General features: G+C 37.3%; 1 protein-coding gene and 1 pseudogene across 12 annotated transcripts; one reads left to right on the plus strand and one right to left on the minus strand.

Moving 5' to 3' along the window:
- Positions 1–23,050: 23,050 nt before the first annotated feature.
- Positions 23,051–37,895, minus strand: LOC308558712 (keratin, type I cytoskeletal 18 pseudogene; annotated as a pseudogene). The gene is made up of 2 exons: positions 37,694–37,895; positions 23,051–24,352 (listed from the first exon to the last, which is right to left on the minus strand). The product of its transcript is annotated as a keratin, type I cytoskeletal 18 pseudogene (transcript).
- PHF3 (PHD finger protein 3) lies at positions 36,776–110,144 on the plus strand. 11 transcript variants are annotated; one of them, XM_081141566.1, is made up of 17 exons: positions 49,357–49,445; positions 70,984–71,015; positions 71,611–71,689; positions 77,755–77,916; positions 82,115–83,897; positions 89,626–89,935; positions 92,220–92,403; positions 95,492–95,639; positions 95,722–95,878; positions 97,076–97,192; positions 98,825–98,956; positions 99,532–99,667; positions 102,361–102,556; positions 103,107–103,254; positions 104,177–104,266; positions 106,605–106,800; positions 107,206–110,144. In XM_081141566.1, the coding sequence occupies exons 4-17, from the start codon at positions 77,775–77,777 to the stop codon at positions 109,323–109,325; spliced, it is 5,859 nt and encodes a 1,952-aa protein (XP_080997692.1). In that variant the 5' UTR covers positions 49,357–49,445; positions 70,984–71,015; positions 71,611–71,689; positions 77,755–77,774; the 3' UTR covers positions 109,326–110,144. The 11 variants fall into 11 exon arrangements, with proteins under 11 accessions (XP_080997686.1, XP_080997691.1, XP_080997693.1 ...); XM_081141559.1 differs by having other exon boundaries at positions 71,611–71,684; XM_081141563.1 differs by lacking the exons at positions 70,984–71,015; positions 71,611–71,689 and adding an exon at positions 36,868–38,248 and having other exon boundaries at positions 49,177–49,445.
- Positions 110,145–115,612: the final 5,468 nt, after the last annotated feature.

The following is a 115,612-nucleotide window of genomic DNA, read 5'->3' on the forward strand; positions in this document are numbered from 1 at the left end:
TAAGACAAGGAATATTATAATCAAATGTGTTCAAGGGATGTTTTTAGATATATTGTTAGAAAAATGGTTCCATGAATAATTAAGTTTGGAAAACACTAGGCTAAACTTAGACATTATTTACTGTGATAATATTTAGAACCTTTAATATGCTAATGTGAATTTTTAATCTTTCCAAGAAGGTAATATATTTAACCATTGCATAAATCAGCACCCCAGAAGGAAACAGATGGTACACTCAAAGTGGGTAATTGAGAAACATTTCATGGAAACCAACGAGAGAGAATGCAGTAGTTACAATCTCTAGACCTAAAGATGCAAGGGAGGGGGAGCAGTAACAGAACTGGAGAGAACAGCTAAATGGAGGGGACAGTTTCACCAAAGCTGTGACCTTAGCCAGTGAACTGGTGGCAATCCAGCAGGAGGGAGACAAGAAGCCAAGAAATATCTAGCCGCATTTCCCATCCCCTTTAATGTCCTGCTGGTCTCCCCTCCCCCTCAGCCCTCCTCCCCTTTAGCCAAACCCAAGAGGAAGGTACAGGGCAAAGGAGCCTGTAGTATGTACACAGATTAGCCCCTTGGGCACAGAGCAGAAAGGAGAGGAGAGAGAGAGAAACAAATATCCTGTACAACTGTGAATCCTCTTTTTTCACAGGTGTCCAGGACTATAGTGTTCTGCAGAAATCACTTTGGGAAAATTTGACATCCATTTATAAAGATATCCAAACGGATAACACACAAACATTTTTCTAAAAAGTGACAGTTGAAGAATCTACACTAATATGAAACTGTTCATTCCATTCCAATTTAATGAATTAAGTATTGATTTGGGGGGCAGTGGAATATAGTTTTACCAAAAAATGGTAAGAACAATGTCCATTTCACTTTTGACTTACGCACTCTGATCACAGTGTTAGTCATTTTTGCATAAATATTCGAGACATTTATTAACCAGTTATTCAGATAATTTTGTCTTGAAGTTTATACTATGGCATCTATATAGGGTTTCCTTTTTTTCTATTTTTTGATTTAACTCTATCAGGTACTTATAATACTTTTGTTTTGGTTTAACAAAATCAGCAGCTCTCCAACATCACTTTCACTGACTTCATACAACCCTGAAACTTAAATTTCAATTGCACATGTTTGCATTGTTATTGTTTTTTAATTGATTCTAGAGAGAAGAAAGCAGAGAGAAAGAGAGAGAGACATCAACTGGGCCTCAAACCTGCAACCTGGGTATGTGCCCTGACTGGGAATGGAGCCCACCACCTTTTGGTCTACCAGACAACTCTCCAAACAACTGAACCACACCAACCAGGGCTGTTTGTATTGTTTTATTGGCTACATTGATTGGTAAGAAAATTACTCACAAATGGGTTTGGGTGTAATGCACACTACTAGTGTTAATTGAGGACAAATACTTATACTCTAATTTCATAAGTGGGTGTTCACTAATGAAAATACTATACTTTTGTTTCCCAAGAATTTAATTTACATAGGGACTCAAAAGAGTCCCTTGCCTGAAGAAATAAACAACAGAATTCATCTCCCATTTGATCTAATGGGACCTGGATAGGTATGACTCACGAATTATTCTATTCAGTTGTCTGTGTTCATTACAAACCTGCTCATGCTGTAAGCCCACCAATACTATTAATAAGATGGTCCCACAGAACTTCACCAAGAACTTCCATTTCTTGTTAACCAAGAATTCAGCCTGAGGGAAACAACACATCATTATGCAAACTCTGTAACATGATAGTACCTGTAACTAGGCTTACTTCCAGTTTAAACACACAGAAATACCTGTTTCCTTTACAAGGAACAGTGTTCTAGGGAAATCTCTGCTGGGGTATTTCCCTAATTTGAATTCAGTCAGAAGGAAATCAGACAGCATACTAACAAAATAGACCTGTAAGACAGTATGTTTTAACTTTACTAGCTGGCATTTTATATATGTGACTTAATTGCTGTCGTGTCTACTAGGATTTATTCAAGTATTAAATGCCAAATTTGATTATTAGATGCTTTTTTGTCAATTTATCACATATTCTAGGAAAGGACTTTTTCTTTGGAGAAAGTAGTAGAGAGTCTCTGGTTTGCTGGTGGGGTTAGGAGCAAGAAGAGAGGCAAAGTTGTAGCCCTGAGTGAGCTATTGCATGTTGCCATTGACTAGAATCAGGAAATGTACGTTAATTCCATAGGTGCTCCTGGAGTGGACAGTTTGTACCTTGTATTTGGCACTGAAGACAAAGTGGTGAGGAACACACTGGGTTCCTGCCTTCATGAAGTTTAGGCTAGCTGATCAAAATTTAAACTTGAACTGCTGGGTATAGCATAACCAAAGCAAGGGTATCTAAACACTTACAGCCTCTCCCTAAAGGTTCCGATTGCAAAAGAAGGATATTTAAATGCCTCTGCTGCAAAAGTATATTCAGATAATTTTCATGGGTAACTATCATCTGAATGCCATTTAAAAACAGATCCAAAGAAAGCAAATATTTAGACATTCATTAAATGTCTAGTTGTAGTTATGCCTGATACATTATGCTGTGCGTGAAAATTAATACTGCCAGGTTGAGCGTCGACCTAGGATCCAGGCGACCAGGGTTCGATTCCCGGTCAGGGCACATGCCCAGGTTGCGGGTTCCATCTCCAGCAGGGGCCGTGCAGGGGGCAGCCGATCAATGACTCTCTCATCATTGGTGTTTCTATCTCTCTCCCTCTCCTTTCCTCTTTCTGAAATCAATAAAGATATATTTTTAAAAAAGAGAGAAAGTTGTTTGAATGCTAAAGGAAATGTGAATGTTGATATGAACCTTTTATGTGTCTCCTGAACCATTGCCTCTGCAGTGACCAAGGGGACTTGCCACTTACCGAGGCATTAAGAAATAGGTTGGTGATGATGACACCAACATCCGTGATGAGCCCAGCAGTAATGTCTTCTGATACCAGAAATTATATTGCAGGATATCATAAAGAAATTAGGTTGCCCAACTCCAGGGTAATAATGAGATCTTGGAGTATTAGAGGTCAGGTGACAGTGCTGAACTCTCAGAGATAAGATAGATGAAATAACTACAATGACTCACAGAGATGAAATGGTAATTAGAGTGTTTCATCCCTGGGATTTGTGATGATGACTAGTTCATCATAGGATCCCTAGGAATGAAATAGATGGGCAGCTTACTAAGCTGCCACTTGACTTACATAGGTCTTCTGGTCAGAAAGCATAATTCAAGTTCCTGTAGTAGGATTCATGATCTTTTCCAATTCCCAAATCTAAGCTAGCTCAGAGTTTAAGGCCGAGGGGCTGGTCTCTTTAAGAAAGGACCCTGTAAACTCTTCCACCAGTTTTATGGTGAATTTTCCTTCAGTCCATCCCTAGAGTCTTTTTAATGGTTGACTCCACACTGAGGAAAGGGAACTACCCAGAGCTTCTGGGACTTATATTAGACCTGCGATTTTCAACCTTTTTCTTCAGATGGCACACATAAACCAATTACTAAAAATCTGCTGCATACCAAAAAGTATATTTTTTGCCCATCTAACAAAAAAATAGGTACAATTTTGATTCATCCACACCAGACGGCTATTGTGTTAGCTGTTGTCATTTTTTTATTTGGCAATCTAAAGGAAAAGAGCTCAGTGACCTCCTGACTAGTCAGAGAGCGCATGTTTTAAAAATTCTTTGTTCACACAGGTTGAAAATTGCTGGGTTAGACTACTACTCTGAACTTACATTGAAACCAAAGACCAGAAATACCCATAGGGTCCACCAGTCAGGGTTTGGGTTTATGGAAGTCAGAGGACAAGTGGAAACTTGGCCTAAGCCCATAAAACATTGGGTCAATGTGGTAACCAGTTTCTTAGATGGCCCTAATGATCCTCACCTCTCGGTATTTATACCCATCAGTGGTCCCTTTCTATACTGAGCCAGGGTTGGTCTGCATGACTAATAGAATATGGCAGAAATGACGGTATGTCACCTCTGAGATTAGGTTATAAAATACTGCAGTTTCTGTCTTGGGCTCTGCTGTGGGGGAAGTCAGCTGCCATATCTTGAGAACACCAGGCAGCCTACAGAAAGGAAAGAAAGTGAATTGTCTCGCTGCAGCCAGAGGAACTGAGGTCAGTCGGTGACCACTTAGTAAACTTGGAAGCAGATTCTCCAGCCCTCAGATGACTACAGAGACTGAGCCAGAGCCACCTAGCTAAGCTGCTTCTGAATTCCTGATCCACAGATTGTGAGATAATTATCTGTTGTTTTAAGTTGCTAAATTTTGGGGTAATTTGTTATGTAGCAATAGATACCTAACACAACAATACCCCAGCATACTGGGTTACTTAAAGCAACTGCCAGATATAATAGTTCATCTGAATAAATTTTGGCATTCATTTCTAAAAAATAACTTACCTTTTCTAAACATATCACAATATTATCATCACACCTAAAAGTTAACAATAATTATTTCATATCAATAAGTATCCAATGTATCAAATCACTGTCCAGATTCCCCCAATTGTCTCATAAATTTGTTTTTAAAATTATTCTATTTAGGATTCACATCAATTTCATACATTGCAATTGGTAGGCACATTTCTTTCAATTTATAGATTCTCTCTAAGTTACTTTTTCCTTTTGTAATTCATTTCTTGAAGAAATTGCGTGATTTGTGTTATAGAATTTTCCATATTTTGGATGTTGCTGACTGCATTCACATGGTATCATTTAACATGTTTCTCTGTTTTTTTGTATTTTTTTAAAATTGATAGTCAGTGACAGAGACTTGTTCAGATTAAGGTTTGAATTTGGGGGGTGGGTAAGATAACATCATAGGTGTTGCTCCTTTAAAATTTGGATCATGTGAATATATTGACTATTTAAAATAAACATAAAATTTAAAAAACAATTATTTCTGTAAGATAAAACCAAACCAGTTGTTCAAGTAAGGTATATCTTGCAGCTTCTCCAAGCTTTTTCAGACACTGATAAAGCACAATTTCATTCTAAAAAGGTGAAATTTGCTTGTCAATCTTTGGAGAACTGGCCAATCAAAAACTATGATGCTAATGTTTCCGATTTTGTGGGTTTCTGAAGTGTGCTTCCCAGTGACTAATATTCTTAATAGCTAGATTTGATCCTAAAACTAAGGATCTTGGTATGTTTCCTTTTCTTCAAGTAACCTGCATATTGGAACACAGTTTCTTACTTTCAAAGTTGTACTTTATTTCTTTCTGCAGCTCTTAGTAAAAACATATTTTTCAAAGACATAGCTGGACTGGGAAAACTCAGCCTCAGAACTCCATCAGCATTCTGTGGTTTATTTAACTGGAACATCTTTAGTCAAATCACTGACTGACAATACTAGGTGAAATTTTTGGAAATCACTTAAGATTTCTCCCGATAACATTTGTATGTTTATTTAGGTTCTTAAATTTTTATGGGCCCCACCAAGGAATAGTTATTTCTTGAGCCCTGTGCACTGTGATTTGGTAGCACATTCAAGAAGGCTTACCTCAGGTGATTAAGGACCAAGTGACTAAGGAATGGGAGAATAGCTGCCCTCCTGTCATTCCTAAAGTTAATCGAAGTATAAAATGTACCAAATAACACAGAAAAAGGTAGTGCTTAGTGATGTTATACCATGCAAACTAGGTGGGAATTTCAGTGATATTTTTATACATTGTATAGATAATCCTTAGATGAAATAATCTAGATAGATAAAAAAATATCCTAAGACAATCTTGATTGCCTATCCCATAGCCATGTCTGCCTTCTTTCTTGCAGAGCACTCTGATTTTTTGTTGTTGTGCAACAGCTCCAAAGAATGAAACATGTTTGATCCAAGCCATGGTTCTCAACCGTGACAGCACATTAAATCCCTGTGAGAGCATTTTATAAATATTGATGCCAGGACAGCACTCCAGAGCAATTAAATCAGAATCTCTGAAAGTTCAACGTAGGTGAAAATAAGTTTTAAAAGCTTCCCAGGTTATCCTGATATTCAGCCAGGAGGCAGGACCCCAGGTCCAAGCCAATCATGGCGATCCAGCCCCTTTGTTAGTGAAGGTACATGACCTTGTTCTGACTGAGGAGACTAAAAGAGAATTCTGCTAGGGGCTTCTAGTAAAAAATTTCATCCCTGAAATAGGAGAAAAAATGTAAAGAAAACAATTTTTGCCTGGCTGGCGTGGCTCAGTGGCTGAGCATTAACCTAGGATCCAGGAGATCTCAGGTACATTCCCAGTCAGGGCACATGCCCGGGTTGCAGGTCCCACCCCCAGTAGGGGGCATGTAGGAGGCAGCCAGTCAATGACTCTCATCATTGATGTTTCTCTCTCTCTCTCCCCCTTCCTCTCTGAAATTAATAAAAACATATAAAAGAAAGAAAAAGAAAGGAAGGGAGGGAGGGAGGGAGGGAGGAAGGGAAGGAAGGGAGGAAGGAAGGAAGGAAGGAAGGAAGGAAGGAAGGAAGGAAGGAAGGAAGGAAGGAAGGAAGGAAGGAAGGAAGGAAGGAAGGAAGGAAGGAAAACAATTTTTTAGTGCCAATACTCCTGCTTCTTGCTGGGGGCACTGTCATGTGAGGGCCTAAGGCTTGGTTGTAGCAGTTTGTATCCACAGGAGCCGCTGAAACAACAGAGACCGCAGAGCGGAAAGATCAGAAGATTGGAAGTGCTTCAGGAGGGAAGCACAGCACTGTAAACACAGTGACAATAAGGGATTTGTTGGAAGAATATCAGACCTCCCGCAAATATAAGAATTGTTGAGAGCATGAAGGCCTGGTACGGGAGTCAGAGGAGCAGGGATGCAAGAAGGAAACATCTCACCTGAAGCGCTGGTGCGAGTGGGCAAGTTGGAGCCGGCAGAGAACCCGAGGCGCAAGCTCAGCTGCTTGTCCAAGCGGGGCTGCAAAGGGGGTGCCCAAGGAAAGGGCTCTTCCAACTGACACCTCCAGGGAAAGAGTCCCCTGAGTGTAGCTCTGTCATTTCTGGGCCTGGAGCGTAGTGTTAGTCCCTCAGGTCAGGGGCTGCTATTATTTGTCAGGACCAGCAGGTGGCAAGAGAGGCAAGACAGAACGGAGCCCAGGAAGGGAAGGGGGACCCTCCAGGCACCTCTGCCTCCGCTGGCACCCAGTCTGGCAGCAATGACTTTCTGAGCAAAATGGCTTCAATTTCACATACAGTCTTATACAAATTCTTTTTCTATCTAATTCTAACCTGGAACCCCTTGGGAAAGGGGATGCTGGGAAATGTAGTTCTGAACCTTAGCCAAGAAATGAGCTAAACAAGGTGTAATCCTCCTGGGAAGTCTGACTTTGGTGGTTAAATCAGTAATAAAGACAAATTTGGAAATGATACCAGTTAACTCTCCGTTACAACCTTGCCTTTCACTATTATCATGAATGAAAACCAATTTCCTTAAACTTGTAGGTCAACGCCTTTTATAAAATGAGTTCTGGTACTTCTTTCTTATACAGATGAATCAATAATAACCACAGACTATAAACAACAATGGAGTAAAGACAACAATTCCAAGGCTATAAAAGAATTTTTTTAAATCCCCACCAAAAGATACGTTTTTATTGATTTCTTTTTTAGAGAGCAAGGAAGGGAAAGAGAGAGAGAGAGAGAGAGAGAAACATTGCTGTGAGAGAGAAACATTGATGGGTTGCCTCCCATACTCACCCCAACAGGGGATGGAACCCACAGGCCAGGTATGTGCCCTGATCGGTAATCAAACTGGCCACCTTCTGGTGCAACTGAGCCATCCCTCCAGGGCTAAAAAAGAATTTTTTAAAAAGAAATAAAATTGCAAGAAGCAAATTGATATTAAAAATTAAAACTGATAAGAATAAAAACACTCACTAGATAGGAAAAATAGAATGAAATGGGAAATAAAAACAGGAGACTTCTTTTTAAAGCTAGATGGTAAAAAGAGGAACAAAAACCAGCATGAATTTGAACAAGGATGTTAATTAAAACAATGTGAGGGTAACTTGAGCAGGAATAAGTCATCATCGGAATAAATTATAATTAACTCAGGTTTCCAGAGCCAACTAACTCTGAAAAAAAGTTAAATTGACCCCACTCCAACCAACGTAGACAACAGCTCTACTGGAGGTTGTAAGAAGTCTTCATTGTGTCAGTATATCTCCATGGAGTATTTTTGCAAGACCCACATGCAGTGTCTATCATGGCTCTCACAAGTTTGTCTGGTTTGAAAAATTCACTAAAGAAAAGGGAGAAAAGAAAACTGCAAAACTTATAGAAAATATTTTTCTAATTTTTTGCAGCACTGACTAGTGAATGGAAGTAAATAAGTGGGTTGGTGTTTACATACGATATTTATTTTAAAATTAGTTTCCTCTCAATGTATTTTAAACAAATATTTTTAAATATTTGTTGAAAGTAAACTAAGCAATAGCTTTCCGTGGTAAACTGGATTCAAACAGGCTGTGATGGATCTGCCATGCCCCTCCTGGAAATATATCAACCATATCTCACTTTGCACTGTAAGAACAGTGTTATTTTCATAAACACAAGGACACACAAGAAAGTTACAACATTGGTTGCCTCCTGGGAACAGAAATAATATCTGGAGAACAGGGATCAGAAGGAAACTTTCACTATCCTCACTGTATCCACTTAAAATGTTGGGCCTTGTGAATATCTAACATATTCAAAAATAATTTAAAAGCAAAGCTTTTCAGGTTCTCACCTTCTGCTTCTGAAATTGACACCCACCTTAAGGAGGAGCACAGTCTCAAATGGCAGGCTCACCTCTGTTGGCTTCCCTCCCCTCCTGGATCTTGGTCTACAAATTCATACTTTCTTCATTGTTTTCCAGTGCCTTCAAACTGATTTAAAATTGTTTTTAGTGGGAAGGATAGACCAAAATTATCTATCTAGTCTACCAGTACCTGAAGCAGAATTTCTATGATCACCTTGTTTTGGGTGTGCTTGAAATGGAAATATTGTTGCAGTTTCAAAGTTACCATGAATTTAGTAAATACAACATGGTGTTTAATCAACAGGTGTTTAAATCTATTGTCTCCAAAAAATAAGATGGGAACATGGACAAATAAAACATATTAAATTCTATAGAAATTTATTTATAGCCAGCATTCACTTTGTCTATTGTAAGATAGGCCCTATATCAAATGCTGTTAATACACTATTTAATCCGTGTAACAAACCACCTGATATTTATCATCAATCCTATTTTACATTTAAAGAACATCTCAGAGATACTTTTTTCTGGGTCACGTAGCCAATGATTAGTAGAACTTAATTCAAATTCCGTTTTCATCACTGAAGGAGATCGTATGCTGCACATTTTACCAAGCTCTGCAAGGCACTTTGCTAGATCCTGAATCCCAAAAAAAGTTTAAAAAAAAAAGTAATGTTACCAAGGAGATAGCCAGACCTCCGGTCTTGTCTTCTTGAAGGAAATCTTTCAGTCAATAGACAAAGTGTAGCAAAGTAAGTAAGAATGTATTGCTGCTGCAAAAACACTCTTAGGACAGTGAAACAAGGAAGGTGCATAGAGGAAGTAACAGGAGGGCCTAGGCTGGGCTGCTTTGGCTCACTGAGAAGTCAGAGAGAGAGAGTGGGCCTTGGAGACAGGCTCAGGGCTTAGCCCTGGACGAGCTGCCACTGCCCATTGCTCCCCTAGTTGCAAGTCTTGTGGGGTCCGTTAGAGGAAAGAAGGGGGAAGGGAATGGCTTGGGCATGCTCCCCTGGCAGAAAGCACACACTGGGTCCTTTGCACTAAGAGTATTTATCTCTCTTGCAGGTGGAAATCTTAGGGGAGGTCTCAAGGGAAGTTCTCAACAGAATATCCATCAGCCTTTCAGGTGTGCTCTTTCAGGGTCGTGATCTCCACTGATTTGTCCGTGCAAGGACAGGGGGTCATTAGTCAATGTAGCTGGTCCTGAGGCAGCCACAGTGTCACTTGTCTGGTTTTGTTGCTTTTCTGGGCCTGGGGCTGAAATACAACTGAAGTCTAGATATTATCTTTAGGGAGGAAAAGGTCAGGGGGTCCAAACCACATGACTATTGATATGAAAAGGCAGGGGGATCCAAATCGCATGACCAGGGATATTCTGGGGGAGGATAGGTTACCCTGGGGGCAAGGCTCTTGTTTTCCAGTTTTGCCCCTTGTAGGAATCCAGGGCTTTCTGCCCTGGTGAACTTCTGTACCTGGCCCTTGGTCCTTGCTCTGCTCAGGTCTGTGTATCTGCCTGTAGCAGGAATAAGAGCATTAAACAAATCAACAAATAAAAACCTGCCAATGGGTGTAATTTTGTTTAACATTTTCTGTTCAAAATTTGTCCATATAATAAAGATATAATTTTCACAAGACGGAGCTTGCAATTAGGAGAGAAAATCACCCTGACGAGTAAAAGCAGGCCAAAATGAAATTACTATTCGTTCCCCTTTCATGTCATCACACAGGGCATTTCCATACTCACCGCAAAGGGTGAAGCTCCAAAGGTGTAGCAGAGGGGAATGGGAGGCGTCTGTTTCCCCCATCTGTTTCTCGGACCTGCTTCTGAACACCGCCTCTGCGGGCTCTCTGTGGGGCCGAAGCTGGTTTCTATTTTCTCCACATAGTGGAAGTCCCTGGATCCCCAGCTTCCAACTCAATCCTTCCCAAGACCACTAATCACTATATTTAAGCACTGCCAGCTCTCATTTCTATGAACTAAGATCAGATCCCCTTCAACACTTCTCTGCTATTGTGAATATCTTGCTACTTTATGCCAGGGTCCCAGTTTGAGCCACTCTTGGCCATCCCTCGGGCACCCTCATTGTTCGTCAGGGCATTTATTCTTGTCAGTCCCCTTCAAAGATCTGGATTTATGCCCCCGAGTCTCAGTGACTGCCAAATGCCTGCCTGTCTGCACCTCTTTGTATCGCTCGCCACAGACCCTTGCTGGTTTTTCCTCATTAATTACCTGCATCACTCCTCCCCAGCACTGATCCCCATGCAGTGGTCAGTGGTCATTCCCCTTTACGCTCTCCGACAGTGAGATACTCCCTGGGCTGCATGTACCTTTCCCTGGGCTCTGAATAAAACGGTAGCTTCACAAAACTGTGTGCAGAATGTTTTATCTCCTGGATGAATGGATTGAACCATGAATATTAGTTTAGAAAAAAACACTCATCTGAAATATTCTTAAGCCTCTTACTACTGTTAATGCTACAGATTACAGTCACCAGAAAAAAATTACAACAAATAAGACGTAATTATAGTCACCAGCTTAACAGAACCTACAGTCCAGTTAGAGCAATAAGCTCCCTAAGGAGGTAATAGAAGGCAGAATGAATAGTGCCTAGGGGAAGGAAGGGAAGGAAGTTGTGCCTCCCTGAAACTGCCTTTTGGGATATTGATTTAAACCTGTTTATTAAGAAACAAGACTCAGCTCTGGCCCGTGTGGCTTAGTTGTTTGGGGGCCATCTGTGCACTGAAACGTTGCTGTTTCGATTCCTGGTCAGGGTACATGTCCGGATTGTGGGCTGGGTCCCTGGCAGGGGGCATGCAGGAGGCAGCTGATCAATGTTTCCCTCTCATATCAATGTTTCTCTCTCTCTCTCTCCCTCTCCTTTCCTCTCTCTCTAAAAAAATTCAGTAAAAAAATATTTTTTAAAATAATTAATCAATTAATTCTTTAAAAAGAAACAAGATTCAGGCCCAACCAACGTGGCTCAGTGGTTGAGCTTCAACCCATGAACCAGGAGGTTGGGGTTCGATTCCCAGTCAGGGCATGTGCCTGGGTTTTGAGCTCAATCCCCTGTTGGGGGCGTGCAGGAGGCAGCCGATCAATGACTCTCTCATCATTGATGTTTCATCTCTCTCCCTCTTTCTTCTTCTTTCTGAAATCAATAAAGATATATTTTAAAAAGAAAAAAAAAATCACTCAGATAGCCTAGCATTTTGAAGACAGTGCATTAATGTCTATTCCAAAACGAAAACGCCATGACTCAAAAAACAAACTTAATTAAACTTTGAAGCAATACTCCAGGGGGTTGAGTTTTCTGGACCACTTTACAAAATAGGTGTATTTCCTGTTTGCGAGAAGAACAATGACTAGAATGCAATATTGGTTCATTTTCCCTAAATGCTGTTCTGATGGTGGCAGGAGAGTGATCAGCTGCTTCAGACTATTCATTTATTCAACAAGCATCGATTGTTCCTTCTTGATAAAGCACTGCCGGGGACCAGGCCAAGGGGCTGTGCAAGTGGAAAGAAGTGGAAGCTTTCAACTGGTACTAGTACATTCTGAGAACTCAGGGGCTGACAACTGGTCCTACCCTTACTTTTACATGTTCCACTTATTTATCGTGGTGTAAAAAAAATTACCCCAAAACTTAGTGGCTTAAAGCAAAATCCTGGTTTCTGTGGATCAGGAATTCAGGGAGGGCTTGGTAGGTGCTTCCAGTTTAAGTCTCTAATGCAACTGCAGTCAGAGAATGGCTGGAAGAGTGAGGGGCTGGATCAGCCGGGGGTGGGTCAGACGCTTCTCTCTCCACATAATCTCAAGGTTTCTCTATGTCTTTCGATGTGGATGAGTTTAGGCTTCCGGACAGCATGGCAGCCTCAGAGTGTCTGGATTGCTTATGTGGTGGCGCCCCCAGCATGAGCCTCCCAAGGAATCAAGGTGAACATGTGAGGCATATTTATGACTTATCCTTGGAAGCCACACAGTGTCCCCCTGCCATACACTCTGTCAAGGCCGTCACAGGGGCCTCCCCCCAGGTTGGAGGAGAGAAGTCGTAGCCTAGGCCCCATCTCTCAGTGGGAAGAAAAAAAAAGTCATAATGCAAGAAGAGCAGGTGGGATGAGGGACACTTTTGTGACCATCTTTGGAAAATATAACCTGCCACACCGAACCTACCCCTTAATGTACACTTTGCTTTTTGTGTTTCTGGATTGACTTTAATACTGTTTAAACAGGATTTCATTTTCACTCTTACAAATATTGATGAACAAATATTAAGGCAAATGAAAGACGCAATGTGTTTTGTCTTGGGCACCACATCCCACCAGTGATATCCATGCCCATAGTAAAGCGTCTATAAACTCCTACCAATCCCCTATGAGAGTTAAAGATAAGAACCCCCCCCCCCCGACTAAGTTCTTCTAGCTGGTCTAATAATCAAATTAACAGAGACAGATTAACAGGAGAAAATCAATTTTTTTTCTTTTGTTGATCCTCACCTGAGGATATTTTTTCCATTGATTTTTAGAGAGATGGGAAGAGAGAAAGGGAGAGAGAAACATCAATGTGAGAGAGACACATCGATTGGTTGCCTCCTGAATGAGCCCCAAACGAGGCCAGGGATGGCACCTGCAACCCAGGTACATGCCCTTGACTGGGAATCAAACTCACAATCCTTCGGTGCGTGGGCTGACGCTCTAGCCACTGAGCCACACCGGCCAGGGCAAGAAAATCACATTTTAATACATGTCTATGGGAAATTCACATAAGCATGAAATGCCAAAGACAGTGAGGCAACATTAGATATATAAGACATTTTGGACAAAGGAGAAAGAGGGGCAATAGAGTATTAAATTTCAGAAGCGAGAATGGGAAATTTACAGGTAGTTGAGGAAGAGCCGAACGCCATGGCAGGAAAATCCTTGATAGGCAACTCATAAGCAATGGGACACAGGGGATATCTAGTTGACAGGCCCCTGCCTGAAGCCCTCCTGTTTACCATATTTAATTCAAATTGGGGTAAAGCAAATATCCTAAGATCTCCTTCTTTAGGAATGGGGGAGGGTCAAAGGTTCTTTCTGAATCTTGTTTCATAATAAACAGCTTAAAATCAATGTGCCAAAAAGGCAGCTTCAGGGTGGCAGAACTTTGGTTCTCTTCACCCCTCCTTATTGCTATTTGAAAACAGCTGGAAGTGATGAGTTCTATTTTGGTAGAGTAGAGATCCCTACAAACCATAGCAATCACTTGTAGCCTGTGTATGTGATTCCTATTTTATGGCACCTATACTATAGATAAACCACAATATATGTATAGAATGTCATAGTCAGCAAACAAGCATAAAATTGTCACTGAACATATTAGATTTTTATTAGAATTTATTTTTTCATTGGTTTATGAATATTTATATTTTTCAGAAATACTTTATAGTGAAATAATAAAGGTACTAGCTCTTGGGACCTTCTTTATTTTTTTATTTTATATTATAAAACACTTCATACATATAAAAAGGCATGAAAATAAATAGGCATCTACTAATGAACCACAAGCCTGAACAACAGTTAACATATGACCACAGCAGCTCCCTAGCTCCCCCGATTCTCTCTCTAAATTACAGATACAATTAAAAAATCATACCCATATTTCTACCTTCCCTTTTCTAGCTCTGCCATACCAGACTGCAGATTGTAAACATTGTAGTTTTCATGAATGGTGCCCCAGAAAGTCGTGTAATGCAGAGCACAATTATGCATGGCAGCCCCAGCATTACTGTACTGAAATTAGTAATTTTCATTATAATTCTAATTTTTATACTTTCACTACAAATGAAGATTATGTATAAATGTTCTTCATATGCTGATCTTTACATTTTTACAGAGATGATATAATTAGTTTGCAATTTGCTTTTTTACTTACTTTATCCATGTTAATTGATGGTGCCTAACTAATTAATTATTACTACTCTACAGTATTCCATTCTACAAGTCCCCCTGTCCCATTGCTTCTGAGTTGCCCATCAAGGATTTTCCTGCCATGTATATTCCACTCCTCCTCAACTACCTGTAAACCACTTCTTTTTTCTGTTTTTCTTTCTTTTTATTCGTAATCTTCACCAGATGATACTTTTTCCATTGCTTTTCAGGGAGAGAGAGAAACATCAATGTGAGAGAGACGCATTGATTGGTTGCCTCCCACATGTGCCCTGACCGGGGCTGGGGATCGAGCCTGCAACCTAAGTATGTGCCTTGGATGGAATCGAACCTGGGACCCTGCAGTCCTCAGGCTGAGGCTCTCTAATCACTGAGCCAAATTGGCTAGGGCTATAAATAATTTCTGAAAACCAATACTCAATTACCCCCCACCATTTCTCCTTTGTCCAAAAATATAATATACACCCAATGTTGCCTCACAATCTTTGGAATTTCATGCTTCTGTGAATTCTCCATGTGCATATATTAAAAACTTAATTTTCTCCTGTTAATCTGTTCATGTTAATTTGATTATTTGCCCAGTTAGAACTTAGAAGTTGGGAGAAAAAGTATTAAAACCACTCAGAAAACTTATTTTCTTTAATCTGGCCTTTTATTTTTATTGTTTTTCTTTGACTCAAACTGGCCTCACTTGGCTCCCTGACCCTCCCTTGCTTAATCATTAAGCCCTCAGGACAATGAGGTTCTAGTCAGCATCCAGTAGTCTTAGAAATAAGGTCCTGGGTCTATTGACTATGGAGACAGAGTTTTCAATCAAACTAAACACAATATCTCGGCCTCAGTTGTGTTTTAGCTCTGGATCCAAGAAAGCAGAACAATTCCATAGAGCAAATCCTTGCAAAATTGGACAAAACAACTCCATGACTGACATCAGGACTCAATGCAATGATCAGTTACCCCCTACCCTAGCACCAATCAATCAGTAGAGACCAAGGCCCTAACTCTATTAGTTACTATGATTAGTAATTCCCCCCCCATATAATCCATCTCCTAAAAGCCATTGGGGAGCCAGGTCTTTTAGCATGAGCTACCTGTGACTCCGGGCATGGCGCCATGTCCTCAATAAATCCTTACTTTCTTGGCTGCAAACTGCTGTTCTTGTCTTACTGGGCTTTGATGTGCACAGGCAAACAGAAACCATCAGTCTGGTAACAGTATTAATTATTTTAGTACCCACACTGTTCCAGGGTGTTCACTGCAGCACTAATGGTAATAGAGAAAAAACAGGGGGGAAATTAACTACCCTCATACAGGAATGAATAAATTGTGGTTCTTTCTGAGTTCTTCCTTTCTTAGTAAACAGCTTAAAAATCAATATCCCAAAAAGCGACTTCAGGGTGGAAAATTTTGGTTCCCTTCACCAGGTATCCCTGTTAACATAACTGTGTTTCTTTAGGGAATAAATGTACCCAGAAACAGAACTGCTGGCAATTATCATATGTAGATTGCTGTATTATCTATTGCCAAATGCATCTCTAGGGTACGTTAGGCTACAGTAATAAATAGACTCCAAAATACACTGCTTCAGTTCAATAGCAGTTCCCTCCTCATTCACTTGAAAGCCTAGAACAGCATGGGCTCAGACCTTCCTGAGCTTCACAGTTACTTATACCTGGCAGAGTGGATTGGGCGAGGGGGACTCTGCTCCACGCGGCTATTCAGGTAACCAGCTGTCAGGGATGCTGCCGTTTTCAACATGTGATTTCCAAGTTTCCCTGAACATTGCCATCGCAGCCAGCTGGAAAGAGAAAAGTATGTGGAGAAGCACATCGCTCTAAAAAAAAATTTTTTATTGAATTTTTGGGGGTGACATTGGTTAATAAAATTATAAAGGTCTCAGGTGTACGATTCTATAACACATCATCTGTGTATTGTATTGTGTGTTCAGCACCCAAAGTCAAGTCCCCTTCCATCATCATTTTCCCCCTTTACCCTCTCCTACCTCCCCCCCCCCTTTCTCTCTGGCAATCACCATCCTCAGGACCACATCTAACCGCAAGGGGAGCTGGGAAAAGTAGTCTTGTTATATGTCCAGGGAGAAGAAGAGATGGATTTGATAAAGACTTAGCAATCTCGGCTTCCTTTTCTAAAGTAGTGGAAGTAATTCTGTTTCCTTCAGGAGTGTACAGGAATAGAAATGCCTTCACACCCTTCCTAATACACGACATTATCAAACTTTTTCATTTGCTCAAGTTAATGAGTATGTAATAGCCTAGCCTTGTGCTTTAATTTGCATTTCATTGATTAATAGTAAGATTAACATCTTTAGACGTGTTTCTTTTGCCATCCATTTTCCCCCCTCGTTTGTGTAAATCAGTTGCTCCATTTCCCCCCCAGCCTTTCCTTACTGGTCCAGTAGGAGGCCTTCATAAATTCTATCGACCTATAGAATTTGGCTATATGAATTGTGAAATCCTTCTAGTATGTGCTTGTCTTTTCACTTGGTTCATTGTGCCTTTTGTCGTACAAAGTGTCAGATCTTATCGCAATCCAGTTTATCAGTTTTCATTTATGGATTGTGCTGCTTGTTCCTTACTTAAGAGATCCTTCCTTGCCCGTATGTAATGCAAACATTTCACTATGTGTACTCCTGATGTTTTTATGATTTCATTTCTCACAATCGTCATGTAGTCCACTTGGATTTGGGCTGGGCAAGTGGCAATTTTATTTTTTACCTCCATTTGGAGAGTCAATTGTCCCAGCATCGTTTATTGAATAGTCTACCCTTTTACCATGAACAACAATGACTGACATTTCTTCCATGTTTAATTTATAGGATTTTCCTAACCTCTGAATCTACTTGGACTTGGGACCCAACCTTCCTTAGTTTGGTCAACCGAGCCTCGGACTGAACATAGATTCTGACAGAACAATGAGTTTCACAAAGTCTCAGGCCCTAGTAACTCTACCTTGACCCATAACCATTAGCAGTTAGTAGTCTTGGTTGATTAACTGCTTTTCTATCAAGCAAAATATACCTTTAGTAGAAGCATGTATTGTACCACTCTGAGAAATTAACATCTTCTTCAATGACTTTTAGGAGACAAGGCTTGCCAACCACACAACCACACTGTTTCTATCTCCCTAACCAGGCCACTCATTTCACACAAATATGTTACCACCAAGCACTAGCAGTATTACCCAGAACAGCAAGTTCCCCATTTTTCAGAGTCACCCGAATCCCTCATGCCAGCTCCTACAGAATCCCCACAACTCCTCTTGCCAGTCCCTGCTGTGTCCTGAATGCTTCATGAGCTGAGGCTCAGAAAGCGTCTTCCAAAGACAGCGACTCCTGAACAAAATATGGCCTGATGCCAAGAATTTATAGCATCTGCTGAAAGATCTCTGGTTCTAGTGGTCCTCTGGAGAGTTTTGCTTTGTGGCTTTCATTCCTTCAGTATTAAACCATACCACGAATTCCTGCTTATGAAGAAAACATCATATTTGAGAACAAATTAAATTGGTCAGTGCTCTAATGACTACTTATTCATATTCACACTCTCTGTCTTTTTCTGAACTAAGCTTGTTTCCAAATTTAAACCATGGTTTGAACAGATTCTACCATAGGTCTTTTTCTCCCTATAATAATCTTATAGCTCAATAAATACTGGATATTTTTTGTACTAGAAATGTGGACAACTCAGTAGATGACAAGTTCCTTGAAAGAAGCATTTTTGTTCATTCACCTTTAATGATAGTCAGAACCTCACACATAGTCCACCCACAGAAATGTCTGTTGAATGAATTTGAGAATTTTTTTCTAGTGGTCCTTCAGAATTACAGGGGGCCTCACTGAGGGTCCTCTTATCTCAGATTGTGTTTTCTGGAACCAGGCAGATGTGTTTTCTCTAATGGTAATCAGCTTAGGAAAAGCCTTAATCTTGCTGCCTCAAAAATAGACTCTGTGTGCCACTAGAGGACTGCTGCATGTCATACATAGGGATTATATGTTATTTTCTATCAGCATTTCATCTACTTCCTAAGTTTGAGAAATTCCCCACTTTAGGGGTAGAGCCCATCTCCCTCTAGAAAAGTTGAAGAGGCCAGATACGTATGCTATTCAAAAGGGCCTGAGCCCCACCTTTCTTGACTGACTTGCGAGCTAGTAGCACAAGAAGATGGAACATTCTCTTTGGCTGCAGGGACAGTTGCAACAAGTGTTTGGCATCTCTTCTTCCCTGTGCCCAAATTTTAAACCTTGCCCTGGAAAATCTCTGAGTTATGAGGAGGTCTCTGCTTGGTCCTCTTGTGTCTGATATATACCCTTGGGTAATTTGATATAATGAAAGCAATTGTCTCTTTATCTATAGAGGTTAGAATAATTATTAGAAACTTGCCATTTCAACCTTTTTCTGGGAATACCTGAAAACGAGCTCAACATTTTTAAAATTGTGGGTCAAGTATAAAGCAAATTTACCCAAAACCTTCCTCTAGCTGAGTTATCATTTGTGGTGCCTAAACATGATGCCAAGAATTAGCAACTGTTTAAAATGTAATTACTTCTTTGTTATGGTCTTAGTAGAAAAAGGCCATTAGAAAAAGTCTAACTCCAGTTTGCTGTTATTATGTAAAGAAAATGTGAGATGAAAATAATTCAAAAAAAGTAGCTAAAGAAAAGAATAATTGAAGAAAAGGAGATGGAATGTAATCTTGACGCCAAAGCCCACAAAGTTTTCCCAACACTACTGAAAAGAATCCGAACCACAAGGATAAGCTAAATACATTAGAAATTTTTGTTTTAATTTAATAGCCATAACGTACTAAGTTCTCCCGACCTAATACGTTAACTTTTATACTGCAAAAACAGTTTACATTTAAAAACCGATGAAGTTGTAATAATACACTAAAATTTGTTATCACTTTTGACTTGATTTAGCTTAATCATATAAAATATAGGAATTATAGCCTGGCCTGTGTGGCTCAATTGGTTGAGCTTTGTCCCGTCCACCAGGAGTTGGCAGGTTCGATTCCAGGTTAGGGCACATGCTCAGGTTGCAGGCTCAGTCCCCAGTAGGGGGCATGCAGGAGGGAGCCAATTGATTTCTCTCTCATTGATGTTTCTGTCTCTCTTTCTCTCTCTCTTCTCTCTGAAATCAATAAAAACATATTTAAAAAAATAAAATATAAACATGATCTCTTTTGTACCAAGGTAATGCCAGAGTTCCTTAGACTGTTGAGCTCATGGACAGCAGGTAGCACAGCAGTTCATGTACACATTTAATCATTTTAAAACCTGACATTTGGTTTATTGTAATGTTATGGCTGCTAAGCATGGTAATTACTCCAGAGCACATTATGACATCTGAATATGTTTTTTTCTACAGAAAGTGTTCAGTCATGTTTCCTGCCTCTTCCGGTTCACTGGGTTTCAGTATCACTCACATTGCTCCTTAAAATACACCTTGGTTTCTTTAGAAGTGAACATAGGAAGTAATCGATAATAGTTATAGTCGTGTGCCACTTAACGAGGGGGTACATTCTGAGAAATGTGTCTTTAGGTGCTTTTGTTGTTGTGTGAACATCATAGATTGTAGCCACACATCCAAAGGTGGTATACAGCCTACTACACACCTAGGCTATATGGCATAGCTTTTTGCTTCTAGGCTACAAATATATACAGCATGTTACTGTACTGAATACTGCAGGCATTTGTAACACAATGTAAGTAGTTGTGTATCTAAACATAGAAAAGGTACAGTAAAAATATGGTATAAAATTTTTTTTAAAATGCTACACCTGTGTAGGGCACTTACCAAGAATGGAGCTTGCAGGCCTGGAAGTTGCTCTGGGTGAGTCTGTGAGTGAGGGGTAAGTGAACGTGAAGGCCTAGGACATTACTGTACTAATGTAGATATTATAAATAATATGCACTTAGGCTACACTAAATTTACAAAACAACATGAGATTAAATTAAGCACAAGAGAAAATGATGCAATCAAGAGACACTATTAACAGATGCATGAGGCTGCTGCCTGGGTTACACAGCAAAGTGTTTTACAGCAAACTTGTTTATACGTAGAAAGCATGCACTCTAAAATAACCTGAATTTAACCCTGTTGGAATTCATTACTACTGAGGGAGTTAGATAGCTAAATCTTCACAATAAAAAGTGATGAATGTGTGTTTCCACTGCCATGGTAACCACAGACTTGGAGCACAACCTCCAGAGAAAGTTCTGGAGAACTCCCTTACCTTCTGATGCCAAATTTGGAATATTTTTTCCAGGTAAGCAGGGGGAGAGCACATTGATAAGCCTCAGCTATGTTTTCAATTTCTGAGATATAATGCTTTTGAACATTTAGGTTCCACTCAATATTTTCCAATTATACACACACTTTCTGAAGTCTTTCATGTCCACTAAAACAGGTATTAGATCTGAGTGTAAGGAATATTTGTGTGTTTTAAGACAACAAAGACAAGTTGTTGTGTTGTTTTTTTATTTTTTTTTATTTTTTTATTATTTTTTTAAAAATATATATCTTTATTGATTTCAGAGAGAGGAAAGGAGAGGGAGAGAGAGAGAGACAGAAACATCAATGATGAGAGAGTCATCGATCAAGCCCACAACTGGGCATGTGCCCTGACCAGGAATCGAACCCTGATCGCCTGGATCCCAGGTCGACGTTCAACCCCTGAGCCACGCCCAGCCAGGCATGTGTTGTTTTTTTAAATAGAAGATTCTTTAATTGTTCACTCTGTTGGTTTAATTATCCCAAACTGGCGTTGAAAAATAATTTTTATGCCCGGCTAGCATAGCTCAGTGGTTGAGCATCAACCTATGATACAGGAGATCTCAGTTTGATTCCTGGTCAAGGCAAAAGCCCAGGTTGCAGGCTTGATCCCCAGCAGAGGGTGTGCAGGAGGCAGCGATGAATGACTCTCTCATCATTGATATTTCTATCTTTCCTCTCCCTCTCCCTTCCTCCTTCTGGAATCAATAAAGACATATTTTTTAAAATTTTTTAAAATTAATAATAGTAATTTTTATAACATCAAATCTCAATAGGACAGCGATGCAGTTAATTTTCAATATCATTTCCAGATTTTCTAAATATATGGCATGTGCCTGAATTATAGAGTCATGAAGACTTGCATTTGGAACCTTGCTGCATCACCAGCAAGCTGTTTCGCCTATGAGTCTTAGTTTTCTCATCTGTAAAATAGAGATAATAGTAACTGATTGTGTTCATTCCAGTACCTGAGACATAAAAGTTACTGAATAAATCATTGCAGCTTTGTGGTGTTTTCTTTAAGGCATATCCTTAATCCAGTAGTCAAAGCAATGATGCCTGTGGTTTGAGGACCTGGAAAGTGATTGGCAAAATAGACATTCTAATCCTCATGTTACCTACTTAAAGTAAGGGTCTGGAATTTTATTTCACTCTTCTTACAAACTAGTAAGTTAGTATGTTACTATTTTATCGATACTGGCCAGAGACAAAGGACTTTATCACAGCATGGTAAGCAGCAAGAGGTTCAGGTGGATGCTACGCATGCAGTGAATTTGCAGTGAGGCTGGGGAATACTGAGCTTCGGGAATTCACCACTTATAATAAGCAATAAGCAAACCTACTCTTTGTCTGGGGAAGACATTACCTCATCCCTCAAGGTTGCTCACTGCAAATACAACCCTGAGAAATGTCCCGGATAAGGAGCAACATTAGCCCTGCATTTTTCGCATATCCAGCAAGAATGTACAGGGATGCTCAGGGCCCAGTGACAACTCCTAGAATTTAGCATAATGCCTGATACTGTCAGTGTGTAGTGAATAAATTAATGAGTAAATAAGAAATATGACCACCAACATAGTTATTAAATTGGTTTTTGTTGTAGTTTCATTTTAAAATAAAAATAAATATTAAAAGGATAATAATTTGTTGATTAAAGTAAAACCATCTATTGTGATTATTATTGTATCTTATAAAACCATGAGATAACCTGAGTCCCCTACTAGGAAATGTAGAGATCTATCTGTAAGAGATAATAATAGAAATAAAAGAGAACTTGGTTGTTTAAACAGATAAATGGCTAGAGTTGACAATATATAAGTAAACATATCTATAATTATTGAATTTGCTTATTATTTTTAACTGCCTTCAACTATTCAATTTGTAATATAGAGAGAAGAGTAAATACAGTGAGTAATTGAATGTACTATGTTTAACCTCAAAATCCATTTTAGCTACTCTACTAATCAATTTTAACTCTGGAGCTACCTTAGCTAGATATGCTTTTTGGCTTTCACATCATACCACCTCTCTCTTTTTTTTTAAATCTCTGAACCTTTTATTGGCCTCCTGCCCCTGCCCAGGGTGTCCCACTTCTGCTGCCTTAACACCTCAGAACTTTGGTGTCATTGACCTCAGACACCACTTTGCCATCCACAATACTGCGGATGGTGGTCTTTTGGGTGGGTTGTATGGAGTGGCTATTGTCCAGGGCATCACCAAGACTGAAGTCCTCTCCTTCTTCCAGCAGGCGGCAGTAGGTGGCAATCTCAGCCTACAGCTAGACCTTGATGTTCATCAGGTCCTCGTACTCCTGGGGCTGGGGCTTCCCCCCTGCCTGGGTCTCGGCCAGCTCTGACTCCAGGTGCAGCAGGACCCCGTTGAGCTGCTCCATCTGCATGGCATAGAATGTCTCCACCTCCCTCAGGCTGCTCTCCAAGCTGGCTTTCAGATTTCTCATAGATCCAGGTCAGTCTCCAAGGACCTGACCATAGCCTCAGCTCTGTGTCATCTCAGCAGCTCCTATCTCAGAGATCTAAGAGGTGACCATTGTGGCGCTCTCCTCAGTCTGCTGGGACCAGTACTTGTCTAGCTCCTCTGGGTACTTCCAAGCCAGCTCATCATACTGGGCTCAGATGTCCGCCATGATCTTACTGAGGTCCTGAGATTTGGGATCATCCAACTCTATGGTCAACCCAGGGTTGGCAATCTGGATTTGTTGAACATTTACTTCCTCCTCATGGTTCATTTTCATGAAGAGCAGCTCCTCTTTGAGAAGCTCCAACTCTGTTTCTAGCTGCAGACGAGTGATATTGGTGTCATCAATGACCTTTCAGAGCCCACTTATGTCACTCTCCACAGATTGGCTCATGGCCAGAGCCATCTCATACTTGACTCTGAGGTCATTAGGAACAAGGCAGGCATTATCAATCTGCAGAACGATGTAGGCATTGCCCACAGAACTTGCAAAGATCTGAACCCTCAGGTCCTGGATGGTCTTGAAATAATGCCCCCTAGTCTCTAACTCAATCCATGCAGTCCCTTCTTCTCCAGCTGTTCCCGAATTTTGCTCTCCAGTGTCTGGCGATCAGCCTCCAGGCTTCTCACCCTCTTCAGGTAGGAGGCCAGGCGGTCATTCATGTATTGCATAGTCTTCTCCTCACTCTGGATTCCCCCTATGCCCGCCATACCCCCTGCCATCCCCGTAGCCAGGCCCTCAGACCTGCAGAGGGATATGGAGGTCCAGAAGCCCGAGCACCCTGCGCCTGCATACACCCTGGCCTCACTGCTGGCCTGCTGGGCCGGTGGCTGGGCGACTGCAAGGAGCCCAGGATACAGTTGTTTGTGGAGAGGCTGGAGCAGGTCCAGAAGCTCACGTTGTTCAGGGAGGAAGGCGAGAAGTCGACTCAGGTTCAAGCAGCAGTCCATACCACCTCTTTTCATCCTTTCAAGGCTGACTTTCTATTCTGTAAGGCAGCTGCCTGATTTAACCTCAATATATTCTTTGGGTAACAATTTCTTAACATGTTTTCATCAGTTTCAAGTCTGCCTTCCTATCATGTGCAAAATGCAACATGTGTGCTCAAGAGCTCTTGTCTAAGGACAGCAGGTTATACATTGAACAATCCTTGTAGTCAGAAAAGACATGCCCTCCTCACTTAAAGTCCACTGTTACAATTTCCAAAACCCTCTGAAATATTTTTCTACTGATTTGAGAGAGAGATGGATTTACCCTTCCACCCATCCACACACTCATTGGTTGATTCCCATATGTGCCCCACCAAAATGGAACTGGCAACCCTGGTACATAGGCACGATGCTCTAGCCAACTGAGCTACCTGGGGAGGGCTCCTGTGAAATACTGAATTGCAACTAATTACACCACAAAATATGAAAACTTTAACCACGTTTCGAAGGTAGAGAAAGCTGAGCCATTACCAGAAAGAAAATCTTAAAGATAAATACTCCAGGGAATGAGAGCATGAATAAATAAATATTCTCTTTCTTTGTGGAACTCTGTGATGACTTCTTTTGGTTCTTCTTTCAGTTGGCATCTTGAACGCACCAGTATTTTTACTGTATAGCTCTCACTACAATGCTTCCATCATCTTTACTTTCTTAAGCCGTGAGACCTTTCTTCTCTCTTTGTAAGTGGTTGTGATATGATGACACATTTTGATAGCTTTATAACATGTTTTTAATGTTATATTTTATGAACATAAAATAAATTCTATGTAGACACATGGCAGATGAGGCATTTTCAACCAGAATGAGCTGAGACCACTTTCTCTATTTTGGGAATGTTATCTGCAACTTTCCCGAGTATGAACATATTAAATACCTAAAGTTGAGAGAAAGCTATCTTTTCACTTGAGACCTTTTATTGGCCCTGGCTGGTGTTGCTCAGTTGGTTGGGCCTCATCCTGTGCACTGAAAGGTTACCCGTTTGATTCTTGGTCAGGGCACATGCCCAGGTTGCTGGCTGGATCCCCAGTAGGGGGCATGCAGGAGGCAGCCAATGAATGTATCTCTCCTAGATGTTTCTCACATCCATGTTTTTCTCTCTCCCTCTCCATTCCTCTCTCTCTAAAATCACTACAAACATTAAAAAGAGAACAACACCTTTTATTAAATGTGACTAAATAGGAAATTTTGGAGGAAGTGATGAGTTTTAAATTTTAAAAAATATATTATGCATATATTAAGTAAATTATTCTACAGAGCAGTTTAAAATGGAAAATAAAATACTGTCTTGCCTCTGGTTCTTCTATTAATTACCTTCATAGCTCCACAGCTCTAAATAGCTTATTATTTCTAGATTTATCAACTTTATTTAATAAGTACTACATATTTAGTCCTGATACAAATTACTTTTCATACCGCTTAATTTTCCCATTCACAAGGTCTACCAAATTAAATAGTTGTTTTATTTCCATCTTGAGAGACCATTACTAAGTATGTAAACTTGGACAAGTTACTTAACCCTCTGTGACTCAGTTTTACTATCTCTCAAATGGAGAAAATCTGAGTACTTCATAGTATTACTGTGAATATTAAATAACTTAATATATGTAAAAAACTGTGCCAAGCACATAGTAAATTTTATATAAGTAATGACTTGTCTTGTTATCATTGTTTTTAAAATTATTACACTTATAAATTATCATTATTAAATATTAATTTCTCATTCTATCAGTTTAGAAAATATGCCCTGGCTTCCTACTCTGTAAGCTACTCTTGCATTTTTATCTGTCCTTCAATCCTGCACCTCCCAATTTATAAAAATTAAATAATTAAGTAATTAAATGTATTCATTTAATTCAATAATTAATTCTGTTTTTTAACCAAAATTAAGGTTCTTGTGTTTTACATAAATTGACCTTGAAAATCAACCCTGCCAGATGGCAGCATTTGCAGTGAAGTTGACGGTGTGATTATACATTATTGTAACTCCAACATTGTTACCAGGCACCAATCAAAATATAGTGTTCCCAACATCAATAAAATACTTTCTATTCTTCCATTCAATCAACTAGGAAAGTCATTCCATATTTTAGTTTACTATATTTAAACCACCGTTTCTCATAAAGCTTTCCTTTTTTGCTGGTATTTCTAATTGCTTTTCTTTTGCCTTGATGATAAAAGAAACAAGAAGCCCCCGAAGCAGGCCAAGGAGCTCGATGAGGAAAATACGTCATTCAAGCAGCACCAAAAAGGGGAGGAGAGACTCTAAGGAGCTAAAAGTGAAGGCCTTGGGGAAGGGCCTGCTGGCCACACAGGTTGTAGGCTAGGTCCCCAGTTGGGGACGTGCAGGAGGCAGCTGATTGAGGTTTCTCCCTCTCTCTCTCTTCCTCTCTCTGAAATCAATAAAAATATATTTTAAAAAAATTAAATATATATAATCAAAAGCATCAACCAAATCCTCAAGTCCAGAAGTAAAAAATCTTCAGTCAACTGCTACTGGAGGCGAGGGAAAGCTTAATCCCCCTAGTAGCAACATCACCACCACCAGTACCTACACTGACAGACCTAGCCATAAAAATACGTAGCTCTTGTAAGGATATCAGTTGAAAGTAAATCATCACAAAAATATCTAAGTATCACTAACTATCTAATTTGATACTTAGTCTCACAAATGTACATATAGTGACCATAAGGGAATATCGTTGCTTTGAGTTAAACAATGTTTTTTTCTGTCCTGTAGGATCAAATTGTTAAAATTAAACTACTAATACTTTTCATAATAAACTTATAATATCAATAACTTTTTTTTTAAGTTTCAGGTTTATTATTGTTTTCTAGAAATTTATTCCTTTAAGGTTGCCAGTTGGTTTGGCATCAATTTTTGCTGAGTATTAACTTTATCATTCGATCATTTGTCATTTACCAAAAATGTTAATCTCTGCATGACTAAATACTTCATTTCATTGTAATTTGAAAAAGATGCTCACTTCCTCCTACCCCTGCTGGAGCTTGTAGTCTATAGAAATTTGTAGTATATAGAAATTTGATCTCCTAGTCATGTAGGGCATCCCTCTTGCCACCTTTGCTGGTTGTTGAGTCACACACACACACACACAACACACACACTTGTCTAGTGATCCCATAAGAAATATCAATGGCTAAGTTTTTGGTTTATATACATTTGCCTTAATCTGATTAGTGGGTTTCACAGGAGCTCCCCATGTCCTCCTGTTACCCTGCTTCAGCTTTCCTCATGTTCACTGCCTACAAATCACTACTATTGTGTTTGAGGAGGGGAGGCACTATTATGATGGTGATGGCCAGGCTGAAGGCCACACCTGTCAGAGCTATCAAAACTGTGAACTCTGAAGGTGCCAACAAACACCACATTCCCTGAAGTCTGGTCGATGTCAAAGCTGTCTGTGTTCTACTCAGAAATAGAGGAAATGCCTCCTCCCCCTTCCACACCACACTTGGTCTTCTGAACGACAAGGGAGCAGTGTCTTGTATCTTCACATTTCATGAACTACTTCAGTTGAGAACAACTCCTTTGGCTTCTGCCTGCAGAAACACTGGGACAAAATTATACTGGATGTGGCTCATGAACCACTGTCCAATGTGTGTCTCCACTCTCTCCGACCCCTGGCCTTGGGGGTGCTGGAGTGGGGTGATTGGGGTAGATTGGTGGATAGAGACAGAGTAAAGGGTAATGATGAGACACCACAAAAATCCCTTCTTAGAGGCAAGAGGCCTCATGCAAATCCATTTTTGGTAGATTTATGGAATTAATCTACCAAAGGAATGTTTATTAAATTTCTACTGTGTGCCAAATACTGTGCTGGGTATGAGGCAGTGTTTGAGCAGTATATAGCCTCTGCTCTTTTGAAGAACACAATATAGGAGAGAGGAGGAACATTAGACAATTAATTTACACATGCTTAATTAAACGATTACAAGTGGTAAGAGTTAGGAATAAATTGAGGGGTGCCCAGGAGAATATAACGGAGGATCTGTAGTGTAGGGGATTAGGAAAGGTGTCCAGAAAGAAGTGATATTTGAACTGAAACCAAAGGATTAAGTGGTTTTATGATTCTGTTAATATGAAACGTCCAGAATAGGCACATCTAAAGTGACAAAAAGTAGATTAGTGAAAAGTAATTACTGGTTGCTTGGAGCTGGTGGGAGGACGGCGGTTGGATGGTGATGACTAAAAGGTTAGAGATTTCTTTTTGAAATGATGAGAATGTCCATGTAAGAAACCTCCAAACCTATAAGAATTTTTATGAGTTTATTTGAGCCAAACTGACAGCAATTGCCAGGAAGCAAAATCTCAATGGATTGAGAAAATGCTCCGGAGAATGGCAGTTTTGCACCTTATTTTAAACATTAGAGTAAAAGGCGGGGTTACATGAAATTCATTGGTGATAGATTAGGGAGCTGAGAGAAAGCAAAGTGGGGAAATCTCTGGGATTGGATAAAAAGTAAAACAGGGAAACAGATACTTCTTTTACATAGGTGGGTATAGGACAGTTAACAGATAACAATGAACTCAGTAACGATAACAATTAGGGGTTTGTGGTGTCCTGCTCCAGTGGGAGATGTGCGCTGAGGGCTCTGAAAAAAGGAAATTACTCTGACTTTTCAAAGGTGTGTTATGTTGATGCAAAAAAGACAATGGGCTCAGTTAAGGTAAAGATTGACCTTTGTCAAAGAAGATAATGGCCTAGGACAAGACTACCAGTCATGATTTACTTTTAGTTTAGAAGTGTTAACTTTAGACCATCCAGTGTGGTTACTTTAGGTCTCTGAATTTGTAAGGTCCACCATACAGGCCTCTCCTGAGCTTGTCAGGTTTAGTATGTGGCCCCTTTTTCTTCCACAAAAATCTAAAATTAATTGTGGTATTGGTGTGCAACTTTATTGTCAACTAAAAATAATTGAATTGTACAATTCAAATGGATAAGTTTTACAATATGTACATTGTCTCAACAGAGCTGTTACCAAAACCAAAACCAAAAAAACACAGATTATGTCATTCCTTGCTTTAAAATCCCCCAATGGCTTCTAATTTTGTTTGCAACAGATTCTAAATTCCTTGCTTTATTTTATCAGGTTATTGCCAATCTCTCAGCTCTCTGTCTCACACCCTATGATTCAGTCACACTTTTTCTTTATCTAGAACATCCCAAATTCATTACTACAATGGAGTCTTAGAATTAGCTTTTTTCTTCCTCTTAAGCACTCTTCTTCTATGACTGCCTTGGTTATTAGTGTATAACCAACCACACAGTCTCATCTCCTTACTTCCCAGTCCCTCCTCTAGCCTGATGATATTCTCTTCCCTGGGTCTCTCTTCCAAATTTTCCAGTTTGTGCTCTGATTTCCAGCTTGTGGTCAGCAAAGTTTTCTACATATTTTTATTGACAGGTTCTACCCAGGAGAACTTTTCTCTTAGGGCCTGGACCCTCCTAGCAAATGCTACATTTTCTTGAGGCTCTCTCTGTAGATAAGTTGAACACAAGATTTTATAACTTTTTCTGTAGCAATAGCTTGAATTCAAACACAAACCTCAAACAAGTTATTAGCTTTGAGTGATATAACTGGAAAGAATCATGAATGCACAGTCTAGCTCAGGAATGCTAGGACTGGTCCCTTTTGAGAAAAACCATAAAAAAGAAGTTCCTTAATACCTACTCCAAGGCAGACTTGCCTAGTGGACCTGTGATAGGCAGTTAGACAGACATGAGCAGAACAAGGACAATGGACCAGGTACAGAAGGTCATCAGGGTGCAAAGCCCTGGATGCCTGGCAAAGGACAATTGTAGGGTGGGACCTTGCCCCCAGGGTGGTCTTTTCTTTAGCATATGGCTGGTCACATGGTTTGGACCCCCTGACCTTTCCTCCCTAGAGACAATTTGAACACAGTATTTTATAACTTTTTCTAGGCCTCGGTTGTATTCCAGGTCCAGACCCAGAAAAAGCAGCAAAACTAGCTACAGGTGACCTCAGGATCAGCTACACTGAATGATGGCCCTGGTACCAACCAATGAATCAGTGGAGACCATCACCCTAAAAGGACACACCTGGAAAGCTGCTTAATATTATAATGAGGTCTTTCCCTGAGACCTCCCTAATATCTCCACACTTAATACTATTAAGACTGAGGACCCAGTGCTCTTCTTCCAGGGAGTATGCCCATGCCTTTCCCTTTTCCTTTCCCTCCCTTCCCTACCCGCCCCCCCCCCCCACCTCCAGGGAATGTTACCATTAACTTTGTCAGTCCCAAGCTTCAAGGGCCCTCCCTTTACCTCTATAACTTATTTCCTCAGCCCATTTCTTCTAGGAATTACTTCTTCCACCTGTATGGTTTATCAAATAAATGTTCTCTTACAGTTGGAGTCTTGGCTTAGAATTCTTTCCTAGCCTAAGAACTCAAGTACCGAGGCTGCTGAACCCAAGTCCAGTGTGACCCCATCAGTCTAACACCTGGTGCGGTTCCTGCCGCCTACAACAGATATACCACATTTTGTTTATCTGTTCATCATTTGCTGTAATTTTACCTTATTTCCACCTTTTGCTATTATGAATAATGCTGTTATAAGCATTCAAGTACAAGGTTTTGCCTGGACACATGTTTCCATGTGTTTTGGGTATATTCCTAAGAATGAAAATACTGGGTCATATGATAACTCTAAGTTTAACAGTTTGAAGAATTGCCAGATTTTTTTACAGAGCAGCTGCAGCATTTTATATTCCCACCAACAATGTATGAATTCCCACATCTTCACCAATAATTATTACTTATCTTTTTGATTATAGACATTCTGGTGAGTGTAGTACCTCAGTGTTGCCCTTCATAGTAGTACCTCATTGTGGCCCTGATTCATAATGAACAATGTTGAGAATCTTTTCATGTGTTTATTGGCTATTTGTATATCTCATTTGGTGAAATGCATATACAGATTCTTTGCCCATTTTAAATTGGGTTATTTGTCTTTTATGGTTGAGTTGTTGGATTCTATATATATTCTGGATACAAGTCCCTGATGAGATATGTGACTTGCAAATACTTTCTCTGAGTTGTTTTTTCACTTTCTTTATAGTGCCCTGTGAAGCACAAAAGTTTTTAATTTTGATGTTTTATTTATCTATTTTATTTACTTATCTATTTTTTCTTTTATTTTGTGTACTTTGGTATCATACCTAGGAATCCTTTGCTGAATCTGAGATCATGAAGATTTATCCTCATGGTTTCTTCTAGGAGTTTTATAATTTTAGCTCTTACATTTAGGTCTTTGATCCATTTTGAGTTAATTTTTGTATATGGTTTGAGGTAAGGGTCCAACTCCATTCTTTTGCATGTGTCTACTTAGTTGTTCCAGTACCATTTGTTGAAAATACTTTCCCAAATGAATGATATTGAGATACTTTCCCCATTGAATGATACGGAGATCTTTGTTCAAAATCAGTTAACCATGACACCTGGGTTTATTTATGGACTCTCAGTTCTATTCCATTGTTTAATATGTCTGTCTTTATGCATTGATTACTGTTGCTTTGTAGTAACTTTTAAAATTCAGGTGTGTGTGTCCTTCAACTTTTACTTTTTCAAGATTGCTTTGGGTATTCTGTGTCAAGATTCCATTTAAGTACAGTTTTTCATTTCCCGGTGTTTTCTTGTTAGAAACAAGAACAGGCCTCCCCAAGACATGCCGCTTTGGCATGTGAATTATTTTGAGCTGAAGGCAATGAGATCCTATGGACTCATGAGAAACTTTTACCTCTCCCTTAAAGAATTTAAATTTAGGGCCTAGCCCATAATAAGAGTTATTAATAGAAATAATGTTTATGACTTATAGGGCAGGACAAACTCTTAATTACTGAACATCTACTCTTATTGTTCTGTGAATGACCTTCCTCCTCTCCCAAGCCCCAAGGTGACTTACCTCATCTCAGTAGCTCAGAATGACATATATACTTCATTTTAACTTTCTGTCTCTCAACCTCTCATGTATGTAAGGTCTCTGACTGTCTCAAGCATGTGGGGTTCCCATATGTATGTAATTAAATTTGGTTACTTTCTCTTGTTAATCTGTTTCATGAGAGATTTGATGATTAGGCCAGTTAGAAGAATCTACAAGTGTAGAGTAAAATTTCTTTCTCCCACACATTAGGTTGTTTACTAGATTTGTTGTTATATATATTTGTTGGAATTTATTTTCCCAACTGTAGTGTAACTGGTGCTTGATGTTTCTGGGAAAGCTATTAATTTTTTTTCTTCTAATTAAGAAAAACAGTCCAGCCAGGCGTGGCTCAGTGGCTGAGCGTCGGCCTAGGATCCAGGAGATCTCGGTTCGATTCCCAGTCAGGGCACATGCCCGGGTTGTGGGCTTGATCCCCAGTTGGGGGCGTGCAGGAGGCAGCCGATCAATGACTCTCATCATTGATGTTTCTATATCTCTCTCTCTCTCCCTTCCTCTCTCTGAAATCAATAACGATATATTAAAAAAAGAAAGAAAAAAAAAAGAAAAACACACAACTGGCCTTAGAACTCAGGCAACTTCTTAATGCTAGTGGTTAATTGGTTCTCTTCGGTAGGTATGTATCATATGCAAGTAATGATCATTGGGTCTCTGCTTCTCCTATATCTATTTATCATTTCTTTTCTTGCCTTTACTTATGGGATAATATTGAATAATGGTGGGCATAGTAGCAGCCCTGCTCATCTCTGGCGTCAGTGAAGATGCTTCTAATGTTTCTCCTTTAAGTACGATGGACTTGGACGGTTGTCAGTGAGCTGCATCTTTAGAGGATGCAGGAACAATTTAGATAAAGTGATGGGAGGGAATGCGGTGGTGTTTGGGACAGTTTGGAGGAGGGCATTGGTAACAGATGAACAAAGGGGGTAACATGAACAAAGACTTTAGGTTGAGAAACAGTATGGATGCGTGTAGAAAACAGTAAGAAGCTAGATGCTGCTGTATCATGAATGACAAAAACAGGGCATAGGGAGATAAGAGCTGAGGAATTGGACAGAGACCAATCCTAAAGGGTCTTGATGGCCACATTAAGATATTTGGGTCGTATTCTTTTTATTTTAGAGAACCATAGAAAGGTTTTATGTAGGGAGGTAACATTATCAACGAGGGACAAACACTTTGTTAAAAGAATATTTGTTATTTTTGTGGATGTAATATATCAAACCAGATTATCAATCAGTTACAGTTCCTGAAACACATCAGATTCTCTGGTACTTTTTTGCTCTTGAAGGTAGACCCTCTATCAGACATGCCCTCTTTCCAAGACCTGAATAGACACTTCTCCAAAGGGACATAGGGGTGGCCAATAAATATATGAAAAGATGCTAAAGGTCACTAATCATTGGAGAAATGTAAATAAACACCACAGTGAGATATCACCTCATACTTGTCAGAATAGCTTCATCAATAAATCAACAAATGCAAATGTTGGTGAGGATGTGGAGAAAAGGGAACCCTTATGCACTGTTGGTGGGAATGCAGATTGGTGCAGACACTGTGCAAAACAGTATGGAAGGTCCTCAAAAAAATTAAAAATGGAGCTGCCATATAACCTAGCAATTCCACTTGTGAAAATCTTACCATTTGGGTAGCATGGATGGGCCTAGAGGACACTATGCTTTGAAATAAATCAGAGAAAGACAAATACCATATGATTTCACTTATATGTGGAATCTAAAGAACAAAACAAATGAACAAACAAAACAGAAACAGATTTATAGATACAGAGAACATACTGATGGTTGCAGGGGTGAGGGGGTGTTGGAGGACTGGGTGAAAAAGGTGAATTTAAGAATTACAAGTTGGGCCCAGCCAGGCATGGCTCAGCTGTCGAGCATCGGCTTGGGATCCAGGAGATCAAGATTCGATTCCCAGTCAGGGCACATGCCCGGGTTGTGGGCTCAATCCCCAGTCCGGGACATGCAGGGGGCAGCCGATCAGTGATGACTCTCTCATCATTGATGTTTCTATCTCTCTCTCCCTCTCCCTTCTTCTCTCTGAAATCAATAAAGATATATTAAAAAAAAAAGAATTACAAATTGGTAGTTACAAAATAGTCACAGAGGTGTAAAGTACAATGTAGGGGACACAGTGAATAATGTTGTAATAACTATGTATGATGCCAGGTGGGTACTAGAAATATTGGAAGAAACACTTTGTAAAGTATATGATTGTCTAACCCCTGTGCTGTACACCTGAAATTACTGCAAAATAATATTAAATGTATACTGTAATTAAAAAATTAAATTTAAAAAAAAAAAGGGGAAAAAAAAGTAGAAAAAGTGCCCTCTTCCTACTCCAGGCCAGATACAGCATGAATACATGTTTACAGTGCCAGCAGCTGTCAAAGCATTTACCGGGTTGCCTTGTAATTGTCCGCTGGCCCATCTTTCTCATTATTCTGAGTTCCTTGAGGCCGGGAACAACGCCTTTATTGCTGAAACTCATTGGGGTCTTTAAAGTAATAGATAACTAAAGGAACAAATACATAGTGGGTTGGCAGGGAGGGTGAAGTAGAGGGGTTGAGAGAAATCGTTTTTGCTCCTTCCCTGTACCTGAAGAGTTGCTGAAGTCTGGAAGGGTGTTTTCAGGCCTAACACAGTCCTGGTGCATGGACAAGCTTTATATGACTGGCCCAGACTCTCTGGTATACTATACAAATTATTTATCCTGGGATAGGGCATGCATTTCCTTTTCACCCATTGGTTTCTGCTGAAAGCCTGAGTGTTTCGAAGCCATCTTTCTGGAGAAAGCAGGTAAAGAAATATGTGGGAAGGGAGCAAGCCTGACTTAAGAACAAAGTATTCTGGGTTAAGCCTCTAAGTTTCATGATGATCTTAGTAAAATGAGTTTAGGATATTTTCAAGCCCACTGTTTTGATCCCATGTTTAAGAATTAAAAAAACAGCCTGGCTGGTGTGGTTCAGTGGTTGAGCATCCACCCATGAACCAGGAGGTCACAGGTTTGATTTCTGGTCAGGGCACAGGCCCCGGGTTTCTGGCTACATCCCCAGCAGGGGGCGTGCAGGAGGAAGCCGATTGATGACGCTTCTCTCATCAATGTTTCTATCTCTCTATCTCTCTCCCTCTAAAATAAATTAAACAAACAAACATTTACATCTATTCTAAAGTAACATGAAAGTGTATTGGTATATATAGACAGTGTTTCCCAGAGGAAAAAAATCATTAAAAATTAGTATTTTTATTGATTTTCAGTTCACTGAAGTTAACTCTGTCATTTCTCTCCTCCCCCATCTTTAGTGAACTGATAATGTACGGACCAAAGTTTCAGTGATGGCACACAGTTTTCATATCAAAATTAACTTTTGTGTCTGTACTGTGAGGTGTCTTGCATGGCCTCACTCTCTTCCAGGCTCAATTTTTCTGGGTAACGTTTATAAGACCCAAATTTTGTCAGTTTTCATAATTTTCAAGTCAATGACAAATATATTGTCAATTTTAACCATTGTTAGTTGTCTTGTTTTCTACCAAATTTAATTTTCCTGAGTTAATTTGGAGTTTTCAATGTTACCAATACAATCTGATTTCTGGTAGGTCTTTGAACTAAGTGTCCTGCATGAGGTTGGCGCCGTTCCCAGTGTTATTATGCTGGTTCTTTCTTTTAGCAACCTTTGCATGATTGGGTAAAAGATAGATAGTTTGTGTTTATAGCTGGAAGCAAAAAGCAAAGATCATTAATGGACAAACGTGAAATGTGAGCACTTGGCTGGTTCAAAAATAATAGAATCAAAACATTATGATTTGTGACAAGCTTGTTGGATTTTTTAGGATTAGAAATCTTTGTTTTATAAATGTGACAGGCTTATGGTACATTGTCTTTTTACCTCCATTTTTGTTTTCCATTAACTTGCTAAAATTTCTCTAACATGGTAAGTTTGCCCCAGCTGGTCTAAGGGGATTTTCCATCTAATGATTCTTCATTTGAGCTCTACTCTGCTGAATTCCTTTAGGGTTGGGTTTTGTTTATAACAATAATCTTATTTTTTCCTAATGCTTTTTTCCAATTCCACACTGAGGTCCAGAAGAAGAATAAAGATAAAACTAGATTTATTTTTGCAATTCATCCCAGACATTTCAAGTAAAAAAACATTTTTAAATCACTCATTTCTGTTTTCCTTTTTTAAATAGATTGTACAACGAAGTTTTGAGGGGTTAATGAATCAAGGCAGAGGCTGGAATTCTAGGATTCCAGGAGAATTAGGACAGCCCTAATGTCCTTTGTGGAAGAGCATTTAGAATTGGGGGTGCTTGAAATACCAGAAGACTGGAGAGAGTACAGAAGAGATCTTCACCACATGCCTGGGAGTATTATTCTACTTTGCATAAATCTTAAAACGTGGCCTGAGGTTGGCATGAGGCTTAAATCAACAAATAAATAGGTTTTAGAAGAGCTCAGCAGGTGCTGGCTGTTATTTCTTTGGAGGGCACTGGAATGGTCCCTGCAGATAGCAGGCACAATTCCTGTCCTTAAGCGGCTCACTTTGGTCAGGGTGATAACTAGCAGGTTACCGCACAGTGCTTAGTAAGGGCTGAGACAGGGGTCAGCCCAAGCTGCTGTTGGAAGCACATAACCCAGATCAGTGATTTTTCCCACTTTTTTGGTCTCAGGATTCTTACTGAGGGACTTTCAAGAGCTTTCGTTTATACGGGTTAATTATATTTACTGACATTTACCCTCTTAGAAATTAAGCCTAAGGAAAAAAATAAAAAAATTCATCATCACATATATATACTAGAAAAAATACATTTTCCAAAATTTAATTTAAAAAAGTGGCCTTGTTTTACATTTTTGCACATTTTTCCAACGTGTGGCTTAGAAGATGGCTGAATTCTATTTGCTTCTGCATTTAATAGGTTGCTGCACGTGGCTTCGGTTTAAGGAGATGAAGAAAATTTGGCCTTATGCAAACGTAAATGCAAAAGAATCGAAGAGCCTCTGAAAGACCTTGGGGCTCTCTCCGGGAATCCTCCGGCCGCACTTGGAGAACTGCTGACTTAGACCAGAAAGGCTTCTTGGAGGAGGCAGCTCGAGGGTGGAGGCGGTGGATGATGCGACTTCTGCGCCGGGCCGGCAGGGCCTCCAGGGCTGAGCGACTCCAACCCCTCCGATTCCAGCGCACAAACACCGAGGACAGAAAGCGCCCATCCACGTCGCATTAACTAGGACGCTTCAGTGCTTATTACAACCGAGAAAAAAAAAAAAAAAAAAAAAGGCCTATTTGCCTCTCCCCTTCCGGCCGCCGGCGGGGCGAAAGCTCGAAGCGGGCGGGCGGCGGCCAGCGCCTCGGGAGCCCGGGAACGGCGCGGCGGCGCGGGGAGCGCCCCGCGGGAGGGCCCCGCCGGGAGCGGCGCGGGAGGGCCCACAGCGCGCAAGCGCGGCGGCGGCTCGGGCCGCGGCCCCGGAACGGTAAACAGAGAGGGTCATGTGACGCAGGCTTTTACCCCCGCGCCGCCGCGCACGCCGATGGCTGTAGGGTCTCGCACCGCCGCACGGTCCCCACGAGGCGAGCGACCCTCGGGTTCTGGGCGGTGGCGGCTGCAACGAGGACAAAGAGGGCGGCGCAGAAGCCTGGAAGGTGTCGTCAGCAGCAGCCGCCCGACCCCGTGAGGAAAAGAGGCTGTGGCAGCGACGCCGACGTCCTGCGCGTACCCCCTCTCCGCGACACCCACCGGGCCCCCTCCTCCGCCTCCTCCTCCTCCTCCTCCTCCTCTTCGGCGGCGGCAGCGGCCACCATCTTCCTCTTGCTGCCAGTGGTAGCGCTCGTCTGGCGGAGCTGGGTGAGTTGCGGCTCTGGCCGCGGCCAGGGAGACAGGCAACCCTCCCCTCCCCCATCCCCTTCCACACGCCTCGGCTGCTCTCCCCGCCCCTCCCGCGGCGGACTCTCCGCGCCTTTCTCCGGCGCGGCGGGGAAAATCTCCTTTCTGGCCTCCTGCGTAAGGTCCTCGGCCTACCCGGGCCGCGCCTCTGCTGCCCGGGACCGTTTGGTCGGCGGGCTGGGGAGGGAGCGGCGGCGGCGAGGTCGCCTGGCGGAGGGTTGGGACTGCGGTCTCCGGCCTTCTGTCCCCGGGCCCTCGGGGGTGAGTGTGCCCCGTCGCCGCCGCGCGGGCGCGCAGGCCTGGAGGCACGGCGGGCCCTGCCGGGAAGGCCCGGCCTGCAGGCCCCCGACCCGGCCCTCTGGGCCTCTTCCCTCCCAGGGAGCCCCGGCCGGCATCGAGCTTTGGGCCCTGGATTCAGGTAGTCGGGGCTGGCCTTCGCTGCGAGGCTGAGTCCGGTTCCCGCTTTTGGAGATGGGGAGTTGGCGCTCCATCCATCCTCCTCCTGCCGCGCGCTTTTGTGCTCGGGACCCAAACTGTCGACGCCTTTTGCTTAGGTTGAAAGGAGAAGCCTGGAATCTGGCCTTTCAATCATACGTGTAGTTGACTGAACCACTTGTCGATGTGTGCGTGTTAATGGTGCTAAATAACTCATCACCTGACACGGAGAGGGGGCGGGGACGAGGGAGAAAGGGAGAGAATGTTGGAACCGCGCACAGTCCAGTCCCTCCGCAGTGTATTGCCGGGTCCGATGATCTTTTCCTATCTTCGGGTGAGAAATGCCATTTCCTAGAGACTTATGATTCGAGGTAATTTGAGTGTGATGTTGGGTGCTATTCAAGAATCATTCGTAGAATATGATCATGGATATGAATAGTCATTAATGTAAGTGTTAACAGCGTTTTAATATCTACCTAGCCCTAATTAATCATTACGTGTAGAGATGCTTAATTTACAATGAAACATAGGTAATTGAGCCTTTCCCAGAGAACTTTACCACCTTATTTTAATCTAAAAAAAAAAAAAAATACACTGAACTACTTGAAAGTACTGAAGTAGTTATTCTATTTGGTTATTATTCGGGGGCCGAACTTGTCTTCCTTTTTCCAAACTGGTTGGTTGAGATCTTCCAAAGTGATGCCTCCGTTACTGATTCATTTCTTACCATTTTTTGATTCTTGACTGAAGTGTTTGGGATTGTGAAAATGTTCGTGGATGTGTGTTTGTGGTAGGAAAGAGACAGGAGTCAAAGATCCAGGAAATCTTTGTGGGCATTCTTTTATTTTTGAATTTGTATCTTCATTCCAGAGCACAAAAGGTGTTGTGTAAAGATTGTTGTTTAGAATAATAATTTTTAACATTCACCACCACTTAGACCTTTTCTTAATTTATTCTTTTTCCCAGTTCTTAACTGGCCATATGTTAATTATTTCCCTCCATCATCATCATCACTGTTGCTGTTTTTAACGGCATACTCCATTTTCCCATGATAGTAACAGAATTTCAGGGGGGACTTTTAGGAGCTATTATTACTGTTTAAACCACACACAGTTCAACTGATTCCTTAGCAGCAGAAAGTTGGCCACTTTTTAAGGATGCAGAATTACCACCTTAGATTTTGAGCTTTATTTGATAACTGTATTGGTGATTTGTCAAAAAGATAAAATATGAGTTAGTGATAGGACCAGTTTTCCCATTCCTTGCATGCTTTATAGGTCCATTTATTGAAGAGCATGAACATGTATTTTATACTGCTTTTGCATCCTTTGGGAGGATGGTAAACTTCCCACAGAAGTTTATTATGCATTCCATGCTGTTTGGCTAGACCTCAGCTAACTTTAGCTGATCCTGTAGTATACTCATCTGTTGCATATTCAGATACCTCAAATCTGGGAGAAGTAGTCCCTGTAAACGTAGGTGAAAAATAGCTTTAGTCAAATGCAAATTTCAGGATAGAAAAATTGAAAGGAAATTGTCTTTATATTAATTACCTAAAACCATACTATTAAAATTTAATTTGTGTTTAATATCGGAACCAGCTAGGAAAGGTTAATAATCTTTATGTAGTAGCTTATTAATAAAACTATTATTGATTAAAGTTGGAAGGCAGCAAGTGACGATTTGGATTAATGCAAAATTATCTTTAAGAGTCTAGATTTTTACATTGTATGGATTGTATTTGGAAAAACTGGTGAATGTAAATTATGTATACAGTTCTGTTTTGTGGGTACTAAAATATAGGTAATGGTTATCTTCCTTGACATAGTAATATGGTGTTTGCCATTTTGGTAAATTTTGCTTTTTTAAGTGCAGTCTTTTGTTTTCAGGAAGATTTCTTGTGAAATTCTTCTTCTTTTTTTTTTAAATATGTCTTTATTGATTTCAGGGAGAGGGAGATAGAAACATCAATGATGAGAGACTCATTGATCTGCTTCTTCCTGTGCGCCCCCTCTCGGCATCATGCCCGCAACCTGGGCATGTGCCCTGACCAGAAATTGAACCATGGTGTCCTGGATTATAGGTTGATGCTCAACCGCTGAGCCATGCCAGCCAGGCTTTTGTGAAATTCTTTTTATTTAGTGTTTGTCTGGAGATAAGGTCTTGTCTGTTTTGGAGGGATGAGTTTTATTGATTAGCATCTCAGGTTTCTGGATTACCCATAACTACTTCACCACAGTGTCAGGAATTCAGGGTTCTTGAAGTGCTGTTTTCTAGATATTTTCATTCATCCATATTTCAAGAATTCTAACAATTGGCTGCGGGATTTCTTTTCTTGGGCTCTGTTTTTGGAGTATCTTTTTTTTTATTATATGTCTTTATTGATTTCAGAGAGAGAGAGAGAGAGAGAGAGAGAGAAAGAAACATCAATGAGAGACTCATTGATCGACTGCCTCTTGCACGCCCCCTACCAGGGATTGATCTCGAAACCTGGGCATGTGTCCTGACGGAATCAAACAGAGACCTCCCGGATCATAGGCCGATACTCTACCACTGAGCCATGTGGGCCAGGCATCTTGGAGTATCTTTTCAAAAGCATAGGCATTTAATTTAATTTAATTAATTTACTTTTTGACATTTTATTTTTTAACTACAAAATTGACTTGGTAAATTGTTACACATTTATGGTACTGTTGCATTTTTGAGAACAGTAAAAAATAATTCTTTTTTAATTGTTGCCCTTTGATTACACAGAGAAAGATATTGAGAGTATTGATTTGATTCAAAATATTTGAGACCCAGGTGTTGTTTGTACTCTCAAGGAACATAGTCTAGGTGAGAAACAAGATTAAAGAAATGAGGTGTTACATCATATTACAGTTAAAAGCTATTGTATGCATTGTGTATTTAATTTAGATTATCTTTTAATGGTTAGGGGATTTAAATTTTTATGACCATTTGTATAATGAAGAGGGGATGAAGAGAAATAGTTAAGTAAAAACTTAAAAATATTACACAGAAGTTTTAATCTCTTAGTACAATCTAACTTTATTAGACAGTTTTGCATGGCATAGTAGATTGTACAGAAAGGTGAAACTTTAGAGTTTTAATTCATAATTTGTGTGAGCTGGTCACATAAAGACATTTTAAAATTGTAGACTGAAAATCAATTGCAAAGTTTGTAGTTGACAATTTGTAAAGTGTTTATAAACAGTGAGGATAACCATTTTATTTTTTATGTGTAGGGAGGGGCTCAATGCATATTTCCTAAATTTATTTTGGAGGAAGGATATGTCACTTTGTTTCCAGTATTTTTTAGGATTTCATTAATGATGTATTAACATTACAATTAATATGTTTTATGCAAGTAGAATGCATAAAGTACAGTAGTTCAAAAGTGTAGAGTTGGAAATCGAACTGCCTGGGTTCTGATTTAGGTATTCTGGGTATGTGACCTTAGGCAAATTATGTAATGGTCGGGCCTCAGCTTGTTCATCTGTAAAATAGAAATAATAATTGCACTCACCTCACAGGGTTGTTGTGAGGAATTAATGAGATAATGCATAGGGCCTGGCACATAGTACATCTAAGTACGTCTTAGTTTGAACTGTTATCACCTAGGCCATAGTTTTAGTGATGAGCTGCTTCCACTGTTTTTGTGGCTAATCCAAAACTGCTAATGCTTCCCATAATGTCAATAGGATATGGTTGTAAACTTTGAAGTTAACTCTTTGTACTGCAGTTCTGCTTTGGGGACTTTCAACTTGCATTTGATAGTTCTTTTTCTAGGTTCTTAGGTCTGCTTTGGTCTTAGTAAGGCAGACACCTTGGATATTTATATATTCTTTTTACCTGATTATCTCAAAAAAGTTATGAGTCTGGGTTTTTCTTATAAAGTCTTGTTAATAGATTCTAGACCAGAATTTAAAATGGGTGGGTAGAGCAGGTGATTAGGTAGGTTTTATTACTTTGTGGAATTGTGTCATATCACATACCTTAACCATTTAGTGATTTTCTTTGACTCTACACTGGTAGGGTAACCTTTTATTCATTTTTATTGTTACCATATCATGGTGGTTAAGAATTGACTTTTGTGTCGGAGTGGATTTGAGTCCCAGCTCTGCCACTTATTTACTCTGTAATATTGGGTATAACTTTGTTAAGCTTTAACTTCTCCCTTATAAATTGAGAATGTAGTATTACCTGCCTAATTATGTGGTTGTGAAGATTAAATGACATTGTGCACTTAAGTTTAGCACAGTGCCTGACACATGATAAACATTCGATTAATTTAACTTCATAAAGAGATAGGATAGTGTTAAAGGCACTGACTTTTAAAAAAAATATTTTAATTGATTTTTAGAGAGAGAGGAAAGTGAAACATTGATGAGACAAACATCAGCTGCCTCCTGCACGGTCCCCACTGGGGATTAAGCCCAAAGCTGAAACCAGGGCATGTGCCTTGAGTGAGAATTTAACCTGCAACCTTCTGGTGCAGGGGACAACGCTTAACCAGCCAGGGCAAATGCATTGACTCCTGAATGAAATTCTGGTTTCAGATTTCATCTCCACTGTTTATCAAATAATTTAATCTTCCTGATCCCAATTTTATTTTATTTTTTGTATAATTGGGATTACAATGCAGCATCGGAATGAGGATTACATTAATAAATATATAGAGTAGAGCTTTTTAATCTCAGCACTATTTTTTTGGCTGGATAATTTTTTGTTGTGGGGCTTTCTTAGTGCATTGTAGTATATTTACTAGCTGTCAGCATGGCATCACCAGTTGGAATGACCAAAAATGTCTCCATACAATTCTGTGCGTTGTGTATTTAATTTAGATTATCTTTTAATAGTCAAGGGATTTAAATTTTTATGATCATGTGTATAATGAAGAGGGGATGAAGAGGAATAGTTAAGTAAAATCTTCAAACTATTACACAGAAGTTTTAATCTCATAGTACAATCTCATTTTATTAGACAGTTTTGCATGGCTTAGTAGATTGTACAGATTGGCCAAATGTCCTCTGGAGGGGCATAGTCACCTTTGATTATTTTACTGATGTAAAGCACATAGAACAGTTCCTGGCATGACGTTAGAACAGGTTAAGTTTTACATTTTGTCATCATTAGTAGTAGTGGCACTTTTATTTTTCTTCTCCTTCTACTACTACTATTACTGCTACTACTACTGCCTATTAGAAATTTGTTCATTGTAAGCATGCCTAATGAAACGGCTTAATTTAAATTATGGTTTAGGGCTGGAAGGCACCAAACAGTTGTTTCATTCCCAGGGCCTTTGCATTTAGGTCTTTTCCTGGGTTGCTGTTTCTCTTATGCATGGATCACTTTCTCATTTCAGGTTTTGGCTCACATGTTTCCCTATGAGCAGCTCCTTCATTTACCATCATTCACAGAATGCCCTCCTTACCCCTCTCACTCCAACACCACAATCACTATTACCCTGTTTAGTTTTTCTTCCTAGATTTTATAATAATCTGGTATGTATTTGTCCTCTGCTTCATGCCACCCCCATACACAGATGACTAGCCTACATGAGACAGCTTCCTAATATGATAACCTGTTAGGACTTTTGATTGCTTTAGTGATTTAATTTTAGGTATATATATACTTTTTTTTTTTAAAGGAGATAAGATATATAGTTTTACTTTGAAGATGTTTCTGAAAAGTTGAGCTACTCAATTTTAATTTACTCTTAAGTTAAAGGGGGTCTTTGTAGAGCATATTTTTGTTGGTGATGGTGCTTTCTAAATCTTTTTACATTCTATTCATACATGAAACACTTAGAAAAGAATGTATGCTGGTTTCATGAGTGTAAACTAAATTTGGCTCGAGTATAATTCTCTGAGAGTTCAGATGAAACAAGCATTTTAAAGTGGGAAGTATCCCCAGACCCAGATTAAATTTTATTCAGAATCTTAGTACTAATACTTATTTGAGTCTTTCCATATGGTCCATTAAGATCAAACTCAGCCATTCATAATTAGCACATGCTGTTCTCCTTGCCGGAGTATCTTGTGGACCTTTAGGAGTCAGTTCACACATCACCAGCTTAGCTTTTCTTGGTCTCATAATTTTCACCTTTCTCTGATACTGTCTGCAGCCCTTCACTATAACGCTTTCATATTTCGTTGTGATGTTTACATTTTGTATTTGCTTTTATGTTGGTCCTCTGTTTTGGATTGTGAGTTCCTTGAGTTTGAGACTGGGGTTTGTTTCACTACTTAATAAACATACTGTGAATAAATGAGTAATTTTGAATTAAGCAGATTATCCAGTTTTATGACTTAGCTGGATACATTTTATGGTCTGTAAACATGAGGTGTGATTGTGAACTCAGAAATAATTTCTGATTTTAGCATATTTGTACTGGTTTAATTGGATATGTACCTATCATTAGTTACTTAAAATACACCCTAGATAGACTTGTTATGTTGTAATTATTGAATTTATAATCCTAAATATAAGGAAGCATTTAAGTAAAATTTCAATGTAAGAAATAGGAATTTGTTTAGGTCAAGTAGCCTGTTTAATTAATCAACTCAATTTTCTTAATTAGATCTGATTATCTTTGTCTATTTACATTACTAGGTGTCTTGGCATTATATTTTAGATTATGTTTATTTTTTTTAAAAAAGGACTAATTTTGGAATAATTTTAGATCTATAGAAAAGTTGCACACATATTATAGAAATCCTATATACCCTTTTTCCACTTTCCCTTATTGTTATACAGTATTTGACTTAATGCTAGTGCCTTTATCAGAACTAGAGATTAACATTGGTATATTACTATTAACTAAATTCCAGACGTTATTCTGATTTTACCAGTTTTCCAACTACTGTCCTTTTTCTGTTTCATATTAAATGAGTTACTATTTCTACAATTGGCTAATATTTGTTTTCCAAATTAATGTGTTTTTATTTTTGATACTGAGCACTTGATACCTGAAACTGATTTTTTGAAATAAATTACTTTACACCTCCATTAAATGTTACTTTCATGATAGTCTTGTGGGATGGCCGTATACTATTATTTTTGTATTCTTCTTTTGGAATTGCCCCCAGAACCGTTTGGAACCACTTATGAAAAATCAGTCTTACTAAATTTATAACAGTTTCACAAAATACTAGTTTTATGTGTCCTGTAGAAGTTGCCTTCTTTGGATCTATAGGTCTGAGTTGCTTTGTGGTACTCTATTCTGTCTTGGGAAGATTCCCAGTCTTATTGGCCTATTAAAAATGTCTCACACAATGGTAGCTGCTTAACATTTGTTGAATAAAGGTACTGTTAAAGAAATGTAACTTTGTTATATCAGTCTTTCTCAGTGTTTGACAGTAGAAGCCTTTTTTCTGATATGCTTATTTAAATCGAGAAAAGCACACTTTATAAGTCATATTAGTTTTGGCCTAAATAAATAAATAAATATTACTGGAAAGTTGTGGTTCACTCATCTTATTTACAGTATACTTTGCTACTTTTCTTAGTTGATCTTGAAAGACTAAATATTGTCTACTGTTGAGATTTCAAAATATGCCATAGGCTCTGAAGGTACTTCTAGTAAAAGAGTTCTGGATTGTTCACTAATAGCAGCATTATTGAAGCAAAAATGTTGCTCATCTAGATTGCTATTTTGAATGGGCTGGTGTTTCTTATAGCTTTGTGATTTCAAGCTGTGTGACCTTAATTTTTGAATGTCTTCACCACTTGAAAGCACACAAAGACAGTATTTGGGGCAACAGAAAGGCGAAGTTCGTAGAATTTACCAGAAACATGATGTTATGGCACCGAGTGCATTTTCAGTTGAGCATACTGTTTTTAGAAGGAGTGTTAACCATTTTTTTCTGGAGCTGGAATTGTCTTTTTTTTCTTTCTTTTTGATTCCTCTAAGAGAAAAAAAAGGATTACTAATTTGGATGCAGCTCTGAAGGTGAGGTGGTTTTGGCCTGTTGTAAACTTTGGATCCCAGCACATTCAGCTATACAAAATTGTTGGCAGTTCTAGCTAAGTAATTTGTAAAGATTTAGTAAACTTTTGTAAATTATTTTTTAATTACCAGAAATTTATTATACTAAAATTTCTTTGAAATCTGAAAACAGTGGGAGTGTTGGTGATGTATGATAATTGAGCCTTTCTTAGGCACTGAGATTAGATAGTTTTAGGGAACTAAAACTTTTCCTGACTTTTCATCAGCATTGTGAGCTATAATTTTCTCTTAATGTTATAATTAGAGAATGCATGTAAAATAACCAGCGAGTCGTCAAATAGTTAACATTTTATTTCAGTGCCTTATTATCTTAATATAAATATATTGTAGAATTTGAGAAGAGATACTGACATCCTTCTGTTTAGAAGAGGATTAATTTTTGTGACCGTGAGAAAATTTTCTTTCCTTTTTAAAAAATTGAATGTTCAGCTAAAACAAATTTTATTCATTTAAAGTGAACAGATTGCCCTAGCTGGTTTGCTCCGTGGTTAGAGCACAGGCCCGTGGACTTGAAGGGTCCTGGGTTCCCTTCTGACCTGGGCATGTATCTTGGTTGCAGGCTCAAACCCCGGGTGTGTGGGGAGGCAGCCAGTTGATGAGTCTCTCACATTGATGTTTCTTTCTCTCCCCCCCTTCTGCTCTCTGAAAAGCAATGGAAAAAATATCCTCGGGTGAGGATTAAAAATAAAATAAAAAAGAAAGAGAATTAAAAATAAATAAATAAAATGAAAAGATTGATGAATTTTGGTAGATGTATACACTCATGAAACTACTACCACAATCAACATTTAGGATAGTTTCATTATAAATTTCAAAGTATCTTCCTGTTCTTTTGCAGTCCATCCCTCTCTTATTCAAGGCCCCAGGCAACCACTGATTTGTTAGGAAATTAGGGAAAGTAGTTTTTAAAGAAGAGCCTTTAGCCCTGGCCAGTGTTGCTTGGTTGGTTGGGCATCATCCTGTGCACTGAAAGGTTGCTGGTTCCATTCCTGGTCAGGGCACATGTCCGGGTTGCGGGCCTGATCCCTGGTAGGGGCCATGCAGGAGGCAGCCGATAGATGTTATGCTGTCACGTGGGTGTCTCTCTCTCCTCCCTTCTCCTCCCTCTCAAAAATCAATAAACTATTCTTTAAAAAACAAAAATAGAAACGACACCCCCCAAAACAAGAGCCTTTAATGAGTCAAATCTAGTCAGTTTCCAGCTCCATAGCTCATTGTGTAAGGATTGTGGCCATGGGCTGTGGAGCCTTAAAACCTTTATTTGAATCCTGGCTCTGTTTTGTGACTTTGGGAAGACATTTTAATTATTTAAATGTATTTTGTTCTTAAAACAATAGTCTGTTATTCTGATTGGAAATTAATTAAATGTAGGTAAAATGTTTAGCAGTATATAATATATACCCAATAAATTGTAGAGTATCTTTGAACTTCTCTCCCCTCATTTGTATAGGGAAACATTTCAAGGACAGTTTGAGGGAATTTTGGTAGACTTGGGGCTAATCTAAAAAACCTTGGAATTTTGTTTACTTAATGGAATTGTCTAGTTAACTGAATATTACTAGATCTTTGTTGACTCACCAGCCCCCCAAAGTATATCGCTTCAGTTTTCTCTGAAACCAATATTGAAAAGAATTCAACTTTTTATAATTGAGGCTCCTCTAGAGTACAAGATGACTTTTGCTGTGTGATACCTATTGTATAGGTACATTTCAAATAGGAGACTAGCTTGATATCTGTATGGGCTTCACATAACTCATTAAAATAAATTTAAGTCTCTGATTTGTTGTTGTCTTGTCTTTTATCTCATTTTATCCTAAAAGGGGTCCCCTAGTGTGTGTATGTACACATTTGTGCCTGTGTGTGTGTAGTTTTTTGAGTTTTGATTTGTTGGGTTTAGTTAATAGTCCCTGCATTGTCTACTATCCCCACAAAAAACCTTTTTCTCTTTATATTACTGTTCTTTAAATGCTTTGTAAATAAAACAAGGCTGTTTTACAGTTTTAATGTGTATGGGACAATAAATGATTTGATTTTAACTCTTTTATATGGATTTAATGTAAAACCAGTGTCTGATTCTGAATTTATGGAAAAATTGTGTTTAAAAACATGATTTTTATGGTTTAAGCCTTGTAGTTCTTTCAAATGTGTCAAATTAATGGAGTATAAACATACTGTTTTTTTTTCTTTTCTAAAAATAATGAATAAACATTTATTAGGATTTCTGGTAAAGTGATATTCTACATGCATGATGAAACATTTAGTAACAATTCGTTCTACATGTCCAAATGTATATTGGAAACAGTGAGGATTTTTTTTTTTTTTTTTTAACAATTCAGAAATACTAAGTGTGTTCTTAGACTCAAAACTATTAAAATAATTTGGTTTTAGGTGATTATTAATTGGTAGCTTTATTTCTTATGGTATTTTTTTTGTCTTTCTATAGGGTTGAAAGACACACAGAAGTCTTCATGGATATAGTTGATACATTTAATCATTTAATTCCTACTGAACACTTAGATGATGCCCTATTTCTAGGATCCAACCTGGAGAATGAAGTCTGTGAGGATTTTAGTACAAGTCAAAATGTCTTAGAGGACTCGCTGAAGAACATGCTCAGCGATAAGGATCCTATGCTAGGATCTGCAAGTAACCAGTTCTGTTTGCCTGTTTTGGATAGCAATGATCCCAATTTCCAGATGCCTTGTTCAACAGGTAATTCTTAACCTTTTTTTTTTTTTTTAGTCTGCAATTTAAAATAAAAAGAATTTTTAGCAGTATTTTTTTTTCTTTTTTCTTTTGGTGAGGGTAGTGAATTTAGGGTTCTTTCCTTTGAATTTAGATATTCTAGGCATCAGAATTAGAATTTAAAGTAAATTTCCTTCCAAGGTGTGGGATTATTTTCAAGGATATTATGGATATAGATGGGGCAACCATATTATTTATCATCCTAAGTGGGACACTTTGAGAATTACAGGGGGTGCTGTTAATAATTACATTATGACAGTAGGTGTAATTGGGACTCGTGTGTAGCAAATAGGGATTGCCTAGCAAATTGGGCATCACCCGAGGCCTGCTGGTGTCAGGGGGAACAGTTGAATTGACCTTCCTTGTTACTCTTTCTAGCTCTTCTAGTTTAATATGTTGTGCTCCCATTTCAGATCGTGTGATATTTTTATAGGTGCCTCAGAACCAGAAAAAGAACTCTAGACCTATGCTATCCAACATAGTAACTACTAGCCACATTTAACTGTTAATCACGTGAAATGAGTCTGGTCCTAACTGAGATGTGCTGTTAAATGCACTTCAGATTTTAAAGACTCAGTATGAAAAAAAGAATGTGAAATATTTCATCAGACATTTTTTTTATGTTGATTACATGTTGATGTGATATTTTGGATATTTTTGGTTAAATAAGATATATTATTAAAATTCATTCTACCTCCTTTTTTTTTTTTACTTTATTTTTATTTTTTTATATATATTTTTATTGATTATATATATATATATACATATATATATATGTATATATATATATATATACACATTTTAGAGAGGAAGGGAGGGGGAGAGAGATAGAAATATCCTTGAGAAACATCAACATTGGATTGGCTGCCTCCTGTATGCCCCCTGCCGGGGGGTGGAGCCCACAGCCCAGACATATGCCCTGACTGGGAATCTAACAGACAACCTCTTGGTGCATGGGATGATGTTCAACCCCTGAGCAACACCAGCCCAGCTACCTTTTTTTTTTTTAAAGTGGCTACTTGAAAATTTAACATTACATATGTGGCTTGCATTACATTTCTGTTGGCCAGCACTGCTCTAGGATAGATACGTAGTTGAAGTCAATGAAAGATTGAGGAAGGTAACTTTCTGTAGGGCTAAACAAATTCTTAATAAATTATTTTGGAGATATATTATATGGAAAAATATGTAGATTTTCTTTTATAATGCAAAGAAAGTATTACAACAACCTTTGCAATTAACCTATCCTGTAAGCTAGAATTAGGTAAAGGAAAATCAGCTTCACATGGAGAAATTAGACTTTCCCTCACTGTTCCCTAGAGTAGTTCACAGGTTTAGGTTGTGTTGGTCTGTTTTTCAGTGACTCTAGACTTCTGCATTAGTTTTTCAGTATGTTTTTTTCATTTTCTTTTAACATTTTCTACTTAGTATCTTAATATAATAATACTTAAAATTTGGATTAGGTGACCTGCTATTCATCCATAAATTTGTCAGATAACAGCCTAAAGACCATTTTGGCTAACTAGGAATCTTTTCATTCTAACTACTGAATCTTTTGAATTGCTTGCTAATGGTATATCTCTGAATTATATACATTGTGTTGTGTTATTGCATAGGCTTACATTGTTTTTGTTGTATTCTAAATGTTTTAAAGCTGTAAAAATTTTGTTTTATGTATATGCATTGTTCAAGTTTTTTACTTTGGTTCCTGTGTCAGTACAGTATATTTAATTATCTTTATTGTCAAACATTTTTGACAATGTTTGGTTGTATGCACAAAATTTCACAGTTTAGTCCAAATTCAGTTAAAACATTTATTGAATACTTAAGTGCTTGTTACTGGGAATGCAGTTACCCTCAAGGATGTTACACTGGTCCTGGAATTGGCAAATGTAACATCCTGTTAGACTTCTTTACTTACAAAATTCCAGCTGTTTGGTAATGTTGGTATTTCTACATGCAGTCAATCCCTTTTCTTTTCTTTGTTCTTTTTTTAATTGAGTTTCATTGATATGAAAAGTTAAAAGTCTCTTCAGTTTTGGTGAACATTTTCTTTTGCTATTTAGAAGACTTTGAACATCTTTATTGATATACTTAAAATTTTTGAGGTACGATTATTATTTGTGATTCTTTTATTTGTAAACTAACTTTTTAAGAATTTAGAATTATTAAAATTTTTTAATTTTAACTTTGCTGCAATTATTTTGGTTCTGAAGCAGAAGTGTTTGTATTCCTATATGTGTAGTACAAGTTTTTAAGTTATGCAAGGGGATATGTGGAGGGAGACTTAAGATGATAAAGCTCTTTTGTCTAGGATTGTTTAGATGTCATTGTGCCATCAGGCAGGGGGTTTGTCTTGATTGCTTCAAAGTTTCTATTGCCCATTTGGGTATTTGGTTCAGTAAAAGGCCTATATATATATTTTAATGATAGCAGTGAAAAACATGAAAAAGTTTTTTTTAAATTTTATTTTGAAATAATTTTAGATTTAAGAGAGTTGAAAAGAAGAAATTTTATTGTAAATTATTATTGAAAACCGTATGTGGCAACTTTAACAACTTTGAGATAGTGAGAAAATACTTCAGCTTTTTCTATAAAATAAAAAATGACATAGCACTTACCCAGATGTTTGTACCTGCTCTATAGGTTTTTACTAATTGTCTTGATTGAAGCTTATCAGGGAAATGATCCTGTCACTATGTCTCAGGCCAATGAAAGCTACAGATTATGGTTATTTGGTAATACTGGTTTTGGTAGTGCTAAGATTAGCACACAGAACTACTGTCTTGTTCACTACTATCCTGAACCAACCTGTTCTCTACTATCCCGAAGTTGTTAAAAGACCAGTAGTTGTTAAAGACCAATGTTTTGGTTGACATACTTGAGTGGCTTGCATTATATTTAAGCTGTCTCCAAAAATCATAGAAGGAGCTTTAAAGTTTAAAAATAGGAAAGAAAAATGAAAGATTGCTTCCAGTGTTCTGTCATATGCACAAACGTTAGGATATTGTTTCATTTTAAGAGATAAACAGTTGATTTCTGATCCTCTTTTTGAATGCTTTTGACTCTAAAGTGTTTCTTTAACTGCAGTGTTTGCATATGGTTTATTGAATTTACTGAATTTATTGGGGTGACACTGGTTAACAAAATTATACAGGTTTCAGGTACACAATTCTATAACACATCATCTGTGCACTGTATTGTGTGTTCACCACCCCAAGTGAAGTCTCCTTCCATCACCATTTATCCCCACTATACTCTCCTCCACCTCCCCCCTTCCACCCTCCCCCTGGTGATCACCACACTGTTGCATTTTTTTTTTTTTTTTTTTAATATATCTTTTATTGATTTCAGAGATAGGAAAGGAGAGGGAGAGAGAGAGATAGAAACAGCAATGATAAGAGAGTCGTTGATCGGCTGCCTCTTGCATGCCCCCGACTGGGGATCGAGCCCCCAACCTGGGCATGTGCCCTGACCGGGAATCAAACCCCGATCACCTGGATCCTAGGTCGACGCTCAACAGCTGAGCCATGCCCGGCCAGGTGTATATAGTTTTTAGATTTGCCCAGTAATACATTTTTTAAAAAGTCCAGCAAGTGAGGACAATCATTACATGTGGGAGAAATGTTTGATCTTTTTTTCTTTTTAAGTATGTTTTTATTGATTTTAGAGAGAGAGGGAAAGGGATAGAGAAATAGAAACATTGATAAGAGAGAAACATTGATGGGGCGCTTCCTGCACGCCCCCAACTGGGGGCCCAAAACTCCAGTATGTGCCCCCACCGGGAATTGAACCAGTAACTTCTTTGTTCATGGGTTGACTCAACCACAGAGCCATACCAGCCAGGTGAAATGTTTGATATTGATGACCAAACCAATTATTGTTGTTTTTAAAAAAAATCCTGTTGTTATCCTTAAAATGAAAATTTTATTTTCCCAAGTATTAGGTTCAAGATACCAGATATATTGTTTATATATTGAGGAATGTATTCAAAGTCAGTGAAATGATGTTTGAAAAACTGGCAGTATAGTGTCATGAAAAAATGTTTATCTTTCATTTTACAGACAATTGTGTTCCCTTTTTACATAGACAGCTATGATTCATAAATGTGAAACAAGTCTTGCATTTATGATTTATTTCTTTATATGGTATATTGAAAAGAAATGTCCAGTGTCTGTAATTTGATTTCTTTGACACCAGGAAGACACACACTGTAGATATAAGGATATTCAGAGCAGCCTTTCATTCAAAAGCACTTGTAGGCACTGCATCCTTCAGTGAAACCCAAGATGTCCTTTCCAGAGTACATCATGGCTTGCAAAATCATCATTCACTAAATTAAAAAACACCAACAAACCCTTTTGTAGCATGGTTTTTGGAGATAAAACATATAAAAAAGTCATGGAATTCTTACCAGTGTCTTGCTTGTTTGCTAAATGTTGATTCATATTGTGTAATTAAATGTTTTTTCAACTGTAAAGGAAAATTTGTGCTAGCATGCGTATGTAATAGTTGCTTTCTTTTTATTAATGACATTGGTAATATATGACATCAGGCAGTGTTATTTAATAAGGATTTTAGCTTGTGCTGCTTCCTTCTGAGCAAAGTATTGTAATAACATGTTACAAGCTTCTCAGCAGTAGTGTGATTTGGGTCCTTTATTGACGATAGATTTTTAAGTTTTTTAAAACTTTATTTTTTTATTGATTTCAGAGAGAGAAAGGGAGAATGAGAGATATAGAAACATCGATGAGAGAGAGTCATTGATTGGCTGCCTCCTGCATGCCACCGACTGGGGATGGAGACCACAACCTAGGCGGGCATGTGCCCTGACTGGGAATTAAACCGCGATCTCTTGGATTCTAGGTTGGTGCTCAACCGCTGAGCCATGCCGGCAGGGCCAAATTTTTAACTTAATCATAGCTCTGTAATTTGGGACTTCATCATTAGAGATAGATTTCATCTGTGTAATATTGGAGAAATTATATTGTGCTTGTTCTGGTGAGGTGATTAGTGTCCTAGTGTATCACTGATATTTGTTTAAAAGGTATTTACAAGTTTTTATGGCTTTATGCTTCTCTTGGACGACATTTCCAGTCAGACAGTACATTGAACTGACCACAATAGACCTCTGGTCCAAAAAAATTTATGTTTTCAGAATTATTGTTCTTATATTTGTACTTTATTTGTGGGAGTAGTAAACTTTTTGTACAAATTAATTACACTTGTGGATCCAACTGCATATGTAAGTTCATTCCATATTTGCACTGGGGTATTTTTTCACTATATTTGTTTATTATTCTGAGTGGTAGTATATGTCATTACAAAATTTTTTTTTAACTTCTGTGCTTCAAGGAACCTCTTGTACCATTGTTCTTATTTTTGAGAATTGCATTTGAGTAAGAAAATACAAATTTAATACATGTGAAGTAGTCATGCAGATGAGATGAAAATATATTGGTTAAGACAGAGTATACACTCTTGATTGAACATTAGAGAAGAGTAACTGATTAGCCTTTTGAGAGCATGCATAGTCCTTAAGAATAAACTTCATTTCTGTAAGATTGATGATTAATATTAAATAATCATTTTGAGTTATACTTAAAGGGGTTTTGGTGAAAGTAGGGCATGTTAAGAAGAGAGCAAACAGAGAAGAGAGGCAAATACCTTGTAGAATTAGAGATGCAACCTAGTGGAAATGAGAGAATGCTGGAAAGTGGAAAGGGTAGAACATAATAGCAGCCAAAGATGGTTGAAAGTTTATCATATTGGCAAGATTTGACTTTTTCATGGATAATGGGAAAGAGCTAGATTCAATATGTAGCAGTTGGAGACAGAGTTTGATTGCCTAAAAGGAACTTGGGGTTCCCCTAAAATACTAGGTTCCCTGGGAATATGGGATTTACTGTTTTCCTGGATATGACCCTCTAACTTGGGTGTTTTATTGGGGATTTAGATGTCAGATATATATACCTCATTTTATTGCGATTCACAGGTTTTTAAATTTTTTATTATTTATTTATTTACAGATTTAAGGTTAGGCCCTCCACCAGCAAAAAGATTACAACTTGTTTATTGCAATACTTGCTTTATTACAGTGGTCTGGAACTGAACCTGCTACATCTCTTAGGTATGCCTGTAGTTATTTCTACTGGATGACTTTCTTTGGTCTGTTCCAACAAAATGTCTCCGTTATTCTTTATTAAAAATTATACTATATTTACTTTAATCTTAAACCCTATTTGCAGGCTTGATGTATTTCATTGCTTCTTTAAATCTGAAGTACAACTTGAAAGCATATAACTACATTTATGTAAGCAGCTTTTATTTCCCTTAATTCATTGTTTCTTGCCATGTTATTTCTTACGCTTTCTGTGTTATAGACTGTTCAATTTAGACATTTTTAAAAAAGAAATATGGCTTTATTGATTTCAGAGAGAGGAAAGGAGAGGGGGAGAGAGAGCCTCCTGCATGCCCCCCACCGAGGATTGAGCCTGCAACCTGGGTATGTGCCCTGACCAGGAATCAATCTGGTGACCTCCTGTCTCATAGATCAACGCTCAAGCATGGGACCACAGTGACCAGGCCTCATTAACTCTTAATAAAAACCTAAAAAGCTGTAGATAACTATTATTAGTCCCATTTTATAGCTGAATAAATGGATGTTTAAGAGCAGTTAAGCAGTTCCCCAAGTTCACCAATAAGTTAAGTCATAGTACTTAGACTGGAATAGATTCTCAGTTTTTCTGCCTTTAAGTACATAAGTGGTTTTAAGAGCAAGGCTCTATACTGTATCCCAAATTTTATTTGGCTTCCTAGTTAGCAAAATTAGAATAAGTAGTGTGTTTTTTTTGTGTGTTTTTTTTTTAAGGTTTGTTTCCCTTTCAAAGAATAGGTGTGTTTGTAGGAGAGATTTATGAATCCCTAACGTGGCTCTTAGCTGTTAAAAATTAGGGGTTTTAGAGAGAGATAGGCATTGACTAGTGATTTGGTTAATTATGAATATGGGAAAGATCCTCTAAGGATGTGCCTTCACTAAGTGCCAACAGGGAGAAGTCTACTACAAGCTATGTAAAGCCTTTTTTTAAAAAAAAAAGTCTTTATTAATTTTGGAGAGAAGAGGGGAGAGGGGGAGAGAGAGATAGAAACATGAATGATGAGAGAGTCATTGATCAGCTGCCTCCTGCATGCCCCCAACTGGGGATTGAGCCCACAACCTGGGTATGTGCCCTGACCGGGAATCAAACCTTGATCTCCTGGATCATAGGTTGATGCTCAAAGGAAAAATATTTTATTTCCCTTCTCATTTTACATTTGAAGAAATGGAGACTTCAAAATAAACCACTTGAAGAATTTTTGTTAAAAATGGGTTGCTTTTCGCTTTATTCACTTTCTGAATATTTGTTTTGTATCACGTAGTGTGCTAGATAGTAGATATACAATGTTGAGTAAGATAAAACTTGGTCTTTGTTCTTATGGAGGTTAAAGTTTAGTATAGAAATAATTTTCTTTTGATATTTCCTGAGGATTCTTAATAAGGCTAGTTATTTAACATACACTTACTGGGGACGAGAGTCCGCCGTGCACTTGTGTTTCCCCGAACTTTCCTGCTTGGTATGCCAAGAATGCAAGGTCCTGGCTATTCTTTAACTGGGCCACTTTTTAGGGTCTTGTTTGCAGGAAGCAGTATTGAAGAATGAGCTAACATTTGCCCTTTCACTTCTACCTCTTATGCCTGAGAAAGAGCAGGTTTGCTTACTGCTCACTTAAAGCAGTAAGTTCCCCACGCTTTCTCTCCTGTATCTCAATCCACCGTGTGTGTAGGCATCTATGTAGGTTCACCTGCATTGCCCATGTGAAACTTGGGGGTGGGGAGGCAAAAGGAACTGAACATAATACCACAGTCATGCTGCTTGCTCTGCCTTGTTGACAGAATTCTTTGCCTTTTACCCCGTGGTCTCACGTCTTCTGTCAAACACCATGAATTGTAACAGGCTGGTTAGTTAGTTTGCAAGTAGGGTAAAATCCTAGACCCTTCACATTGACATTACTGTGTTAAAGCTCAGAAACGATTCATGGGCACTTATCGAAGCACTTTAATTATTAAAGATAAAAAGATAAATTTAGCCTGTCTGGCATTGCTCAGTGGTTGAGTGTCCACCTATGAACCATGAGGTCACGTTTCCATTCCTGGTCAGGGTACATGCCTGGGTTGTGGGCTTGATCCCTGGCACGGGGCTTGCAGGAGGCAGCGGATCAATGACTCTAATCATTGATGCTTCTCTTTCTCCCTCTCCCTTCTCTCTGAAATCAATAAAAAAAAAATAGATAAAATAAGTAAATTTAAATTAATCTGTGAAGGCAGGGATTTCTCTATGTGTTGTTCACTGGAATAGTTCCTCACCTGAGGATATGTTTTCATTGATGTTTTTAGAGTGGGGTTGGGGGGGGAGGAGAAAGGGGGAGGGAGAGAGAATAAAACACTATGTGAGAGAAACACTGATCGGGAATTGAACCTGAAACCTTTTTGGTGTACAGGATGACACTCCAATCAACTGAGCCACCCAGCCAGGGTTCAGTAAATTTTAACTGGGAGGGGAGAACACAGGAAAGGAAAAATGTATGGCCAGGTAGTGGGATGAGAAGTTAACATAGTAAAAGACTTAGTGCAGGGGGACACAGTTTTGGTTTTCAGATTTCTAGCAGTCTTTGTGTGCAGAGGACAACATTCCACAGTGAAAAATTAGTTTTCTTGAAGTAAAAACAAATTCAGTGCCCAGGAAAAGAAAAACTATTGCTGACAGTAAAGCTAGAAAGAAATTTCATCTACAGTTTTATCATGATGTGTGATGTAATAAAGGAAAATTCTTAACATGCTTTCAGTGAGCATAGGACATTTTTCTATAATCTCTCAATATGTATCCTATATACAAGGTATTACAGGGACTAATATAATGGTTTGGCCCAATCACAGGTTAGATTTTAAGTTCCCTTTCAAACAGCTTCCTTGAATATCATTTCTCCTACCAGATTTTTAAATGTACTTATGGGAAGGTGAGTTATGTAATACTGTTTGAGAACTGCTGGGAGTGCAGTTCCCAGCCTCCACCCTTTCCCCCCAGCTAAGTGCGAAGATACAACCTTTGTAGATAAGTGGGCTATGCTTGGGATTATGTGGATTTAAAGGCTGCGATGGGGGTGGTGTTTGAATAGGAGGCCTTTCTGCCCATCTTGAGCGGGGGACAAAGCCAAGGTTTTCCTGAGCAGATGATTTGGGGCCCTCTCTAGTGCGTAAGCAGTCAGCAGAAGCCTCCTAAATGCAGGCGTAAATGAGGGTCATTCTGGCATAGGTAATTTTTCTTCTGTAGACCGTATTTAAAGTGGCAACTCATTGAGTAAAACTCATACATTCTGTCCCCTTTAGTTCCAGTTGATTAATCTTGCTGTTTTCTTCCAGTCATGGCAGGATTGTGGACTCTCATGCTCCCATTTCACCATAATCACTGCCTGGATTCCTTTGGAACTCTTTAGGCCTGGGCTTCCTACCGCTTGTACTTTTTTCTGTTCTGTAATTATTTGTCTTAGTTGGAGAATGTTCTGAAAAGATTTCTGAACTGGAGCTACTGGTATTGTCCTTGGCTTTCTTTTCTTCCTTAAAGTACTGCCTTTCCCTAATTTTGATTTTCTTTTATTATAAACTTTAATTTATGTCTTTAAGTACATCTTGAGTGATAAATTAGTTACCAGATGTATACTTATATAACAAAAGAGGTAAATTGTCATGGGATAATTAACTAGAAGTTTATTAAAGGAGAGGAATAATCAAAATGATGGCATTCTTCTAAGCATAATTGATCTAATTCCTCTTTTCCTGGTAAAGCTATTTAGCTGTAACCAGAGTCTGATTAGTTAGCTTGAGGACACTTTACTAGTTGGGTTGCACAACTGTATTAGGTACCAATCAGAGAACATGTGAATGTTCCCCCTTAAATTGAGTGGACAGTGGCCTGGGGAAGTTTAAGAGAGTGAACGGTACTTTATAGAAATATAAAAGAGAATTGTTTTTAAACCTCTCATCCTTGAACATTTTGAACTGTGTAATATGCTTGTTGTTGACCATCATATATTTTATTTTCTGAATTCTCTCACCTCTTCCTTTCTTCCCAGGTGAATTCCTTTCAGCTTCATTATCTGAAAACAGGTTTTATTTCCTTCAGAATTAATTGCTTACTCTATCAGTATTTATTTTTATACCTTGTCTATGATCTCATGTCAGCATTTAAGTAAGAAGCTTATATTATATATCTAATTTAATCGTGATTGATAGCTCTAACAGCTCCAGAACCATTTGTATTATTAAAAGAGGATGTTTTCTAAAGCAAATGATCTTGCAGTTATTAGATGTTTAAATTTTTAACATAGTGGAGTAAAGTTTTATGGTACTGTGTGTGGATAATGGGTGGTATTCTTTGGGCAGAAAGGCTAAACTATGATTTTTGTAATTTGGAAGACTAGGGTTCTTAATTTGATGATGTGGGACCATCTTGATCAAATGTACTTGTTTTTCATAATCATAGAATATGATTTCATACTAGATGTGCAAAAGCTGATATTTAACTTCTTTACCCTTTAAAGTGGTGAATCATTCTACTTTAAAACTCACAAATAATTTTGGTGTAAAGAAATGAAGGGTCCTTGAGCAAATACTTTCTTGGCCTTGGTTTTGATCTTCTTTCCTTTGTCTCATTAACCCCATAATTTTTACTCTTACCATCCCCCCCCCATCAGTAAGAAAAATGAATAATAAAATCTCAAAGCCTGTTGACTAAAAAGGAATTCTGATAGAAGAGAGCTGCATCTGTGATTTTTCTGGGGTCTCTAGGATGGGACTGGATGACTTTCAGTGGCCTGAGAGAGATTAATTAGCTTGTTGTAGGGCCCTACTCCTGGCCCACCTTCCCTAACAGATAGGTGTACCTTCTAGTCAGAGTTGAATTTCATAATTCCTTGGTGGTCGTCAATTCCTGTTTTTAGACAGTTAGGAAAACTAGTTACCTGGATTTCCCTAAATCATAGACCTAGGCATCTTCAGCCTTTGGGCTAACCCCAGTAATACTTTCCTTATTCCAGGCTCTCGCTTCTTTTCCTAGTTGGTTGCTGTCATGGATTTGGTTCTCATGGATTGTAATGCACTGGGTCATCTTGGTAAAAAAGTTTTGACATTTTGGCCTAGGATTAGGTTCAGCTGGGAGTGACAGAAAACTCCAAATAACAGTGATACAAAGAAATAAATTTATTTTGTCATGTATTGGCTCTTCTACGTGCACTAACATGTATGATCCCTATTTCTAGGTTCACTTCATAGTTTGAGATGGCTCCTCCAGCTGTCAAGTTGGGATTCTAGTCAGTAAAAGAGAAAGGGAAAGGGGAAGGTATGCATGCCCCTTCCTTTAAGATCATATCCTGAAAGTTGCACGTACCATTTCATCTAACATTCTGTTCACCATAACTTGTGGTCACATCTAGCAGTAAGGTAGATTGAGAAGTGTAGTCTTTATTTTGGGTGACCATATGCCCAGCTGAAAATCAGGAATTCTGGTGAACAAGGAAGGATGGCTGAAAGGGTATTGGCAATAGCTAACCATCTCAAGCATAGCTTTTGTAGTTTACTCTGTGGGGAGTTTAAGATCACGACCTTTTACTTGGTAAACTGACCCCCCGGTTCACAGGTCATCCTGTGAGGTTTGAATACTTGGCTTGCTTTCAGTGCTGATTCTGCTTCACATGTCAAAGACTTTTCTATGTTCCATATCTATTTTTTTACCCTTAGCTAATGGAACTTGCTTGGGTTTCAGTTTGTAAATTCAGGTCTCTGTTCATCAATCATGATCATTTGCTCATATCAGAAATTTTAGAGGGTCCTGGCTGGTGTGGCTCAGTTGGTTGAGCGCCGTTCTGTGCACCGAAGGGTTGCTGGTTCGATTCCCAGTCAGGGTGTGTGTGGGAAGCAGCTGATGGATGTTTCTCCCTCACATTGATGCTTCTCTCTTTACCCCTTTCCCTTCTTCTGTCTCTGAAATCAATAAAAACGTATTTTGAAAAAATTTTTAGAGGAAGATTGGATTCTTGTATTGCTTTCACCCTGAAGGGTAGGTGTCAAAATTGCCAGTTGTGTTCCTGAGGCTTCATTTCATTATACATGTTTATTAGCAAGACCTTTTTGAGTACTCATCAATGCCTGTATTAAAAAATTTTTTAAAAATATGTCTTCATTGATTTCAGAAAGAAGGGAGAGGTAGAGAGAGAGAGAGAGAAGAAACATCAACGATGAGAGAGTCATTGATCAGCCGCCTCCTGCACGCCCCCCACTGGGGATTGAGCCCACAACCCGGGCATGCGCCCCAACTGGGAATTGAACCACGATCTGGATCATAGGTTGATGCTCAACCGCTGAGCCATGCCAGCTGGGCTAATTTAAAAAAATATATATATATTTTTATTGATTTCAGAGAGAGGAAGAGAGAAGGAGAGATAGAAACATCAGTGATGAGAGAGTGAGTCATTGATTGGATGCCTCCTGCATGTGCCCTACCAGCAGAGACTGAGTCTACAACCTAGGCATGTGTCCTGACTGGGAATTGAACCTCCATCTTCTGGATCATAGGTCGATGCTTAACCACTGAGCGACACCAGCCGGGCAATACTTGTATTTTTAAAAAATACTTATTCTACTCTGCTAATGTGACACATACAATAGATATTTTAAAATGATTAGCTGTAGATAACATAAGTGATATTTACACTTTAAAAATTATTAATTAAAATTATAGTTGTACAAGAACTTTTTTGGAGTATAGTATGATTGAATATATATTTTTAAAACTGATATATTTTAAAAAAAGAATAGTTCATTGATTTTTAGAAAGGGAAGAAGGGAGAGGGAGAGAAACATCAATGTGAGAGCATAACATCCATCTGCCTCCTGCATACACTCTACCTGGGATTGAACACACAACCCTGGGCATGTGCCGACTGGAATTGAACTGGCAGCCTTCTCGTCCCATGGGCCGATGCCTAACCAACTGAGCTACACTGGCCAGGGCTATATAGTAAAACCTCAATATAACAGACTAATTCTACCAAGGGGGTGTTCATTAAAGCCAAAATTCCATTATATAATAAAGTAGGTTTCCTGAATGCATGTTAAAAAATTAACAAATTAGTTTACCTCTTTTTACTTATGTAGACATGTTTGTGTAATTAAAATGAAGTATGTATGAAAAGTTTAATTTCACAGAAAATTTTTCTATGTAACTGTAATTTTAAATTTATACTGAATAGGTCTAGTAAATGCATGCATTCACCAGTCACTGTGAGTAAACATGCGCATGGGTTAGTGCACCTCAGAACATTGGACAGCATGTGTTAAAACTGCTGCAGAAGGTCACATGACCCCGCAACAGAACCAGTTACCCCGTGCAATGTGGTGTGATCACGTGGTAATCATTCGCTGGACATTGTTTATGAGTGGTGACTCTAAATATGTAGACTATAGTTGTAATATATAATAACTGTCGGTGAAATTACTACAGTGTTTTTTCCAACATATGGCCTGTTTGCTAAAATTGGTTAAAAATAACAGTGAATTAATAACAGTTATTTTCTTACTCATTACTAAAATGTCACCTTTATCTAGAAGGGACAGATTAGGGTGCATATTTTTCAATATGACATATCACAGCTGCTTATAAGGCCAGTGTCTCATTCAAAAAATGTTGTCTTGTTTTATTAAAAAAAGTATACCTCACTCTTAAGTATCACAATTCTTAAGGTCTTTTCTGTTACTTAAGGGAGAACCTCTATGTAATATTTTAATAGTTATTTTCCATTTCACTAAAATGACTATAAACAGTCTACTGTTTATAAAGCTTTTTTTAAATATAAAAGAACTATGTGATGACATCCTGTAATAATGCAATATCTGCCATTTGTTTCCAAAATACTATTTTTATTTGGTTTGTTCAATATATAATCAAGAACCTAATTTTAAACAATAATAATAATAATAAAAAAGAACCTAGTATTTAGTTAGATTTCTGAAGCCTTCCACACCCTTTTGCAATGATACTGACTTTTTGAAGAGGTAAGATGAAATGTCCCTTAGGAATGTCCCAAGTTTTGGATTTTTAATACTCTTTCTTTGTGATGTCATTTGGCTTGTTCTATTCCTTTTATTTCCTACAAATTGGGAGCTAGGTTTAAAAGCTAGATTAGACTCAGGTTAAACATATTTTTGCCAGAAGTCTTCATCAGTGAAGCTGTGTAGTTAATATTACATCACATCAGAAGTCTTAAAATGTTTGGTTTTGATGTTAAATTCTATTACTGGGTTAAGGTGGCAAAACCAGAACTCTTCTTCCTAAATACTTGAGATCGAAAATATTCTGTAGGGGTATATAACTTTGGCAACATGGAAATACTTAGTTCCTCTTTAACCTTTCCTCTAATGGTTTTATGCATTCATTGATAATACTTGGTGGAATCAATTGTAGCAAAGTAATGATTTTCTAATTCTATCTTTTCCTTTACATTTATTTGTTGGCGTTCTTCTGGTAAAGAAACATTTTCCCTCATTACCTGGTTACTCTGGACTGTAGTGCCCACTGAAGTGACAGATTAAAGGGAAAGAACTGACATTTGATTACCAATTTCCAAAGTAAAGAGTTGGTGAAATGATCACATTCAATGGCAGAGGTGGCAAATAATTTTTTGACTCTTTTTTTAAGGTTGCCATAATGGGTTCATGGATTTTTAAAATACATTAACATCATTGACAGGTTCAAGGAAACCAGTTTTACTGTAGGCTAATAAATATAAATAAAAATTAAGTTCTTAATGTTTTATAATGAAATGACAAACTTTATCCAAAGAACTGCTGTAAAATGTCTTTAGATTTATTAGCATGTCTTTCTTAAACATATAGTATATTCCATCCATCTATTTGAGAGGCCAGGAAACTGAGATTATTAGAAATATGGAAAATAAAAGTAAGGAGGTAGATGCTTATGAAGAGCACATAACAGAAATAAGCCTTATTAGTTTTTCTCTGAGAGCTGCTATTTACTTCATTTTCCTTAGGAAGGGCGCTAGAATTAGAATTTTAGCTGAAATGAACCTGGTAAGAGATCACTGAGTCCAAAATGTGGAACATAAGAGCCCAGAGAGACTTAAGATAACAAAATGTTTACTGACTTCTAAACTACATTATGGAATGGAACAAGGTGTATTTTACTATATATGTAGTTGCTTCAAGACTTTACGTATAGTATTAATTAATTACTTATTAAATTAGGATCCTTACCTAGGTATACTTAAGTTTATCAGGTGTGTTTAGGTTTATTGGAATTCTTTTCCTTGTGTTCCACGTTCTAATAATTCTCTTATATGTTCTAAATTTATTGCAGAGTTGATACATTTTCTATTATATCTTTTAAGAAATGTTTACCTTTATTGAGGAGTAATTGACATAAAACTGTAAGATATTTAAAGTGTACGTTATGGTGATTTGATTTGCATATGCATTGTAAAAGGATTCCCCCATATAGGTAGTTAATATACCCATCACCTCACCTATTTTTTTTTTGTATGTGTGAGAACATGTAAGTTCTAGTCTCCTAGCCATCTCAATTGTACAATACAGTGGTTATCAACAGTAGTCACCATGTTTACTGTTAAACTCTCAGCCTCTGGCAATCAGTTTTTTATCCTTTGCTTCTATGTTTGTTTGACGTTTTCTTTTTAGATTCCAGGTAAAAGTGATAACATGCAGTATTTGTCTTTTCTGTTTGGCTTATCTCACTTAGCATAATGCCCTCAAGGTCCATCTCTGTTATCCCAAGTGGCAGGATTTCCTTATGGCTAAATAATATTCCTGTGTTTGTGTGTGTGTGTGTGTGTATGTACCTATGTATGTATATGTATACCACATCTTTATTCCTTCAGCTGTCTATGGATGAATCTTGCATGTGCCCTGACCGGGGATCAAACCCGCAACCTTGGTGGATCCAGGAGGAAGCTCCAACCAACTGAGCTACTTGGCCAGGAGTGTTTTTTCTATTTCTGTGAAAAATGCCATTGGAATTTTGATAGGGATTGCATTTAATATGTAGATTGTTTTGGGTAGTATGGACGTTTTTTTAAATCCTCACCTGGGAATGTTTTTATTGATTTTGAGAAAGAGAGAAACAAACATCGATGTGAGAAAGAAACATTGATCAATGCCTCCCGTATGCACCCGACTAGGGATTGAATCCATAACCTAGGTATGTGCCCTGACTGGGAATCATACCCACAACTTTTGGTGTATGGGATGATGCTCCAACCAACTGAGCCACCTGGCCAGGGTAGTGGTATAGGCATATTAACAGTATAATTCTTCCAGTCCATGAGCATGGAATATGTTTCCTTTTTTTGTATGTGTGTCTTCAGGTTCGTTCATTGTTTTCAGTGTACAGATTTTTCACATCCTTGGGTTGGTATTTTATTCTTTTTGATACAATTGTAAATGGGAGGTTGTGTCTTAATATCTTTTAATGTACTTGATCAAAGTATTTTTAGATAGAAATTTTATCAGTTGTAGCCCTAGAGAGTCCTTGGTTCCTATGCAAATACCCTGAAAAATGCTCTGAGTGAGTAGCTTTGTTGTTGTTTGGTTGCTCCATGTTGAGATGCTTCTTTCTAATCTACACTTTAGCATTCTTAATCTTTCTGCAAGGAGACAATCAACACTGTGATGGAGTAGAGGTGTTTTATTCTATTTCTTTTGCTTATTAAGGGTAACTTCTTGCTTGGAGTGTAGTTTAATGTGGAGGATCTTGAGATAGAACTTGGGAACCATGGAATTTTTGTATATATTCATGCTTTATTTATTGCTTTTATTCAGACTGTTTTTAACACTGGGTACTATGGGTTTCAGCTGCTGTTCTAGGAATTAGGGATATCTCAGAAAGTAAAATGACAAATTCCTGCCCTCATGGAGTTTCCATTCTGGTATTTTTTTTTTTCCTCCCAAGATTTGAAATAGAGTTATATAATCTGATTTCTAGAATTTTAAAAAATATATCTTTATTGATTTCAGAGAGAAGAAGGGAGAGGGAAAGAGAGAGAAACATTAGTGATGAGAGAGAGTCATTGATCAACTGCCCCTTGCACGCCTCCTATTGGAGATTGAGCCCACAACCCAGGCGTGTGCCCTGACAGGGAATCGAACCTTGATCTCCTGGATTATAGGTTGATGGTCAACCACAGAGCCAGGCTGGCTGGGCCAGTTTTTGTTTTTGTTTTAAAATATGTTTTCATTGATTTTTAGTGAGAGAGGGAGAGTGATACATAGAAATATCTATGACAGAAGAATATCATCTATCGGCTGCCTCCTGCATGCCCCCTGCTGGGTATCAAGCCTGCAACCTGGGCATGTGCCCTGACTGGGAATTGAACCATGACCTCCTGGTTCCTCGGTTGACACTCAACCACTGAGCCACACCAGCTGGGCTCCATTCTGTTTAATGTTGTGTATACCATTAAAAGTCTTTTCCTCGGCTGCTACAGATTAGGAATGTTCAGTGTTTGTTTGTCTTACCTACTGAAAAATATGTAATCCTCTAATAACTTTTCCTTGAGCCTTGATTATCTCTGGTTTTTCTCTTATATTTGAGTATAATTGAACACAGTGTTATAAAACAAAATACCTAGTTGAGATCTGATTCTTTGATATATGAAACCAATAAATAATGGTAAGGTCCAATATTATAAGAGGGTTGGGTTACATTTTTTTCAACGGGTTTCTTTTTATGGTAACATTCTTATTAAATAGCATTTCACGTATCAGCAACTTACCTTATGGTTCCACAATTGTGAGGTATAATGATTTGCTTTGGCATAAAAATAGTTGGTATTGTTTGTTCATGTAATAAATTTTACTGCATCCCTATCATGTCCCAGACTGTTTCTAGTGCTGGAGGGCACAGTGGTTTTTGAGACAAAATACCGGTCCTTATGGAGCTTACAAGTAAAGTGTAAGGTGGTAGCCCTAGCCTATTTGGCTCAGTGGTTAGAGGGTTGGCCTGCGGACTGAAGGGTCCAGGGTTCGACTCCAGCCAAGGACATATACTTCGGTTGCAGGCTCGATCCCTGGCCCCGGTGTCAGGGCACATGCGGGAGGCAACCAATCAATGTGTCTCATATTGTTGTTTCTCTCTCTCTCTTCCCCCCCTCCACTCTCTCTGAAAATCAGTGGAAAAAATATCCTCAGGTGAGGATTAAAAGAAAAAAAAGGGTAAGGTCATAGGGAATGTTTGATCTTTTTTTGGTGGTGGAGGCCATGCTTTATTTGATTTGGGCTGGTTAGGGCAGATCTCTGTCTAGGTGACATTAGGAGTAGCAGCATCCTTAGAGATAAGTAACCGCCAACCCTTTGAAGATCCTGGGTCAGTAAAATACATTTCAAGTAGAGAAATAGTAAATGAAAGATATATTAATTTAAGTGGTGATTAGTCAGCCCTTCTTGTCAGATTAAAGTAATCCATTTATTGTTAATACTAAATAGGTCTGGTATCCCTTTGGTTTGTGTTTACATGATTACATTCATATTCAGTTTTTCACCCAGGTGAGTCTAGTTGGTGGTCTATGTAAATGAACTATGAGACAGTGAGTCCCATGTGCTCTCCCAACTAAAAAGAAAAACCTAAGAAATAAAAGTAAAATTTAGTCCTGGCCAGTATGGCTCTGTTGGTTAGAGCGGAAGGTCTCTGGTTTGATTCCTGGTTAGGGCACATAGCTCGGTTGCAGGTTTGATCCCTGGTTGGGGCATGTATCACAGGTGGCCAGTCGGTGTGTATCTCCCTCATTGATGTTTCTCTCTCTCTTCCCCCTTCCCCCCTCTTCTTCTCATCCCTTTCTTTCTTCCTCCCTCCCTCTTTCAAAAAAGTAAAATGACAATAAACAAGAAGTAAGTCCTTAAGCATCTAAGTACTCCCTGATACTCGCCACACAACCTTGTATTAACTGTGTTAACCTGGTCACTGTAGTTTTCCAGAATTGGCCAGTGGGCTGCCAGGTGCCTTTTCTTTGTACCTGTTTTCAGAAACATTGGGGTGGAGCTAATCCAGTTAAAAAATTGGTTTGTATATTTTAGTATTTTCCTTAAAATCAGAATCAGTATTGCCCATTAGTTAAAAACAAACAAGACCTTTAGTACATTTTTAGCCCTTATATCTTAGATACATATTTAGATATTTTATAAAACTAGATTTTCATGTTTTGAACTTAGGTTTCTATTCTCTGTTTTCCATAGTTGTGGTTTGTAGTTAACATGATGGGGTATCTAACTCTACCCTTTGTTTTATCTGTGCTTGGTAGAATTGAAAAGAAGAAAGTATTTCAGTGTTACCACATATCATCTTTTACATTTATCCATTAGTATATTTATATTGCCCTGTTCTACTCTGTGTACAGCAAAGCTCTTGGAAAGAATTTCTATGCTCTCTATCCCTGATCTTCTAATTCAGATTTCAGTGTTACCAGTCACTGTCACACTACCAGATGAAAAGGCCATTTCTCTTTAATTCTACCTGTTAGTGGCATTTAACTCAGTGAATCTGCCTTTTGAGATGATCTATTCACTGGACTTTTGTTTACAACTCTCTTGGCTATTCTCTCACTTTCCTGTCATCTTCCTCTCCGTTTCTTTTGATGTTCCTCTTCATCTTTCTGACTGATGAACACTGGAGCATCTCAGAGTACAGATTTTAGGCATCGTTTTATAAATCGATTTGTACTCACTTTTGTGGTGATATTATTCAGTTTCATAACTTCAACTATAATTCAACACCCAAATTACACGTATGCACATATGCACGCTTGCGCACACACACACACGTATCTCCTTAGCCATAACTTCTTGCCTAAACTCCAGACACCTGTGCTTAATTCTTTGGATGTCTATTTGGCGTCTTAGCCTTAATGTCTAAAACTGAACTCTTGATACCTACTTCCCCACCCCCCAGGTTCCCTGGTACCATTTCTTCTTGCAATCTTCCCCATCTCTATAAATGGCAATTCCTTTTTTTTGAGTTTCTCACTTTGCAGTCATTCTTTACATATCCTTTTCTTTCACATATTCAGTTGGTCAACAAATCCTGTTGCCTTTATTTTCAGAGTATATCCAGAATCTGGCTACTTGCACTTCTCAATTTTTTCACTGCCACTGTGGTCTTAACCATTTGCATCTCTCACTTGGATCATTGCTTTAGCCAGTAAGTGGCTTCCCTGCTTCTGCCTTTGGGGATTTCTTGCAGTGTATTCTCAAAGGAGCACCAAGAATGATCCTTTAAAAAGTTTGATCATATCACCTTTGTGTTCACAGTGCTCTGGGAACTTTCCATTTTGCACAAAGGAAAAAAAGTCCTTCCAGCCTACAAGACACTCCTCAATTTGCCCTGCTACCTCTCTGATTTTATCTGCTGTTCTCCCTCCTCCCCACCCCTTTTTGCTGTTCTAGCCATATAGACCTGCCCCCTTTCTATTCTTAACATTCTGCTCCTGTCTAGGGGTCTAGGTACTTGATGTGCTTTCTAATTAGAAAGCTTTTCTCAGGCTTTTGCTGGAAAGTACCTCAGCAGTGTGTCCCCTAGACTCCTTTTAGCCTATACAGTACTTTTTTGGGAAGGAAAAGGTGCCCTTTTTCACGTGCGCAGCTTGAAGAGTAGATGGGGGCCTGGATTTCACATTCACTTTTCTTCTGGGGCAGAAACTCTTGTGCAGTAAACTAGTACAGATATCTCTGCCTTTCCCTGAGTATTCTAGTTCAAATTACAAACTATTCTTTGTTCATCTCTGTATTCCTTATTACTCTTTCATTTCATTCATATGATTTATCTAACATGCTATATATTTTATTTGTCTCACCCTCATTAAACTGAAGCTTTATGGGAACATTTAAAAATATATATATTTTATGAAAAACATAAAAGTAGTGAGAATAGTAAGTGAACCCCCATGTACCTGTTACTTAGCTTAAACAGTTAATAATTGGTCTTGTTTCATTAATACCCCACTCACTTCTCCTTACCCTCTTCTTCCCCGTGAGATTATTTTGAAGCACAGCCTAGAAATTATATATGGCACGTCTTTGAATAATATCTTTTTGTTCAATGTCATTTTGTTACAACATTGATGAGGTGCCGTAGGAACCTAACTTGTTTATATCAGTCTGTCGTAAAACTGGTTTTGTACAGGTTGTTTTACACCTGTCACTGACTTTAAGTGAGGACTTACTGTAATTTTATCTGTACATGTTTTGGCGTGTATCTCTAAATTGTAAGAATTATTTATTTAAGAAAATAACCACAGTAATTGCCTGCCTAAAAACACTTAAAGACTATTTTAAAATAATGTAGTTTTTCAGTTTTACCCAGTTTCTTCAATTTTTATTTTTTTATTTTTACAGTTTGAAGGTCGGTATATGTAATTGGTTGACATGTAAGTTTATTTCAGTTTATATTAGTTTTCCCCACCTTCTGTCCCCATCATTTCTTGGTTTTTATTTGTTGAAGAACTAGGTCATTTGTCCTGAGAATCCTGTATCATTGGTATCTAGAATAATCTAGGTCAGCATGTGACACATAATAGGTGCTCAAAAAAGGTAAAAAAATTACAATATTTTAGGATAGAATTAAAATGTTGAATGTTTGGGGAATGATTACTACCTCACTTTTATATTAGCTTGATAGTATCTTGGCAATAAGAACAATTATTTAGACAGCTGGGAAGGGTTCAGATGAAAGGCACTTGGGGCTACAGAAAGTTATTTGAAAAGATCTGCCAGGATATACTAATAATGGCTACCTGTTATTTAAGATACTATTGTTTGCATAACAAGCACTGTGTTAGGAGCTACATTAGTTTATTCCGTTTTCACAACAATGTTTCAATGAAAGGTACTAATATCTACATTAAAAAAAACCCCACACCTATTGATTTTGCGGGGGTGGGGGGTGGGAGAAACAGTGACTTGTTGTTTCACCTACTTACGCATTTGTTGGTTGTTTCTTGTATGTGCCTTGACGGGGATCAGACCCGCAACCTTGGTGTATTGGGACGATGCTCCAACCAACTGAGCTACCTGGCCTGGGCTATCTACATTTTCTAGTGAAGTAATTGAGTTTCATTTAGGGGAAGGAGAGGGGAAGTGGGCGTTGGGCATTATTGTCTTTTTTTAAAACAAACTTTATGGAACTAGAGACAGCTAAATGCATTTGCATGTAGAACTTCTAAAAAAGAAGTGGCACCAATAATACTACTTCTTTCCATAGAAAAGCTTTGTTTAGTGTCTGTCTCCTTTTTCTAGTCATGCAATGCACATGTATTACACATTTTGGGGGAAGACATTTTTTAACAAAGTATCGTAAGATGAGATGGATTAGAAAATGTGAGTAAGAAGAAAGGGGGAATCTCTAAAATAATAGCATTTCGGTTATTTTTTTGTCGGGGAGGAGAGAGAATATAGAGCTTGGGAAACAGTTATACTATACCACATGCAGTTCTTTTCCTCATATCATGCCCTTTTAGCACATTGAAGTCACTGAAGATCTGCAGTGAAGAAACTGTTTTAACTTTGTTTAACCCGGTGTCATTCTTTCATAGTTGTTTGGTAGAAAACCCCTTTTCATGAAATACCAATTTTTTCCAAAGTATGAAGTTAAGTTTGGCAAAAGTTGAAATATTTGTGCATATTTAAATATAAGACTTTAGAATGTACTAAAGTAAATATAAGTTATAGCAGAAAGGTTAGATAATTTAACAGTGCTAGAGTAACTGAAGACAGCATTCTGAAGACAAATTAACTTTGGTTGATACCAAATAATATTAAAATAGGTAAACAAGGGGAAATATTACTTTAAATAGGTAAATAGATATTACATAAAGAATTCATATAAATTACTGAAAGAAAAACACAGTAAGACCTGAGTAGGAAGAGAGTAGGCAAAGGTAAAAAAATACAAAAAGGCAGTATAGTATACACAGCTGAAGTATTGAGGCTTTTTTAGTAACCATGTTTCTTCTTTAAATTTTAAATTTTTATTTTATATTTTAGAGAGAGAGAGAGAGACAGACAGACATTGATGTAAGAGAGAAACATCAATGGGCTGCCTTCTGCATGCCTTCTTCTAGGGATCGAGCCTGCAACCTGGGCATGTGCCCTGACCGGGAATCGAACCTGCAACCTTTTGGTGCAGGGGATGATGCCCAACCAACTGAGCCACACTGGCCAGGGCAGTGCCAGTGAGTTCTTATTGAGGCATAACATGAAGTTCTTTGCACTGTAAATTGTATGTAATATTTATAGAAAGTCATATGATGAGATAAAATAGTAAAAAATATATATTTGCCTTCTTTGACTCAGTAAACCTACGTTTTATTGTAAAGAAGGAATTGAAGAGGAAAAAAATGGGCATATAGTAGCATTATTTGTATTTTTCAATTTAGGAACATGCTAATATCTAAAATGATAAATTCACCTCCAAATGGTTAATTACATGTAACATACAACTTGATGGTGTATGGTGTATATCCTGCCACAGCCTCTTTTAGGAATAAATGTAGGAATAAATCCATGAAGCAAAGAACTCTTAACTGAAGGGAGGCCAAGTAGAGGGTGGATGGTCGTCTTCAGGGTTATAGGAGAAAACTGTGGGGCTCTGTTAAGAGGATGTATCCATGTATTTTCTTAGTTTCAAAACACAAGACTTATCAAATAGATATATAACCGTTATTGTTGTGACTTTGCAAAGATATCATGGTCTTTAGTTCTTTTCATAAATCTGATACTCAATGTGAACTTTTATAATAGGGGAAATAGCTGTCTTAGAAATAGTTGAGTTTGCCTTTTGTACTGCCAGCATGAATTAAGGGATGCCAAATGTGATTCTCCCTTTTGCATGGTACTGTGATTTAACTAATCCCAGTTATTGAGAAATTTAATACATTTAACTCCAAATGGTCTTGTTCTATTTTCTTTTTATCCCCTCTTCCAAAAAAGAGAGAGAAATTAAGTAGTCTGAAATAAAGTAGTAGTAGTGTTAGGAGGACTTCACATAGACTTGATTGGCATCAGAGCTCAGCACATTTAATTAGGGCCACTCAGGGTTAGGGATGGGAGGGAATTTAATGTTGTTAAATTCTATACAGAATTCTTTAGTCTCAGTATTCTGATAATTTTATTTGCTTTAATTTAGTGAATTATTTCATAAATTCAAAACAATTTTCTGGAGATTCATTCATACTGTTGAATGTCTGAATAGTTCATTCTTTTACATGGTGTGGATATACCCCAATATGCTTAACTTTTCATCTGCTGGATTTTCTCCATTTGCTTGGTGAGGATGTCTCTTGTCCTCTTGAAGAAGTCCTGTGCATCTTCATCTGTCTTCTCTACATAGTAGCCAGTTCTCACATCAATGAGCACATGTCCACATCATGTGGCTTCCCAGGATTTAAATTTAGGCTCAAGGAGATTTCTGAGTATGATTCTAGATTTTATGCCAAAATTTCCAAGTGAGAATGACACCTAATTCTGGAATGTGGGAAGGAGGAAAAAGCATGTTGTGTTTTTTTTTGCATGGTATGACTGGCTGACCACTTGCCTCCTAAACAGTTCAGGACATTACATTTTTTTTGGTAGCCCAGAGTCCTCATTTTAGTGGATGTATTGAATAGGACTGGATACTTTTTTTTTTTTTTAATATATCTTTATTGATTTCAGAGAGAGGAAAGGAGAGGGAGAGAGAGAGATAGAAACATCAATGATGAGAGAGTCATTGATCGGCTGCAGCCCGCAACCCGGGCATGTGCCCTGACCGGGAATCGAACCCTGATCACCTGGATCCTAGGTCGACGCTTAACCGCTGAGCCACGCCCGGCCGGGCAGGACTGGATACTTTTTAAAAAGTTGGATATCAAATACTAAATCTTAGCTTGTCTAATGGCCCTGGGATGGGGAGATGTGGGAAGTCCCTAAGAGTGGACAGAACCCAGATTCTCCTTTACTGCTATTCATTTTCTTAGCAAAAGCAATTGGGTTAAACTCTTTAAAGCACAAGTACCTAATTTGGAGGGTTTGCCTGAGATTATTCATCCTTTACTGTGAATTACTTGAATCAGATGAGTGCATTAGAAAGAATCTCAGATGCTTTTTCTTTAATGGTTAATTTGTTCTGGAGAGAGATGAAAAGAAGGGAGAAGGAATGTATAATTTTTGGTTGTGAGGTACATGAACCAGGATACTTTGAAACAAAACAGTTAACAGTTAATATAGATAGGGCTTCCTATGTGTCAATTACTATTCTATACCCTTTACACATATTAATTTGATCATCACAGCAACCCTCTGACCACTAGTATCTCCACTTTATAGAAGAATTTGAGGCACTGAGAGGTTAAGTAGGTGCTTTAGTTGTTGGGGGGCCTTGGTCAGTATGAGAGCCCTGGAAATGAGACAGTATAGAGCTTGGTTTAATGTAAAGATGAATATTTTTGAGATAAAGGGACTACATATTTGAGAAGGATCGCAATGATGACTGTGTGGAGAGTAAGCGGTATGTGTGTGGTGGGATGGCAATAGAGGAACCTGGGACACAGGAGGCTTACAGTATATAGTCTTGATGACAGATGATGGTGATTCGGAATAGAATGTTAGCTGTGGCAGTGGTAAATGGTCAGATGACATATTTTGTAGATCAAGCTAGCAGGGCTTGCTTATTGCTTGGATGGGGGATAGGAGGAGGAGCTAAGGATAGTTCTAGAGTTTTAGGCTTGAACAATGGGGTGAATGAATGAGGTTCTGTTACTAGGAATACCCTAGGTGGGGCAGTTTTATTGAGGGGCGGGAGAATGGGTGGAATTTGTATTTATTTTCAATATGTTAAGCTTGAAATATACCTAGTGGAGATGTCAAATTACACTCTTCCAGAGGTCAGCTGTGAGTTGAGATGGAAAAAATAACGGAGTTATTCAGTATAGATGGTCCTGGATGAGATCACTCAGGGAGGAGTGAAGCCAGATAAAGAAGAGAAATGGGAGCACTAAACCGCAAGTGCTCAGCGTGTAGACATCTGCATGAAGAGGGGGCTCTGTCAAAGAACTTTGAGAAGTGGCCAGTGAGGTAGGAGGAGGGGAGGGGAGGAGCTGAGGGGAAGGAAGCAGCGCCAGCTGTGTCAGGCGCTGCTAGGAAATGGAATATGATAAAGCCTAATAATGAACCTTTGGATTTGGCATGCTAAATCCTGTTGATTCTGGTTTGCAGTATAGTTCTAAAATTCATAACATACCTTTTCACTCCCTACCAACAAATGCTTTCCTCAGGCTTCAATATACTTTTCTCGGGGACTGCTTTCCTCTCTGAATTATTCCTCTCTCTCCGTGCTCCTTATAGAAAATGTGGAGACAACAGAAAACTCCAAACTTCTTAACCACCTTACCACTAGACAGAATGACTGATAACACTCTGGTGGTTTTTTCTTTATCCATTTCTGTAGATTCATATTTGTAATGCATATATTGTATTATGCTTTATATAAAATTGATAAAAGTAGTCTTAATTTTGCTTTTTTAAATGAACATGGTATAACTATAAATATAATAATAAAAATTCTTTGAGAACACTTGAATGTGTGGCAACATAATTGCTCCATCATGGTGGGATAACTGAACTCCCCACCTGTTTCTCCTGTAATTATATCTTAAATGAGTCCTGATGAATTTTCCTAGAGTATATTCTTCTCTAAGCTTTTAATGCCAAGCATAGTGATACTCTGTTTTTGAGAGGAATACAAATGGCAGGAAATATGGAAACTAACAAAAAAAAATTTTCTTGTCTTTTATAGAATAACTATTGTTGTAATTTTCATCTATTTCCTGCTAATTTTTCTGTTTGTTTAAATGTACATACACACACATTTCATAATTGTTACTAACAAGGATCAAAGTATGTTTTCTAGCCAGTGTTTTCCTCCATAATTCATTCTTCTACTCTATAATTTTTTGGTCAAAGTGTATTAGCAATTTTGTGATTCCATTTGTTGTCAGATTGCTCTTCAAAAAGATTTTACCATTTGAAAGTATATTTATAAGGCATTTTGTTCTCTTTAAATTTTAGGGTAGACCACTATCTTGTTGAGCTCTTTTAAATGAAGTTCTGCTTGGCTGCAGAGATGAGGACTAGATAACTTCTTGAGGGTCCTTCTAACCCCTAGGATGAAGATAATAACTAACATATGTCTAGTGCTCTAAAGGTTACAGTGAGTGTCACACATCACCTCACTCCTCCCTCACAACAGCCCTGTGAGGTAGGTAGGACAGGTATTGTTATTCTCGTTTTAGAGATATAGAAACTGATATGATAGGTTAAGTGACTTAATCAAGTTTTACTTAAGTATTTTAGCAGGGATTTGAATTTGGGCCTTCTGAACTAAATAATCACATTCTTTTTACTAGATTTCATACAACTGCACATTTAGAATTGCTATATGTCAGCTAGTACATTTGTTATATAAAGAAATAAACCCAGTGACAATATAAGTATAGTGTTTCAGTGTTTATATTTTCTTCAATATTTCCCATTCCTTTTTCATATCTCCCCACTCTCTCTCTTGACTAGGAGAAAGTAATTTAATTATATAGCTATATTAAACACTTACCATTTTTTCCTAGCATTTTGAGGAAGGGGAAGTTACACAGTGTTTTTCATTTGTGTGTGTGTGTTACCACTGAAAAGTATAGCCACAAGACTTTCACACCTGTAGCATATAAAATTAGAACTAGAATCTTTTGGTTCTAGCATGAACCTAGAATCACAAGCTTCTTAGGATATTAAACTCTTTTGTACTACTTTAACCAAAATTGGGTAATTGAGTACTAAGGTATAGTTGCTTATTATGTTCACAAAGGTACAGTGAATGATAAGTGAGAGATAGTGGAGGTCAAATCAAGAAAGATTATAGCTAATTTTCTCTTTTTCTAGTTACCTTATAAAATAGAAGTTTGTAAACCTGAATTGGGAGCTTGGTAGTGGCAATATCACATACTAGGAATAGACCTAGATTTTCAAGACTATGTATTATTGCATTAAATTCTTACAATGTTCTCTGTACTGCCGTTAAGTACTTGATGAAACATCCCCGATATTTTTTAGAAGTAATTTTTTGTTGTTGTTTTTTTCTAGTTGTTGGTCTTGACGATATTATGGACGAAGGAGTTGTTAAAGAAAGTGGCAATGATACCATTGATGAAGAAGAACTTATTTTACCTAACAGGAATTTGAGGGACAAAGTAGAAGAAAATTCAGTGAGATCACCAAGAAAATCACCTCGTTTAATGGCACAAGGTAATCCTTCCAAAGATTACCTAGAAAATCAAAGGTGTAGGGACAGATGTGAGAAATTGTTAACTTGCTGAGCATTTTGATGATAATCAATTTTGAGTTTATACCAAGTTGTTGGTATAATTTTTACAAATTTTAGTTGAAATTATACATTCACATAATTTAAAGAACTGACTGGTTCTCTAAGTTTCCAATACTCACTACCCCACTACCTATTTTCATTTCCCCAGAGACATTTACTTCCATGTCTCTAAGTAACATATATATCATTACTTTTTTATTATTTTGCTGTAGGTATTTATTGACTTCCCACTGTGGATTATGAGGATGTAGCATTCTTTTTTCTCTTGTTCCTATCACACAAAAGTACATTTTCTCATCCTGTATAATTTTGTTAGAGCAGAAGTAATTATGTATATTTTTGTGATTTTATATGCTGTCAGAGATTATCTATTTAATAAACTCTGGTTACTTTTCTTTTCCAATAGATTTTTTTGTCTTTCTGATTTAAAAGTTTTTTGTTTTGTTTTTCATTTGCTCATAGCTTTATACATTTGTACATAGAGCTTTTTGTGTACATGTTAGTAATTACACCCCAGCCACTTTGCTAGTTGTCTAAATCTTTCCTAAAGATATTTGTGCACACCAGTTATTTTGTCATTTTTATTTCATTGAAGAAGTATCTCTTGGAGCCTTATGATCTGCACTTATGGGGACTGATGAGTTAGCCCTTATAAGCCTGATGCATAGCTGTTATCCAAGGCTCTCCCCTTACTATTCTGAGGATTCTATTCTGTGTTGTAGTTTCTATTTCCTCTTTTGGTTTAACTCCATTTTGGTGACACATCTCTTCTAGTAGTTTTGTGAGAAAAATGAATATGGAGATAGATATTTTTAAACCTTATATGTTAGCAAATGTGTTTAATCTGTTCTCATATTGGAATCAGGGTCTGGTTGAACATTGAATTCAGGGTTGGAAATCATTTTCCTTCAGAAATTTGAAACTTGTTCCATTTTTTTCTAACTTCAGTATTGAGAAGTTTATTTTGATGACCCCCCCCCCACCTTTTCTTCAGAAAGTTAGTGGAATCTCTTCCTCATCAGCTGTAGTGTTTTGATATTTCTGATATCATATCTTGGTGTAGGTATATTTTTATATATTGAGCTTGGTATTCAGTAGATCTTTTTGGTCTGAAACTATTATTCAATTCCGGGAACATTTCTTGAATTGTTTCATTATAATTCCCTTATTTATTTTGTCTGTGCTTGCTTTCTGGAACTCCTATATTCTATAGTGTTAGATAGCTGGGACTAGGCCTTCCATTTTCTTTATCTTGTCTACTTTCCACCTCTGTGTTTTCCTCTACTTGCTGAAGTTTTCTCGTATTTGTCCTCCAACTTTTCCATCAAGTTTTGCATTTATAATTCATGAATTTTTTTTTTTTTGATTTGGAAATAGTTATTCTTATAGCATCCTAGTCTTGATTCATATATGCTACATCTTCTGTGTACTTTGGTAAGGTGCTTATGGTATTTCAAAAAGTTTTTGCCTTCTTTCATAGTTATAGTTTCATTTTTTTCCATGCTGTCTTTTTTGTGTGTGTCTTCAGTAGTTCATGTTAGAGACTTTTCTAACATGTCTGATCCTTAATTGTTTGCTCATGTTTAGGAGTAGGGAACTAAAACTGTATGGAACCTATTAATGTGTGGATTGGGTTTTGTTAACTACAAACATCACTGTATGGTGATCTGGCTGTGCTGTTTTTTGAGGAATCCTGATGTCAGAATTTAGGTTAGTCCCCTTAGGCTCATTAGATTGCTAGTATACTATAGGAGCCCTTGAGGGAAGTTGACCGGGGTGTTTTACTTTTGAGCATATATACATTCCCTTAATCTCACAAATTCCAGTGTACTTTACTCTTCAGCTCTATCTGTAACTGATGTTCCTTGGCCTAGAAACTCTTGTTTTACACTCTCCAGAGTATAAGCCTTTCAGTCTTGCATTAGGATCAGGGAAGGAGATTTCCCCAGATGGAGTTGGGGAGAGGAAGCTAGGGATCTAACTACTTCTTTAATAGCTTTCAATTCATCCTCATTTTAACCACCTTCCTTCACCCCCACTTTAGAATCATCTGAGGTCACCAATTCCTAAGCCTTTTGAGGTGTTAACGGTATTGGTTCTTGCCAGCACTGCCAGCTTTTAGTCTTGGTCTTATTTTAGATCTCTTGCATTAGTTGCTTCTTGATCATCTCTTGTTTGGCTTCCAAAACTGTAACTGTTTTCTCCTGTTCTTTCTTTCCTATTAGATTTATGCCTTTTCTGTAGCTTTAGTGGGGTTTTGATTGACTTAGATGTATATGTTTACTTTGTCATCTTTTTCTCTATTTATATTTTTAATCAGCTATTTTGTTATATACTTGTGACTTTGAGAAATGAAAAGAATGGAATGCACATTATAGACACATTTAGGCACATTATAGAATGCACATTATGTTTGGCTTATACAGCCAGGCTTCAGACTAAGGCCGTTGATATATAGAGGAGAAAAAGTGACTTTACCCTTTGCTCAGTAATAAATCAATTACTATTACAAAACAGTTTTTTATCTGAATACTTTCACAGTTGAAGATGCTATTCATTTATCATTTTTCGCAACACTTACGTAATGGTTGTTAAACGTTCTTCATTTATTTTATATCAAGGCAGATGAATAAAATAGAGCAATAGATTATTACAAGCTGTCTTCAAAGCTTTAAAAATCTAAATATTGATAACCAACCATTAAAATTTTAGTTATTTAAAAATGTTATATAGTTGAACACGTGACAGTTTATAATCCACTAAGAAATATTTAAAACCTTCTGAGCGCTTAACCTAATGACCAGATATTCTACTAAGTCCTGGGGGAATTAGGAAAGGTCTCTAAAATTAGGATGACCATATAATTTCTTGTCCAAACTGGGACACTTGAGAGTGAAAGGGTATGCTCTCCCCTAGGACTGCTGTAGACAAATGGGGACATATATTCTTGAAGAATCTCACAGTTTAGTGATGAATGACAAATTAGGGAAGTGTTCTAAATATTGGTGCATAGTAGGATTTTGCATTAAAGGAAGGAGAATTTAAAAAAAAAATGGTAGTGTTCAGTTTATAACAGAATTTATTCAGAAATATTGGATATGCATAGGTTTGGAAATAGGTTTTTATTTTGTACTGTAGTTTGTGGGTTGTTTTTTACTTAGTGAATTACTTAGCTTTCTTTTTTTCCAGTTCCCCCCTTTCCCCCCACGTTTGTGTTTCTCCTTTCCCTAGAGGATAGATAGGGAAAGGAGGAAAACTCAAATTAATAGATTTTTTTATTAGAAGCATTGTTAAAGGTGGGAAGGCTTATTAAATTGTTTTCATACTTTCTTCATTTTCTTTTATGATACATTGGTTTAAATTTTTTTCATTGTAATTTTTCTTTTTGTTGTTCTATGTCTACTCTGGTGTATACTTCATTTCTTCTCTTAGGGATAGCTTGAATGCTAAAATGGTGATACAAGTGAAGCACATTCAGAAAGGAATTAGAGTTCTTTTGAGGCTGTGCTTTGAAACTCACAGACCCTGTTTGTAATAGATGGTTTAGTTCACGTTTTATTGGCACCTGAGTTTGACTGGTTTTATATATTTAAAACTATTTTATGTTTAAAACTGTATGACAGTCTTGCTTTAGGATGGGTGTTGATGTAAATGAAGCTCATTTAACTTGTTTTACTTCCAGCTTATTTCTTATAGAAAAGAGACTTGATGAAAACATTTTTGTCTTTTAATAAGGTATAGTAGTCTAAATTTTAGAGTTTTTTCCCCCCCTTGCAGAATTTACAGAACTTTGATAAATGTAAAATTTAACATATACAAGGTGTCCCCCAAAAATGTATACACACTTTAACAGCTAATAGCTTAATTTTGAAAATGAAATGTATTTTAATAAATACTACCTTTATAATTATTCAAAGTGTGTGTATACATTTTTGGGGGACACCCTATATATGTTTGTAAATATCTAAAATACACCATCATGAGTAACTGTTCAGTATATTTTCATTGAAATGATACATTTTGTAGCTCAGAATAAAGAAGTATATATTCTAAGTTGTATTGAAATAAAAACACATGGTAAAATAGCTAAGTTATTTTTATTTTTTTCCTTTGTGATAGAACAAGTAAGAAGTTTGCGACAAAGCACTATTGCCAAGCGTTCAAATGCAGCACCTTTAAATAGCACAAAAAAAGCATCTGTGAAGACTGCATCTGCCCCTAAAGCAGGGGGGAAACAGTCAGAAAGGTGTCAGATGAACGAAGAAGCTTGTACATCACCAAAATCTGAGTACCATAAAGAGAGCAGAAGGGGCAGTAGGCATATTGAACAAACTGAAGTGGTACCAGAAGTGTCAGTGTCTTCAAGTCACTCTTCAGTGTCATCTTGTCTTGAAATGAAAGATGAAGCTGGATTAGATTCTAAGCAGAAGTGCAATAATCAGGGAAAAGCAAATGTGCCATCTCATGAATTAAATTGTCCACTGCTTTCAGAGACTTGTGATAGTATTGAAGAAAAGAAAAATGAAGCTCCAATGGAACGTAAAACCAAGACTGTTAGTAGCCCATTGTTTACGTTTTCAGGTAAAGAAGAACAGGGACAGAATGATTCTATTTCTGATAAAATGGATGAGACTCTTGTTGAAGAAATGAGGGCAAAGGAAGTTGAACAAGAATCAAAGGAAGCAGTAAAATTGCCCCATGAAAGTGACCAAATTGTTGAGGAACCTGCATCTTCTGCTGCTCTCTCTGGTGATGCTTCTTGTACAAATCCAAATAAGACCGAAAAGAACTTTGTAGGTTTGTCTAGCACTGTGGATAAAGTAAATGAATGTCATTTGGAATTGCAGAGTACCGTGGAATCAGATAAAGTTAAGAACTCCCTTCATAGAAATGAACTGGAACCATTGGGTTATTGTAAAGATACAGAGTCTAATCATAAACAGTTGGAGAGCACTGAACTTAACAAATCAAACTTTGAGGTGGATGATACTAGTGCTTTTGAAGCAGTAAGTAATATTGTAGAAAATGCTGTTTGTGATGTGCCTGACCAAAATTCAAAACAGTTGAATATTATTGAAAGTATTAAAATGGAGTCTCATGAAACAGCAAACCCTCAGGATGACAGAAGCAGCCCGTCAAGTAGTGTTTCTTGCTTAGAGTCAAAAAACATAAAACCCAAACACACAAAACTTGTAATTCACTCTAAGCAAAACATGACTACAGATACTCTGAAAAAATTTGTTGAAGCAAAGCATGAACTAACGCATAACAAAACTAAGGCTAGTGTCAAGAGTGTGAAACGAAATGCTGATGAACCAGAATCTCAGCAAAATTTTCACAGGCCAGTCAAAGTGAGAAAAAAACAAGTTGATAAGGAGTTAAAGATTCAGAGTTGCAATTCTGGGGCTAAGTCTGTGAAAAATCAAGCTTACTCTATATCGAAAAAAATGCAAGATCAAAATTCAACACAGATTTCCAAACCTATAATCCATTCGTTGAGTGATAAGCCTCATGGTCAGCCTGGTTGCTCTAAAGAACCTCATCAGCCTGCACAGACTGGACATTTATTACATTCCTGCCAGAAACAGTGCCATAAGCCCCAGCAGCTGGCTCCAGCAGCGAAGACCACTAGTCACGTGAAGGAGGAGCTGGAACACGCAGGGGCTGTAGAGCACGTCAAGGAGGAAGATAAACTGAGACTGAAAAAGCCCGAGAAGCACCTCCAGCCCCGCCAGAGAAGAAGCAGCAGGAGTCTGTCTGTGGATGAGCCCCCGCTGTTCATTCCAGACAACATAGCCACCGTAAAGAAAGAAGGCTCAGAGCATAGCTCTTCACTTGAAAGCAAATACATGTGGACTCCCAGCAAGCAGTGTGGGTTTTGCAAAAAACCCCATGGCAACAGGTGTGTGTGTATGCGTGTGTGCGTGTGTGCGTGTTTATGTGTATGTGTGATGTGTACTTTGAAGAGAAATTCCTTTTCTAGGGTGGGATTAGTGTGTTTTCATAGAAAGAAATTAACATACAAAGACTTGCAGAAACAAAGAACCCCTCATCAATCCTGAATAAATGATAGAAAGATGCAGCCACTGAATTTATAAATATGTTATCCTAGAACATTTAAAAAATTTTAGCCTGCCCTAGCTGGTTTTGCTCAGTGGTTAGACCTTCGACCCACGGACTGAAGGGTCCCTGGTTCAATTCTGGCCAAGGGCCCGTACCTTGGTTGTAGGCTGGATCCTTGGCCCTGGTCAGGGGGCATGTGGGAGGCAACCAACTGATATGACACATCGATGTTTCTCCCTCCTTTTCTCCCCCCCCACTCCTCCCCCTCTTTCCCTCTCTCCCTCTCTTTCCCTCCTCTTTCTGAAAAGCAATGGAAAAAATATCCTTGGGTGAGGATTAAAAAGGAGAAAAACCCAAAGAAACAGCCTGACCAACAGCTAGTATATATGGAAATGTTTTGTGATTGTAACCAGTTAGTGTAATTTAGTCTTTATATGGGGGGTGGGGGGAACCTTTCTGCTAATCAGAAAATTGTTACACTGCCTTGGGTCTGTATATATTTTATTTGGCTTGAGAAGAACTAGTAATAAAGTATGAAGGTCATAATGGAAATTCTATTTTTCTTTTGAAGATTTGGGGTGGGGGTAAAATGAAGCACACTATAACTTAATATCATTACTTCATAACTATCAAACTTGACCTTGGAGTGAAATTTGATCGCTAAAACAACTGTTAAGTTATCCAGGTGAATTTTGTATGTAACATGGAATGGAGTGAAAACATGTATTTTTGGAAATTTTTTTAGTGATTTGGAGGATTTCTTGTGAATTCTGATGTTGTAAGAAATGATTTTAGCACTGTCCTTCAGCATTCTTTCCTTAGGATTCAGTGTTTTTATAGTTTTATGGCACTGCCCCCCCCCCCCCCCTTCTGGGCCCCTCATCCCAGTCCTGGCCCATGTATTTTATTTGCTAGCTTTTTAAGAAAGGAAAACAAGAAATGAAGTGGAGATTGCAGCTACAAGATTATCCTGTTCAAGTGTTCAGATTGCTGTTGGAACTTCTATCAACATTGATAAATGAAAAAAGAACATTATAACTTGCACATTGTAATGTTCTCCTTACTCATGAAAGTAAATGTTATAATGACTTTCCCAGCACTATCAGATTACATAAAAATGAAATTACTTAGGGAGGGACAGTTTAGTAAAGTGTGTTGTAATGCATTTTATATGGGGAGGTGTGGTTGGGGAGAGTGTGTGGGAAGTCTTGGGGCTATTCTGTAAAAAATAACTTGTTTATGTCCAAGAGTTTCTTCATTTGTGATTTAGCCTCTGGCCTATTTTTAATGTCCATTACTTACTTTATAACAACATATTCCAGTTTTTAAAAGTTGTGACTTGTTTGAATATAGTGCTACATTTGCCCTCACCTATGTGTTCTTATTGCTTTTTTTAAATTTAAAACACCCTATTCAGATATTCTTAAGTGGGCCTGCTAAATTTTCAGGCCTAAGAGAATTGGGGGCTGGCTGGTGCATTTAAGTGCTCTTTTATGCCAACCCCTTTCTTTCTGCCAGACTCTTCTATAATTTTTCACGGTGACGTGGTCAGAGGAATAGAATAGGAGCTTTAAAGTGAATGAGTTTTTAAAATGAAACTTTGGCCTAGAGCTGGAAGCCATGTTAAGGATGTTAATATGTAGCTTTTTTTGTAGATAAAGTCCTATTCTGATGGTCAGGTCCTCAGAATTTGATTAGGCTTTCAAATGATGACTGCCACTTTATCAACATCAACAGTTATTTTCTAAAGTGAAGATTAACTGTTAAGTCCCACTGTTTTTTAATCTAATGCCGCCTTTTGGATCTATTCTAATAAAACCCAGAGCTTCAGTCTGGAAAATGACAGTATTAGATGTGTAAGGATTTTGAGTTCATCCTATGTAATTTACATGAATAATATATAGTAACATTGGAAATGGTCAGTTTTGGAAGCACCATTGCACAGTTGCTTCAATTTTGTGAATAAAGAACCTTAAATAATTGATTGGCTTTTTTTCTTTACATATTAACTAGCTTTCACTACTTTGATACATTGTGCTTATATATATTGAGGTGTCTCGAAGAATGTACCAGTCATGCAGCATATAATTTCCTTACTTTAATTCATGCATAAGAATATGAATCTGTTAGGAAGGGCACATCTGGAAATAATTTTCATCCATCTTTTGCATGTCATGCACTAGCCCATTGAAAGCTATTTGCTAATATGACATTTTTCTAGCACTTATGACAGCTTTGCTTCTGTAAAGACTATTTTAAGTCTTCAGCATTTTACATGTATTGCAACAGACAAGCTTGTATTGCACATACAAGCTTCTTGTATGTGCTTCCAGTGGAAATTACATTTTTAATAGATTTGACCATAAGCAACTTATATACATGTCTTACAGATAGTATTGACTAACGTACACATCATGCTGCTCTTTACTTTCCTGATTCAGCCATATAACAAAAGTATACATATTATTTTAAAAACCAGACTATTTAATACTCATTTAAAAAAAATTAATGTTACCTTTGAACTTCTTTTAAACATAAGCCAGTTAGTATTTTGCAAGGAACAAATCTTAGTCTTTTCCTATTGTCTACTTTGTAGTTGCTAGCTCTCCTGAAGACGCTTGTATCTTCAGTTTATATTACAATTTCTTCAGTTATAGAAGTTTAGTTTATTGGATGAAATTTGAAAACAAATATTAGCTGAATGGATTCAAAGCTTTATAATGAAAGAAACCTTTTATTCTGAGGAGGAACTTTTCATCTAGAGTAAATGATTCTGGCTTTTCAGGACTTTTAAGAGTTTGATAAGTATTTTTCTCTGCAGATTAGGTTGTTAGTGACAAAAATATTGACTTAAAGTTTATGTGGAATTGAGCCCTTTCATTTTAGAAAAGAGTATATATATGTTCACAGTAATGTGGTCTAGAATTGTCACTTAAACAACAGAACTGAAGGCCCGTCTTATAACAGTTGCATTGACATGATTTTGCTAAGAACAGGAGTTCATAATGTTGCCTCTGTGGTTTACTTTGAAAAAACACACCAAAAAAACCCAGAAAGTTTTCTAGATATATTTTGGTTTATGCCAAAACGATTACAATTTTAAATTAGTTTTTAATTATCTTACAGTGGATTTAGTTTAGTTTTTTTAATTTTAAGTTTTGTGTATTAACATATAATAATATAACATTTCCAAACTCTTCAGTTTAACTGATTTATGCTGACTTGGTCCACTTAATTAATCCAGAGCTAAACTCCACACTATATATATGTTTTAGAGTGAAAGAGTTAACATCCAGGCTGTAATTTTAAGTGATTTGCCTGTTGGTAATCAGAAATTCAAGGACAGCAGAAAAATGGTAGAGTAATCCTGTTAGTTGTGGGATCTCACCTCCCCCCATGAGAAATAATACAAAAAGAGAAAAAAACATCATCTCCTTGTGATAGGCCATTAAAAAACATGCAGTTCATAAAGTGTATTGCACTTTTAAACTTTAACAGTTACCCATATTTACATTTTTGGGTATTCAATTTCACTTTCAAGTTAATTATTTTCCCCCTAGGATATGTGGAAATTTTTTTTATCAGTGTTATTTTTTCTTGTTACTCAATTTAACTACAATTTTTACATAAACTCTCTTAAACTATTAAGATAACCACCTATTTATAGATGGCACTTGACCCTCAAGTTTGAGGAGACATTTCCTAAAGAAACTTGAAATGAGGCATGGTGAAACATTTCATGATTATAAAATCATTCTTTTAAAGTAAAAATTTGAAATTCCTTAATATGTGCTTTATAAATTGATACTTAGATTTATATTTGAGGCAAAATCATAACTGTGGTCATAGTGTAGTTTTTTAAGTAGTGTCTTATTGAAAATATTCAGACTTGCCTTGAAATTACAGCTTTGATAATGGAAATAAAGGGAAATCGCTATTGGCTTTCCTTGAATATTTCAGAGACACTGCTTTAAAGAAATAGCGGTTCTTAGGATTTTGCAATGTGAAATAGAACTTTGGAGTACCTGTGGTTTTCAAACTTTATTTTTTTGTTGGCTACAAGATCTGTATCATTGAAACATGGACCAATCTAAAATCTCCCCACACCTAGAGAAACCATTTGTATTTTGCAAACTAATACCACATTGTTTAAAAGTTTTCATACTAGGGTTATGAATCCAAAACATTCTGGTGGTTTTGTTTTTACATAAGGGATGAGATTTTTTTTTGCTTCCCCCCCCCCCCCAACCCAGATGAATCATTGTGGAAATGATGGCTTACCTGGTAAAGCCAGCACAGGCATTACCAGTTAGGGCCAAGAATGGTAAATTGTAGACTTGAAGTAGCTTGGTAGACAATAGAAAGGCACACAAAAAAAGTGCTGCTATTGAGGATTGAGGTATTTGGCATAACCTCAAGCTATCCTGTAAAGATTGAAGCTCGTAGGATTTTTATAGTTCCAATATTAAAACAAGACCTCTGGTGTATTTAGGGAGAGGTGGCCATATAACTTGTTTAACATCTTCCTATTGGACCACAGCTTTTTGAAAGGAGTTTTGACACTATTCTTATCATCAAAATCAGCACAGTCTTTAAATCATTAAAGAATATACCCGAATCCTTCAATCTCAATTTTCCAAACGTAGCTTGAGTTACTAACCTGAGGAAGAAATGAAAATGTTAAACATGATTAAGTGAGCTTTGTAGTTTTCCTAACAGTGGGTTGTAAAATATGTAAAAGTAATTTCTCCCTCAAATTGCTGTGTATATATGATTCATAAAGCTCGTCCCTGGATGTTTTCATTGGTTAGTGGGGTTATTTCTTAGATAAAATGAAGTAAAGGGAAAACTTTTATAAGTATATTGTTTAGAAAAATCTTAAAAAGTCAGCCTGAATATTAATATTTTCACATTAGTATATAATACTGATCTTTATTTTGGATAATGTTTATTAGCTAAAGTACTTGGTCAATAGTAAGGAAGTCTACACTCAAAAGTACATAAGATTTTTTAGCTAAATCAATGCCACACCCTGACCCAGAATATTTTGAGCTCAAAGAATGGTTACCTAGTTAAGATGGTTAATGATTTAAGATACCCTATTATGTTAGTTTTTGAGTTGCATTTTTGTTACCTGGTTTTTCTTTTTGTCATTGGATAAATGATTCTCCAGTTTTCTGTGTGGTATTAGGTCTGTGGTAAATATAATTGTAGCTTTGATGGATTGTGATCAAATGATCACAGATCTTAACCATCTTTCTCAGTGGAGAAATTATTCTATATTTTGTGATTCTGACAAAGGCCAGTTGCCCTTTATTTTCATCCTATGGGTTTTTGTTTGTGTGTTTTAGTATTTTTTCATTCATACCAGAAGGGAAATAGTTGACTTATTAAAAGTTTCATTCTTTTTTTTGACTATTCTTTTTGAAAACTTACTCTATGTTGACCTGATAGAATGGGTAAAGATGGAAAACATGCAAAATATCAAAGTCAGATGTTGAAAATTTAGCCTTTTCACTGGTTTTTAAGAAAATGTATCAAATTATAGTTTGTTTTCTTTCTTCCAGGTTTATGGTTGGCTGTGGAAGGTGTGATGACTGGTTTCATGGTGATTGTGTCGGACTAAGTCTTTCTCAAGCACAGCAAATGGGAGAGGAAGACAAAGAATATGTGTGTGTGAAATGTTGTGCTGAAGAAGATAAAAAGACTGAAGTAGCAGATCCAGATATTTTGGAAAACCAAGCTAAAGTTGAAGACCATAGTGAAGATAAAACAATGGACTATGAAAAGCTTGGATTATCAAAGCACACATCAACCAACGACAAATCCAAATATATAGATGATACAGTGAAGCACAAGGTCAAAATTTTAAAACGGGTGAGCTGCTCATTATTTTGTAATTTAAGAAATTTGTATAGGCTGAGCATTAGAATTTGAAATTTCTCCTTACATTTTACTGTCCTAGTGTATATTTTCATTTTATTTTTCTATAAAAATGGATGAATTTTTATTTAAAATATTTTGGCCACTTTGGTGAAACCAGGTAGTGACATCTTCAGAACATACAGATCTTATTTCTTATAGTCGTTTTGCTATTTCTAGTCTCCAGTTTGGTGCTTGGATTTTCTGTGGTAGGACGTTTGTGTATGATGTATCAAATTAAAGTTTAAGTGTAAATTGTGCTTACTGGTAAAATTTCTTTAGAAAGCTTTTCAGTCCATAAATGTCTACTAATCCTAAAACTACATTTGACATTATTATTTTCAAGTAGTGGGAGGAATTTTTTTCTCGGTAAGGAAAAGTAATCTTAATTTGTTTTACCTTTGTCCCAGTATTTGCTTGGAACCCTCACTTCATAATTTTTCTTTTAAAGTGTGGACTCTAAAAAAGTTGTCAGTTTTCCCTTATCCTTATATTTTTAACTACCTTCTAAAAGTATTTTATAAATAGAAATTTTAAGATATTTAGTCAATTATAGGAGCAATGTATAAAGGATTCAACACTTTATCTGATTTTTTTAATTTTCATTGTCTACCCTTTTATTGCTGTTGATTTTTCTAAATGATTTGTTATTCTTATAGATATTCTTACAGTGGCAACATATGTATATGAAGAGTTAAGTGTAATAATCCAAAAGATAATGAACATGAATTGTAGCGTTGGAAGGAATCTTGGAAATCTTTTAGTCCAACCATTCAGATTTAACAGCATAAGCATGTTTTCTCCAAAATCTCTATTACTTACAAACTCAGTTATTTTGGGACACTCCTCATATGACAAATTTGGGTTAGGTTCCAGTTTGTCAAATCCTTGTGGTATCCACTGTTTTCTGTCTGCCTAGAGTTTTTGAGAATCAGGTGTATGTCCTTCTGACATATGATATTGCTTTGTCTGTTGATTTGATTAGCACCAAAGTAATTGATAATATAGAACTGAAAGGTCCTTTGAGAAGAATTTATAACACACTTTTGGAAAGCTTCTGTTTATCATTAACTATTACTCATCACTTCTTGGGTTCACTTTCTTGGCCATTTAGAAATATGGCTCATTGTTTTGTCATGTAGCTGAGTTGTCTCCATCTTGTCTAAAAAGACGATAACATTGTAAATGTTTTAAGAAATCGCCCTTTTCAGAAAAAGAACCAAATTTTGTCTGTTTTTGTAAATGCATGTGGTATCCAAGTGATTATTGATTACTTTTTTGATGAACTGTTGAATCTTATTTAGACTTGTCTGTTTTTAGTTTGTGAAATCTTTTTAAATATCATTTGTTATCTTAGATTTTATGTTGAACCATTTATTGAGTTTCTGCTATATGCCAAGCCTCACAGCAAACTTGGGTATATGGCACTGATTGAAATCTGTTCGTACTCTCAAGTAAATCTAGTTGGAGAAGTAGAAAATACATAAATAAATATGAGAAGATTCCTAGTCTAGAGGAAATCAGTTTTTGGATGCACTCTGTCTTAAAACCTATGATTATGTATCTATACACAGTGTTCTTCCCCATCTTTTAAATACTAGTTCAATGTGATTAATTTCTCCCAAGGGTCTCAGAATGGCAGTTTCACTACCAGTTCTTTGTGGATTATGTTAGGACAAGAGTAGGAGGTATCTTGATGGTTTGTTCTACCATATAGGAATTAAAATTGCCAATTGGTACACTGAGAACCTAACTGATAACACTTATTATCGGTGAATAGAACTTCATTTGTTTTAGAAAATAGTGAAAAATATAGCTACCTGTTTCTCCACAGTTTCTCCATTCTTTCCCCATATCCTCAGCCAGCTAAGAGAACTCCTATTATATCTAATTTTCTTTCTAATATTGTTATTGGAAATGTGATCTCTATTTTTTAGTTCTCCTTTATATAGAACTAAATCGTCTATTATGTGTTGTGTAGAAAATAGATGCTTAACAAATGGATTTTGAATGAAAGGATGACTGTCCTTTTTGCTAACAATTGAGAGTTATTTTTGTACATCTTTTGAAAACCCTTTAAACAGTTACTGGGCTAAAGAATGGAATGTGTTTGGTATTGTAGTAAGTTGTAATACTAATTAGGTTTAATTTTTTTCATCTATATTTCTTGAGCCTTGCTTTATATTTAAAAATAGTATAGTAGTTTTATTTTTAATGAATTAAATACTACTTTTTCCAGGAATCTGGTGAAGGCAAAAACTCATCTGAATATAGAGATAGTGAATTGAAAAAATGGCAGCTAGCTCCTCTTCGAAAGATGGGACAACCAGCTTTACCTCGGAGATCCTCAGAAGAAAAAAGTGAAAAAATACCAAAAGATTCTACCACTGTTATTTGCACAGGAGAAAAAGCGTCAAAACCAGGTAGTAAGATTAATAGAAATCATTATATACTAATGGATTTATATTTTATTTCATGTACTATCAATTAGTATATTTAGGGAAATTTAAAAATTTTAACATTTTAATGTCAGAATAGTTTCGGTGATTGACCTTACTTGAAATTAAAAACCATTACTCTAAATTCTGGGGAAGTACTAATGAACGTAAGATAAGGTTCCTGCCCGGTCGGGTGTGGATCAGCAGTTGAGCATCGACTTAGGATCCAGGAGATGGAGGTTCGATTCCCAGTCAGGGCACATGCTCGGGTTGCAGCCTTGATCCCCAGTGGGGGGAACGTGCAGGAGGCAGCCGATCAATGACTCTCATCACTGATGTTTCTCTCTCTCTCTCCCTCTCCCTTCCTCTCTCTGAAATCAATAAAGACATATTTTTTTTAAAAAAAAGATAAGGCTCCTGCCCTCATGACAGACAATAAGTAGACAAATAAGAAAATGGTAAGCTATTTTATAGAATTTAGACACTATGAAGCAAAAATAGAGTAATGGGATAGAGAGTCACGGGTGAGGAGAGTGGTAAGAGTTTGGTTTAGAATGGAGGAGGTATCCGTGAGGTAGGGTTTGAAGGGATGTGAAGTTGTCTGGAGGAAGGACTAGGTAGGTGGCACAGCCAGTGTAAGGGCTTTGAGGTAGAAATCAGCTTGGTATTTGAGGAGCAAGAAAACCAGTGTAGAGTGATTGGAAAGTAATATATGTGGGATCGAATGGTGGTAGAAGATGAATTCACAGAAAATTATGGTAGGTACTTTGAGGCCATCACTGAGTTTATATTTTATTCTGAATATCGTAGAAAAACTTCAGAGGATTTTGTACAAGGAAATAGTGAATCACTATGGTTTTTCTGTGGAGATTGGACTGTAAGAGAATAGAAGAGGAGGAGGGTAGATCATTTAGGAGTCTGTTGCAGTATCCAAGGAAAGAAATGATGGTACTTGGAACAGAGATAAAATGGAGGTAGTGAGAAGTGGTCAGATTTAGATATATTTTATGATAGAGTTGGCAGAACTTGCTGATGGATTAGGTAGGTGAAGGAAAGAGAGTTTTAGTAGATGATGAGGTAAATGTTGTTGCTGTTTATGTAGATGAGAAAGACAAGAAGATTTGGAGAGGAATATTGAAAAATTGTGTTTTGGGCATTTTAACTTGAGATGCCTATTACACATCCATTAGATGTTTGAATAAACCTTTGGCTGATGAGCCTGGAGCTTAGAGAAGATTTTGGAGAATGGTATATACATTTGGGATTTATCAGTGCATAGTAACTTAAAGTCACAAACTTAAGACAGCTGCAGATAGAGTTCAGTAATGAAGAGGCAGAAGCCGAACCCTTAGGGAGCATCAGCATTTAGAAGTAGAGAATAAAAGAGAGATGGCCTGAGTGAGGTAAGGGAAGAAAGATGGTCTGGAAGCCAGATGGTTTCATAAAGGACGAAGTGATCTACTTTGCCAAATGCTGTCTGGTGTGGACATCTAATAAGATGAACGCATTAAGTATGTGGTTTAGTGAAACTGAGACTATTCGTGACATTGATTAGAATGATTTTGGTGGAGCCAAATTGTAGTGGCTTATAGAAGAATGGAAAGTGAGGAACAAGATATTGATTACAAATAATTCTTTCAAGGAATTTTGTTAAAGGGAACAGAAATGGTGTGGTAGCTAGAGGTGGATGTGGGATCTAGGACTTTTTTTAAAGGAGATATAGCATGTTTGAAAGATTAATGGGCGTGATCCAGTAGAGAGAGAGAATTTGGTGATACGGGAGAGATTAGGATAGATGAGGTTAAACAAATGCATGAGACAAGGGGGTGAGATCCGCATAGAAGAGTTAGTCATAGAAAAGGAAGATTGTGCATGGTAGGGAGGACAGATGCAGGTTGGTTTAGTGGTGGGAAGATGTGATAACTGACATTTTTCTGTTTTCTCAGTAAAAATATGAAGTAAGAAAATCAAATGAGGTTGAAGTTGGGGAAGGAGGATTGTTGGTTTGGGAAGAGAGGAGAATAAGTGTAAAATAGATGTTTTGGAAAGTGGGAGAGCAAATTTTCTAGGAAAACAATAGAATTAGGGCAGCAGATTGAGTTATCTACTTGAGATTTGTGGTTTATAAATTTAAAGTGAGAACTGTCCACACCAGTGCTTGCTTTTCTCCAGTTATCTTCAGCTCTTTCTAGGCTGCTTAGGTGAAGGTTAGAAGTTGGCTTTCACTGGGGTTGTGATTTTGCCAATGCAGATGTTTAAAGGCAAGAGAATAAAGGTATTAAGTATGCAAGGGACTGGTAATAATGTGGGACTATTTAATCAAAGTTGGTTATGTGGGAAAGTGAGGGCATAGATGGTAAAAATGATAGATTTGAGAATTGTAATGAGGAGATTCTAGAAAAAATAAGCTGCTTTGATAGGAGGTCAGAATAGTGGAATGTTTGACATTGAGATTTTGGAGATGCACATGAATTAGTAATGATGGACTGGAAAATCATTCGAAAAGCCTGACATTCAAATTACAATATCAGTCAAGCACAGTTGTTTTAAAACCAGACAAGATTCATCAATTTTGTGGTAGTGTTAAGATCATTAAATTACTTGCTCACTTAATAAGTTCAGGCCATATTTTCTAAATAGTTTTTATAAAGTTAATGCATATATGTGAAAAGTAACTCGCTTTAAAAACCATTATCTAAAATGGAAAAAAGGATATAGAGTTTATTAGCTTTAGGGCCATGTTTTAGTCACTTAATTTCTAACTAAAATTTATTTAAATGAGAATTTCTTTTTTTTAAATTGAGATATAACTGATAGCATTATATTTGTTTTAGGTGTACAACATAATGATTTGATCTTTCTATATATTGTGAAATGATCACCACATTAAGTCTAGTTAACATCCATCACTAAATAAAGATTTAGAATATCAAGAATATTTCAATATGGAGTAGTTAATAAGCAGTGATTTTTTTTAATCAGTTAAGTTTGTTTATAAACTTACATCATGTACTAAAAATAAAAGTATGATTTTAGAAACAATGTACTGTGTTTTGATATTTCTTTAAATTAGGTGCTCATGAGAAGCAAGAGGTAAAAAAGAAGAAAATTGAAAAAGGAGCGCCTAATGTGCATCCTGCTGCTGCGCCTGCTGCCAAGCCCTCTGCAGATCAGATCCGACAGAGTGTCAGACACTCTCTTAAAGACATTCTGATGAAAAGGTAACACACGGTACTGTTGTAGAAGATTGAATAATATGTGCCTCATGTATTTGAAAAATAATTGAATTATTCTAATTTTAAGACTTACAGACTCAAATTTGAAGGTACCAGAGGAAAAGGCAGCAAAAGTTGCCACAAAAATTGAAAAAGAGCTTTTCTCTTTTTTTCGGGACACAGATGCTAAATATAAGAACAAATATAGAAGTTTGATGTTCAATCTGAAAGATCCTAAAAACAATGTAAGTGTGTTTTGTTCATGTTCATAGATATTTATGCTTCCTACTTTCCTGAATACATAGGGATTTAGGATTGTAATATAGTAAATCTATAATTTATTTCTTGGAGTGAGACCATGTAATTTTAAGTCTTTTGCTACTAAATTGAGTTCTGCTTAGTGGTGTCTAGTGTCATAGAATGAGTCTATTAAAATATAAAATACTAAATCTGTTTTAACCTGATTTATGTGAATTTTCTTTCCTTTATGCCCCTTGTTTAATCTATTTTGTTAAAAATTTCATGTATTCTTCAAAAACAATTAAGCTAAAGTTGATAATACTATATTAATGCTTCTGATTTAAATCTGAAAATAACTACATTCCTTAAAATAAATTGCATTTAGATTTAAAAAAACAGCTATTTTGAGACATTTTTATTACATTAACTATGACTTTAGTTTTAAATATCTTTTAGCAGTGGAGTAAACATTAATTGAAACCTTAGTCTTTCCTGGGATTTCTTGTTTATGACTTAGAATCTAAAAGCTGCTTGTGTATAAATGCAAACTCCTTGCATATTTGCTGAAGTTTTACGAGGTTTTCACATAAGCGATAGTTTGTCAGTTAGTATAATTATATTTGATATAGTATGTGATTTAAGTATTTTCCTAAAGTTTTCTAACAGCTGCTTAAGAGGATTCTATAATGTACAACCTGCCATTATGGTCCAGGGGATCAGTTACTTCTTGAATTACATAATTTGGAAGCTTTTCTTCAATAAGTAAATGCTCCCTTTAGGTGTCTTGCAGTTGGTTCTTCGCTCTGGAGTTCCTCCAAGCCTGTTAGGATTTAAATAATTTATGAAATCTTAAAAATATGAAGGACATCATATTTAGTAAAGTTCTTTGATGCAATACTTTGTCTGTTACGACATTGTGGTGTTATGGAGACTTAGTACAACTTTGGGATAGATGTAATAGTTCCAGTGTACATACATACTTCCCCATCATGTGTTGATTTTTATATGAAATGTGTATTTTACTGCCTAAGATAAGTTCCTAGGCTACAAGGCTGTTATTTATTCTCCTTGTAGTAGGCAATATGTAAATTATAAAACATTTATAAATCAGGTTTCAAAAATGAATCTTTATTACAAGTTTCTGTAGAGCAGCTTTTCTTTTAAAAAGTTTTTCTCCCTTTCCCATTTTTAAATACTTACAGATATTATTTAAAAAAGTACTGAAAGGAGAAGTAACCCCTGATCATCTTATAAGAATGAGTCCAGAAGAACTAGCTTCTAAAGAGTTAGCTGCTTGGAGACGAAGAGAAAACAGACATGTAAGATTATTTATGAATATGTGTTTGACTGTATTAAAGTCTGTATTTTTTAAGCCTTCTAGTTACTTATCTCCCTTAACCTTGTTCTTAAATTCTATCTTTTTTTTCCTGATTTCTGCTGCTTTTTTCATTTTCTCAAGTTACTAGGTTACATAAATACTTTGAGTTTTGTTATATAATTTGTAAATCAGAAGGATGGGAAAATAGGTGCATCTTGATCACATCTGCACTCTTCAGAAGCCCAGTTTGAAAGCATTATGAATATTGGTAATCTGTAGAGCCAGATTAAGTCAGGATGAAAATTTTGTAGGTTTATAATCCCCCAAAGTTTCAAATGCCAAAAGCTCTGAAAAATGTTTTTTTTTGTAACAAATTTATTGATAGAACCTGAACTGAATTGTCATGTCTGAATGTTTATATTCACATAAATGTGTGTATTTTAATTAAGTAGCGCTGCCCCAGACCTAACTGGAGTGTTATGTAGCATATATATGTGCATCATACTGCATTTTTAAAAGTAAAAAATTCTGAAAGTCACTGATGCCAAGAATTTTCAGTTGGTGGTTGTGAACTTGAAATGCTTTAAAGGTTTAAGTGAATATGTGACTTGAGATATGAAATAGCCACATCATACACTATTTTATTACGGTGGCCTCAGAATATTAGCCCTTTATTCTAGAAAATACTGGTTACTTACAGTTCTTGTTAACTCTACATGATTTACCTGATTCTTTTCTCCATAATACTTACCTGCATCCTGGGTATTGAGCCTCCAAGTAGATCTGCCAAATCTAGGTTGAAATGCCAGAGACTTTGATTTGATATATTATACTTATTCACATATTTCTTTACTTTCACCATGTGTAATTTTTCCTGTTTTTTTTTTTTTTTCTTTTCTTTTCTTTTTTTCACTTTTGAAAATAGTATCTCCTCCTCTTCTTCTTCTCCATATCCCAGATATGCACATCTTTTTGAAACTGGCCATGGACCTGATTTCTTTCTTTAAAGGATGATTTGTATTTAACTAAGGCAAGATAAATCACCCGACCCATCTTAACCTTGCTTAACTTGTTCCACTCTCAGCTACCTTTTACTAGTTCTTGCTACACTTTATTATGTTTTATTGCTGAGCTTGTTCAACTCTGAATTATCATGCCAATCACAAAGTATGCTCAGTTAGGAGGCAACTGATAGGGGACTAAACTTCTTTAGTGTTTGACTAAACTTCTTACTGTTTTGGGGGATGTTAACAAACTTCAGGTTCGGAATCTAAGTGGAAGTTAGCTTTTGTTTCCCTGTGGCAGCTTCAAAAATACTAAATTAGAAGGCAGATTTAAAATATAAATCATGTTTTACTACTTTGCAAATTACATTGCACTTCAGTTGCCTTCAGTTAATATACATGTGAGCTTCTCAAGGGTGAGGCATGGGGTCTGATTCTTATAACTTTAGCACTTAAAACCATCTCTGGCATATGTAGGGACTCAGTATATATTTGAGAGACTGCCTAAAGATTCCAAAGCATCTGTGATGATATTTTATTTTTAAATAAGCTCTGATCTATTTAAAACTGTATATTTGGATATATATATTTTTAATTGTGAAGTATTTTTAAAAAATGTTTCCTGTTAGACCATAGAGATGATTGAGAAAGAGCAGAGAGAAGTGGAAAGACGACCAATCACAAAAATAACTCATAAAGGTGAAATAGAAATTGAGAGTGATGCTCCAATGAAAGAGCAGGAAGCAGCCATGGAGATTCAGGTAATGACAATAAAATTGTTATATTTTATAGTGCTCTAAGTATGCAGATTCAAAAAAGGTTTATTTGTCTAATCATCTTAAAGTGGAAAGAAGAATTGTAAAAAATGTATATATTATAAAGTAGCCTATTCTTTTTTGGTTTAATGGTTTTCTGGGAGTAGTGTTTCACTCTATGTGTGTGCAGACTGTCTGCATCATGGGCATCTGTTAGGCGCTTGTTAAAATGCATGTTCCTGGGGTCTTCATGACTTAGCAAATTCCTTAGTAGGCCTTGAAATCTGTGTGTGCTTCTTAGGTAGACTGTAGTTTGAGAGCTGGTGCAGCTTCTTATTTTTAAATATGAGTGAGAAAACAATATTGAAATCTTGTTAGACAACTTGAAGAAAGGAATGTTTATGTTTAGCTCTATTTTAAGTCAATATCTAAACATTTATTATTTAAAGAAATAGTGAAAACAACCTGTAAACGGAACAGTTTCATTTTAGAAAAATGCCAGTATGAAATACAAGCTGATTTTTAAGAATTGAGGCCAAATTTTATCTGCTAAAACTAATCTTTACTCTAACTTTTGTTAGGAATCTGCAGGTAATAAGTCGTTGGAGAAGCCTGAAGGATCTGAAAAACAAAAAGAAGAGATTGACTCCATGTCAAAAGATACCACTAGTCAACACAGACAACATCTTTTTGATCTTAACTGCAAAATTTGCATAGGTAAATGGAAATTTTTTCTTCCTAAAATGTTGCTTTCACTTGGAAAGGGGGTTTACTTGTATTCATAATTTAAGTAGATTTTTGTTTTCCCAGTATTGGTGGTGAAGCACCCACCTGCTCACTTTGAGCAGTAGCACATTTTTTGTGTGATTGTTCTTCAGGGTTGACATGTAATTTGATACAATAGTGTACTTTACTATGTTGAATCAGTTGTATATTATATAAGACCTGAACTGATCAACCCAGCATCAAATGACTAAAATTTAACCATTAGAATAGACTAAAGGAATTGTGGGCAGTGGTGATGGTATTGTCATTTATTGAGTGAGAATGAAATAATACTCATATTGTATTAGTATGTGTAACAAATGAAACAAATAAGAAATTACCTTTTCTCTGGTGTCCTTATCTTCGGTCATTCATTTAATAAGTATTTATTGCGTTCTTATTCCTTGCCAGGTACTTTGCTGGTGAAGGGAATATAGTGGTGGAAAAGTCAGATGCTATCCAGGCTCTAAGAGAAACTGTAGTCTAATGGAAAAGGCAGGAAGGTGATGATGTGAGTTACAGAAGTCAGTTGTTATAAATGTATTTAGATGGCAGAAAGACCTGGCCTAGACTGTGGGGTTAGGGGAGGTTTGGCTGAGGAATTGACATTTAAGCTGAGAAATGAAGATTGAGAACTATGCCTGCAAAGAGAGGAAAAGACCATTCTAGATACTGGGAATCGCAGGAGCTTGAACTGAGTTCAAGAACAAGGAGAGAGGCATGTGATTTGTTTAAAGAGATAAGTAGAAATTTGATTTCATAGTATCTTATAGCCATTACTTTTCAAACTTCGGATTGTGACTTAATAGTAGAAATAAAATCTACTTAGTGACTAGAATTTCAAGGAAAAACAAAACTGAAATAGTATCACAGTGAATTGCATTTAAAAAGATAAGTACGATTTTGTGAAACTTTAGTTCCAGTTATTTATATATCACAAAAAATACACATGCATACATATACATGCACACACATACCGATAATCTATATACACATCCCTGTAAGTAAGTAATGGATCATTATATAAAATACTACTGTAGAGATCATAAAAATGCTGAAAATCTACTTTTGTAGGCCACATTAAAGATTTTGGTCTTTTCTCTAAGAGCAGTGGATAGTGACTGACTGAAGGGTTTTAGCAGGGAAATGACTTGATAAGATTGGAATTTTATGAATGTATCTCTGACTTTGTGTAGAGATTACAGTGGAAGAAATCAATAGAGAAAGGAGGGAGAATAGGTAAGAGGCCTTTACACTAGTCCTAGTGGGAGATGATGGTGTGTGTGTGTGTGTGTGTGTGTGTGTGTGTGTAAATATGTATATATATATATATATATATATTTTTTTTTTAATATATCTTTATTGACTTCAGAGATTGGAAAAGAGAGGGAGAGAAAGAGATAGAAACATCAATGATGAGAGAGTCATTGATCGAGCCCGCAACTGGGGCATGTGCCCCGATCTCTTGGATCCCAGGTCGACGCTCAACCACTGAGCCACTCCCGGCCGGGCGAGATGATGATACTTTAATTAGAGTGGTAGGACTGGAGATGGAAATAAGTAGGGGCTTTGTGATACTCAAGTTAGTAATACTGACAGATGTTGGAGATTGACTGGACTCAGGGCCTAAGAAACAGTGACGTGTTAAGATTTTACATTTATGTTCAATTTTTAAAACTAGAGATGTGACTCTTAATTTTTTAATTTTTACTCTAGTATGCTAAAGGAATGATACCTTGTTCAGTAACATACAAAATTCTTTAGGTTAGTTTATATGCTGCTCTCCATCATTATACTAGAGACAATATGAGACGTATTATGAGTTATGTAATTTTCCTATAATAAAAATAATCATATCTTCTCGAAATTAAGTGTATTCTCATATTTTACAGTCTGTACAATGGTCAAGACTAAAGGGCAGAGTGTTTTTACACATTGTTATCCCTAAAGAAAGCTATCTGTGGTGTAATAGTATTTTTAAGTACACTCAGTACTTACTAAATCTTAATAAAATCTTAATAAAAAATACTCTTAGTTATTTCTATTAATTTTAATCATTTTTATGACAGTAGTTTGGTAAATTTAATGGTAGCACACAGAAACATTGGTTAATGCTAGTAGACTTGACTTGTTTTCAGAATGTTTTAGTGATTCTCCCCCCCCCTTTTTGATGCAATAACATACAGTCAGTGTCATTTTCTAAACTTTACTAATATTTTTTTGTGTTTGTTAATTAAGTAGCACTGCACTATGTGTATGTGTTGTGAACTGCTCTCACATGAAACAAAGTAGGGTATGGATTCGTTTCACCCAGTTCTTCAAGTTACTTCTCAAGACTGTTGGAATTTGGTATAGTTTAAAAAATTTGCTAGAGAATCAAGAAACCTATTTTAGGTTCTAGTTATATTTCCATTTCAGCTTGTCTGAGCTGCTTAACATTCCCTTTTCTTAATTTTTCACATCAGTCAGAGAGGTGTAATAGAAGTCATTATGAGAAATGATTATGGTTGAAAATTGCTCCAGGAAATGCATGGTTATGCAACACTTCAGTCAGAGAAACTGAATAACTTTAGGAGTGAAAGTGAATGAAGTTACAGAAATTCCAGCTTACAAATATAGCTTATTTTGGTGTCTTCTGGCTTTAGGTCGAATGGCACCACCTGTAGATGATCTTTCTCCAAAAAAGGTGAAAGTTGTTGTTGGAGTATCTCGTAAACATTCAGACAATGAAGCAGAAAGTATAGCAGATGCATTGTCTTCAACCTCAAATATTTTGGCTTCTGAATTCTTTGAGGAAGAGAAACAAGAACCTCCAAAGTCAACATTCTCTCCTGCTCCACGGTAATTTTTTCTTAGTCATAATTTCTATAATAATCATTATAAACTTTTGCCAATTTGTACATGAAGGTCTTCAAAAATACAAAAGTGACACATTTTTTAGGAACCTTTCCTTTGAGAAAGTAATTATACCTTCCTATGCTCTAAACTAATTGAGATAAAAGAATAAGACTGGGGAAGTTAATTTAGAGATTTGAAGGTGTGGGGACTTGACTGTAAAACTCCCTTTAATTATGTTCATCCCAAAAGGCAAGAGAAAGGTCAGAAAGGTCATTAAAAAAAATCGTTTCCACTTTTCTGGACATTAGTCTACCTAAGCCAATCAAGAAGGATGACATTGTAAAACATGACTGTACTATATAAGTATGACTATAAAGTAAAGTAAAAATATAAACTAAAAAGTAAAGTAAAAATATAAACTCTTTAATCAATAGTCTTTACATATTTTGGCCTTCTTGACATGCTAAAATAGAAATAATTTATGACTGTATAGAAAATGCATTTATTCATGAACATATCTTTAGGCTGAAAACTTTTTAATGTCATTTTTTAGTCCAGAGATGCCTGGAACTATTGAAGTTGAGTCTACATTCCTGGCTCGTTTGAACTTCATCTGGAAAGGTTTTATCAACATGCCTTCTGTGGCAAAATTTGTTACCAAAGCCTACCCAGTATCTGGTTCCCCTGAATACTTGACAGAGGTAACTGAACTTTTCTGCCTTTTTCTGTTTTTCTTGACATGTGTATTTCTGAAAGCAGTAGGCAAAGAAACAACATAAAAAAATCATATTATTAAATAATGAAAAGATTTCATTTTCACTCATAATAAAAATATTGACAGTGATCCTTAAACTATTCAAATAATGGAATTAAGAGTTCCTACATGGAGTTTTAGAACTATAGAAAAACTTGCTCTGAAAGTATTAAATCTTCATGTTAGAATCTGCATGGATATATAAATTTTTGTTAAATAAAATTTTGTTTAAATATTATGGCTTTCAGGAAGATTTTTCATCGTTAACAAGCCTTCTTATTTCCCTACTGCATACTTTTTCTCAACTTTATGACTACAATTCTTACCTGCCTATTTGTGTGAACAAGATATAGACTATAGTTAAAACTTTACAGCTAGTTGACGCTCCCATGAGGCCAGTGACCAAATATACCCTATAATCAAACTCAGCTTCTGAAATCAGCTGTTAATGATTCAGGCATACCCCTGCCCACTACCACTAAATAAAGGAGGGGTCTGTGGGAGGGGAAAAACAGTCTCCCCGAATAGTCTGAAATCTGCATTTTTCCTGGATTGTCAATGTTTATGCTTGCCCCTGCTTCTCTTTCCTGTACTTTTCTTTCCCTCTGAAAATGAGCATGACCTTAGATTGTTTCTTAACTGTATTTTGGGCATCCACCCAAACTAATTCATTTGGAATCGACACTTGAGGTAAAGCCTAATTGTGGTCTCCCTGCATTCTTATGTTCTCTGATGATGCAGTTCACAATCTTTCTTTACTTATTTTATATTACCATTTCAAATTAGTCATAGAGCTAAATTTTTATGAACTGTGAATATTATAATAAATATATTCTGTATATATTGATCACCTTCATTTTTTACCACAGGATCTACCAGATAGTATTCAAGTAGGTGGTAGAATATCACCTCAGACAGTTTGGGATTATGTGGAAAAACTTAAAGCATCAGGAACCAAGGTAAGGAAAATTTTTCATTATACTAGTTTGAGAGAATATTTGAAAAGTAAACCACTAAGAGTTTTTATGCAAGGTCCCCTGGGGAGGGACCCAATACAAATTACAAATCTAGATAATATACTTGACAAAACTGATCTAAAGCCATTTGCTAAGGCTTAAAACAGCCCATCATTCATTTTGTGGATTTTTTCTCCCTCCTGATAAGCTTTCTCAGTGACTTCTTCAGTGTTTTGGAAGAAACGTTTTAGAGTAAATATTGAGATTCATCCTGGAATTTTGCCTTGATTTGATTATAGACATTTATTTTAGTTAGGGTATAGGCTAAGCTGCTGCAACAAAGAAACCCTAAAATAGAATAGCTCAAAAATATGAAAGTTAATTTTTTTATTGTGTTAAGGAGGTCATTTATTCAGGGTGGTTTGGCAGCTCTGGCTCTACAAATCATTCAGGGACCAGCATCCTCTGTCTTGTTGTTTTTCTGATTCTAAAAGTATTGTCCTTATCAGTCAAGCATGGTCAGAGCTGACTTAATCAGCACCAAGTGGCAAATACGAAGATTGCCTGTCCAGTTATTTTAAAAGCAAGATCTAGACATTGCAAGTATCATTTTACTTCCTCTACCTTCCACTGGTAACACGTAGTCACATAGCCTTATATAGCTGCTAAGAAGGCTGGGAAATGCAATCTCTGGAAATGTAGTACTGTATGGCCATGTGTGAGCTAAAAGTTAAGGGCTTCTCTTTGTAATAGGAGGAAAAGAGGGGAATAGATACTAAGAGATAATTGATAGCTCCTATCACAATAATATTTCTCTTGTTTTTTCTCTCTATTTTCTGTCATTTCTTTAACTCATAGAACATGACTACACAAGAAAAATAAATCATTAGTAGAAATTGTTTCTTCCTACAAGAATGATAGTACCTAGCATATTATAGACATTTAAAAAATAAATCTTGAATAATCAAACATTAATTTTTTTATCTCTCTCTTAAAATAAGTCTCTAGTAAGATTAGAAATAATCCAAAATGGATAATCTTAAGCTAAAAAGTATTTTTTCCAATATTTTAGAATTTATTATTATTTTTTTTAATCCTCACCTGAGGATATTTTTTCTGTTGCTTTTAAGAGAGAGTGGAAGGTGGAGAGAGAGAGAAATATCGATGTGAGAGAGAGACGCAGATTGGTTGCCTCTCGCACATGCCCGACCAGGACCGGGGATCAAGCCTGCAACCTAGGTACGTGCCCTTGGCCGGAATCTAACCCTGGACCCTTCAGTCCACGGGCTGACATTCTAACCACTGAGCCAAGCCTGCTAGGGCTATTTTAGAATTTAAACTGGTAGTGTTAGAATACATGTGAACTTTGAAGCACTAAAAAAATTTACATGTTTTTGCTGTCACTTTTTCATGACAGCAAAAGTCATGGGAAAATATTGGATAGTATTACTCTTAAACATTTTGGGAATACCTTTTGACCTATCCATATATTATTGCCAAACACTATATTATGCGTCCATCTTGAACTGACTTGAACATTATAATAGTTGTTATCTCCAACAGAGGACAGTTTAGATAACACACCTTTTATAAGAGGTAGAGCCATAGTTCAGCTCATTCATATGTTTTCTCTAGGATTTTGCTTCAGTTTAAGCTTTGCAACAGGTCTAGCCCTCCCCATTTTGACAGTATACCTTCATGAAAAAGCATCCATTTTTTCACACTACCAAATTAATATGAAATTGGGACTCTCTTTTTTTCTCTGAAACAAAGTCAAGAACCCAGAGGCAAGCAGATTAGTTCCTGAGTTAAGCCAAATGATTTCCCAAAATATAGGGCCTCTTGTGTATTTGAGGTCCTTTCACTCAGCCCCTTTATTCCTAAATTCAGTCCCTGTAGATTGGATTATAAGTGAATTTGTGGGTATGTGTACATGTTAGGGTGGTGTGGTAAGTGCTTTTAATTTGCAGTGTGCTGAGAACATAGGCAGCCCTCTGTGGAGGCTGTAACATTGGAAAGAAGGATATAGTATCGATATAAAACGACTTGGGTTTAAAAATCTTCTCTGCCACTGAGATGTGTTTCACTTTGAACACATTAATTACCTTGGGACATAGTTTCATATGGGATATCTTCAGATAAGTCCATCATTGGGTCAACAAAGATCTTTCCAAAGAGCTGTTTCCTTTCAGTGTCCTTATCTGCATTTAACTTGGGAAGCCATGTTATTTGGTAACCATCATTACAAATTCACTAGAGTATTACTGATTGAGAAATGGTACTTTAGACCAAGCTATTGCTTAGGTTATTATTTTGAACAACCATTTATTTTTTTGAATAGGAAATTTGTGTGGTTCGCTTCACACCTGTAACTGAAGAAGATCAAATTTCTTACACTCTGCTGTTTGCGTACTTCAGTAGCAGAAAGCGCTACGGAGTAGCTGCCAACAACATGAAGCAGGTTAAAGACATGTACCTTATTCCTTTGGGTGCCACAGATAAAATTCCACACCCTCTCGTGCCTTTTGATGGACCTGGTAGGTATATGTTTTAATAATAGAGTGCGAATAAAACAGAATGGGGGGTGGGACCAGAGTGAAAAACTGACTCTGCTTTCTTTCTTGGGATCCAGGCCTCTAGAGCTGACTTGACAGGGAAAGACACCCATTTTTAATAGGCTGTAATTTGCTAGATGCAAAAATTTACACTTTATTTTTTTATTGATTTTAGAGGGAGGGATGGAGGGAGGGAGAAACCGATTTATTGTTCCACTTATTTATGCATCATTGGTTGATAATTATATGCGCCCTGACCAGGGATTGAACCCGCAACCTTGGTGTATTGAGACAAGCCTCTAACCAACTGAGCTACTTGGTCGGGGCAATTTATCCTTTATTTTAGGGATTGAAAGTAACTTAATTTATGTTTTTTATTTTGTACAGGGCTTGAACTGCATAGACCTAATTTGTTGTTGGGCTTAATTATTCGTCAAAAACTGAAACGACAACACAGTGCTAGTTCTAGTGCCAGTCATACTGCTGAGACCTCTGAAAGTGTGCCGGTAGCATTGCCACCTGATAAAAAAAGTAAACTAGAAGTTTCCACAGAGGAAGCCCCAGAGGAAGAAAATGACTTTTTTAATTCTTTCACAACTGTATTACACAAGCAGAGAACTAAGCCTCAGCAGACTCCTCAGGAAGACCTCCCAGCCGTAGTGGAGCCTTTAGTGGAAGTCACCAAACAGGAGCCACCAAAACCTTTAAGATTTCTTCCTGGGGTATTAATTGGCTGGGAAAATCAGCCTTCCTCTCTGGAATTAGCAAATAAACCTCTTCCTGTGGACGATATACTTCAGAGCCTTTTGGGTACTACTGGTGAAGTTTATGAACAGGCTCAGTCAGTGACAGAACAAAACACTCTTAACGAAATTCCATTTCTAAATGAGCAAGCCAACCCCCAAGCAGAGAAAGTAGATAAAGTAGAAGCAACCGATAGTGAAGCTAAAGAGGTAAAGGTTAAAGTAGATAATCTTTCAGAATCTACAGGTAATTCAGTACTAGGAGGAGAAGAAACCTCAGCAGTGGGGCCCTCCTCCATTTCTCCTGGACCTTTGACGAGTCTTAGTCTCAGAGGTAAACCACCAGATGTTTCTACAGAAGCATTCTTAACAAACTTATCAATTCAGTCAAAACAAGAGGAAGCTGTGGAGAGTAAAGAGAGAACATTAAAAAGACCACTTGAAGAGCAAGAGAATAATTTGCAAGATAATCAGACTTCAGACACTAGTTCTCCATGCAGATCAAATGTAGGAAAAGGAAGCACAGATGGTAATGCGAGTGGCAATGAAAACCTTGTTGCTAATACGGCAAAGTCCCCACAGTTTATCAACCTGAAAAGGGATCCTAGGCAAGCAGCAGGACGAAGTCAGCAGGTACCTGCTTCAGAAAGCAAAGATGGAGATAGTGGCAATGGAGAAAAGCACACCTCGCCTGGTCCGTCACACAAGGAGCACGTAATAGAACAGACCAATGTAGAGGAAAAATTATCTTCTGTAGAGAAAAATTCAAGTGTTCAGCAGAGTGATAATTCAGGGGTTGCACAAAACTCAGCATCAGTAGAAGACATACACACTTCTCAAACCGAACAAGCAAAACCCTTAGAGGAGAATATTTCACTGCAAAATATTGAAACTGTGCACCCGTTTCGAAGAGGATCGGCAGCAACAACATCTCATTTTGAAGTTGGGAACACAAGTCAATCAGAATTTCCTTCTAAAAGCACTAACTTGACTTCCAGAAGCACTAGTCCCAGAACAAGTGCAAACTTTCCACCCATGAGGCCACAGCAACCCAACCTTCAGCATCTGAAGTCTAACACCCCTGGATTTCCATTTCCAGGGCCTCCTAATTTCCCCCCACAAAGCATGTTTGGATTTCCACCACACTTGCCACCTCCATTACTTCCTCCTCCTGGCTTTGGCTTTGCCCAAAATCCCATGGTTCCCTGGCCACCTGTTGTTCCTCTGACAGGCCAACCTCAACGTATGATGGGTCCCCTTTCACAAACATCAAGGTATGTAGGCCCACAAAATTTTTACCAGGTTAAAGACATTCGAAGACCTGAAAGGCGCCATAGTGACCCTTGGGGTAGGCAAGACCAACAGCAACTAGATAGGTCATTTAATAGGGGTAAAGGGGATCGCCAGAGATTTTACAGTGATTCACACCACATGAAAAGAGAGCGACATGAAAAAGAGTGGGAGCAAGAATCTGAAAGGCATAGGCGCAGAGACAGAACCCAAGACAAGGACAGGGACAGGAAAAGCAGGGAGGAAGGGCACAAGGATAAAGAGAGGGCACGGTTATCTCACAGTGACCGAGGAGCAGATGGCAAAGCAAGCCGAGAGAGTAGGAGTGTAGACAAGAAACCCGATAAACTTAAAAGTGAAGAGCACGAGAAGGACAGAGAACGAGAGAAAAGTAAACACAGAGAAGGCGAGAAGGACAGGGAGAGGCACCACAGAGACCGGGACCACACCGACAGAGCTAAAAGCAAAAGGTAAAGTCCACAGGCTGCTGCAGGGCCACTTCAGTAAACGCTAAGTGTTGTATCTGAAAAGCTTGGTTGCCTGCTGGGACTGTGCCATCTCTCAGACTTGGACTATTGGTGGTTTGCAGAACAGTCAGTCCGTGTGGGTGCGGAGTGCTCTGTGCCAGTGCTCATCCTTCCTTCTTCACACCAACTGTCCTAGTGATAGGAACTTAATATTTTTAAAGTTTTACATTGCTGTATATTCAAAGATTTGTTTTATTAATATGCAATAAAGGCTTAGAAATTTTAGTTTTATTCCTTAATTGGTAAATATGGTTAACTATGAATATATTTACTGCCTCTAGTGAATGTTCTTTATATGACTAATTTGAGAGTAATGTGTGCTCTGTAAGTTTGTTTTAAATTGCACTGTTTTTAAAGAAACTGTAGAGAAGCAACACAAAGGCAAGCAACTTCATAATCAGATTATATTAATCAGTTTGTCGAGCAGTTTCTGACCAAGAATCAGAAGCCCAAGGAGAACATTTCCTGCTTTAATCTGCACTCACTGAAGGCATTTGTTACCGTGTGTACGGCAGCTTCGTGGTAGGCCATTGCTTTCCTTTCCTTTTTGGCTCTTCAGGAACTTGAATACTTAAGCTTGTACATGATCTTGTGTTTTGCTATCCTTTTTACTGTAAAATGTAAATATTTTAAGGGATATTTTGATTCTAAATACGATAAAAGAATTTCTCACCTATTTTGTGTGTGTGATTTGAAATTCAGTAGTAAAAGAATTTCTTCTCTAAAACTTTAATTACCTTCAGACATTTTTTTTTTTTTTTTTTTTTTACTCAGCCAAGAACATACATACAGGCATAGCTATCTGTGTCAGGCATTAGGTGGGGGGAAAAGCGGTTTCTTTGTCTTGATTAGAGGTTACTAATAAAAATCATGTTCTGATGAAGAGGTTTGAATTTAGAACTACCAATGAAAAACTGCAGCTAACAGCCCACTTTGTAGGTATGTTTCTGAAGACTTGATATTCTCAAAATTTAGTACACTGACTAATCATTGTGAGACCACAGAAATTTTACTTACGAGGAATGTGTTGTGAATCTCTTTGTAAAATGTGTAATTAATCCTAATGTGTTTTGGGGATAACTGCAGTTTTGCTTGAAATAGAAAGCACATGGAGGCTATTGTTAATCCAAATCTAAATTAATTTACAACCTAAACTACATACTGTATTGACGTGATTTAAACCAATGGCTACCAAATGATATTAACACTCAAGGCCAAAAAAAATAAAAAAGAGAAACCAGTATTTTTACTTATCTATGTTAATGAAGAAAATATAAATGGCTTCACAAAATTAAGAAGACAGTGTTCGATTTCCTAAAAAGTCTAAGGATTAGAGTTAAAAGTAGGTTTGTCACGGAGTCAGCTTTGTTGTTCGCACTGTTGAGAGAGGGAGTGGAAGTTCAAAACCCTACATTTTGTCTAATTTCAACAGCTTACATCTTTTTTGTCGTCTTTATCCTCTGAAGTTTTTCATCATGAAAGTTCTGAAACAAAGGACTCATATTTAAATAAAATTTGTTTAATTTTGGTCTGCTTTTCTTTTGGAAACTAACTTGTTTCAAAAAGAGTCTGCAAACAAAAAATTCCGTGGGTCATCTTTTGCACCATCACGGAGAAATCGTTGTCAGGATTTCCTCCAACAACCCCCTCCAAAAAAACCCCAAACAAACCTGCCCAAATCCTCCAACATTGGCTTTTTTATTTCAAATATGTATGTTGTCAGTAAATCTGATTTCACCGATTTATCTGATTGGGGGGTTGATCAGACACCAGATTTCTTTTGCAAAGTACAAGTAAAGAATGGATTAAGCAGTGGAAGAAAACCTTAAAGTCAGTTTTGATTGCCTCTTAGCCAAAAGTTTCTTGTACATACTGTTGTGATGCTTACTTTAAAATTATTCATATCTCATTGGACCTTGTCACATCCTGTATAGGCCCCTATTAGTGATGACCATCTCCAGGGATTATAGGGCCACTGAACCTCTGGTTGACGACACTGGCAGGTAGGGAGAGTCTGGGCATATGGGCTGCGAGGGTTTAACTCCTGAGGAATGTGAATGGAAGGGAAAATGAGAGGTTCCCAGTGACCAGGAGATTCAAAGTCATTCTCAGCCCTGTCTCATCTACAGCCAGCCTTCCACAAACTATAGAGTTCTGTGAAGTTCATCTTTGTTTCTCCTGTTTTAAGGAAAACTTGCTCTTTTAAAAAGAAATTTAGAACCATCTAAAGACAGTTTTATAAGTACCTCTGTTAGGTAAAATGTACCAGGGTGTCTCAATACCTATAAAGTCCATTCCTTTTGGCAGCAAGAAAGGCTCCACAAACTCTCTGTATTGCACACCTTGGGCTGAACGCTTTATGTAAACCTTGTTCAGCCTGAAAGGTAAAGGCTTATCTTAGAGCTGAGGGGACTGGTGCTTAAGAAAGTTGAAAAACTTGGCCCAGGTTAGACTGCGATGATCACAACTGGGAGTGCAGCTCTGTTCTTTTCTTTCTCCAAAGTCAGTATGTGTTGCAGTTGTGCTCTGAGAACTGAGAACAGGAGAGGGAACAGGCCTGCTTATTACACAGAGCTTTCACAGCCCCTTTCTCCCCATCCCACTAACCGATCTGAAACCCTTTGCAGAACAACCCGACTCTTCAGTGTGAGCAGGGTGATACAACCAAAGACTTGTGGGTTCTCTTGTACAGATTTATAAAGTTTATTTTCATCTCAAATCCTGATTCTCCAATCCTTATTCTCCACTGCTGTTATGACAAATTATTATAAACTTAGTGGCTTAAAACCACACAGATTTATGAACACTTCTGTAAATCAGAAGTCTGCAGTGGATCTGAGTGAGTTGAGATCAAGATGTGTCAGAGGGTGCGTTTCATAGAGGCTTAGAGGAGAATCCATTTCCTTGCCTTTTCCAGCTTCCAGGGGCCACCAACTTTCCTTGCTTATGGTCCCTTCCTCCATCTTCAAAACCAGCAGCATGGGCCCTTGTGATTACTGGGACCCACCCAGATAATCCAAGATAATCTTCCTTTCTTAAGGTCCCCTGCTTAGCACCTAAATTCCATTGGTGACCTTAGTTCCCCTTTGCCATGTAACCTAACGTAGTTACAGGTTTCAGGTATTAGAATGTGGACAACTTTGGGGGGTCATTCTACTTAGCACAGCTCTTGACTCCCTAATTGTAGCTTAGTTGAGGATGAACTAATAAATTTAAAATTTTGGAGTTAACAAAACATCTAAGGCCATAGTAAGTATGTTTAGAAGTCAAAGAAAAATAATACCAACAATAGAGGAGAGAATGCAGTGGTAAGTTAAACCATTTGGATATTAACATGTTAACATATAAAACTTAACTGGTAAATTTATACTCAGCTGTTCTTAGTTTTTAATATAGTAGTGCTTTTAAAGAAGGATATGAATCGAGAATAAATGCATTATAAGAGCTTCCTAATCAATTATTGTTAAAGCAGATAGTTTACATAATTTTAACATTTGAATATAACAGTTACACTATTCCCATCCCAGATTCTTCTAAAACAGTGGCCAGGTTACCACTCTTGACTTTTGTCTCCCAAAGGAAGTCACAAAATTAGTTACTGCTTTTAAAAAGTGTCAAATACCCTGATTCTTTGATTCCTGTTTCATAAAGAATTTCACTACGTGAATAGATGAGCTGAAAAACAAATACTGGGTCAATAGCTAGAAGTATCTTGAAAACACGAGCCCACTGTTCATTTATAGATGCAGAACTAAGTCATTGGAGGAAACCCCTGTATATATAGTTAAAGAAAAGGCAGTGAACCCACTATAACTCCCCAATATCCCCAAATATCTTTGCGATGTTTTTCCAGGAAATTGTTCTTTAAAAGGTAAGTATTGCCACCCCCAGCTTAGATATTTCAACTCAATTTAAAGAATGGTCTTATCTTTACATTCAACACTTAGTTTCAGAAGCATCATAACATTTATAGTACAATTATTTTAAAGGTCTTTCTGTATTCATCATTATTTTGTGCTGGAAAAGTATCTCACATAAGTCTTCAACACCATCACCAGGAGAGCAAAAACGGATGTTGAAAATTTGCCACGTGGAATTTTGGATTTTAAGGTGAAGGGAAAAAAATTCACCCAAGTCATTTTGACTTAAAGGAGACTCTCCAGGTGGCAGATTTCAGTTACTTTATTGTGTGCGTGTTGTGCAGATGTTTAATGGGAGCAGTACCGTTGGCTCCACCTTTTAGAGCTTGCAGTGTGGTGTAGAAGACAGATGATCACATCTCAGTAAATCTGCAGCTTTAAAGCAACAGTTCTCAAACTTTCTGGTTTCAGGACCCTTAAGAGCTTTTGTTTTTATGGGTTAACTTGTTTAAAGATAATTCCATTGTGTTAATAGAACTTTTTTTTTTTTTCCATAAAAAATAACTTACAAACTACATTGGTTTAGTAGGAGTGTCATTGTTTTTATCTTTGCACATCTCCAGTGTCCTATCTGCATTCAGTGTTTTGCAATATGTCATTTTGGTTGAAAGAGATGAAGAAAATAAGACTTCACATGGATTTGTTGGGAAAAGAAGTGCTCTGCACCCCTGAAAGGTCCCCGGACTACACTTTGGGAAGCACTATGGTTAAGAAAGGCACACTTGCCCTGGCCAGTGTGGCTCGGTTGGGGATCGTCCCATGTACCAAAAGGTTGCAGGCTCTATCCCTGGTGGGCATGCAGGAGGCAGCCCATGTGATGTTTCTCTCCCACACCTTTTCTCTGTAAAAAAATCAATAAAAATATTTTTTAAAAGTTAAAAATGACACTATTATGATAGAACATGTGGCTTCATGGTAGGGGTGTGGTTCAGGCTGAGTCCTTGAAGCTTTTGTAACCTTCCATAGAACAGCTTTCTTGCCTTTGCACATAAAGTGTGTATTTTTAAAAGATTTCATTGTCACTATCAAGGAATTTTTTAGAGCATTATCCTCGTGATCTCAGTATCTCCCAAGTTAAATGAAGTGGTATGGACCATACAAATTCAGAGTTTCTCAGGAAACATTGGATGGGATTGTCTTACCGAGTTGTTTTGTTAAAACCCTCCTTTGAATCAATGTATAGACATTCTGGAATTCCACCTTATATTTTGCTCACACTTTCAGTGTTAATAGTATTTCTGGCAACAATGGTGCCAAAGTTCTGAGCTTTGGTTCTAGGGCCTTCCAAGAATGCCTCGCTTTCTGATTTCAATGGAGTGGCAAAAATAAGGCTTAAAAAAATTTTGTTAAGCTTTTCAAATGACAAATTGCTTACCCAGTTTCTCTGTATAGGTTGGAGCCTGTGCAGGTAGACTTTGCATTACAAAGTTAGTTGTGCACTAGTCCTCTTGTAAAGTTTCCATCTAATAGATAATTACATGTTTTTTCTTTTTAACTTCACATGCTGCTTATTACTAAGATTTCCCTCCCCTCCATAGCCCTATCTATTAGTGCTTTGTATCAGTCATGTGTTGTCAGTTGCTTTCTTGGCAGCAAAATTATCATAAATATCAAACTGAAAATGCTAAGTAACAACAGCAATGACTACCTCCCAATATGCAATGGTGGAGTGGAGGTGGGGGTAAAAATGCTATTCACAATTATGTCAACCACTGGTATTGGGCAAAATGGACTTCTCAAGTTAACCTTTTGACGTTACAGATATTACCGGGACAGTAATTTACAGTGGCATTACTTAGAGACTTTGCTGTCCAATTTTGAGATGGGTAAATTTGAAAAGTTAAACATAAGTGAAGTTTTAACATTAATGAAATTTAATGTTTATATCAGTTTTGTAAGTACATGGTTTGAAAAGTCAAGTAATTCTATACGGTTTATCAACAAAACCCAACAGTATCTGCACTACTCTCTAGATGTAAATACTTTTAATTACTTCAGACATTTGTTAGAATATTTGCTTTCACATTTGTAAGTGATATGTATATGCTATTTAAAAAATAGTTACAAAAACTGTAATATTTATTGATGACTTAATGGAAGATAAGGGTTTAACTCTGACCAACCAACTCCTTTCCCCACCTACCCTCCCACATTCACACAATTTTGGGTTTAAATCAGTATTCAAATAATATAGCTAAGCCACAGAATATTCCCTTATATAATTTTTATTTTCCTTTTAATAACTTTTGCTTTTTTATTTTCTTATTTGTATCACCAATTCACTCCCACCTAAGTTTGATTTAAAAACAATTCG

Source organism: Miniopterus schreibersii (genome assembly GCF_964146895.1).
Source record: "Miniopterus schreibersii genome assembly, chromosome: 6".
Lineage (NCBI taxonomy): Eukaryota > Metazoa > Chordata > Mammalia > Chiroptera > Miniopteridae > Miniopterus > Miniopterus schreibersii.

What these genes read in the sequence shown, in the direction of transcription:
- PHF3 (XM_081141558.1), top strand. Translation starts at nt 38,921, where the DNA reads ATGGTGCTAAATAACTCATCACCTGACACGGAGAGGGGGCGGGGACGA. An exon ending in ACCTCGTTTAATGGCACAAG is followed by an intron (nt 77,917 to 82,114) that starts GTAATCCTTCCA and finishes CCTTTGTGATAG; the next exon opens with AACAAGTAAGAAGTTTGCGA. An exon ending in CGTGCCTTTTGATGGACCTG is followed by an intron (nt 106,801 to 107,205) that starts GTAGGTATATGT and finishes TATTTTGTACAG; the next exon opens with GGCTTGAACTGCATAGACCT.